Below are 139,962 nucleotides of genomic sequence, written 5' to 3'. Positions count from 1 at the left end.
TTCCTTCCCCCTCCAGCTCCTCACACACCTGCCAGGCTCACAGAGCAACAGGGAATGCTGAAGGAGTTGTGTTTTTTTCCAGGATCACTTTTTTCCACATCATCTGCAGAGCTGGTGTTTATTTGAAGTCTGTGGCCGGGTGGAATTTGTATCCCCACAGTTCCTGTCTTTAATCACAGCTTTTTTTTTTTTTTTTTTACCTCTCCTGCTTTCTTTCCTCCCCTCCCATCCCGTTTACAAAGTGGATTTTGTCCTGGGGTCACCCAGACAGGGAGGGAAGACTTTGAGAGGGAGGGAAGAGCTGAGCAGGGAAAGTGATTCCAGAGGAGAATTCCTGGCAGGTCCCAGCTGGGATCCTGCAGCTCCCTAGCCCAGAAGATTGTTGGGATGCTGGGCCTGCCTTAATTATTTTTTTTTCCATGGGAATCATCCTCATTCCACTTAAAATCAGCACCACAGGAGGGCATGGAGCAAGCCTGGGCAACCAACACCTGCACGGGGTGATTTTACACCAAACCACTGATTTATCACCGAGTTATGCCACAGGGAATCCCAGCAGGGAGCACAGCAGCATTCCCAGGGACTGAGGGGTTCTGAACCACCCCAACCACAGCAGCCCCTGGAAAACCCAGGAGAGCCTCAGGGTCTCCACTGGGACACCCCAAGGTGACAGCAGGGAGGTGGCAGGGCAGGGGCAGAGGGGACAGGAGCTGCCAGCTGCCACCTTGGGCTCCTGGCAGGGCACAGCCACCTCCCAGAGCATCAAAGCAGGGACAAGAAATGAAGATGGAGAGGATGCAGACACCCGGCCGCCTGAGGGGTTTGGGAGGTGAGATTTATGAGGCTCTGTCTTGCAGAAGCTTCCAGGGAAGAAAAAAAAAAAGAAAAGAGAGGGGGGAAAACTCCTCCTTCAGGTGGCTGGAAATCTGTCTTGCTGCTGAGAGCAGAGATCTGGTCCTGCCACTCTGCTCTCAGGAGGGTCTCCTCTCCCAGGAGGTGCAGAGCCCTTGGGAAGGGGCTGCTTTTGTGAGTTCCAGGCACAGGAAAGGATTTTCCTGGGGAAATCTCCCCCTCTCCTGCCTTGGAGCTGTGCCTGCTGTGCCTGGCAGGGGGGATGTGCTAAGGGGACAGTCCTGGGGTCACACTGCCCCTCCCAGAGGGGACCCCGTGCCCTGGAGGGGCAGCAATCCGTGCTGGAAGCTGAGGGCAGGAGGGGAGGAAGGGGATGATGAGGAGGTGAGGGCAGGGCTGGACCTCCCTGCTCGTTCCCTGAAGGTCCCAAATCATTCCCTGGGAATCCCCAAATAATTTCCTGGGGGTCCCAATCATTCCCTGGGAGTCCCAAACCATATCCTGGGAATCCCAAATAATTTCCTAGGTCCTGACTGACTCCCTGTGAATTCCAGCTCTCCCTTTTCACTCCTTGTGTATCCCAGCTCTCCCTGCTCATTCCCTGTGAGTTCCAACTTATTCCCTGTGAGTCCCAAATCATTCCCTGGGAGTCTCACCATTTCCTACTCATTCCCTGGGAATCCCAAATAATTCCCTGAGTCCCAACTGATTCCCTGTGAGTTCCAGCTTTCCCTTTTCACTCTCTGCATCCCAGCTCTCCCAGCTCATTCCCTGTGAGTCTCAGCATTCCCAGCTCATTCCCTGGACATCCCAGCTCTCCCTGCTCATTCCCCAGCTCACCAAGGGCTGAGCAGAGTGGAAGGAAGAAAGAGCAAAGCCCGGAAAACTCCTTCCCCATCATATTTACTGAACTGCTCTGAGTTATGACTGGAGGCCAAGATCTGGCTTCAGGCGATTGCCTAAATCATTTAGGAGCTGACAAGGCAGGGAGGGGGGAAAATGTTCTTGTAATTCTTCAGTCTGAGGTACATTAAGGAGCCATAAGCCATGTCGAGAGCTTGAATTACATTAGAGAGATTATCCTGTTACAGTTCATAATCCTGGATAATATAGCATCCCGCAGCACACCTGCCAAGGATAAATCTCACCCTGTAATGGGGCAGTCGTGACCCTGGTGCTCCCAGAGCCCTCCTGGCACGGAGAGCAGCACCAGGCAGAGGGATGGAGTCAGCAGGGAGCAATAACAGCTTGGCACAGGGGGCTGCACCCAGGGAAATTCATGGTTTTCCCAGGGTTGGGATGCTCCAGGGTGGTGTGGGATGGGAGGGATCTGTGGGGAAGGACACCTGAGGTCTGAGCTTCTCTGAGAACTCCAAATCCTAGGGAGGAAGGAGGGGAGCCGGGCAGGCAGGTGGAGAGAAGGATATTCCCCCCAAAAAGGGGATTTCTGGCACTGAGTATTTTCCAGTGAAAGGTGGTTATGAAGGAATGAGGAAAGACAGGGCTGAGTCCCAAAGGGATCAGGGAGAAAACCAAACCTTGGAGCAGGGCCCAGCCCCTCTGGAAAAGGGGAGCAGTTGGTGGTATTTACAGGCAGGACACCCCAGGGGTGCTGGGTCTGGCAGGGCAGTAGCTCTGAGCCTTTAACCTGAGAATGAGCATGTGTGCCAGGGACTGCTGCTCCAAAGGGCTCCCAAAAGGCATCCCAATGTGTCTTGGGTTGCAATGCAGGATGTGACCAGAAATGTGGATTCTGTCCCCACCTGTTGCAGCTAGGTGGGGCAGCAACCTTTATGCCCCTGGGAGATATTATCTGCTAATGGGCCATCTTTAAACCAGCTGGGGCAATCATCTTTACCTTTCCCACGACCCACCCTTCATCCAGGAGGTATCACCTGTTAATGGGCCATTGTTACAAACTGGGTGTGGCAGCGATTCTTATCTCTGTGGGAGATATCTCCTGTTAATGGGCCATTGTTACAAACTGGGTGTGGCAGTGATCTTTATCTCCTGGCACACATTATCTGCTAATGGGCCATCTTTAAACCAGCTGGGGCAATCATCTTTATCTTTCCCACAGCCCCTCCTCCCTCCAGGAGATATCTCCTGTTTATGGCCAGTGAGTCCCAGAGCATGACTGATAAAATTCCATCATCCCACTGGGAGATGCTCCAGCCAGGGCAGGAGCCAAGCCTTTCCTACCCAGATAAAAACTGAGATTTGGAACACCAGAGCACCTTTTCCACTGGATTCCAGAGGAAAGCCAGACCTTTCCACATCATCCCTGCACCTTCAGAGGAAACTGCACCTTCTCCAGGAGCACTGCTCCAGCTGAACCACATCTGCCCCTGCAGGAGGATGCAGCCACCATTGAATGGGACTGCTGCCACCACCCTGACTGACTGACGGGTGTCAGCTTGGATTCTGACTCTGGCAGGGTTTGGGATTGTTCTTTGTAATACTGTATTTCTATTTTAATTTTCCTAGTAAAGAACTGTTATTCCTAATTTCCGTATCTTTGCTTGAGAGCCCCTTCATTTCCAAATCATAATAATAATTTGGAGGGAGGGGGTTTCCATTCTCCATTTCAAAGAGAAGCTCCTGCCTTTATTGGCAGACACTTGTCTTCCAAACCAGAACAAGAGGGCATCCAAAGGGGTCCCAAGGGTATCCAGGGGGCTGCAGGTCCACAGGATTTTGGGCACTGGGACCTCCAGCCCTGCTGCCTTTCTCCAGCATGGATAACACAGAACAATGGAATCCAGACCCCATCCTCCCCTCTTTGTGCCATAATCCTGCTGTAACCTTTTACAGGAATCCCAGCAAGCTCCAGGGCTCCTTCATCTCCTCTCCAACTCCTTGGCTTCCCCCCCTGTTTGGTCCCAGTCACCTCCCAGCCCAGCCCCACAGCCCTGGCTGAACAAACCCCCATTGTTTCACCTTTCCTGCAGTCCCATCTCCTCCTGCTCCCTCGAGTCCATCAATCCTGGCGTTCCCTTGATGTGAAGTGACCACACAGACATGACCAGGCATCTCCTGCCTCTCTGCCAGGCAGCCTCTCCCTCTCCCAGCCCTCGCTGCCCTGCACTGGGGACTGCAATTGCTCCATTTCAGACTCCCAGCACATCCCAGGGGAAATTCCCAGGTAAATCCCACCTGCCCTCCATCCCCAGAGCCCAAAACCTGCCCTGGTTCCAGCTCTAGGGCCTGCAAGTGTAAGGAACCCATGCAGGGATTTGGGGTCTCTCCTAGGGAATTAATTTATCTATTCCTTAGGGATTTGGGGTCCCCCTTAAGGAATTAACCCCTCTATCCCTTGGGGATCCCCTAAGGAATGAACCCCTCTATCCCATAGGGATCCCCTAAAGAATGAACCCCTCTATCCCACGGGGATTTGGGGTCTCCCCTAAGGAATTAACCCCTCTATCCCTCGGGGAATTGGGGTCTCCCCTAAGGAATGAACCCTTCTATCCCATAGGGATCCCCTAAGGAATGAACCCCTCTATCCCTTGGGAATCCCCTAAGGAATGAACCCCTCTATCCCTCAGGGATTTGGGATCTCCTCTAAGGAATGAACCCCTCTATCCCTCGGGGATTTGGGGTCTCCCCTAAGGAATGAACCCCTCTATCCCTTGGGGATCCCCTAAGGAATGAACCCCTCTGTCCCTCGGGGATTTGGGATCTCCCCGTGGCCCCACCAGACACTTGACAGAGCCTGTTCTCTCAGCCTGTGTGTTTTGTTGAAGTGCTCTGAGATAAAGCCCTTTTATCCTGATAAGAGCCCGGTTGCCCTGGTTTCTTCCTCTGGCCTGAAGGCCATTCTTCTCCTCCCTCTTGTTTTTGACCTCAGGTTCAAGAGTGCCAGACCTCCCTGGTTTAGGGCAGACCTTGGCGGCCGCTGTGGGAAAAGGCAGGGCAAGGCTTGGGGAAGCTGCAAAGGCTCAGGGAGCAGCTCCCAAACCACTGGGGAAGGCAGGAAGGAAATCACCCCAGAGCAGAGCACTCCCTCAAACCTCCCCTGCCCTCCCTTTTGTCTCCCTCCCTCCACCACTCCCTTTTATTTCCCCCTCCATCCTTTCTCAGCCCTTCTCCCTCTTTCCCCTCCTTTCCCCTCCTTTCCCCCTTTTTCTCACCCTTGTTTTGCTTTCCTTGCCTTCCCTCCTTTCTCCCTCTCCCCCTTCCCCTGCGGCTTTGCCAACTGCCAGCAGATGACATCTCCTTTCATGTTTGGGGCTGAGCAGAGGCTCTGAATGTTCGTTTGATTCCGTTAAGATAATAGCTGGTTCACTGTCAGACGCAGACTGATCAGTTAAAACCTTAATCACTGCCTGTCTACTCACATGGCACTTATTTTTTAAGAGATTAATCCCCTAAGCACTGCACCAGCATACATTGAGGCTCAAAGAAAAGGGTGGGTTTTTATTATTATTATTTGATGCGTTTACTGTTTCTTTTTCTTTTTTTCTTTTCCCCCCCCTTTTTTGGCTCTTTTTGGAAGAGACGCCTCCTCCTCCCCACCCTGACACCTTTTTGGAGCTGATGCTCCAAGGACACCTGACCTTTGCCACCTCTCTGTGCCTGTCCCTCTCACTGGGGAGGGAAGGAGGGAGGTGATGGGAGGAGGTGGGAGATGGAGCTGATGCTGCTCCTGCTGCAGGCTCTGGGAGCTGAGATTTGCAGGATGCTTTGGTGGGCTCTGCATTAAGCCTGGTTGGGCTCTCAGGAGAGCTGGGCTCCATTTGTGCAGCGGGGGTTCCCTTCCTCCTTCCCTTCCCTTCCCTTCCCTTCCCTTCCCTTCCCTTCCCTTCCCTTCCCTTCCCTTCCCTTCCCTTCCCTTCCCTTCCCTTCCCTTCCCTTCCCTTCCCTTCCCTTCCCTTCCCTTCCCATCCCTTCCCTTATTTTTGGATAAAAATCACATCAAAGCCTCCCAGGGAAGTTCTGTGCCCACCAGGGATGTAGGCAAAGCTGCTTTGAACACCTCTTATCTCCTGCAGCACCTCTGCAGGCAGGCTGAGCTGGCCCAGCCATGGGACATCACCCCGGGGTGTCACCACGGGTGCCACCACAGCCCAGCTCTCCCAGCCACAGTGAAAACCACATCCCAAAACTGCTGCTGGCACTTCCAGCACCAGCCAGTCCATCCTGGGATAGCAGCAAGCTCAGAGCTCCTCCTGAGCCAGGATTTTAATTAGAGGAGAGCAGCACATCAGCCCAGCCCGTGGAGGAGGATGTGGGACAATGGGATGGGGACACAGAGCCCAGCTCCTGTGTGCTGCAGGATTTGGCATTCCCAAACTCCCAAGCATCCTCAGCCCCACCTCCAAAGGGAGGGGAAAAGCTGCCTTGCCTCAGGTGAGGGCACCTGCAGCACCTGAGGGCAGAGCTCTGTTTCCCCAATCACCCAGGGCAGCTGCCAGGCAAGGGGATGTTTGAGGTGCCACCCCAACCCCAGGCACTGCAGGATCCTGTGATGCTCCCTCATCCTGCTGGGAGCCCCAGGGCTGGCTTGGGGAGGGGGGTGTTTGTTTTACACTTTCCAGCACCACAGAAATATCTGAGTGCCCAAGGGTTGTGAAACTTTTCCTGCACGTTTGACTCGTGATCAAAGGAGGAAGAACAGTCACATTCCCTGCTCAGGGTTTGCTTTGGCACTTGTGGGGAAAGTTCCAGAAAAAACAATGTTTTATCACTTCCTGGTTAACATTTCCAGGCTCCTGTTGCTTGTGATGGCCACGAGAATGAGAGATTCCTGCATCCCAGCAGTTCCTGCATCCATCCCACTGATCCTGCATCCTTCATCCCACCACATCCCCGAGTGCCCAGGGCTTGGATCTGCCTCTCCCTGAGCTCATGGCTGTATTTAAGTGATGTCCAGCACATTTGGGGGGCTCAGACCCAGCTCAGGGGGTGCTGGGGGACCCCATCCCTCACTGTCCCCTCCACAACAGCTCAGAGAACTCAGTTGTTGAGTTCTCCCTACAAAACTTCTCCCCAAATCAGCTCCCAGCAGCTCCTCTGGGAACACAGGTGAGGTTTTGCAGCCCCAACCTGTGCTGGACACCTGGACAGAGCCCTCAGCTCCCCATCCTGCTCCTGACCCCACACCTGCAGCTCCAGCAGGGCAGCAGCAGCTCCTGGATGGAAGAGGAGGAATTGCTGGCACCGAGTGAGGACTCGGGGTTTGGTGAAAGAAAATCAGGAGAGTGTGAAAGGGGTTTTGTCAGCTGCTCTTGGAGTTTCCTATTGAAACTGAAAATGGAGTGAGAGAACAGGCCCTGAGTGTATTTTGGCAATTTTTTTGGTGAAGTTAAACAAAGCTGTCAAAAGATCTGGACTTCTATGGAGAGGCAGAGTTCACCTGCAGGCTTTGTTCTGCTCATTCCCCAAGTGATTCCTGAGGAGCTGGGAAAAAAAAAATAAAAAAACCAAAGAAAACAAACCCACAGAAATTGAAATAAATGATCCCCAGAATCACAGGGATGGAGTTTTAAGAAAGCTCACAGAGGAAAGGGACACAAAATTCCTCACTCAGAGGGACAAAGCAACTTCAGACTAATGGAGATTAGGAAGAACCTCTCCCAAAGGATTGGTTATCCCATAAATTAATGAATCTGTGGTGTCACAGCCCTCAGCCACGGGGTCCTGAGTCATTGCCTTAAGTGCTGTGAGGGCAGAGCAGCCTGTCCTGGAGCAGCTGGGGCTGGGCACTCTGGAGATTGAATGAGATCCTGTTATCCCATTGTTCTGTCCCACAAACCCAGGTATCCTGACAGGGACACCTTCCTCAGAGATCTCTGCTTTTTTTTTTTTAACATTAAACCTCACAATTTTAGTCAGCTTTTATGACACCAAGGAAACAATAATTTGTTGTTGTTTATTATTGGAGCTCTGTGGGTAGGGTTGGTATTAAGGAATAATAGCCAGGAATTAACAACAATTCTTTAATTATGTGATCTCCCTTTCTGTGCCTAACAGCACTCCTGGGCTGAGGAGCTCTGAAGTAAATTGCAGTCAAGCTTCCCAGGGCTATGGAAATAGGGAAATTCCTGGAAATGCCAATGGCTCCAAAGCTTCAGCCTCAGAGCCCAAACCTGGTGTGGATTTGGGAATACACAGCATTCCCTCAGGATTTCACCCTGAGATCCTTCTCTATCCCAGCACCTCAAAACCATTTAAAAGCTTTGAAAATAAAACTGATGAAGAGAAGGGGAGGTTGTTGTTTCTCAAAGGGGCTCCAAGGCAAAGGGACACGAGGGAAAACCACAAGATCCTGGGTTTTTTTTTTTTTTCCAAAATCCCAATGCCTGCCCCTCGTTGCCATCCCAGTGCTTTGACCTCCAGGACCATCCCTGCTCCCTCAGCAAATGGAAATGGCCAGGCTGTGACAGATTGACCATCCTGGATGGATTTCCCACAGATTGCTGCCGGGCTGTACAATGGACACCGATAAATATCCCAGCGGGGAATACCCGGCAGCACATCTCCCTTGTGCCACGGGGATCCTGAAAAAAAAAACCAACCTTTTCCCCCACAGGGGATAAATCCTTCAGCCCAACCCTCTGGTGGGAAGCAGAGAAGGAGCAGCCAACCCTTTGTGACCCTGCCTGGAGTCAACAAGTGGTCAAGCAAAGGTCAAGGGGCCGAAAAAGGGGTGGAAAAGGGGATTTTGTGCCAGTCCCATCTGCTGGCAGAGCACCCCAAAGGTGCAGCAGGCTCCGGGCTGGGGCTGCTCCCTCACCCAGACAGTAGCAATTATCATAATCAAGCAGTTGACTCCAATTACTCCGTCCTCTCCCGCAGCCAGGGGATGGACACAGCCCAGAGAAAGTTCGCAGCCGCCTCGCCTTTGCATATCTTAATCTGAAATGACAGGGTGTGACACGGGGGGCCGGTGACCCTGCCAGCCTTCAGCTGTTCGTGTGGCAACAATTTCCAGCCCCAAATTACTCCCAGGCAGGGCTTGATTGGAGGTTCAAGGCAGCAGGAGAGAGAAGCCATTTAGGGGACTGAAACATTCTTCACAGCCCAATTTAAATACAATTTACATTCCAGGCTCTGCTGTTGGTGCATTGTTAATTGCACCTTGTACCTCAGTTTATTTTGTACTTGAAGGGGGTTTTTGCTTTGCTGTTGTTTTTCAAAGGCCTCCTTTGCCTGCTTTTTTCTCTTTTCCTAAGGGGCTGTTCTCAGAATACAGTTCCAGTTCCTGGAAGGGAAAATAGATTAGTGGATTTAAAGGCCAGGAGGGACAAACAGATCATCTCGGTGACCTCCTTGAAAAAGACAGGCCAGGACATTTTGCTCGGTAATTCCTTTGTCTCCATTTGTCCAGACTTAACCCAATCCCCTGCAATGACCAGAGCACCCCTTCCAGAAAGGCTGGCTCCATCCAAACCCATGGAATCTCCAGGAATATCATGGGAATATCATGGGAATCTCCAGGTCCTGGGGCAGCTCTTTCAGTGCAGCATCACCTGGAGAAGTCACAGGGGAAAATGTGGACACTCCTGGACAGCAGGGACAGCCTGGTTTTGTTTGTGGCATCTCAAATCTGACCTGAAATCAGGTCCCTGCTGTGCTTGGTGCTGGAGAGAGGGGACACAGCCAGCCAGGAATGTCACCAGCACGAAGGTACAAGGCAAGCAGGACAAGAGGAGTCTCATTTTCCAGCATTTCTGTTGTTTGCTGCCTCACCTGAGGTTAATTCCATCCAAGGATGGACAGAAAATCCCACACAGCTGAATTTTGGGGGTGCAGACATTTCTCTCTTCTCAGAACTGACCAAAGGCTGAATTCTAACCTGGTCTTAACAAAGCAAAAATTATTCTAAAATCCTTTTTCCTCAGCCATGCAGAAAGGGTGAGTGGAGAGATGGAAAATGGATTTGGAATTTCCCAACGTGGGTGGAATTTCAAACCTCAGCTCTGCTTGCAAAAAAAAAAAAAAAAAACAACCCAAAAAACAAAACCCAAACAAAACATCTGTTGGGGAGCAGAGGGATGAAACACTGCAGAACTTCCCACTCCTCTTTTTCCAACTTGTTCTGCTCTTGGGTTGGAAAAGCCAACATCTCTCCAAGTGCTCAGGATCATTTGTGACCATGACTTCCCACCAGGGCAAAAGCCAACTTTGGATCTTGGAATTCTTGCTTTAGGAATACCCTGAGAGGTCTAAATGTAATTTGACAAGTGGGATTGTTCAATCTGGAGAAGAGAAGCTTCAGAGTGACTGAGGAAAGATGGAGAGGGAATATTTACAAGGGATGGAGGGACAGGACACAAGGAATGGCTTCAAAGTGCCAGAGGGCAGGGATGGATGGGATATTGGGAATAAATCCTTCCTGTGAGGGTGGAGAGGCCCCAGCACAGGGGCCAGAGCAGCTGTGGCTGCCCCTGGAGTCCTGAAATGCCCAAGTTCAGGTTGGGCAGGGCTTGGACCAGCCTGGGACGGGGGAAGGTGCCCCCATGGCAGGGGCATGGGAGGAGGTGAATTTTAGGTTGATGAATTTTAGGTTGATGAATTTTAGGTCTCTCCCAACCCCAACCATTGTGGCTCTCTGAGTGCCATGCAGGTGGCAGCCAGGAGGAAAGCAGAAACCTTTTCCCCTGAAACTCCTGCCCCCAGGACAGGTCTGGTTCTGCCCCAGTGACACCCAGCAGCACTGCCAGGACAGAGCTATTTTGGCATTCTTTTCTTTGAGCCCCATCTGCTGGAGTCCCACGATTTCATGACACATTTGATCTTTCCCTCGTTGTTTTCCTTATTTCAAAATCCCCCTCTGAGCCTTTGCAGCCAAGGGCAGAAGCCATAAACCCCAAGAAATGGAGCAAAACAATCAAACTGAGGAATTTCAGGACAGCCCCACGATTCCACAGCTTCTGAGTGCTGCTGGCTGGGGATCCTGGTGCTGCCACTGCTCCAAGGAATCTCCTGAGCCTGGTTCTCATTTCCATGGATTCCCTTTCCACGGGGCTCTGGCCACGCCAGGAGCTGCTGTGACATAAAAAGGTGTCGGTGTAAATGACAGCTAAGCCCACTTGACCCCAGCCTAATTCACTCCAGCTCTGGGGAGGTCTGGCTCAGACACCCAAACTGGATGGAGAGACAGACAAATGTGCTCCAACCTTCTCCCCAACCTGCTGCTGCTCCAGAGCTCTGGGTGATCTCACTGCCTTCCTTCTCCTCTCTCCCCCTTTTCCCATCACACACACAAAGAGGGGGGAAAGAAAAGCAGCACTGTGGAGGAATGTGGAGGGTTTGGGAGCCCCCTGAGAGCAGGTAGATCCATCTGAGCAGCTCCTGCCTCCTCCAAGGCAGGAGGGGATCAGTTTACATAAGTGCTTTGCCATATGAAGGAATAATTCAGTGGTATTAATAGAGGTTAAGGTTTCCCAGGAATCCAGGCAGGCCCTGCAGACACAGGTGGGTTTTTTCACTGGCAGGGATGGGGGGGTAACACAATTCCTGCTGGCAGTGGGGCTGGGGGTACCCATGGGGTGGGAGGAGGGGTGTGGAGGTGACACCAGAACCTCCACGTGGCTCTTGGGGGGACAGGGATGGTTTGGGGATACAGGGTGCTGGGAATGACAGAATGGGTTGGTTGGAAGGGAGCTGGATCATCCCATTCCATCCCTGCCACCTTCCCCTATCCCAGGCTGCTCCAAACCCCAATGTCCAGCCTGGCCTGGGACATTTCCAGGGATCCAGGGGCAGCCACAGCTTCCCTGGGCAATCCAGGGCCCCACCACCCTCACAGGGAGGAATTTATTCCTTAAATCTGATCCAAACCTGCTCCTGTTCTTACCTGAGAGTTCCAGGTTGAATTTGGGATCAGGGATCTGTGTGTAGGACACTGGCATGGGATGAGCTCATGATGGAAAAGCTCCTCAAGGCCACCCAGTGCCCAATCCTGCTTTGTCACCATCCCAGAGCACTGAGTGTGACATTCATCACCTCCAGGATGGGGACTCCAAACCTCCCTGGGCAGCCCCTCCCAGGGTCTGAGCACCTTTTCCATGAGGAAATTGTGAATTTATCCCAGCTGGAGTGGGCTGGGGCAGTGCCACACTGGGAAATTCTCTTTTCCTGAGCTCAGGTTCTCAAACCAACCTGAAACCACGTCCTGCTTTGGCACCAAGCCCCAGCTGGTGCCCAGCCACGATCCAGCTCCTGCAGAGGTGGCTCCATCCTGGCTAAGAGGATAAACCAGCATGGGGCACAGAGAGGGGGGCACAAGGAGGGCCCAAATCCCCTTTTGTTTGGATTAGGATCCCGGATAACAGAGCTTTTCACAGCCCAGAGAGGTTTACACCACCCCAAAAATAATCATCTCTCAGATCCCCAGTGATTACAGAACTGTCACCCTGTAAACTCACACAGCACCCAGCTCCAGCCCACCCTACCTGGACTGTGCTGCCTTGCACAGATTTGGGATTTGGCCCAGAGCCTTGGGATCACAGCCCTGCCCAGAACATGTGGCGGCTGCTTTGCCCCAAAAGGGACTAACAAAGAAATAAGAATATTTGTTAATTTTTTTTTCCACTGCAAAGCAGTTAAACCTCCTAAGACACTTTTTCCAGACATCTAAATCCTTTAAAAATATTCTCTAGACTCCATAAAACTTACATTTTCCCTGGGTTCTCCTGTGAGTTATTAAAAAGCTGAAGTCCCTACCTTAAGAGCTTAGAGCTTTGGTCATGAGCAGAAAACCAACAACGTGGAGTGGCACCTCCTTTGCATTCAGAAACACAGAGGTGGGGAAGAGCAGGGGATACAGAGAATTTTTTGGGATTTTTGGGGTATCCAGGCTGAGGCAGAGGGAGGGATGAGTGTTTGAGATCACTGATGGGCACAGCAACGTTTGAGGCTGCTGGAAAATCATTCTCAGTGTTTGGTCTTTTCTCAACAAACACTTGGCAAAGTTGGATTTTAATGGTATGTAGTTCAATTTCTACCAAAATAAAGTTTTAGTCTCAGGAGATCTTGATATGCAGGCAGAAGGAAGTTATTGGATGCTGCTGTCTGTCCATCCATCCATCCATCCATCCATCCATCCATCCATCCATCCATCATCCATCCATCCTTCAACCCATTCCCAGAGTGCAGTGACAGGACAAGGGGGAACGACTGAAAAACTGAAAGAGGGGAAATTTAAATTTAAATCTCTAGATATTTAAATCTCTGGATATGTAAATCTCTGGATATTTAAATCTCTGGATGTCCCTGTGAGGGTGGGGAGGTGACCCAAAGGGGCTGTGGCTGCCCCATCCCTGGAAGTGCTCAAGGCTGGAAGGGCCATGGAATAACCTGGGATAGTGGAATATTTTAGGGGGTGGGTCTGGAAGAACTCTCAGACCCCTTTAAACCCAAACCCTTCTGTGATTCCATCCTGGAGGGGTTCACACAGAGCCAGTGCAGGGTGGGTTTTTCCATCACTGCTTTGCTCCAACAGGGCTGGAATCAAAGGGATCTAAAAACCCTCCCTGTTCCCTTGAACATCAGTTTGTCTGGGCCGTGAACTCTGCCTGAGCAGCTCCCTCCAAGTGCTCAGCTCTCACTTTTCCCTTCTTTTTTCCCCTTTTTTTGTTTTTTTCTTTCCCTCTCCCTCCCTGCTCTTCCCTCCCTGCAGCCTCCCAGAAGCTCTGGCGTGTTTTTAACCCAGGCATGAAACAATCCCAGAGCCGCAGATTGTGATGTTTCAGATAACATACGGAGAATGTAAATCCTGTCAGCAAGTGCAACAGCCGTAAAAGGCTAAAATGGATTCCTGTGGATTAGAAATAAAGCACAGAAAGGGCCCTGTTCTCTCACTTTCCTCATCCCACAACCTCCTCCACCCCCCTCTCCTCACTCCCCTTTAAAAAAAAAAAAAGAAATATCGCCTGGAAATACAAGGGGCGGATTTTAATTTTTTTTTTATTATTATTATTTTCTTTTTTATTTTTTTTTCATCAACTTAAAAGAAAAATAAAATACATTCCAGGAAAAGGACTGCTGCTAAGAAAACTCAAACCAGAAAATGCTTAAAGATGTTTTAATGACTTAAACACAGGGCCGGGATTGTGCCTAAAAGTTTCCACATTTAAAAATGAAAAAAAAAAAAAAAAAGAACAAGAAAGGAAAAAAAAGGGGAAAATTCAATACGAAAAATTCAATACAAAACGTCCCCCACTGCCAGTGCTGCTGGATTTCTTGCTGGATTTCTCTCCTAAACCATCAGATTTAAGCTGGGGGTTGTTAAACCAGCTCCATTTAAGCGAAATTTACGCTTCTGGTCCAAACCCCCAAAAAAAAAAAAATAAAGCAAGCTCCTAAAAATAATGAAGGCCACGTGAGCGCGGTCCGAGAGCTGTTAACAAGCAGCTGACAAGTTTCTGCTGCAGGAATTAGCCCCTCATTTAGGAGGGGATTAGCAGAAATCTTCCTGCTCATTACGGGGCGAGCCGCGCTCTGCGCCGGGCCGAGCTCGGGGCTGGGGTTCAAGGGCAGCTTCAAAGGCCGAGGGGTCCCTGCTGAAGCCACCCCATGTAATTGGTCATGACTGGGTTGGGGAGGGCCCCAGGGCTTGGTTGGAGGCTTTGAGGGCAGAGTCAGGACCTGCGGCAGGGTCATGGCCCCAGATGGGCTGGGCTGGACTGGGCTGGGCTGGGCTGGGCTGGGCTGGAGTGGGCTGGGCTGCGTTGGATTGGGTTGGGTTGGATTACGTCGGGTTGGGTTGGGTTGGGCTGGGCTGGATGGGCTGGGTTATGTAGGATTGGGTTGGGTTGAGCTGTGCTGGGCTGGGCTAGATGGGCTGGGCTGGGCTGGGTTGGGTTGGGCTGGGTTGAGTTGGGTTTGGTTGGGTTGGGTTGGGTTATGTAGAGTTGGGTTGGGTTGAGCTGGGCTGGGTTGGTCTGGGCTCGGTTGGGTTGGGTTGGGCTGGGCTGGGTTGGGTTGGGTTGGGCTGGGTTGGGTTGGGCTGGGCTGGTCTGGGCTGGGTTGGGTTGGGTTGGGTTGGGTTGGGTTGGGCTGGGTTGGGCTGGGCTGGGCTGGGCTGGGTTGGGTTGGGTTGGGTTGGGTTGGGTTGGGTTGGGTTGGGCTGGGCCGGGCTGGGCTGGGCTGGGCTGGGCTGGGCTGGGTTGGGCTGGGCTGGGCTGGGCTGGGCTGGGCAGGGGCTGATGCTGCCAGAGTCTGGGCACACTTGGAGGGGCTTGGGGACAGCACCGGGCTCCAGTAGGGGTGTGAGCAAGGGAGAGAGAAACTCGGGTCAAATGACCCCAAAAAAGAAACAAACTCGGGTCAAACGGCCTCAAAAGGGAGAGAGGAACCCATCTCAAACAATGCCAAAAGAGAGACAAATCCAGCTCAAACTGCCCCAAAAGAGAGACAAACTCAGCTCAAACAGCCCCAAAAGAGAGACAAACTCAGCTCAAATAGTCCCAAAAGGGAGGGACAGACCCAGTTTAAAAAGCCCCAAAAGGGAAAGACAAACCTGGCTCAAACAGGTTTGTCTCCGCCACCTTCTTCCCTTCTTCATCCATAAACCTCATTTCTCTTTTCCACTCCTTGTTGGGGAGGGCTGGGTGGTAGTTGAAGTATTATTATTATTATTATTATTATTATTATTATTATTATTATTATTGAACATGCAATCACTTTTCAAACCCCAGATTTCCATCCAGAAGAGTAGGAGGCCGTAGTCAGACTTCCCAGACCACAGACTCACAGCTCTGTGGTTTTTCCAGCCAGAGTTTCCATTGTATTCTTCCCAGATGAACTTTTAAAACGTGTGTGTGTTATGTGTCAGTGTGTGCGCAAATGTGCGTGGTTTTACCTCTCTTAAAAATAAAAAAAAAAAAGAGATTAAAAAAAGAAAAAAAGAGTGAGCAAGTGAGGCTTTCAGGAGGTTAATCACTGACCTGCTGCCAAATTGGATATGTGCTTGGAAGGGGGGAGTCAAGGGTTTTAATCCCAGTTTTTGATAAATAGAAGACATTCTAGTCATAATAAAACGTGTTTTACACTTGAGGGGAGGAATAAGGGGGGAGGAAAAAGGAAAGTTTTGGCCAGGCACGGCGAGCTCCTGAGCCCAAACAATGAGGTTCAGAAACATAACTGTAACGCATTAGTAAATTGACAATGAAATTGCAGTTACTTCACCGGCTCTTTATTAAATAAACACAGCCCAAAAGGGACCTGTCTGCCCCGGGGGTATTTGCAGAGGGTTCACGTTACAAACCCAACACCAGAGCAAACACATTCCATCCAGCTGGACTCTGCCAGGTGGGGCTGGCCTGGATTTTCCCCCTTTTGTCACTTTTTCCTTTTGGTGGAGATCCCGGGTTTTACTCTGGAAATGCCTTTGGTGGCTCAGGATGGGTGGGAGAAGGTTTGGGAACGGGGCATTGGTGCAACCTGTCCCTGCCCTGCTCCTGCACCTTTGGAAAGCTCTGAATCTCCTTCCCATCCCACCCCCAGCTCCTGGTGGTGTTCCCAACCTTTCCCACTGAATCCCAACAACAAAAATTCCCCCACCCCGTCCAACCAACCACCAGGGACCCCTTTGCAGCTGCAGCCCCAAGCAGTGGCCACCAGCACTTCCCACTCTGCTGTTGCACAAAAGGGGCTTCCAACAACTTCTCCATCCCTGCCCTGCTCTGGATTGATCCCATCCACATTCCTGAATGTGGTGGTTCGTGAAGGTTATTGAAATTTCAAATTTGAATTTTGAGTATTTTTTTTAAAAATGTCAAATTTTTTAAAGTTTTTATTTAATAACAAAAAACACTACATTGATGCTTTGCTGGGGCTTTACCCAGAGCCCTCTGAGTCCACAGCCACGAGCAGAACCGAGATCACTCACCAGAAACTTTGGGAGGAAAAGCTGCAGCTGCCATGCAAGGTGAAGCCACCTGAAAAATCTTCCACCTGCAGCTTTGCCCAACCCTTCCAGACAAATCCCAACCCCATTCTGGCAGGGAAACTGGGGTAATCCATCCCCACGCATTTTTCAAACCCTTCACCTGCAGTTCTACCCAAATCCCAACCCCATTCCAGCAGGGAAACTGGGGTAATCCATCCCCACGCATTTTTCAAACCCTTCACCTGCAGTTCTACCCAAATCCAGCACAATTCCAGCAAGGAAACTGGGGTAATCCATCCCCACACAAACCTTAAAACCCTTCACCTGCAGTTCTACCCAAATCCCAACCCCATTCCAGCAGGGAAACTGGGGTAATCCATCCCCACACATTTTGTAAACCCTTCACCTGCAGTTTTCCCAAATCCAGCCCCATTCCAGCAAGGAAACTGGGGTAATCCATCCCCACACATTTTACAAACCCTTCACCTGCAGTTCTACCCAAATCCCAACCCCATTCTGGCAGGGAAACTGGGGTAATCCATCCCCACACATTTTACAAACCCTTCACCTGCAGTTCTACCCAAATCCCAACCCCATTCTGGCAGGGAAACTGGGGTAATCCATCCCCACACATTTTACAAACCCTTCACCTGCAATTTTACCCAAATCCAGCCCCATTCCAGTAGGCAGACTGGGGTAATCCATCCCCACATAAACCTTAAAACCCTTCACCTGCAGTTTTCCCAAATCCAGCCCCATTCCAGCAGGCAGACTGGGGTAATCCATCCCCACACATTTTGCAAACCCTTCACCTGCAGTTTTCCCAAATCCAGCCCCATTCCAGCAGGCAAGCTGGGTAATCTATCCCCACATAAACCTTAAAACCCTTCACCTGCAGTTTTACCCAAATCCAGCCCCATTCCAGCAGGGAAACTGGGGTAATCCATCCCCACACACGCACACGCCGCAGACAAAAGGAACGTCGGCGTGTTCAGCACCTTGCGAGCCCTTGAACGGCTGCCAAGGGCCTTTGGAGAGGGGCCAAGGCAGTCCATGAGATGTGAGGGATGGGGATTCTCAGCAGCCCATGGGGTCTGGAGCAGGCTGTGCTACTGTTGGAGCCTGGTCACGACACGCTCGCCCTTGTTCGAGTTGTACCTCCTGTGGAGGCGGCTTTTCCCCCGGCAGGAATTCTATCCCCGTCTGCCAGGAGCAGGGAAAAGCTTCTGCTCCTCTTTCCTGCAGCACCAGAACTCAGAGAAGGGGTGGGTTAAGTGTTTTCCTGCTCTGCTGTCATCGAGGGCTTTGTGGGAAAATATCAGACTCCCACCAAGGTGAAGCACAGAGATGGGAGGGATCTCACAGAGCAGAGAATTTACCTGTCACTAATTCCATCCAACCAGCCTCCAACCTGGACTTCAGATTTCCCCAGCTCAAGGCTCATATTTCCAAAGCTTCATGCAGAAATCTGAGGTGATGGGAAAACACACCTAAATTCCCTTTTGGGGGGTAATTTCTTCAACACCTTCTCCACGAAACTGAGCCCTGGGACAAGGGTGAGGCATCCCTGAGCTGCCAGGTGTGTTCCTGCAGGAGCAGCCAGAGCCAGGGGGATGAAGAGGAAGCAGAGACACAGCCACTGATTTTCAGAACCATGGAAGGTGAAATTGGCATTTTTTGGTTGTGTCTTCGTGTTGTGGAAATCAGGCGGTGAAAGCTCAGAGTAATAACGTGGCTTTGCAGAGCTCTGCATCAAAGAGAGGGGTGGGGATGCTCTGCACCTAAACATGGGTGTAGGGACCACTGGAGGGTGATTATCTGTTTTCCTCCTCTTTGTCCCATCCCCTCAGGTGTCTCACTGCTTTAAAATCCATCAGCATCAACTCACACCAAGAGTTCCTTTGCCACCCTGTTTTTCCACACGAACGGTGGCGTTGGCACGTGGAGCCTTTGGAAGGGCTCAGCGAGGGGGGAGGCAGCAAATTCCCAGGGATTTTGGGATCTTCAACAAGGCTGGGTGTCTCTCCCTGGGAGATGATGCTCTGGCTCCCCCAGGGGTGTGCAGGGGAGGGTGGGGATGGGCAGGGGCTGAGCCCAGCTGCTCCAGGGAATTCTGTCTGGCCCCAAGGTTCCACATGGAATCACACACACGGCCCCTTCCCTGCCAGAAGCAGCTTTCATTTGACTGCAAAGGACAGCTTTCCACCTAGTCCTTCCATTCCTATAGACTGGTGGAGTTTCAGACATTTTTTTTTTTTCCCAACTTGGTGCAGCCTCCAAGTTTCCCTGTGAAAATTCCATGGTTTTGTCTGGGAGTCACCTTTTGCAGATTGCTCAGGTGCAGCCCCCTCTTTAAAGGGATTCTGACCTTTTCCTACCTGGGACTGGGGTGAATTTCCTAATCCCACTTTAAGAAACTCACATCCACTGTGGATTTTCCCTCTGTGGGCAGGGCATGAGGCAGAGAGACTGTGAGACAAAATTTACAGGGAGTTACACTCTGGAATTTCCATCTTTTCCCCATCCAGGTGGTTTTAAGCATCATCTCTCCTCTCAGAGGTCTCCCCTTGATTTCAGAATGCTCCCACCTTCCCCTGCCCCATTTTCCAAGCTCTCTTTTGCCATCTGCTAAAGAGGGCTGGAATCCACCCTGCAGTGAAACCTTACCCTGCCTCTTTTTCCAGCCTGTCTGACAGAACAAGTCAGCTGTGGGCCTCAGCACCAACTTTAAACAACCCCCCCAGTCCAGCAGGTCAGGCCATTTTAGCATCTGCACCTTTTATTTGTGGCAGACTGTTAATAATTAAGTGATGCCTTTCATACAGACATTTACAATAATTTAACCTTGCCCTTGCTGTGTAATTTATTCTTTGCAGAAGCCAATAAAAATAAAGGCCCCATATTTCGTCTCCCTCGCTCCTTCTCTGTCCATATATATAAATATATACACACACACACAGCCAGGAGAGTGTAATAGTTTTCACATATTGTTCCATAGGTATCATTAGGGTACCAGAGCCAAGTGTCTCAGTTCATATGACTCTTTATAGGTGCCTTATAATCCACATAAAATTGAGTTTATGTTTCCTTTCCATCTGCTGATTCTAAAACAAGATGAGGAAGGGTTTTCTTGCTCTTTTTTCTGTTTTTTTTTTCTACTTTTTTCCAGTCCAAAGACAAAAGTTAAAGAGGAGCAACAATCTCCAGACTGGGCATCTCTTATTATGCATCTTTGGTGATGTCTTATCTCTGACCATGATAAGTATTAAAGGCTCCAGGAAAAAAGTTGGAGCAAAGACAAATATCAAAACTCCTTCCCAGGGAGGAAAACCCTTCCCAAGTTTGCCATGGAATCATTTTTCCTGTTTCTAAATCCACAGAACAGAACCCAGCAGGTAGATGGAATAGAAGCAAGGGAAGAGACTAAAACCTGAGATTTATTTCTTGTCCAAAAAAAACAAAAAGAAAGGAAAAAAAAAGCACAGGACAGGGGAAAAAAAAAGCCAGAGCTCAAAGTATTGGCTGCACTTCCACAGCAAGTCCTAAAGAGGCTACGCAGAGAAACAAAAAAAATATATTTTCCCCTAAAGAAACATTTATTAAAGCCCCAAAAATTCCATAACACTTGAGAGCCCTGGTGCTCTGCAGAGTGCTGGGCTGAGCACTGGGGCTGCCCTGCAGGGCCTCCCAGTCTGCCCAGTCCAACCCAGCCAGGCCACCAGCACAGCACAGCTGGGACTGAGCCCATGGGAGAGGAGCCTCAGCTGGGCTGTTCTGCCATCCCAAAAATCCCCTTTGCTGTCCCTGCTGTGCTCTAAGCTGCTCTTACACCCTCTGCTTTGGTTATTGCTCCTTGGGAAGGGGAACCCTGCCCTGGGACAGGCTGAGATTGGGGCTTGGAGCAAGATGGGATGGGATGGGATGGGATGGGATGGGATGGGATGGGATGGGATGGGATGGGATGGGATGGGATGGGATGGGATGGGATGGGATGGGATGGGATGGGATGGGATGGGATGGGATGGGATGGGATGGGATGGGATGGGATGGGATGGGATGGGATCCATGGAATGGGATCCATGGGATGGGATCCATGGGATGGGATGGGATCCATGGGATGGGATTTAAGGTCCCTCCCAACCCAAACCAGGCTGGGATTCATTGTTGGGCAGGCCTGAACCTCTGATCCATGCAGGGACCTGTTTCCCCTGGTAACACTGCCAAAATCTCCCATTCCATCCCAACCACACTTTTTTTCCCCAGATCCTCTGAAGCAGCAGCTCCATTAAATCCCCCTCCCTTTTCTCTCATTTCCATTTTCCAACAGGAGGACAGGGAAGGACAACCCAGACCCTGGGGTCCCTGGGGCTGCTCCATGGTCCCTTTGAGCTGATAAAAAACTTCCCCCAGCATCAGGTGCTGCTGCTGAGTGTGAGCTGCTCCAGTCCCACCCCGAGCAAGTGTTATAAACACACAGGCACAATCTAAATATTTATGGCACATGAAATCTCCCGTCTGCTGTTGCTCAGCGCCGAGAGCCGAGCAGGGAGGGGGAGTTGAGGTGATTATTGTGCCTGTAAACCCCAAAATGTGGCATTGAGCTGTGTCCAGTGGCCTGCAATGGTCACTGCACCAGCACCAGCTCAGCTCAGCTTTGTCACCACCTGGGCTGAGCCACAGCTTGGCTTCCATGGGGAAACAGCAGATGGAAAACACGACCCTGCCTTTGTGGGCTCCTTTTCCTCTCCAGCACCTCCTGAGAGCTGCTCCAGCTTGTAAAACCTTCCTGGGGCTGGAAGGAGCAGCAGAGCACGCCGGGCAATTATTTCCCTGGCCTGGAGAAAAATTATGATAGAATTTGTTTTCTTATTCGTGCTATTTTTTGCTCGGATCTCTGGGGGTTTTGTTAAAGGTTGAAATAAAATTTTGCAAAAAAAAACCCAAACCCAATGAAAACATGAGACAACAGAAGGAGAGAGGCAGGCTGGGGGAGTTCCATGTGTTTCTGGAACAATTGCCCACTGATCCAGCCTGGAAAGTGCTGAGTGTCGGGAGGTGATAGGACTGGCTTGGCAGCAGGAAGCAGAGCTGCTTGAGGAAAAATTCTCCACTTAGCAAAGTTTGTGGAGCTGGTATTGCCCAGAAAGGCCACAGCAACACAAATCCTGCCCCTTTGGGAGCCTCTTTCCTTTGGGAAATCTTTCCTTTGGGACCCTCTTTCCATTGGGAACCTCCTTCCATTGGGAACCTGTTTCCATTGGGAATTATTTACTTTGGTAACCTCTTTCCATTGGGACCCTCTTCCCATTGGGAACCTGTTTCCATTGGGAAACTCTTTCTTTTGGGAATGCTTTACTTTGGGAATCTCTTTCCAATGGGAACCTCTATCCATTGGGAATTATTTCCTTTGGGAACCTGTTTCCATTGGGAATTCCTTCTATTGGAAACATCTTTCCTTCAGGACCCTCTACCCATTGGGAACCTCTTTCCTTTGGGACCCTCTTTCCATTGGGAATTTTTTCCGGTGGGAATGTTTTCATTTGGAACCCTCTTCCCATTGGGAACCTCTTCCCACTGGAAACTTCTTTCCATTGGGAACCTCCTTCCTTTGGGAGCCTCTTTCCTTTGGGACCCCACACCAGACACCTGACAAGGGAATGATGCAAATCCTTCCTCCCCTCAGGGAGCTGCTGCTCCCCCAGATGTGGTGATGCCCCTCAGGAGGGTGGCACCATGAGGAATAATGGGATTTATGGGATTTTAGCTCCTGGTGGCTTTGGTTCCTGACTGGTCCAACCCAAGAGAGCAGCACCTGGGAATTCATGCACTGCTCTGCTTTCCAGGGAGTGGGATCAGCTGAGCCCCAAATCCAGTGTAACTCAGCACCAGGGATAGGACAGAAGGCTTGGAATTTTTTTCTGAATGAGTCCTAGTGCCAAATTATAAAATCCGTCCAATTTCAGCTCCAGCTGGGAATTTACAGGGTTTCACTTTGAATTTTGTAGGTGATGTGAGCACAGGATCAGCAGGAGAGGTGTGGGTCCCTCTGGGTGAGCTCCACCAGCCAACACCTCCTTTCTCCAAAACAGCCTCGTTTTATTTCCCAGCCCTGCTCTGCAAAGCCACTCTCAGCTCCAAGGAAGCTCTCCAGGGCCTCAAGGGCTGCCAAAAGAGAGCAAAAGGGAAAATTCCACATGCCCTGGAAACAGGAGAGGGTCATGGATCACTCCAGAGAGATTGCAGAGCACAGCCAGGCACGCTGGGCTTGGCACTCCTGGCTGCTTCTGGCACACCTGCCTGATTTTGGCACTCCTGTTTTTGGTTTTTTTTCATTCCAGGTTTGGGGTTTTTTTGTTTGTTTGTTTGTTTGTTTGTTTTTTTGGGGGGGTGGTTTTTTTCTGGCACATCTGGCAGTTTTTGGAACACCTGGCTAGGTTTGGCACTCCTGGATTTTTTTGGCGTTCCTGGTGCTTTTTTTTTGGAACTCCTGGATGGTTTTGACACTTCTGGTTGGCCATGGATCTCCTGGCTGGTTCTGGAAGTCCTGTCAGGTTCTGGCACACATGGCTGGGTTTGGCTCTCCTGGCTGGGTTTGGCTCTCCTGGTTCTTTTTTGCACTCCTGGCTGGTTTTGTCACTCTTGGCTGGTTTTGGCACACTTGGCTGTTTTTGGCACACTTGGCTGTTTTTGGCACTCTTGGCTGGTTTTGGCACTCCTGGCTGGTTTTGGCACTCCTGGCTGGTTTTAGCACTCCTGGCTGGTTTTGGCACACCTGGCTGGTTTTGGTACTCTTGGCTGGTTTTTGCACACTTGGCTGGTTCTGGCACTCCTGGCTGGTTCTGACACTCCTGGTTTTTGGCACTCCTGGCTGGTTTTGGCACTCCTGGCTGGTTTTGGCACTCTTGGCTGGTTTTTGCACACTTGGCTGGTTCTGACACTCCTGTTTTTTGTCACTCCTGGCTGGTTTTTGGCACTCCTGGCTGGTTCTGACACTCCTGTTTTTTGTCACTCTTGGCTGGTTTTTGTCACTCCTGGCTGGTTTTGGCATTCCTGGCTGGTTTTACACCCTCACCACAGTGACACCAGCCCCACGCCCCAGCCGTGGCTCTGTCCCAAACACAACCCCACCGAGCAATTCTGCTCCCAGGGAGCTGAGGGTGTTTCCTACAGGAATCAAAAGGGCTCTTTCCTCGGGAAAAGTGCTGGTTTTGTGTTTTAAACAGGCAGAGCTGGATATCAGCTCGTTCTTACATGGCCTAACACACATTCATCCCTGGGATTTGGGGATTCACTGGGGTCAGCAGCAACACAAGGAGCAGATTTTGGGAATTTTTCCCAACCTCTCCTATACCTCAACAAAGCACATTCCTCCTGGAACAACAGCCCAGCCAAAGGCAAAGCTACTGTGGATGTCCAGAAGCCTCCAGGCTACACCACGTCTGAGCTCAAGCTTCCAAAAAAGCCAAAACCCTCCAGCTCAAACTAATAGACACATCTGCCAACAGCTTCTTTCAAATTTTTTGGAACCACTCTCTAGATTACTTCATTGCCAAGAAAAAGAAGAGATATTTATGATAGCAACTGGAAAGCCTTGAAATTCCAAGTGAGGTCCTTGGTGGTGTAAACTGAGGCTGCTCCGGTGAGTCCAGGGCGCCACTTGCCAATTGACACAGGTTGAAGAAATGGATCTCTGCTCTCATCTCCCACCTCCCCAGCACGCAGGGACAGCTCCAGGCAGCTCAGGCAGGCACTGCCTGAATATCTGCCCCTCTCTGCTCTGAAATCACCCCCTTGGAAAAGAGACAGAAGGGCAAAAAATGCAGCGGTGAAAGCAAAACCTTGAAGTGGGAGCTGCAGCTTCAGCAGGAAAACCAAAAGCTGGAGGGACACAGAAGAGCTGCTGAGGGTGTCCAGTAATTTCCTTTATTTTGTTCTGTAAACCAGGGGAAAAGAGGTGGTTTGTTTTGAAATAGGTTCAGGTTTGTGGGTATTAAAAGCAGGTAAGGCAAGAAGAGCAAAGGAGCACAGGGAGCTCTGCAGACACAGAGCCCTGAGCAGGTGTTTGGGTTTCTGGAACATTCAGCAGGTGCTGATGTGCAGATCCCAAATTATCCTATCCTGAAAAATGTTCTTTCCATCAAAAAAAACCCTTTCCTGAGGTGGTTTGGTGTGAGAGGGGTTGGTGGGGCTTTTCTCTCACTCACTGGTTTGTGTGTGAGGAGATTTCTCTGTGGTTAATCAGGGCTTAAAAAAATGGACTTTGTTCTCAGGCTTTGGAATTTTAACAAAGGCAGAATATGGTCAACAGAAAAAGAAAATACAAACACAGCAGACAAGGAGCAAACACATAAACTGAGAGTAACTTTATAGTAACAATTCCTGTCTTAAACTCCTCACGCTGGTGAAGTGATGGAGACTCCTGCAGGACCCTACAGAGCATTTTAAAATTATTTTTTAAATTTTAATTTTTTTTTTCATGCCTCAAAAAAAGAAATCATAAACCAGTTGTGAGCTCCTGTCACTCCTGGGAGTTTGCACCAGGAACAAGCTCTTTGTTAGATCCCAATTTAATCTCAGGATGGAATTTTGTGGCCACAACATCACCCAGCCCTGAAAAGGGAATTTATAAAGGATAAAATCTGAATTTTAAGGCTGTGAATGACAGAACTTTAACCACCCCATTAAAGGGGTGCTGAAGCCACTGGGCAGGTGGAAGGATCCTCGTGGGCTCCAGAAATTTTGGGATCAGCCCAGATTTTCTGGGGATTTCAACTATTTTATATCCTTTCCATCCTTATTCATCCAGATATTTTAAAACATGCTAAATATCTGCCTTTTTCTAATCTCAAATTCCAAATTTTGCCTGGGTGTAGCTGTTGTGCCCGCTGGAACTGGATGAGCTCCTTGAAGATGCTTTTGCATGAATTTGGGATGGGATTTTCCTTGATTTTGGTGACACCTTGGTTCCTTTCAAGCCCCTTTTGTTCCATCCCCATTGAAGTGTGAGGATTTAAAAAAAATATACTTTTCCAGTTATTTGGGGTTTCATTTTCTTTTTTCTTTTTTTTTTTCTTTTTTTTTTCAGGAAGAAAAGACACAGAAAAAAAAATAATAAAGAGAAAATGGAAGGTTGGAAATTACTTGGATGTATTTTTAGTGTTGAAATGAGGAAAAGCACCAGGGTTAGGGAAAAAAAAAACCTGAACTGAGCTCTGAAACTTTACCTTCCTTTAATTATCCAGGTGACATTTCAGACATTTAGTCTGATTTTTTTTTTATCTGCATATTGAAAACACCCTTTTAAAAACACTTACCAAAAAACCAGCTGCTCCTGAACATTTATTTAGTGAAAAGTAAATCTTATAAAAATTCAATTGCAAAGTAGTTAAGGTATTTGATTTTTTTTAAATATATAAATATATATATATTTTTTTTTTTTTTTAAAGGAAAGAAGAATCCCAAGAAAGAAAGTATTTGATGGCTAATAATCTCATTTCAATATAATAGGACCTTTCTTTTGCAAAGAGCAAGACAGGTTAAAAGATATAATTATGACTTTGCAAACTCTCCCAAGTGCTACGAGATCATCTGACAGTTCTGATCCCGGGCTCAGCTCTCAGAGGGGAAAAGTCTTTGTCTAGTTCGAGAGTTAAAGAGACAGGATCCCTATTCCACCCTCTGCCTACATTGCAATTTAACTGTCAAAAAAATCCAAGCTGCAAAATTGTCTTATTCCAACACAGTGCAAGGAAAGAGAGAGAGGTTTGAGACTGACCTGTCAAACGAACCCTCTTTAAAAATGTATAATATATTTTAAACATTTTTTTTCCAGAGGTACTTAAAGGTTAAAGATGTGCCAAAGAAGGAGGATGGATTTTTTTTTCTCTCTCTCCCTTTTCGCTGAAGCTTTTTAAAACAATTAAAACCTAAAAAAAAAAAAAAAAAAAAAAAAAGAAAGAGAGAGAGAGGAGAAAAAAAAAAATTCGAAATTAGGGATCATCAGTGTAAAAAATCCCCTGAAGATCAAAAGGAACACATTAGAATCACATTAATTCTGATTTAAAAAAAAAAAAAAAAAGAGAGAGAGAATAAATCCCCTCTATCAATGGGAAGAGAAACTTGGAGGACATTTAAATGGTGTTTCCATTGTCAGGATGTGCAGGAAGGTGGAGCAGAGTGTCAGGGAGAGACAGAGCCCACGGAGCCACGGGCAGAGCCAGAGCCTGCTGACACTCCAGGATATTCCTGAGCTTTTTTTCTTTTTCTTTCTTTTTTTTTTTTTTTTTTTATTTTTAATGTTTCAAAACAGGGAAAGAAGGAGAAGAAAATATTTTTCCCAAGTAACCAAACAAAAGGAGCCATTTCCAAGGGGGGGGGGGGTTTCCAAGGAGCCATAAACAAACAATTCCCAGTCATTTTTTGACCAAATATAGATGGCAAAGGAGCAGCTGGACATGGCCAGAGGCTCGTCCCTGGTGCCACCACCCAGGCACGTGGCTGTGTCCCCATACAGCCCCTGGCACCCCTCAGAGATACTGGGAGCTGCAGGAATGCCAGGCTGGGATCTGGGAGTACAGGGTTTGGGTGTTTATGGAATTACAGGATAGGTTGGGTTGGGGGGATCCTTTCATTCTGATTCCTTAAAAATCATTTTATGCTGCCCCGCTGCCATGGGCAAGGACATTTCCACCATCCCAGGCTGCTCCAAGCTCTGTCCAACCTGGCCTTGGGCACTTCCAGGGATCCAGGGGCAGCCACAACGCCCATGGACAATCTGTGCCAAGGCCTCAGTGTCCAAAAAATCCCATTATTCATCCTGCAGCAAGTCAGAAGTGAGACCCCACAGGTGATGAGTCAATTCCCTGGAGCCAACGTTTTCCCACCTGATGGAAACCAAGTGGGAGAATGTTTGTCTTGAGCTGCAAGACAAGATGCAACCAAAAATGTGAATTCTGTCCCCATCTGCTGCAGCCGGGTGGGGCAGTGACCCTGATCTCCTGGCACATATTCTCGGCTAATGGACCATCTTTAAACCAGCTGGGCAATCATCTTTATCTTTCCCATGACCCACCCTTCATCCAGGAGGTATCACCTGTTAATGGGCCATTGTTACAAACTGGGTGTGGCAGCGATTCTTATCTCTGTGGGAGATATCTCCTGTTAATGGGCCATTGTTACAAACTGGGTGTGGCAGTGATCTTTATCTCCTGGCACACATTCTCTGCTAATGGGCCATCTTTAAACCAGCTGGGACAATCATCTTTATCTTTCCCACAGCCCATCCTCCCTCCAGGAGATATCTCCTGTTCATGGCCAGTGAGTCCCAGTGCATGACTGATAAAATTCCATCATCCCACTGGGAGATGCTCCAGCCAGGGGAGGAGCCAAGCCTTTCCTACCCAGATAAAAAATGAGATTTGGAACACCAGAGCACCTTTCCCACTGGATTCCAGAGGAAAGCCAGACCTTTCCACATCATCCCTGCACCTTCAGAGGAAACTGCACCTTCTCCAGGAGCACTGCTCCAGCTGAACCACATCTGCCCCTGCAGGAGGATGCAGCCACCATTGAATGGGACTGCTGCCACCACCCTGACTGACTGACGGGTGTCAGCTTGGATTCTGACTCTGGCAGTGTTTGGGATTGTTCTTTGTAATACTGTATTTCTATTTTAATTTTCCTAGTAAAGAACTGTTGTTCCTAATTCCCATATCTTTGCCTGAGGACCCCTTAATTTCAAAATTATAATAATGTAGAGAAAAGGAGCTTATATTCCCCATTTCAAAAAAAGGCAAACTTTATTAGCAAACACCTGTCCTTCAAACCAAAACAAAGCCACTAGGAAAAAAACAGGAATCTCATTCAGGTTCTCCTGATCTTCCAACCAAAGTCTGCCAGGGTGGGGACCCTGTTTGAAAGTCACAAGCTAAAATCTATTTAGGGCTGAGATCCAAAGGACAAAACCTTGGGGATTTTCCCAAATTATTGAAGATCAAATAGTCCCAACCCAGCAGCACCTGCAGATTTGTATCAGCTGCACAGGGGCTGCACAGCTGGGCTGATGTTTCAGGCACTTGGAAACAGCCCATGGTTTCCTTGGATTTATACAAACACCAAGGCTGTGGGCACACCCTGAGTGATATCACAATGATAACCTGGCACCAGGCTGATAAGGGGCAGGAAAATCAACCCACCCCTGTGCCAAATTCCTGCCTTCCCAGCCCTCCTCATCCAGAGTCTCCAGGTGGGTGGGGAAATCAAGTTTTGCAGCAGCACTGAATGTCAGACATGGGAGATTGGGAGCAGGAGGAAGTTGTGTGCTTATCTTCAATATTTAATAGATATCAACCTCTGGTGAGCTAGGGGTGAACAAACTAAAAAAAAAAAAAAAAAAAAAAAGGATGGGGATTTCCTTAAAGCACCCTGGCAAATGGATTTGTGGCTGGTGCCATGCTGGGAAGTGTCAGCACAGCCCTGATTCCCTGGGATCCGTGGGGTGACTGGATTTTGGGATTACTCACTAAAAATGAAAGCCAAACTGGACTCCAGCCTCAGGAATGCTGCCAGATTCCTGCTCTGAAAGGAATGATAAACCTTTGGGATGCTGCTCCTCTGACTGTGCAGATTCAGGGGTGACTCTGGGATCAGAGCTCCTCTTTAAACAGCCCCAGTTGTTTCCCTTCCATCCCTGAGGAGCAGAACCCAGCACTCAGACCAAGCCGTGCTCCTGATGGATCATCCCAAAGCAAAGGGCTCCCAGGAGCTGCTGCTTCCATGGATGCATTCCCAAAAAAACAACAAAGCCTTTCCCATCCTCTCCATCCCAAATTCTCCTCGGTTTCATCCTCTCCATGGGGTGCAGAGCAGGATCTTGGGTCTCCTTGGAAAAATGCTCGTGCCAAAGCTGAATTCTGGTGAAAGCTGCCAGGATTCTGCCCACAGATGAACCCAAACTCATCTGCTTTGTACAACTTCCTCTAATCCAGACATTTCCCAGCTCATCTTGCTTTGTTTGGGATGAGTTTGGAAGGATTTGTCTCTCTGTGGCAGCACCAGGAGGGCTGTGGGTGTTGGGAGGGAATTCCAGCAGTGAAAATTGTGGATGTAGCTGTGACAGGGGCAGTGGGGAATGACACACTGTGAGTGTCACCTGGTGAGAGGACAAAGGGGACACAGCAGTTTCCCCAAAGGGGAAAGGGAAGCAGCAGGAGAAACCCCAAGAAATCACAGATAAACCCACCCACGTGTGGATTTCTGCTGTTAAAATCATGGAATGGCTGCTCCATGGGAAGCAGCTTTCCCAGGGTTTTCCCAGGAGGGGAATTCTGCACTGGGGATGAGGCTGGTGGTGGCAGTGCCACCCTGCCCTTGGTGTCCCCACCCCTGGAGCTGCCCCTGGGCTGGCTCTGGCACTGTCCCTGTCCCCAGCCATGCCCCCCTCGGTGCTCAGCTCTGGCTTGGTTTGATTGATTTTGTAATTGCTCGTTTAATTGAACAGTTACAGCAACACTACCAGGGAAAGGTTTCAGGGCTGTGGGGGTGGAAGGGGAATTGGTGCTGGGGAAAGAGCAAAATGGGTTTTTCCCTGTTTCTCAAGATGCAAGCAGAGGGAAGAGGCAGGGGATGAGTTCCCTTCAGCAGGAACTGAGGAGGAGGAGAGCTGAAAACAATAAATTACAGGGAGGAGGAGAAGAAAAATGAGAAGTGGGTTGAAAAGTGTGGCAGGGCCAGAGGGTCCCAGGGACTGCTCAGCCTCCAGCTGACAGGGGCTTCCTGCAGGCTGGGAGTGCTGGGATGAGGAAAATGGGCCACCAAGAAGGGGAGAGGGCAAGCTGGGAGGGCTGGGAAGGAGCAGGAGAAGGTGGGAAAAGATCTGAGTGAAAGGTGCAGGAGGAAGATGAGGAGAGAGGGAAAGAGGAGCAGCAGGGAGAAATGGGGAGGCAGAACAGGTGAGTTCAGGAAGGGACTTGTGACAAGGGAAAAGGACAGAGGGACAGAGGGACAGAGGGACAGAGGGACAGAGGGCAGGGTCACACTGCTGGGGTATTGGGAAGGAATTGTTCCCTGCTGGGGGGAAGCTCTGGCACAGAATTCCCAGAGAAGTTGTGGCTGCCCCATCCTTGGGAATGTCCCAGGCCAGGCTGGCAGCCCTGGCATGGTGAGAAGTGTCCCCACCATGGCAGGGGGTGGCACTGGATCATCTTTAAGGTCCCTCCAACCCAAACCATGCCACGATTCTGTGCTGCCCTGTGTTAACCCTTAGTGTGCCCTGCTGTGGGGCGGGCACGGCGAGCTCTGAGCTGGCTGTGCCAGCTGTGCCAGCTGTGCCAGCTGTGCCAATGCCACCAGCAGCCCCTCTGTGGGTGAGTGTGAGCCAGGAGCTGGCTGGGAGCGTGTCAGGAAAAGGACAGGAGAATGCAGACGGGGTCAGGGGGGAAGGTGCACGCAGAGTGCAGCTCCACAGAGAAGCAGCTCAGGTTTCAGGAGAGCCTGGAGCTGGGGCTGCAGGGGGACAGGAGGTGGGCTCTGCATTCCCTGGCAGCCAGCACAAGGCAGGTTTAAAGAATATCCTCCCATTTAGGAATTTGTTTATTATTCTTAACTGAGCAGCTCAGACAGGCGAGCCGGCATCCACGCTGGCTCCCCAGGAAGGCAGGGAAGGGAGGGACAGGAAAGAAAATTTCCAGACTGGGGGCAAAGGGATTTGTGCCCTGCTGGGTGAGGGAAGGGGGGAAAAATGCTTTGCCAGTGTTTAGGAAAAGTGTGGAAGAGACTGAGCTTTGGGAATGGGATCAGAGCTGAGCTGCTGTCCCAAAAACCAGCAGCACCTTTGGGGTGGCTGCTCCTGTGACACCAGACCTTGAGACTCCCATCTGAGATTGCTCAGACCCTGGAGCAGAGACTGACAAGTCTCTTCCACTCATTCCTGGAGGAGTCTCAAGGCACCAGGACATCTGTGGTCATGGGAATCCCCTCACCTGCCAGGTGTGTCCATACTGGGGGGTCAGGGAACATCTCCCAGCTCTGCATTTTGAATTTCTGCACCACCTGGAATGTCTTCAGCTGCTGCAGGGATGGCCAAGAGCACAGCAACCCAGGCCAGGTTGGAAATTTCTCCCTGAGGGTGGTGAGGCCCTGGCACAGGTGCCCAGAGCAGCTGTGGCTGCCCCTGGATCCCTGCAAGTGCCCAAGGCCAGGCTGGAGCAGCCTGGAGCGGTGGGAGGTGTCCCTGCCCATGGCAAGGGGTGGAACTGGAAAAATTGTGGTTTTCAGCCCAAATTTTCCAATATCCCTGAGCCTGGTGTGAGCAGGACAGAGAGGGAAGGACAACCTGCCCTCCCCAGTGCTCTGTGTGCTCACACCCCTGGAAATGAGGATGGGGAAGGTGAGAAATCAAGGAGTGGAGCCTGTGGATGCCAGGGAGATTCAGGGGTGGGAGGAAGGTGATGAGAGCAGGAATGCCACATGTGGGGGGAGCAGAGAGCCCCAGGAATGGGAGCAGAGAGATGGTGGCAGCCAGAACAGGAGGCAGGAAAGGTCCCTTATCCTGGCCATAAGCAGGGCTGGGTGTTAAATCCTGGGATTATCCGGCAGGAGGGCTCCACTCCCCCCGGGCTGTGGCAGGAAACCTGGCTGGAAATCGGTGCAGAATGTCTCACTGCTGGTGGAAATGTGGCTGGAACATTGCTGGGAGCAGAGAGCAGGTGGGGGCTCCCACCTGGCCACCCCAGCAGGGAGCAGAGAGCCTCCTGTCACCCCTGTCACCCCCTGTCACCCCCTGTCACCCCTTCCACCACCTCCCCATCTCCACTCTCCTCTCATCCCTTTCTCTCCTATCTCCAGGCTTCCCAAACTCATTTCACCTGTGCCCCACCAGCAGGGAGCAGAGCCTCCTGTCACCCCCTGTCACCTCTGTCACCTCCTGTCACCCCTGTCACCCCTCAGCTCCCCTTCCACCACCTCCCCATCTCCACTCTCCTCTCATCCCTTTCTTTTCCTCTCTCCAGGCCTCCCAAACTCATCTCACCTGTGCCCCACCAGAGCTCAGCACTTTCTCCCGTGCCTCCCAAAGCCTCCAAAATCCCTTTAGTGGTGGCTGCTCCTGCAGCACGCTCTGGACAGAGCCTCCCTCTCCCCCTGCTCCCTTCCCCCTCCTCTTTCTCTCCCTCCCATAATATTTTCCATATGAAGAAGCCTTCCTGAAGCCACACACTGCCCTCTTGGCGAGTCTTAGGCGGGTTAGAGGAGACCCTGGGAGCCTTTAATCCTCTCTCTCTCTCTTGCTTTCATCCTCAGCCACAGCTGGACGCCCCATTGATGTGGAACAGACCAAACACCAGCCCCTCACTAAGCTGCTGCTGTGGGGCCTCTTCTCCTCCAGAGCTGAGCCCTGAGCCCGTGTCCAGCTCTCTGAGTAAGGCTCTGGTGTGTCCACACCCCCCTGGGATCCTGGGGTTCCCTCTCGCTGCTTTCCTGAGCCAGGGAATCCTGAGAGTCCCCCCCTTTCTCCCTGATCCCAGTGCTCCCCCTGCTCAGGGTTGTTTGGGGTGGATTCCCCAGGGTCAGGGGCTGCTCTGTGAGCTGAGGATGAGCCCCTGGTGATGTCCCACAGAGGGACCCCCAGCTCAGCCCAGTCGGGTGTTGGGTCTGCAGTGGGCTCAGAGTTTTGGGAAGAGGCGGCTTTTAAAGCCCAGAGCAGGTGAGGCAGGGATATCTTTGAATTGTGGGCTGGTTTGGGTTGGGAGGGATGTGAAAAATCACCCAGTGCCACCCCTGCTACGGCAGGGACACCTCCCAGAGCTTTCAGTGCCACCCTGGTGTGGTGGGGACACCTCCTGCAGTCCTCAGGGACACTCTGCCACTGTGGGGACACCTCCCAGAGCCCTGGTGGCTCCAAGCCCCATCCAGCCTGGCCTGGGACACCTCCAGGGTGGCTCTGGGGGCTCTGGGAGGTGTCCCTGCCATACCCAGGTGTCTCCCGGTGTCTCCCGGTGTCCCCGGTGTCCCCGGTATCTCCTGCTGTCCCGGTGTCCCCGCTGTCCCAGTGTTCCCAGTGTCCCCACTGTCCCCGCTGTCCCCGGTATCTCCCGGTATCTCCCGCTGTCCCCGCTGTCCCGCTATCCCGCTGTCCCGCTGTCCCCGGTATCTCCCGCTGTCCCGGTATCTCCCGGTATCCCCGGTATCTCCCGCTGTCCCGTTATATCCCGCTGTCCCCGGTATCTCCCGCTGTCCCGGTATCTCCCGCTGTCCCGGTATCCCCGGTATCTCCCGCTGTCCCCGGTATCTCCCGCTGTCCCGGTATCTCCCGCTGTCCCGGTATCTCCCGCTATCCCCAGTGTCCCCGGTATCTCCCGCTGTCCCGGTATCTCCCGCTGTCCCCGGTATCTCCCGCTGTCCCGCTATCCCCAGTGTCCCCGGTATCTCCCGCTGTCCCCGGTATCTCCCGCTGTCCCGGTATCTCCCGCTATCCCCAGTGTCCCCGGTATCTCCCGCTGTCCCGGTATCTCCCGCTGTCCCCGGTATCTCCCGCTGTCCCCGGTATCTCCCGCTGTCCCGTTATATCCCGCTGTCCCCGGTATCTCCCGCTGTCCCGGTATCTCCCGCTGTCCCCGGTATCCCCGGTATCTCCCGCTGTCCCCGGTATCCCCGGTATCTCCCGCTGTCCCCGGTATCTCCCGCTGTCACCGCTCCTCTCCGTTACCCGCCGGTGCCACCGGGGCTCATTCCTGAGCCTCCCCCGCCCCCTGGCGGCCTCGCTGCGCCACTGCAGCCCCGGTGCCCGAAACCCAAAAACCCCGAAACTCGGTATTTCCAGAAAAGTTCACCCAGAGAAACCTCTGTGGACGTGACATCAACCAGAGTCAATGAACTGCCATCAACTGCAATTCCAGGGTTTGCTGGAAGCAGCAGAAAGGAGATGGCTCCATCCTTAAGCTCCGAAAGAAACTTTGGGGAATCCAAGCAAACAGGGAAGATGTGGATTGATAACAGAGTTCAGAGAAAGGGGAGAAAAATGATCCGAGCTGCCAGGAGCACAGCTGAGGAGGGGAAATCAAAATATTTGGGATGCAGCTGTCTGGAGTTAGTCTGGAGTGGAAGGGCTGAGAGGAATGATCTGATCCCCGAGGTACAAAGGGACTGAAGTGGAGCAAAGCGTGACAGGGCAGGGAGGAGTGTCCAGGTGGGGCTGGAACAGGAAAACGCTGCAGCCTCCACTGCTTGCAGGGACCTTTAGGAATGACACGACAAGACTGGCCCTGCTGTGTCACTGGGCTGGGTTTAGTCACCTGCTGAGATGTCATTCATCTCCTTTCCTGGAGATGATAATATATTGATTCTATAATTAAAATAAATTTTAAAAAAGAGAATATATATATGAATGTAATATAATATAATGCAATGTAATATAATATAATATAATATAATATAATATAATATAATATAATATAATATAATATAATATAATATAATATAATATAATATAATATAATATAATATAATATAATATGATGTAACATGATGTAATTAAAATCTATAATTGAAATATATAGAATAGAATAGAATAGAATATATACAATCCTTCAATTAAAATCTATAATGATTCTACAATTAAAATATATAGAATAGAATAGAATAGAATAGAATAGAATAGATACAATTCTTTAATTAAAATCTACAATGATTCTACAATTAAAACCCTATTGATCCTCTGTCAGAGGTGCAGCAGAAGGACCAACTTTATCCCATTCCTGCTGCTCCACCATGCCAAGCCCTGAACAGGCACCTCCTCTCCACCTGTCCTGCCCCACAGAGCCTCTCCCCTCTGCCAGGACCTCCCATGGATGCAGCAAACACCTTGGGAAGGGCTGGGGAGCAGCTCCTGGCTCGGTTTGGAGGCAACCAGTTGCAGGAACTGAACTAATTGCACACTCCTGGGATTTGTTCTCCGTGTTCCCCCTTCTCGTTACCGCGCATCAAGTGCCTGATGAGAGAGGGATTTGGGGACGAGACAATGAGGAGATATCTAGCACAGAATGATTAGCCAGAATGTATTGTTAATAAGCTGCTTATTCATATAATTGGAAATTCTTTGCAGCCGGGGTGTCAGTGGAGTCTGTGTGTGCTGGAGCGGGGCAGGTACCAGCCCAGGGGACGGCGGCTCCTGCTCTGCTCTGGCTGCTTCAAGGGCAGGGAAGGACACAGGAGCTGAAAAGGAGGCTCAGGAGGGGTTCAGTGTCTTGGGTTGCAATACAGAATGTGACCAGAGATGTGGATTCTGTCCCCATCTGCTGCAGCCGGGTGGGGCAGTGACCCTGATCTCCTGGCACATATTCTCTGCTAATGGGCCATCTTTAAACCAGCTGGGCAATCATCTTTATCTTCCCCATGACCCACCCTTCATCCAGGAGCTATCACCTGTTAATGGGCCATTGTTAAAAACTGGGTGTGGCAGCGATTCTTATCTCTGTTGGAGATATCACCTGTTAATGGGCCATTGTTACAAACTGGGTGTGGCAGTGATCTTTATCTCCTGGCACACATTATCTGCTAATGGGCCATCTTTAAACCAGCTGGGGCAATCATCTTTATCTTTCCACAGCCCCTCCTCCCTCCAGGAGATATCTCCTGTTCATGGCCAGTGAGTCCCAGTGCATGACTGATAAAATTCCATCATCCCACTGGGAGATGCTCCAGCCAGGGCAGGAGCCAAGCCTTTCCTACCCAGATAAAAACTGAGATTTGGAACACCAGAGCACCTTTCCCACTGGATTCCAGAGGAAAGCCAGACCTTTCCACATCATCCCTGCACCTTCAGAGGAAACTGCACCTTCTCCAGGAGCACTGCTCCAGCTGAACCACATCTGCCCCTGCAGGAGGATGCAGCCACCATTGAATGGGACTGCTGCCACCACCCTGACTGACTGACGGGTGTCAGCTTGGATTCTGACTCTGGCAGGGTTTTGGGATTGTTCTTTGTAATACTGTATTTCTATTTTAATTTTCCTAGTAAGGAACTGTTATTCCTAATTCCCCTCTCTTTGCCTGAGAGCCACTTAATTTCCAAATCATAATAATAATTTGGAGGGAAGGGGTTTAAATTCTCATTTTCAAAGAGATGCTCCTGCCTTTATTGGCAGACACCTGTCCTTCACACCAGAACACTCAGCCAAGCCCTGCTGATGTGGGACACGGTTCCCAGTGTGGGAAGCACTGGGAGCAGAGGGAAGCTCAGGCTTTCTCCAGCATCCTTGCAGTACCCAGAGAGAGAAAGGCCAGGGAATCTTTGCCTTGAGGCAAATAAGCCCTGACACTGCTCCTGATTCCCAAAGCAGCTCTTTGGGATGGAACCAGGTGTGGAAGAGCATGGGGGAATTCCCAGAGGTGGGACAGCTGTCACCAAGGGGGATTTTGGGTGTGGGATGAGCACACAGCAGCTCCAGGACTGACCTGGAGGATTCCACAGGTGGCTTTGGCAGCAGTGCTGGCTTCGTGTGAATCTGCAGGAGGCAGAGGGAAAGGAGGGGGAAAGTGACAGAATCCCCATTCCCTCTGTGAGCCCTGCTTGAGCACCTGGGTGCAGAATTGGCCACAGAGAAGTTCATGTGACACCAAAAGCTGCAGCATTTCCCTCCTACCAACCAGGGAGAAAGAGGAACCAGGTGTGTCAACCTCACCAGAGGCTGGGGAAGGACAAATGCCACCAGCCAGGCGAGAGAAGTGCCAGCTTCTGGCAGCGCTCTGCGCTCTGCCACTTCCCCAAAAACACCCTGAGATTATCTTCATATTAATGTTGAAACAAAACATGGGGAGGCATTTCCGCTTGAGGCAAGAGCTCAGCACTTCCCCCAGCTGTGTCACAGCCAGGCTGGAGGGCTCAGGGGCACCCACACTGTCACAGGGCCCCGAGTGCTGCCCCCTCCCTGGGGCACGGCCATGGAGCTGAGAGCCCTGATCCTGCTGCCCCTCTGCTTCCCAGGTAGGAGGAGGGTCGGTGTGTCCCTGGGGACAGGGATGGCACGGGGACAGGGAAAGGGAAAGGGAAAGGGGCAGAGATGGGACAGGGACAGGGACAGGGAAAGGGGCAGGAATGGGACAGGGAAAAGGACAGGGAAAGGGACAGGGGCAGGGAAAGGGAAAGGGATGGGACAGGGAAAGGGATGGGACAGGGACAGGGAAAGGGACAGGGAAAGGGGCCGGGATGGGACAGGGACAAGGATAGGACAGGGACAGGGAAAGGGAAAGGGAAAGGGAAAGGGAAAGGGAAAGGGAAAGGGAAAGGGAAAGGGAAAGGGAAAGGGAAAGGGAAAGGGGCAGGGATGGGACAGGGACAGGGACAGGGACAAGGATTGGACAAGGACAGGGACAGGGGCAGGGATGGGACAGGGACAGGGACAGGACAGGGACAGGAGCCTCTGGCATGGCTGGGATGTGGCACTGAGTGCCACGATCTGGGTGATGGGGTGGTGTTAGGGCGTAGGTTGGACTCGGTGATCTCAAAGGTCTTTTCCAACCTTGTTGATTCTGAGTTTCTCTGATTCTGTCATTCTGTGATTCTGTGGTTGATTCTGTGCTTCTGTGATCGGCTCCCCTCTCCCTCACCACATCTGATCCTTCCAGGTCTCCAAGGCCAAACCTCTGAAGCCCAGAGACGACGGGAAGGGGACACTCTGTACATCCAGTGTCCTTATACAGCGCGGGATGCTGCGTGGCAGACGAAATACTGGTGCCTCCTGAAAGATGGAAGCTGTCAAACTGTACTGTACACGTACTATGGCTCTCAAAGAAAGGATGGGAGACTTAAAATAGAGGATGACACCACTAATAAGATTGTGTCCATCACCATGACTGACCTCCAGGCAGGGGACTCAGGCACATATTTCTGTACTTACTCTAGCAGTATATCCCCACGGCTAAAGACGATCTCCCTGAATGTTTTCAAGGGTGAGTACCTGTACCCCACCCAAAGCCAAGCCTGGTCAGGAAGCAACCTTATTCCTTCCCCTGCTCTGCCCCCCTCTCCCCCACAGCTGAGCAGCTTCCCCTGATCCCCCCAGCTTCACTCCCTGCTTTCCCTCCCAGTGAAGGAGCCCCACAGAGCTGGCAGGTCCTGCTGGCTCCCAGCCCCTCGTGTCCCCTCCTCCCCCTGCCCTGAGGAGGGGCTCTCCTGAGGGAGCTGCCCCAGGGCATGGTCTGTCCCAGGTGCCCGTGGCACTGACTGAAACACTTTTGGTGTTCACAGAGCTGCTCAGGTGGGAGTTGGACACACTGTTGGTGCAGTGCCCAGCCTGGTGCTGGAAAGGGCTGTGCACAGTGGAGAGAAAAACATCCTCAAACACGAGTGCAACTAAATCCCTGCAAGACAGAGCATCAACCTACTATGATGCTCAGAGGACTCTCATTGTCGTCATGAAGCAGCTGCAGACCCAGGACTCTGGTGTGTACTGGTGTGCAGTGGGCTCTGAGCGCCGAACCGAGATCGTGCTGTCTGTGTTCAAGAGTGAGTACCTGCCATGCCCCAGAGCCCAAGGGTGGGCTCCTGCTGCACTCAGTGTCCAAGGGTGGGCTCCTACTGCACTCAGTGGCCAAGGGTGGGCTCCTACTGTACTCAGAGCCCAAGGGTGGGCTCCTATTGCACTCAGTGCCCAAGGGTGGGCTCCTATTGCATTGTGCCCAAGGGTGAGCTCCTATTGCACTCAGTGCCCAAGGATGGGCTCCTATTGCACTCAGTGCCCAAGGATGGGCTCCTATTGCACTCAGTGCCCAAAGGTGAGCTCCTATTGCACTCAGTGCCCAAAGGTGGGCTCCTGCTGCACTCAGAGCCCAAAGGTGGGCTCCTATTGCACTCACTGCCCAAGGGTGGGCTCCTATTGCACTCAGTGCCCAAGGGTGGGCTCCTATTGCATTGTGCCCAAGGGTGAGCTCCTATTGCACTCAGTGCCCAAGGATGGGCTCCTATTGCACTCAGTGCCCAAAGGTGGGCTCCTATTGCACTCAGTGCCCAAAGGTGGGCTCCTGCTGCACTCAGAGCCCAAAGGTGGGCTCCTATTGCACTCACTGCCCAAGGGTGGGCTCCTATTGCACTCAGTGCCCAAGGATGGGCTCCTATTGCACTCAGTGCCCAAAGGTGGGCTCCTGCTGCACTCAGAGCCCAAAGGTGGGCTCCTATTGCACTCACTGCCCAAGGGTGGGCTCCTATTGCACTCAGTGCCCAAGGGTGGGCTCCTGCTGCCCTCTCACTGCCCCTCCTGGCAGCCAGGTGTGGATGTGGGCAGGTCTCAGCCCTGGTGACACCGTCTCTCCCCTGCCCATCCCTCCAGTGCACACAGTGGTTATCCACGGGACCTTTGAGCCAAAGATGAGGGCTGGCCCTCATGCTCTCTCTGCTGCCAGCAGAAGCTCCTGTGAGGTTCCTGTGGGTCCCACAGATGGGGCTGCTCACCCCAACTGCTTCCCACAGGGTGGCTGCAGCACTGGTTCCCACTGGGTGCTGCTGGGACCCTTCCCCATTCCAGGCATGGCTCTTACTCTGACCCCACAGTCACCAACTCTCCCAGACTCTATGGAATGAGTGTCCCACCCTGAGGGAACTAGAGGAGAGGGACAGGACCCCCAAATTTATGACACAACTGCATGGGGAATCTGGGTGCAGTCCTCTTCTGCTTAGGGGAGGTGGAAGTGTGGAGGTAAAGGTAGAGGTGTGGGGGTGAAGGTGAAGGTGGAGGGGTGGAGGTGAAAGTGGAAGTGGAGGTAGAAGTGGAGGTGGAGTTGGATGTGTGGAGGTGAAGGTGGAGATAAAGGTGGAGGTGTGGAGGTGTCAAGGTGGTTGTGGAGCTGGAGGTGTGGAGGTGAAGGTGGGAGTGTGGATCTGGATGCTGCTCCAGGGTAATCCAGAGCTGGGGAGGGGCAGCCCTGTCAGCTCCCACTCTGGGATCAGCACACCCCGGGTGTTTTCCAGGGACCCAGCAGCACATAGCCGAGGAGTCAGGCACCGTCTCTGTCCAGTGCCACTACAAGATCGCCGACTACGCGTCTGCCACCAAAGCTTGGTGCAGGAAGGAGGGGGAAAAGTGCCACGTGCTGGCCAGCACCAGCTCAGAGCCCCCGGCAGGGAACAGCACGGCTCGGGCCGGTGTCAGGGTGCAGGATGACAGCCAGCAGGGCATTGTCACCGTCACCATGGCGCAGCTGCAGCTGCAGGACTCGGGCGTGTACTGGTGCGCGCTGCAGGAGCGCTCCGCTCTGTCCCGCATGGAGGAGGTCACGCTCATCATCTCCAGGGGTGGGTATGCATCTGCCAGGACCCCTTTGTGCATTCCACACTCCTTGCCCTGCTCTGCACTTACCCCAGCCCTCACCTTGCTCGTGTTTGCCTGCCCAAACCCTGCAGCTTTGGGTCTTCTTGTGGCCACTACCCTGTGGAAGAGCAGCAGGGGTGGGAGTAGATCCACATCGGTGCTGTGCTGTTCCTCCTTCACCTGGGAGTGGTTTGATAACTCAGTGTTTTATACCGGTTCTTTAAAGTGACTTTTTAGCCCCTTTAGTGTGATTCATCCTTTGGCTTTCAATTAACTTCCATTGGGTTGTCAAGGGAATGACTTTAGACTCGGGTTTTACAGATTTGTGACTTCTGGGTTTTCTTCTAGACACTGTTTTAATGGTGAGGAAAGGCACTGAGACCTCTGGTCATGGCAGAGCAGCAGCCTGGCTCTGCAGAGCTAAGAGTGCAGTGCAGATGATGGGAGGGGGCATTGGGATGCTCTGGATAAACTCTTAGGATCCCTGGGCACAGGAGCAGCAGTGGCAGAGGTTTCACTGCTGAGTGCAGTGCAGCCCCACAGTGACCATTCCTCTCCTCATGTCTGTCTTTGCAGCGTTGCCTCCGGGACATTCTTCAGGCACTGAAATGAAAAATCAAGATATTATTTTGGGTGAGCCCAGGTAAAGCCTAAGAAGAATCTCTGGGCCTGAGCATACACAAGTTATTTGTGTTGTACACCTGGGCCAGGCACCTGGGCACTCTGGCTGCTCCTGTAGAGGAACTGAATGTGACAGGATCCTCACCAAAGGTGGCCTCTCCTCCTCCAGCTCCTGCCCTAACCCTAATTCCAAAGGAAGAGGCAGATTGGTAAAATCTGTCACAGAAGATGCCTCTTTATCCTTCTCTCTTTGGTTCTGAACTTCACATGAACACAACATCCAGATTCTGCCCCTCAGCCTCCACTTTGCTCCCACCTCTCTGAGTATTTAACAATGGGACAGTCCTTGGCTGCTGTTATTCCATTTGCCAGATAAATGTACAGGATTTTCCCCCTTTGCACATCTGCTGTCATCAATGGTACAGCAGCACCTCAGAGCAGAACCATCCCTGCTCCAGAGAATCTGTAATTGTGCTCAAAGCTTTGAACAGTGCCTTGTTTCTAAAGCCTGGAGAATGGGTTAGAAAAAGCTCAGAAGATGCAGCCAAGTAGAAAAATCAAGAATCAGGAACCAGGGAAGTTCCCCAGTACCACTTATTCCCTTCTGGATCAGCAGGGCTTGAGCAGCCTCAGAGATGGAGGATTCTGCAGGAGATCTTGCAGGAGAACCAGACTGTCCTGGTTTGAAGGACAGGTGTCTGCCAAGAAAGGCAGGAGCCTCTCCTTGAAATGGAGAATGTAAACCTCCTTCCTCCATATTATTATAATTTGGAAATTAAGGGGCTATCAGGCAAAGATATGGGAATTAGGAATAACAGTTCTTTACTAGGAAAATTAAAATAGAAATACAGTATCACAAAGAACAATCCCAAAACACTGCCAGAGTCAGAATCCAAGCTGACACCCGTCAGTCAGTCAGTCAGGGTGGTGGCAGCAGTCCCATTCAATGGTGGCTGCATCCTCCTGCAGGGGCAGATGTGGTTCAGCTGGAGCAGTGCTCCTGGAGAAGGTGCAGTTTCCTCTGAAGGTGCAGGGATGATGTGGAAAGGTCTGGCTTTCCTCTGGAATCCAGTGGGAAAGGTGCTCTGGTGTTCCAAATCTCAGTTTTTATCTGGGTAGGAAAGGCTTGGCTCCTGCCCTGGCTGGAGCATCTCCCAGTGGGATGATGGAATTTTATCAGTCATGCACTGGGACTCAGTGGCCATGAACAGGAGATATCTCCTGGAGGGAGGATGGGCTGTGGGAAGATAAAGATGATTGTCCCAGCTGGTTTAAAGATGGCCCATTAGCAGATAATGTGTGCCAGGAGATCAGGGTCACTGCCCCACCTGGCTGCAACAGATGGGGACAGAATTCACATTTCTGGTCATGTCCTGTATTGCAACCCAAGCCACTGACTCTCTTCCCAAGTGCTTGAAGTGAGCACACAAAACCTGTCCCTGTCCCTCTTTTAGGTGATGGCTGTTACACCACCCCATACTGGTAACTCCCTTCCTCTCCTCCAGCTCCAGTGACAGCACCTTCATCATCGTGACCGTGGTGCTGCTCATCCTGCTCCTCCTGTCCCTCATCACCTCCACAGCCCTGGGTGTCAGGTACTACAAGCTCCTGGCCAGAACAGGTATGTGGAGCTGGGGCAGTCCCAGCAGGGCCATCCCCCACGGCAGCCCAGGTGAGCTCATTGCCAGAAGCTCAGGCTGGGCTCAAGGCAGGCTCCTCCCTGCCTCTCCTCACTATAAATCAGACCCAGGTTCCTCCAGAGCCTACACAGGGGTGCAAACACCTTAGAGGAGGAGTAAACTCAGCAAGGAGTTGCCCAGGGCAGAGGCACATCCTATCACTGGGCAATCCCACTGCTCTCCCAAGCCTCGTCAGAGCTTTTCATGGACTTCTCTTCATCTAAACCTTCTGATTTTGCATCATTCCAAAGGTAACAGAGAAGCAGAGGACACCAGAGACAGAGCAGAGGGCACAGCACAGGTAAGGACAATGAAACATTTCCCACACAGTGCCAAATCCCTGAGCAGCACTCTGGGAGGAGATGTCAGACCCACCTGGTGGGGAGCTTGGAGCTCAGTTTGGTTATAAACAGGGGAAAAATGGTATTTAATGTCAGCAGAGAGAGGAATATTCCTGGCTGGTAATTAATGCAAGGAAACTCCAGCAGGAGCAAACCCAATGGAACTAATTCTGAGAAGGGACTCAAGGAGTAGCAAACAGGGACACAGCATGAGGTTGTCACCTGTACCCAGGTGAAGGGGGGGGGGGAAATAAGAGTTTTCTGTTCTTTCCCTTCTGTCACAACCAAAGGTAAATTTTGACACAGCTTCTCCTTTCCCTGGGTGAAAATCTCCTTCTCCTGGCAGCAGCTGTGTCCTGACACTGACTCACAAGTGCTTTCCCTTCCCTTTCCCAGCCTGGCAGCACTGTGAGGAGAGAAAGCTCTCAGGATGACAGCAAAGGGTCAGGATACATCAACCTGGATGTGCACTCCCCCCCCAGCCCCGGGGACCCTCTGTACTGCAACGTGGAGCCGAGCCAGGCGCAGAGGAACCCGCAGTCTGTGGAATACGCCGTCATCGCCTTCACCCCGTCCTCCAGGAGCAGCAGGGAGTGAGGCACAGAGCCCCAGACAAGCCAGAAATGGGGGAAAGGACTGGGAAGCACACTGGGAATGAGGAGGAGGAGTGTGGATGGATGAGCTGAGTTTTGCTGCTCTCTGTGTGGGTGGTGTTGTCTGAGCGTTTTCAGCCCTCCCTCCTGTTTTAGGGACAGAGTGTCCTGGTGTGAAGGACAGGTGTTTGCCAATAAAGGCAGGAGCTTTTCTTTGAAATGGAGAATGTAAACCCCTTCCCTCTAAATTATTATAATTTTGACATTAAGGGGCTTTTAGGCAAAGATATGGGAATTAGGAATAACGGTTCCTTACTCAGAAAACTAAAATAGAAATGCAGTGTTACAAAGAACAATCCCAAAACACTGTCAGAGTCAGAATCCAAGCTGACACCTGTCAGTCAGTCAGGGTGTTGGCAGCAGTTTTAATAAATGTTCACTACAGTTTTTTGCAGTGACAGATATGGTTTTGTTGAAGCAGTGGTTTTGTAGAAGGTTGTAGGGTTTTTGTGAAGGTTTAGGGATGATGTGGAAAGGTTTGGCTTTTTTTTTTTTGGAATCCAGTGAAAAGAAGGTACTTTGGTGTTCAAAATTTCAGTTTGTATTTAGGTAGGAAAGGCTTGACTTTTTTTTCTGGCTGGAGCATCTCCCAGTGGGATGGTGGAATTTTATCAGTCATGCACTGGGACTCACTGGCCATGAACAGGAGATATCTCCTGGAGGGAGGATGGGCTGTGGGAAAGATAAAGATGATTATCCAGCTGGTTTAAAGATGGCCCATTAGCAGATAATGTGTGCCAGGAGATAAAGATCACTGCCACACCCAGTTTGTAACAATGGCCCATTAACAGGAGATATCTCTCACAGAGATAAGAATCGCTGCCACACCCAGTTTGTAACAATGGCCCATTAACAGGTGATAGCTCCTGGATGAAGGGTGGGTCATGGGAAAGATAAAGATGATTGCCCCAGCTGGTTTAAAGATGGCCCATTAGCAGAGAATATGTGCCAGGAGATCAGGGTCACTGCCCCACCCGGCTGCAGCAGATGGGGACAGAATCCACATTTCTGGGTACATCCTGTATTGCAACACAACACACTGAGGTTTTGCCACACTTGTGCCTCGGGTCAGACAGAGCTGTTGGGGGACTCCTAGGATCTCTTGTACATCTTTTCCCATTCCATTAAAGGGCAGAGTGTGGAGGCCTGGCCTTGTGAAAGGAACGGTCTGGACCCAGCTGGGCAGGGTGTTCCAGCTGTGTCCCCGTACAAACCCTGCCCCAATCCCAAAAATTCATCTGCTGTGGCCAAGCAAACTCATTCCAGTGCTGCAGGGATCCAACTCGAACCTTGCTGTGGCTGGTTTCATTTTTCGTGGAATGGGCAGAGGATGCAAGGCTGGATTCTAAGAATAAGCAGAACCAACGCCTGTACTTCCCTCTCTGCTGGAAATGCTCCAAATGAGACATTTTATTTCACAGCCATGTGAGGAGTAGCATGAAATGGGTTTATGGCTTCAGCTCCATTTCTCCAGGGACTCTGGCTCCTGATTTCCCTGCCCCAAGCCCTGCTGGAGGTGACAGACCAGCCCTCATTCCCAGGCCAGTCACATCCAACAGGCTCCTCTTGCCAGGGCTGCAGCAGGGAGGTTGATGGAAATTTTTGAGATTTTCAGAGTTGACCTGACAGAAAATATTTTTTGAAATGGTTCATTCAGCACAACATTCCTCTAACAATTTGCTCTTCGTGCAGTTGCACTGGGTCAAGCTGTGGAAGGGTAATAGCAAAAAACAGTGGAGTGGAAGAGAGGCATTTTTGGGAAGATTCTTGAGGAGAATCCAGATTTGTGCTCACTGGAACAAGAAGAAACAAGAACAGCAATCAGTCAGCTGACAGAGAGGTTCTGGTCACTGTGAGGAACTATTTTCTTAACCACATTTAGGAATGGCCAGGCTGCAGGTTTAGCACCACACCACTTTAGAAACCAGGATCTAGTTGTACTTTCATGGACGACCTCCAAGGAAATAAATCACCTCAAAAATACCAACCAGCAGCCCAGCCCCATCAGTCTGCTGATGTTCTGGGGTCTGTGGCTGCATCCCTGTGGCAATGGCTGGCTCAGAATCAGTGTCCCCAGCAGAGCCCTGTGTCCTTTGTGCCAGGAGCAGAACACAGCTGGGTGCTGGGCTGCTTTAGAGCACCCACAGCTTCTCCCAGAGCCCTGCCCTGCCCTGCTCTGTGTGGTTGGATTTCAGACAAGGATGCTCCATGCTCTTCTTCCTCCTGAAAACCAAGGGGGTGATATCCTTGTCCTCCTTCACCCTTAGGATGCTGCCAGAGTTACCAGGAGAACCTCCCTTTCAGCTTTCCAGAAATTCCCCCCATGCACATCTCCATAATTAATTTTTCATTATTTATCCCCATCGTGCCTGGACAAGGGGATGGCTTCCCACTGATGCCTGGAACAGAGACTAGGCAGAGCAAAAGGAATAAAACAGGAATTTATTGAAAGGATTCACCTTGGGCAGTGCAAGAGCCTGGTCAGGGCTGTACCCAGGTTGAAGGTGGATCCTGGTCATGAGTTTTTACATTTTTATAAGTTTTGGTTCATCTACATATTGGGGTCAATTATTCAACCACAGCCCCAGGCCATGAAGTCCCAGCCCCTTGGCTGAGCCCCTTTCCCTCACTGTTGTTTATGATTTTTGGGTATTGGGTGTCCCTGATACTCCAGTTGGAAAGGAATTGTTTCATCTAACTCCCCTGTGAACAGAACTTACTAACACCCAACATGAAGTTTCACACCAAGAAGCAGACAATCTAAAAAATATAAAAGTGAAAACCCAAGTCATCACCACTACCACAGGGATTTTGGGAAGGAATTCTTCTCTGTGACTGGCCCTGGGCAATGCTGATGCCTGAATTTTCAGCCCACGAGAGCAATGCCTGTGCCTGGAGAATTGCTGAATGTGCAGGATGAAGAAGATGCCAAGTTCCTGTGCTCCTTCCTTCCTGCACAGGCAGGAGGGGGAGAGGAGCTGCCCATGGGCAGAGCCAGAGCTGCTCCTCTCCAGCCTCCTCTCCTTTGCTCAGCTCCATGGAGAAGATCCTGCACCTCACCTTGGTCTTCCTGGCAGGTAAGAGCTGCACGTGGCTTTGGGTAAAGGGTGAAGGATTTGGGGCAAAGCTTTGTCTCTGTCTCAAGGTTCCATCCTCAGAGTTTTCTCTTTTCCCTTTATTTGCTTATCAAAGGGTGATCCGAGTGCTCCCAGATTTCCTCACATGGATGTTTTTGAGTCAGAACAGGAACCAGTGATGAGAGAAGCCCTGTGTGCAATGTGAAATTGCAAAATTCTGGGCTGTGTGTGTTAGCAAATGGGATTTACATAGATGCAAATGAGCTCAGGCAGGGCTCAGGGGGAGGGAAATAAAACCCAGTGGAGGGCACAGCTCTGGAATCCTGGACACCTGCATTTTCCAGCTTGGAAATGAAAAATCTGAAATGAGAACTGAGGTACAGGGCCCAGCTGTGTTTTGGGAATCCCAGATCCTCACCAGGAAAAGGCAACAGACTCAGGCTGTTGGAGCACAGGAACCTGTCCCAAAAATTGGGATGAGTTTGGGAGTTCTCTGTACTTTCCCCAGTGGCACCCAGGAAGGGATGAGGAACACCAATAGTTTATGATCTGTCAGCAGAATTGGTTGGAAAGAGAATGACACAACATTTCCAGAGGGACATGAGGAAATCTTCCAGTGATTCTGTTGGAGAGAAGTTTTGCAGTGCTGTGGGAACTCTGGGGCTGCAGGGGCAGAGCTGGAGGAAAGAAGGGAGGACAGGAGAAGCAATTAAAAAAATTTGGAGGGGTTGAACAGGACTGGACTGGATATTCCATGAGGTAAAACCTGACTGGAACACCCAAGTGCAGAAAAACATCAGGATAAAGCCCTGTAGGTGTTGGATACTTGCAGAGCACAGATCCATTTTAGGTCTTCTTTTAGTCAAGCTGAAAGCACTTCGTATTTTTTAGTTTACAATTCACTTAGAATTGTTGAAATTATTGTGAGAAGTGTTATCAAAAGGCTCAGCCAGCACAAAGTCCTGACAAGAGCCTATTTTTAAATTTAATTCTGTTTTATCATTACTTATGGTCTCACAGAAGCATTTGCCTGTGATTTTTTTTTTTTTTTTTCACTAGAAATAGAGATTTCCACAAATACCACACTTCACTTCTCTCTGGAGGTATTAATAGCTCAGACTGTCCCCTCTGCCTCTGCTTGTCACAAAGAGGAATGGAAATTAGAAATGAGGAACCAAGACAATAAAAAAAAATAAAGTCCAGCAGACAAAAACCAGTTGTCAACATGGTTAAAATTAGAAAGGTATTAAAAGATTTAAAAAAAAGTGTTAAACTGGATTTGAAAACTGGGAGTAGGATTCAGAAGGAACCAGTGAGCAGGGCACTGGTTTGGAGGTGTCACTGGGACAAATTCCAGAATATCTGAGCCAGGATTGAGTACACTGGGCTGGTATGGGGGAAATGGATGGGTGACACCCTACAGGTGACAAGTCTGAGGGTGACACCCTACAGGTGACAGCAGTCTGCAGGGATAGCCCTGTGGGTGACACGAGTGACAGTCCTACAGGTGACACCCTATGGGTGACTGTTTATGGGTAGCAGCCCTAAAGAGACAGACCTACAGGTGACAGTCCTACAGGTGATAACCCTACAGGTGACAGCCCACAGGTGACACCCTATGGGTGACAGTCCTACAGGTGACACCCTATGGGTGACTGTTTATGGGTAGCAGCCCTAAAGAGACAGACCTACAGGTGACAGTCCTACAGGTGATAACCCTACAGGTGACAGCCCACAGGTGACATCCCTATGGGTGACAGTCCTGCAGGTGACAACCCTATGGGTGGCAGCCCTACAGAGACAGACCTACAGATGACAATCTTACAGGTGATAACCCTACAGGTGACAGCTGTACAGGTGACACCCTATGAGTGACAGGCCCTACACATGACAATCCTACAGATGATAACCCTGTGGGTGACAGCCCACAGGTGACAACCCCACAGGTGACAGTCTTAGGGATGACAGCCCCGTGGATGACATCTCTACAGGTGACACCCCTATGGGTGACAGTCCTACAGGTGACACCCTTATGGGTGACAGTTCCACAGGTGACAGCCCTATGTGTGACATCCCTAGAGGTGACATCCCTATGTGTGACATCCCTACAGGTGACATCCCTACAGGTGACAGTCCTACGGGTGAAAATCCTACAGCTGACACCCTATGGGTGACAGTTCCACAGGTGACACCCCTATGGGTGACATCCCTACAGGTGACAGTCCTACAGGTGTCACCCATAAGGGTGACATCCCTACAGGTGACTACCCCACGGGTATCATCACCAGAGGATGAAAATGACATTCAGCATCCCTACCGTGAGGGATAGACTTGGAAGAGCCTTGGCTCACCTGTCCCTTTGTCGCCCTGTGTCCCCCTGTCCCCCTGTGTCCCCCTGTGTCCCCCTGTGTCCCCCTGTGTCCCCGTGTCCCCTGTCCCCGTGTCCCCCTGTCCCCCTGTCCCCCTGTCCCCTGTCCCCAGCCCCCTTAGCCCCCTGCTCTGCCCAGAACATCACCGTGGTGGCCGCCACGGAGGGCGACACCATTTCCATCAACTGCTCCTACGACGCGCGGCAGTGGTGGCGCGGCAAGCGCTGGTGCCGGCAGCTGGAGCCGGGCAGGTGGCAGCAGGTGCTGAGCGCCCCACCTGCCTGGCTGCCCTTGCCCTGGAGCAGCAGAGGCACCACCAGCCTCAGGGACGACACCTGGGCCGGGCTGCTGACGGTGACGCTGCGGCGGCTGCGGCCGCAGGACGCGGGGCTGTACCGCTGCGAGAGCGCCTTCCTGGGCGAGCGCCGCAGCCTGCGCCAGGTGCGCCTGGAGGTGCTGCCAGGTACGGCCCGGGAGCGTTCTGGGGGGGTTTCAGGGGTTCTGGATGGGGTTCAGGGGGTCTTGATGGGGTTCAGGGGGTCTTGATGGGATTTCAGGGATTCTTGATGGGATTTGGTGGGTTCTTGATGGGGTTTCAGGGGTTCTTGATGTGGTTCAGGGGGTCTGGATGGGATTGCAGGGGTTCTTGATGTGGTTCAGGGGGTCTTGATGGGATTTCAGGGGTTTTTGATGGGATTGCAGGGATTCTTGATGGGATTTGGTGGGTTCTTGATGGGGTTTCAGGGGTTCTTGATGTGGTTCAGGGGGTCTGGATGGGGTTCAGGGGGTCTTGATGGGATTGCAGGGATTCTTGATGGGATTTGGTGGGTTCTTGATGGGGTTCATGGGTTCTTGATGGGATTCAGGGGGTCTGGATGGAGTTCAGGGGGTCTGGATGGGGTTCAGGGATTCTTGATGGGATTTGGTGGGTTCCTACTGGAATGTCATGGGTTCTTGATGGGATTTGGTGGATTCCTACTAGAATATCATAGGCTCTTGATGGGATATCATGGGTTCTTGATAGAAATTCATGTGTTCCTACTGAAATGTCATGGGGTTTTGATGGGATTTCATGGGTTCTTGATGGATTTCAGGGGTTCTTGATGGGATTTCGTGGGTTCCGGATGGAAATTCATGTGTCCCTACTGGAATGTCATGGGTTCTTGAGGGGATTTCATGGGTTCTTGATGGGATTTCAGGGGTTCTTGATGGGATTTTGTGGGTTCTTGATGGAGTTTCATGTGTTCTTGATGGGATTGCAGGGGTTCTTGATGGAAATTCCTGTGTTCCTATTGAAATATCACGAGTTCTTGATGGAAATTCATGTATTCCTACTGGAATATCATGGGTTCTTGATGGAAATTCATGTGTTCCTACTGGAATGTCATGGGTTCTTGATGGAATTTCACCAGTTCCTACTGGAATTTCACAGGTTCCTGATGGAACTTCACAGGTTCCTGCTGGAATTTCATGGGCTCCTATTGGAATTTCACGGGTTCTTACTGGAATTTCACAACTGGGATTTCACATGTTCCTGATGGAATTTCATGGATTCCTACTGGAATTTCATGTGTTCCTTCTAGAATTCACGTGTTCCTGATGGAATTTCACATGTTCCTGATGGAATTTCACATGTTCCTGATGGAATTTCATGGGTTCCTGATGGAATTTCATGGATGTCTGCAGCTGCCAAGGGCCTGCTTGAGTCAACATTTACTTTTGGCTCTCAGGAGGTTCTGTGTTTCACAGCCTCTTTTTATTCCTGATTTACAGCAGCGTGACCTCACTGTCAGAGGGTGTCTGACACGTCACCTGGGGTCACCTGCCCAGCTGAACATCACCCAGAAACATCTGCAGACTAAACTCTTATGTTTCCATCAGCAGCTGACCTGGTGACCCACATGCCAGAGGAGCCCAGAGCTGTGCAGAGCATCTCCAGGTGAGCCCAAAACCCCTCGTGCTGAGATCTCTAATCTCCCTAGGACTGTGGCAGCACTGCAGGAGATTTTCTCATGGTTCATCCCCTTCATGGTTGAATTTCTGGCTCTTCACAGGTCCCCTCCTGACGTGGATTTCACTGTTTTCTACATCCTTGCTGGATTCCTGGTGGCCAAGCTCACGGTGGCTGTGCTGGTTTGTGCTGTGGCTCAGAGCAGGAGGAGCAGGGAGGCAGAGCAGAAGCCAGGTCTGGGTGAGCAGCAGGTGCTCCCAGTCCCTGCTGACCCTGGGCATGGTGGAATCAGCCTCTCCTGGGAGAGCTCTGCATGAGCCAAGCCAGAGGGAATCCATGGAGAAGGAAAATCAGGCGTTGACACCATAAGAAAAGAATCCCTACTAAACACAGGTCTGGAAGAACCTGTCACTCTGGAGAGGGAACATCCCCATCTTCTTCAGGCAGTTATTCCAGACATCATTCCCAGGACCATCCCAGCACAGTCTGAACATCCCATCAGCTTCCTGTCACCTCAGGGCACAGCCAGGTGACACTTTCTGTCTTTCCAAGGTGAGGAAGAGCAGCTCCCAAAAGCTGCTTTGGACAGTGGGGATGCTTGAAGGAACCCCCTGCCAGGGGTGAGGAGGTGCAGGATACCCCAGGAAAGGGATGTGGATTCCTCACAGCTCTGAGCCAGCTTCTCCTCTCTGAAGGCACCTTGTGAGCACAGGAATTGTCTCTGTTGTTGTGTTTCCTCTCCCATGTCATGGTTGTTCATCCCTCCCCATGGAGAGGCTGTGCTCAGCTCTCCCAACCTCCAAACTCACATTTCTTTTTCCCCTGCAAAACTAAATAAAATCCAGCTGATTCTCTGTTTTGGTGTGGATTCCTGCAGGGCAGCAGGTGGGTCGTGTCCCAGAGCAGAGGTGATGCCTGGAGCACCCTGGAGTGTTTAGAACATCCAGGAGCAGCAGAGCCCAACCTCTCATTGCCCACAGACTGAAATGTTCTTATTTAATTACACTTTTGGGTTCTCATTTTTACAGTAGTTCTGTGTTTTGTCCAGAAATTGAAATTCATGGTGGGACATCTGGCAACTTTTGTCATTCTAAGGTCTTTCCCTCCCAACACTGTGAGGTTCTCAGTCTTAATTCAGCAATTTTTGGGGAAGAAAATCTGTGTTTGTTACTCTCTCCTGGTCCAGACAGGTGAGCTGCTGTATGACTGCACCCACAGAGAGGAATTTACCATCTGAAATAAAAAATCTCCAAGGAAATAAAAAGCAATCAATCAATAATTTACTGATTACCATCAAAAACAGTGGATGTAGTTTGGTAGGATTGTATTAATCAAAACCAAATGGGTTTGGGACAGAAATATTTCTGGGGCTGGTTCTGTCTTTCCCTCCTGTGTTCCTCTGTGCTGACATTGGTTCTGTTCCTGTTTTGGGTGACCTGGACACACCATGGGGTTGTTTTTTCCTGTCTTCCCCCCTGATGAATCACAACTTGAGGTTCATCCGATTTTTTGGGTTTTTTTTAAAAAAATAAAATTAAAAAAAAGGAACTCCCTGTCCCTCCCATCCTAGGAGAGCCAACAGGAAACTCCAACCCCGTGTTTGGTGCAAAATGCTGTTCCAAATTCAAATTAACTCTGATCAAAATCTCATTAAAGCAAGAGGGACTGGAATGATGAATGAGTTCTCATGGAATATGATTAGAGTGCAGAAAAAAAAATAAAAGAAAGCTGAGAAAGCTCCAAGTTAATGACTCAGGAGAAGATCATCTCAGGAGCCATTTCCAGGGGAGAGATGAAACCAAGGAACAGCATCGAGCTGGAAGTTTGGGATGAGTTAATCAAAGAATGAATGATCTTCTAAAAGTCAGCAATTTCTCACCACTTGACAAGAAAGATTACAGGTCAGTGGAGCTTTGTTCAGACCCTGGAAATTTCCTGGGCACAGATAATTCCTGAATTTCTCTTTTTTTTTAACAGATTTTTGATATGTGTTAAACAAATTGGAGCCAACTGGTGGAGGGGGGAGCCTGGCTTGGCTTCATTGATAAATGAAATTTTATATTTGCACCAGCAGATGGAACAGGCTGTGAGAAATCTGAATCCTTGCTGGAGGAAAATTCGCTGATTTTTTCAGTAGCAGAAGAAATCCCCAGGGATGGATGGAAGTGGGAAAATCATCTGTTCTTTGTTGCTGTTTTTGTTCTCCAAGGGGAAGATCCAAGATAAACCCTGAGAAGGGTCAGTGGATCCAGAGAGGGATGGTGGCACTTCAGGGAGAGGATTCTGTCTTATCTCCATTTTCTTCTGTTTTCACAGAGCCAGGATTTAAAAAACACAAAGGGAACAAATTTTCTCATGTTCAGGCTTGATTTATTAAATCTTATCTAAAGTACAGAAAGTTCAGCAACACTTCTAGCTAAAAGTGAGGAAAATGGAGATGAATCCATCTGCCACAAGGTCTCTTAAAGCTCAACAGTGCAATAGAGAATTAACACCTAAATTATTTATATTTTTAAGCCAATAACCAAACTCCTGTGACCCTCAGTGCAGCACTGACTGACCAAGCAGGAACTAGGAAAAAGAAAAAGAAGAAGACAGAAAGAAACAGCACCCAAAATCCCCCATCTTGTCCCAAATCTATTACTATACCATAAAAACCTCATTTTTCAAACCCTTCACCATGTGAAATCACACAGATCTGTTTCACTCCACACCTGTGATTTTAACTCCATCACTCGAATTTGGAAGTTTCTTCAAAGTCTCAGAATTCTCCAGGGGGTCAGTGCTGGAAAACAGAGAAAGCACCAAAAAAAATCCCAGATTTTTGGGATCCAACACTGCATCTTTCTGCTTGTGGTAGTAACAAATAATAAATAAATAATGAAAATAATAAATAAATAAATAAATAATAATAAATAATAAATAAAAATATAAATAAAATAAGTAAAAATGTAAAGAAAATATAAATAAAACAAGTAAAATAATAACAAAAATCCACAGTGCTGATCATTAACTGGCCTTCAATCTGCAGGAACACCAAATCTTCATCCCAGGAGAACTTTGTACCTCCAATTACCCCAAATATTTCCTGTGCTGACCCTGCCCAGCCCCTTAAACCTGAGGAAATGCAGTTTGGGCAAGTTTCCTCCACATCTCTGAGCTCACATTCCCTTTTTGCCTCACATCCTCTCTGCTCCCCCCCAATTTCACCAGACAAAGAGGAAATATTTACAGCTGATACTCAGAAAAAAAAAAAAAACCACCAGGGAAAGGAGAGAAATTCCCTGGAAATGAAGAAAACTGCACTTTTCTAACAGCACCTTGATGGCAAAACAAGAAAAAAAAAGCTGTGATGTGTTTGCTTTTCCAAATTATTTTTTAAATAGCAGGGAACTATAAACCCAAATTAAGGAAATGGATGTGGCACAGCCACAATGAGCTGCTTTCTCTGCACTTAAATAATCACAGAAAAAGTGTTAATTACTGCCCATTCTGGCAAAATTCAGCAAAAAAAAAAAAAATCTGTTTTATTTTAAACCTATGAGCTTTTCCCCTGGGCCTCAGAATGACAAACAACACATTTGATATGTTCTAATAAACAAGAAAATATTTGTCTAATTTATAATATGAACTGTCATCAGCTTGGGCTCCTGAGGTGGGATTTACACTCCAAGTTATTTCTTGTTTTACAAAGAAATAACTCTGTTTGTTGTTTATTAACACACAGCCCTGCTCCAGGATAAATCTAGCTTGAGTTTATTATAAATTACACCCCTACAGAATCCTGTTATCACAGTGATATCAGCAAACCTCCCTCAGGGATTGTGGATAAATCCCCAAATTCAGCTGGCTGAGATTTTCCCCTCTTAATTCCATGAGCTGGAGATTGAGGCTGCTGAAAAAGGCACAAAAATGGGTTTAATTTTTGGATATTAAGATTTTAGGAAGATTCCAGACTGGTTGTTGGGTGGCAGGGGAGGGAAGGAAGGTGAAAAACAGGAATTAAATCCATGGGTTGAATAAATTTTGTGACAATTCTTTATTCAGTTCTGAAGGTGAGGCTGAGAGAGAAAAATAAATTCTGTTGGTTGCTTTGCTGTGGCCACAAAATATTATTTTTTTCACCATTATAGCCAAGATGATTTTATTATTTTGCTGCAAATTATCTGGAAAAAACAACAACAACAACAACAACAACAAAACAAAAACAAAAAACAAAACAAAACCCCCCCCCCCCCAAAAACAACTAAAAAATTACATCATAATAGCTAAAGAAACTGATTTCTGATTTCCTTGTGTGATTGTTCTCCACATTTCCTGTCCCAGCTTCTCATTTTCTGATCTGACACTCTGTCATTTCCTTCCTTTTTGGGTTGTTTGTTTGGTTTGGGGTTATTTTTTTCTGTCATCATCAGGGTATTGACCAATTTTGGAAAGGTTTCATGGCTGTGAGCTCTGGGGGTTTGGAGTTTGTGCCATGAACTATTTCTGATTTTCTGGCAGATCCAATCCTGGGCAGAGTAGCATGGCCAGAAGGATTAGAGACTGGGAAATTATTAAAATTTTTTAACTTTTTTATAAACTATTTTTCATATTCCAGGAACTGTTTTACATGGCTTCTTCCTGAGTTTGTTTTTTTGAAGCATGGGTGTTTCTTGAGTGTGGTTTTAATTTATTTTTTTTTATTAGTCTTAATTTGGGTTGTCTTTAATTTCTACAGGTGATCAGTGCTGTAAATGGAATATAAGAGCAGGTGTGTTATCCAACCAAGAAGGTTAATTCAAAGACATTTTATGTTACTTTTAAAGAAAATTATATTTTAAAAACCATTTCAACACCTCACTCAGAGTATCCACCCTAATATTTGTGAGAAACCAATACCATGATAATATATTTACAACAACAGGATTCCTGGGGGTGGGGATGAGGAGGAATCATCTTCCTGGGAGGTAACCTGGAACAGAAGGGAATTAAAATTTGGGACATGAGGATGGAGTGGTAGAGATAGAAATTCCATCACCACGTCCATGGGCACTCCTGGTCCACCCATCCCTGGGACAGGATTGGGATTTCATCCATCCCTGAGCCAGGATTGGGATTTCATCCATCCCTGGGTCAGGATTGGGATTTCATCCACCCCTGGGCCAGGATTGGGATCTCCATCCACCCCTGAGCCAGGATTGGGATTTCATCCATCCCTGACCAGGATTGGGATTTCATCCATCCCTGACCAGGATTGGGATTTCATCCATCCCTGGGTCAGGATTGGGATTTCATCCATCCCTGGGTCAGGATTGGGATTTCATCCATCCCTGACCAGGATTGGGATTTCATCCATCCCTGGGACAGGATTGGGATTTCATCCATCCCTGACCAGGATTGGGATTTCATCCATCCCTGGGTCAGGATTGGGATTTCATCCATCCCTGGTCAGGATTGGGATTTCATCCATCCCTGAGTCAGGATTGGGATTTCATCCATCCCTGGTCAGGATTTGGATCTCCATCCATCCCTGGTCAGAACAGGGATCTCCATCCATCCCTGACCAGGATTGGGATTTCATCCATCCCTGGTCAGGATTGGGATTTCATCCATCCCTGGACCAGGATTGGGATTTCATCCATCCCTGGGTCAGGATTGGGATTTCATCCATCCCTGGACCAGGATTGGGATTTCATCCATCCCTGAGCCAGGATTGGGATTTCATCCATCCCTGGTCAGGATTTGGATCTCCATCCATCCCTGACCAGGATTGGGATTTCATCCATCCCTGGTCAGGATTGGGATTTCATCCATCCCTGGGTCAGGATTGGGATTTCATCCATCCCTGGGTCAGGATTGGGATTTCATCCATCCCTGGACCAGGAATGGGATTTCATCCCTCCCTGAGCCAGGATTGGGATTTCATCCATCCCTGAGCCAGGATTGGGATTTCATCCATCCCTGGACCAGGAATGGGATTTCATCCCTCCCTGAGCCAGGATTGGGATTTCATCCATCCCTGGACCAGGATTGGGATTTCATCCATCCCTGGGTCAGGATTGGGATTTCATCCATCCCTGACCAGGATTGGGATTTCATCCATCCCTGGGTCAGGATTGGGATTTCATCCATCCCTGAGTCAGGATTGGGATTTCATCCATCCCTGACCAGGATTGGGATTTCATCCATCCCTGGACCAGGATTGGGATTTCATCCATCCCTGACCAGGATTGGGATTTCATCCATCCCTGGGTCAGGATTGGGATTTCATCCATCCCTGAGTCAGGATTGGGATTTCATCCATCCCTGACCAGGATTGGGATTTCATCCATCCCTGGACCAGGATTGGGATTTCATCCATCCCTGAGCCAGGATTGGGATTTCATCCATCCCTGAGCCAGGATTGGGATTTCAATCCATCCCTGGACCAGGATTGGGATTTCAATCCATCCCCTCCACCCCAAAATTCCCCCTGCCCTCCCCACACCCCATCACAACATTCCCAACAAAGACTCAAAGCTTTTCACTTTATAAATTTTATTAGCTGCAGAGTGTACACAGTACTTACAATTGCATCTATTAAAGACCAAAATACACTTGAAAAAATGCATCATATAAAAAAAATTAAAAACTTTGAACTATGTACAAACTTTGCCTGACATTATGTTAAGATCAGGACCCTCCCACTCCCCTTCACAAAGAAAAATTTATTTTTCCCCCTCTTTTTAACATGCAGGGCCTTAAAGCCATTTAGCATCACTTGAGGATCAATTTTTTATTTTTTTTCCCCAAATTCTGTTCTTTACACTCCTTTAAATCTGGGTTTTGATGGGTTTGATGCTTCACTGCTCTGGGTCAAACAAAATTCTCTTTAACTCACTCCTAAAGTGGAGTTTTGGCTCAAGTGTAGCCAATCTACAAATAATTGTTATTTAATTACTAGGGGGGTTTGAATTGGACATGGCTCCAATTTTAACAGATTTTCCAGGAATAGAAAAAAGATATTTTTGGTGTTGACTGCTGGCTCCAACCTCACCAAATAAACAAAACTTTCAGCAGTGATACAGAGAACACAAAAATAAAAATATGACTCAGGCTTTCACATCACTAGTTAAAATATTAACAATAAGACTTTCTAGAACACAAATCCCTATTTCTTCACACACAACCTACAACAGAGGATCAGAAAACCTAGATATGAAGGGATATTGGGGAAAAAAAAGTTTACAAGTTTTTTAAGAAAAGTAATTATTCATTAAAAAAAACAAACAAACAAACTAAATCTATGTCAGAGCAATAATCTTGCTTCCCTAAGTTCCAGCTCTCAAAAAGATGTTTCAGGACAGAGATTTATCATCAACTGAAGAGCAAAAAAAACATCATGGAGAGGTTCTTACTCCAGCACACAAATATTCCACCAACAAAATGTACAGAAAAAAAAAAAAAAAAAACCAAAAATATTTACAGTAATGCTGCAAACCCAACTAAAATCCCTTAAGGAGCTGCAGATCCATGAAAAGGGAAAGATCAAGAGAGGAAAAGCAGAACTGGGACTGGGCAAGGATTGAAGGCAGAAACAACCAGTGATGCTAAAAAAAAAACCCTGAAATTATTAGAAAAAATCCTAATTAAGAGGTGTGAGCAGAGTGTCAGATCACTGGTGTAATTTAGGACAAAAATTGAAGGGAGGTTTATTTTCTGCAGCTGTGGGGAAGGACACAGAATTCCCAGCAGGGAATTTAGAGATTCCAAACCAATTCCAAACTCTGCTGCTCCTCCCACAGCACAAGGATCCAACATTTCTCCTAAACACTCTCAGCTTTAATATTTTTCTTTCATCCAAAGGAAATAAGAATTTTCCAGGCTCTGGGTTTTTTTGTATCCTCTCAGTTTTCTACAATTTGCTGATTTGTCTTTTTTTCCAGTCAATGGGAAAACATGGGAAGGAGGAAATTTAATTTTTGAGCTGCAATTTTTTTTGTCATTTGAAATCAGCATTTAGTGAATTTAATTAAGCCAGTCTCACTCATATCCTTGGCTGCATTTCCTCAAAAATTCCTCATTTTTCAGCTTCACCTGGCCAGGTTCACATTCACCCAGCAACATTCCCAATTCCAAACTTCACTGTGATCCAGTTTGGAAAATCTGAAAATCTGGGACTGCAGATGATGCCCAGAGCTGCTGTGAAATTCATCAAGGTGGGGGAGGGAAATGGGGAGAAATCACCTGTTAAATGTTTTTATCTACTGCTCCCATCACCAAAATTCAAATTATAGAAGAGCAGGTTTAGAATCTAAATTAAAGCTCTGTTCTGTGGAGATGCTCAGCCTAAAGCCAGCTGTATGTCATGGAAAAATTCTAATTTTTAATAATATAAGTATTGCTCCTTCACTAAGTGCCACTTTTGATATTTTTTTTTTTTTTTTTAAGAGCTTAATTTGTAAAAAAGCATGAAAAGTTCATCAATATCTGCCTTCATCTGCTGAGTCCTTTTCAGGTAGCTGAGGCTGAGCTGTCCTGAATCATCCATCCCTCCCTCTGGAATTGCAGAATTGATTTGGGACATCAGAAATTCCATCCCAGCAATGGCCAAATGCCACCACTGACACTGAGGGTTCATCTCTTGGAGGAACCACTGGCAGGTGAGAAAGATTTTAAAACAAAAACAGCAACAACAACAACAAAAAAAAATCCTTTGGAAGGGATTCACTTAAAAAACTTCAATCTTTTTTATACTTGCATCCAGTTTTCTTCCAATGAACATCCAAAACCACCCAGAGACTGATTCACTGAGCCCATCCCCCCAAAAAATCCCACCCCCACTTGCAACAGAGACACAACACATCAAGTCCTGCAGTAATCTTGACTATTTCTAGCATTGATTGGATGGCTGAACCTTTCCCAGAGAAGAGTTTTCTTTACACATTTACAAGGTGGAATTGAAAAGAATCCCCTTCAGTTTCTGCCAGGGTTTGAAGTGCAAGAGCAGAGCCCAGCTCAGGGAAAAAAAAAAACAAATCCAAAAGGGGTGAGGAGTGGATGGAATAACAAATCTCTGCTGGGCTGTGGTGCAGGAGGTGGAATCTGTCCCTGGACAGGGCTGAGCTGCACCATCCACTGGGGTTGAGGTGGGAAAAGGAAGGAAAAGCAAAGGGAGGAGTGCTCAGACTGTGCTGGAGCAGAGGGCACCAGGGAGGTTCTGTCTGTAGGTTTGAACCCTGCTGGTGCTGGCTCTGAGGAGCAGGACAGGCTGTGACAGGGACATTGTCCCACTCCAGGATTCACTGGGCACTCTGGGCAGGCAGGACAGGCTGGCAGCAGGATGGGAATTCCCTTCAGGGCTTTCTCCCTGGGGTTAGGAGACTCTGATCATCTGTGTCATTGCTTCCTCGTTGGTTTGACTTGGATCCTGCAGACACAAAAAGTGGGAAATTTTGGAAATTCCAGGTTTTTTCATGAAGCAGAGAGAATCACACACAGCTAGCAGGAGGAGACACTCCTGCACTTCTCTTATCTCCAAAAAAATCCTGTTTTTCCTGGGTTTTACAGGCCAGGGACACAAAAATCCTGATACCTCCCAAGATTTTGATGTTTCTGGTATTGAGGAAGACTTAGGGCTAGTCTGATATTTAAGAATTATTTCAGTTCAAAATAAGAAACACTCCCTAAAGGTACAGGACTGCTCTGAAGGACTAAAAAACCACAAAACCTGTTCATTCTACTCCACTGTGTCCCTTCCTTTGAAAAATACCTTGCACCTTTATGCAAATCAAGATGCACCTAACAATCAGATATTCCCATTTTTCAATTTCCCATCAGATATAAAAATAAGGTGACTCTACCTTTAATTCACATCCTGAAAGAACACCCCAGCACCCAAACAGAAAGGGTGTTTAACAAACAGAATGTTTGTGTACAAAGTGAACACACTTTTATCCACATTTATGGTCATTTAACTCCTCAGGGCAAACACCCCTTGCTCTCCACAAGGAGGTTTTATTCTCAAAGCTTGGAATAAATAAATTTAAAGACAGGGAGGGCTGAGGGGCAGCAGGTAAAAAATTCAGAGTGGTCAAGCCCAAAAACCCAAACAAAGCAGCACAGACAGCTGGGATGTGTCCTGAGGGGCTGAGAGGGGATTTACCCCATTCCCACTCACCTGCATGTGGGGCTGCCCTGTTCTATGGATTGAGAGGGGATTTACCTCATTCCCACTCACCTGCATGTGGGGGCTGTCCTGTTCTATGGATTAGAGAGGGGATTTTTCCCATTCCCACTCACCTGCATGTGGGGCTGCCCTGATCTATGGATTAGAGAGGGGATTTTTCCCACTCACCTGCATGTGGGGGCTGTCCTGTTCCTTGGAATCAGAGGGGATTTTTCCCAATCCCACTCACCTGCATGTGGGGGCTGTCCTTTACCTTGGAATCAGAGGGGATTTACCCCATTCCCACTCACCTGCATGTGGGGGCTGTCCTTTTCCTTGGAATCAGAGGGGATTTACCCCATTCCCACTCACCTGCATGTGGGGCTGTCCTGATCTATGGAATCAGAGGGGATTTACCCCATTCCCACTCACCTGCATGTGGGGGCTGCCCTGTTCTATGGAATCAGAGGGGATTTACCCCATTCCCACTCACCTGCATGTGGGGCTGCCCTGTTCTATGGATTGAGAGGGGATTTACCCCATTCCCACTCATCTGCATGTGGGGGCTGCCCTGATCTATGGAATCAGAGGGGATTTACCCCATTCCCACTCACCTGCATGTGGGGGCTGTCCTGTTCTATGGATTGAGAGGGGATTTTTCCCATTCCCACTCACCTGCATGTGGGGGCTGTCCTTTTCCTTGGAATCAGAGGGGATTTACCCCATTCCCACTCATCTGCATGTGGGGGCTGCCCTGATCTATGGAATCAGAGGGGATTTACCCCATTCCCACTCACCTGCATGTGGGGGCTGCCCTGATCTATGGAATCAGAGGGGATTTACCCCATTCCCACTCACCTGCATGTGGGGGCTGTCCTGTTCTATGGATTGAGAGGGGATTTACCTCATTCCCACTCACCTGCATGTGGGGGCTGTCCTGTTCTATGGATTGAGAGGGGATTTACCCCATTCCCACTCACCTGCATGTGGGGGCTGTCCTTTTCCTTGGGGGAGAAGAAGCGTCCCCCCTCTCCCCGTTTCCGGGCCATGGCGTGCCGGTGCCGGGACTCGTGCAGGTATTTCTGAGGGGGAAGGAGCAGGTCAGGGAGGAACCCCACAGATTCCCCCTCTCTGCTTTCCCAGAGGAAATTCCCCCACCACATCCATCCCTCATCCCATAGATTCCCACTCTCTGTTTCTCCAGAGGAAATTCCTCCACCACATCCATCCCTCATCCCATAGATTCCCAGTCATTGTTTCCCCACGGAAAATTTCCAGTCCACATCCATCCCCTCCAACAGATTCCCAGTCACTGCTTCTCCAGAGGAAATTCCCAGTTCACATCCATCCCTGCCCCACAAATTCCCACTCATTATCAATCTCTTATCCCACAAATTCCCACTCACTGCTTTCTCAGGGAAAATTCCCACTCCACATCCATCCCTGTCCCACAGATTCCCACTCTCTGCTTTTCCAGAGGAGATTCCCACTCCACATCCATCCCTTATCCCACAGATTCCCACTCTGTGCTCATCCAGAGGAAATTCCATCCATCCCCTCCAACAGACTCCCAGGCACTGCTTTTCCAGAGGAGATTCCCACTCCCCACCCATCCCCATGAACTCTGTTCTCACAATCAGTACACACTCACACACAACTCCAGACACTCCCAAAAACACCCCAAGCAAGCAGAACTATCCTCAGGGCACTTAAAAACAAAAAAAACCCAAATCACTCTGATGTAGCTCATGAACAACACCCAAACCTGAGCAACACCAAGATTCCAACCCTGATGGGATTCTGTGCCTTTCTCCCAGAACAACCCTGTGTTAAATCTGAGTTTTATCCTCACCCTTCTCTCTTTGGGGATTTTTCCCTCAGCTTCCAGCTTGGCCCTTGCCTGTCTCCTCTTCAGGATACGGTGGTACTGCTTGGCATTGACATAGAGGGGCTCCTCCTCCAGCATCTCTGCTCCAGGCAGGGGGATCCTCTGGATGGCTGGCACTGAGCCAGCCCCAGGCACCATCTGCACACACCAGAGCCTTTAGTTCTTGCAGCTCAGCACATAGAAATGTCATCAAGTATATGTAAAAACCTCGTGAAAAACTCCCAATTTTGAAAAAGAAAGTGGGTTTGGTTCAGGTAATGCAGCTGTTTAAATGGAAAGGAGCAATAGAGTTGTTCTCAAACTGCTTTTAAATAATTTAAATCAATTGTTTATCAGTTCTGCTGGGTTTTCCTGATAAAGGGAGAATTTCAATACAATTCCTTGACTGTGCTGCTGCTTCTTGGACAATTAAACAAACAGGACATGGCCAGTGCTTCCCTTTCTTTTGGATAATCTCTTATTTCAATTATTTCATTTTGGAGCATCTTTAAACCAACACTGCAGAGCTGCTGACATCTAGTGGAGACCAACAACATTAAAAAGGTTCACACTACAAAGAAATAGGAATTGACAGGAAAAACCTCTATAAAGGATGGAAACAAATCCTAAGGGATCCTCAAGAAATCCACAAGTGACTCAATCTATTTTAACCTTTGCTCATCAGCTCAGTTTGGATTTCAGTTTCTAGATTTCTGAGCTGTTGTGGGAGAGAGAAAACCCAGAGCAAAGATCACAGCAGGATCCAGACCTTTGAAGCTGAAAATATGTATTGTTTAAACTTTAAACTGATGGAACTTACATAGAGGACTGACCACAGTATCTGAACCTCAGCCAAGAGTTTATCAGGGTGATTTGGGTTGGAAGGGATCTTAAAGATCACCCAATTCCAACCTTGTGCCATGGGTAGGGGCACATTTTATTATCCCAGCTCCAGCCTGGCCTTGGACACTCCCAGGGATGCAGCAGCCACAGTTTCTCTGTGCCAGAGCCTCCCAATCCTGCAGGGAAAAATTCCCTCCCAACATCCCACCCAACCCTGCCCTCCTTCCACTTCAAGCCATCCTACCCCTGTGAAAACCCTGCTAAGATTTGAGTACAAACAGCTCAAAGCTCAGCTCCAGAGTGGGAATTTCACACCTACCATGACCATTCCCCCAGAATTGACCACGTTCCCAGCCACTGGCAGTGTCACTGTCACCGTGCCCTGGCCACTGCTGGTGGTGTTGGTGTTGGCTCCTGTTTGGACAATCTGGGCTCCAGCCAGGCTGGCTGCAGGAATGGTGATCATGCCTGTAACAGGGACTGTAACTTTAAGGAAGTAGAAAACAAAAGGAAAGAAAAACAAAAAAAAAAAAAAAAAAAAAAAGAAAAGAAAGAAAGAAGAACACGCACACAAAAAGAAGGGAACAGCATTAGTCCCACTTCTGTGATTTACTCATTCATCCTTCCAAAACATGCAGAGAGCCAGGAAAGTGCTGAAGTGAGGGATTCAATTCCATCAGAATTCCTGCTTTTTGCATTCATAACCTCACTGTGAGTAACCATGCACTCTTGATGTGTAAAAGCAAAATGAAAGGGTTTTATTACACCTTGCCAGAGACAAGGAGCTTTTCTGTTTCTGGGCAAAGAACCCTGGAGTGAATTCCTGCAGAGCACACAAACACCTCAAGAAATCAAAAGCCTCTCCAAGAGGTGTCCTGGCTGCTGGCAGCCCCTCCTACCTTGCTGCAGGATGGTGCCATCAGCATTCACAGGCTGGTACACGATGGTCTGGCCCTCAGCAGCTTGGGCAACCTGCTGGCCTTGCACTGCAATCTGCTGCTGGCTCTGAACAAAACAAACAGCACAAAAATGTTACACATTTTTCCTTTTTTTCCTCAGTGTTTACAAATCCTGAATGAACACATGGTGCTTGAGGTGTTCCAGGTGTTTATTTCTGTTGCCTCATTAGTAGCAGTAAGAAACAGGCTGGAGCACAGAGCAAATACCTGGAGATCAAACACCTGAAGCACATGGAGGATGTTTTTTCCAACAGTTCAATAATGAAAAAAAAAAAATAAATAAAGTCTAGGTTTCCTGTCTCACTATGAACCAGAACTGTTCTGCTCCAAAATTTAATTTTGGCCCTAACCAAAAGCATCAGCAGAAACCCCAGGTGTGACTGCACACAATGGCCCAAATATGGAATTAGCAATGCTTCATGTTTTCAAAATCCAACAACGAGACAAAAACAACCACAAACCAATAAAAATACAGAAACACGATGGAGAAAGACATGCAATCTAATTTTTCTGCCCCAGAGTCATGTATGAAACACTACAAAAACATGACACTTCTTCATTCTCAAGTTCACCTCGATATTAATAATTCCTTTTTTTTTTTAATTTTTTTTTTTTAATTTTTTTACTTAACCACATCTTAAGTAATTTGTCAAGTTTCTCTTCCTGCTCCTCTGCAGAAAATCCTTTCATGCTGGTGCAGTTACCTGTGTCTGGCCAGCAGTAACTGCAGTCTGGGGCTGCTGTATAATGATCTGCTGGGTCTGGCCCTGCTGCCCCTGTACCTGCACAGCCTGCCCACCTTGAATCTGAATCTGACCTGGCTGGACCAACTGAATCTGTGGAAGAAAGAGTCAGAAAGGAACATTAACTATGCCTCTGATATCTCCCTCCTCACCTCAGCATGACCAAATCATCTCTGAGGGTTGGTTTTAGTGTTGTACAGAAAAAGGAAGCAGCAAGTTTTCTCTTTTTTTGGGTTTTTTTTTTTTTTTTTCCAGTTGAAAAAGAGGAGTTGGAATGGATTGCTGTGTTGCTCACACCATAAATCATCAGGAGAAATCAATTATTCACATCCACTGGGAACAAACAGGCAGGTGCAAGAGGAGGATTGAGATTTAAGACATCTGTGGGGTGTTAATTTTATCTGGGATATATCAAGTTGTTCTCAGCTTTGCACCACTGTGGAATATTCTTCGATTAAAAAAGAAGAGCTGGGATATGGTTTGAAGTTTTGTGTTTAAAAACACAGTTGTGGGTTTTCCTCCACCATCCAGATTGAGAAGAACCTCATACAAATTATAGTGGTTTTCAACAAATAAAAAGAAATAAACCTCTCAAAACACCAAGACATCATTTGCCTTCCTGGACTGTGCTGGATTCCTAAATCCCATCCAAAATCATCAGGATATTTTCATTATGCCATGGTTACAGTTCTTCCCTTTGCTTTTGAGGAACATTTCAACCATCTCCTTAAATTTACCAGCCTTCATTTAAATAAGTAATTACTGCCCAAAAAAATCCATTTTCTGTACCTCCTTCACTATTGCCTTCTGTGCAACAGGGATGTTTAAATTCCCCTTCAGCCATCACATATTAAAAAGTTACTTGCATGAAACTTCCTCAAATAATTTGGTTTTAAATCCTCTTTCTGAGCCATCAATTGAACAGGCACCAGATCCCCCAGCAACATTGCAAATAAAATATCCCAACAAATAAAAATCCTGCTCTGAGGGAAGGAATCCCTGTCTATGACAGGAGGAGTTTGGAGGGAAAAAACCCCAAACCAACCCAGCATTGATCAAAAACATTTTCTGACCCAGAGATGGGGCAACTGAGAGGTGTTAAAAAAAAAAAATTATTCCATTTGCAGTCTCATATATTGACTCCATCACAATCAGAAGTCAATTATTTCCTAATTACAATATATTATAAACATTTCTTGGCCTATCAGCTTTGATCACATCATGCTGTAAAACACCTTCAAGCAAATCATCCAAAATCACCCCAAAGCATCTTTCATAGTTCTATTTCTATAAAGAAATACAATCTTATTTAGTTTTATTTGCAAAGCCATCCTATGAAACTTTTTTTCCTAGCTCCATTTTTTTCCTCAGCAACACTTCTACTATTCCATGGCATTTTTATCTCCAACATCTCCTATCTTATATTTAGAATATATATTTATATTACATACTATTTTTAAGTCAGCATTTACATGTCTAAGATCTCCTATCTTATATTCCATAGTATTTTTAAGAGAGCATTTCTTATGTCCAAGATTTCTTATATCCATGGCATTTCTGAGTCAGCATTTCTTGTGTCCATCATCTCCTAATTTATATTCCATAGTATTCTTAAGTAAGCATTTCTTATCTCCAACTTCTCCTATCTTATATTACATACTATTTTTAAGTGAGCATTTATATGTCCAACATCTCCTATCCTCTATTTCATTTCTGAGTCAGCATTTCTTATCTCCATAATCTCCTATTTTATATTCCATGGCATTTCTGAGTCAGCATTTCTTATCTCCAACATCTCCAAGATTTATATTCCATAGCATTTTTAAGTCAGCATTTCTTATCTCCAACATCTCCTTTCTTCTATTCCATGACATTTTTTAAGTGACCATTCCTTATCTTTAACACCTATTATCCCACATTTCATTTCTGAGTCAGCATTCCTTATCTCCAGGATTTCCTATCCTATATTCCACAGTATTTTTAAGTCAGCATTTCTTATGTCCATAATCTCCTAATTTGTATTCCATGGCATTTTTTAAGTGAGCATTTGTTCTCTCCAACATCTCCTATCTTGTACTCCATGCCATTTCTGAGTCAGCATTTCTTATCTCCAACATCTCCTTTCTTCTATTTAATTTCTGAGTCAGCATTTCTTATCTCCAACATCTCCTTTCTTCTATTTAATTTCTGAGTCAGCATTTCTTATCTCCAACATCTCCTTTCTTCTATTCCATGGCATTTTTTAAGTGAGCATTCCTTATCTCCAACACCTCCTATCCTACATTTAATTTCTGAGTCAGCATTTCTTATCTCCAACATCTCCTATCCTCTATTTAATTTCTGAGTCAGCATTTCTTATCTCCAACATCTCCTTTCTTCTATTCCATGGCATTTTTTAAGTGAGCATTCCTTATCTCCAACACCTCCTATCCTACATTTCATTTCTGAGTCAGCATTCCTTATGTCCATAATCTCCTAATTTATATTTCATGGCATTTTTAAGTGAGCATTTCTTATCCCCAAGATTTCCTATTCTCTATTTCATTCCTGAGTCAACATTTCTCATTTCCAACATCTCCTATCTCATATTCCATGGCATTTCTGAGTCAGCATTTCTTATGTCCATAATCTCCTAATTTATATTTCATGGCATTTTTTAGTGAGCATTCCTTATGTCCAACATCTCCTATCTTGTATTCCATGGCATTTCTGAGTCAGCATTTCTTATCTCCAACATCTCCTTTCTTCTATTTAATTTCTGAGTCAGCATTTCTTATCTCCAACACCTCCTATCCTACATTCCATTTCTGAGTCAGCATTCCTTATCTCCAACATCTCCTATCCCACATTCCATTTCTGACTCAGCATTTCTTATGTCCATAATCTCCTAATTCATATTCCATGGCATTTTTAAGTGAGCATTCCTTATCTCTAACACCTCCTATCCTATTCCATTTCTGAGTCAGCATTCCTCATCTCCAACATCTCCTACCCCATACATTTTTTCATGAGCATTCCTCATCTCCAACATCTCCTACCCCATACATTTTTTTGGTGAGCATTCCTCATCTCCAACATCTCCTACCCCATACATTTTTTTGGTGAGCATTCCTCATCTCCAACATCTCCTACCCCATACATTTTTTTGGTGAGCATTCCTCATCTCCAACATCTCCTACCCCATACATTTTTTTGGTGAGCGTTCCTCATCTCCAACATCTCCTACCCCATACATTTTTTGGTGAGCATTCCTCATCTCCAACATCCCCTACCCCATACATTTTTTTGGTGAATATTCCTCATCTCCAACATCTCCTACCCCATACATTTTTTCATGAGCATTCCTCATCTCCAACATCTCCTACCCCATACATTTTTTTGGTGAATATTCCTCATCTCCAACATCTCCTACTCCATACATTTTTTTGGTGAGCATTCCTCATCTCCAACATCTCCTACCCCATACATTTTTTCGTGAGCATTTCTCCAACATCTCCTACCCCATACATTTTTTTGGTGAGCATTCCTCATCTCCAACATCTCCTACCCAATACAATTTTTTGGTGAGCATTCCTCATCTCCAACATCTCCTACCCCATACAATTTTTTGGTGAGCATTCCTCATCTCCAACATCTCCTACCCCATACATTTTTTTGGTGAATATTCCTCATCTCCAACATCTCCTACCCCATACATTTTTTGGTGAGCATTCCTCATCTCCAACATCTCCTACCCCATACATTTTTTGGTGAATATTCCTCATCTCCAACATCTCCTACCCCATACATTTTTTTGGTGAATATTCCTCATCTCCAACATCTCCTACCCCATACATTTTTTGGTGAGCATTCCTCATCTCCAACATCTCCTACCCCATACATTTTTTTGGTGAGCATTCCTCATCTCCAACATCTCCTACCCCATACATTTTTTTGGTGAGCATTCCTCATCTCCAACATCTCCTACCCCATACATTTTTTCATGAGCATTCCTCATCTCCAACATCTCCTACCCCATACATTTTTTCATGAGCATTCCTCATCTCCAACATCTCCTACCCCATACATTTTTTTGGTGAGCATTCCTCATCTCCAACATCTCCTACCCCATACATTTTTTTGGTGAATATTCCTCATCTCCAACATCTCCTACCCCATACATTTTTTCATGAGCATTCCTCATCTCCAACATCTCCTACCCCATACATTTTTTTGGTGAATATTCCTCATCTCCAACATCTCCTACCCCATACATTTTTTGGTGAGCATTCCTCATCTCCAACATCTCCTACCCCATACATTTTTTTGGTGAGCATTCCTCATCTCCAACATCTCCTACCCCATACATTTTTTGGTGAGCATTCCTCATCTCCAACATCTCCTACCCCATACATTTTTTTGGTGAATATTCCTCATCTCCAACATCTCCTACCCCATACATTTTTCGGTGAGCATTCCTCATCTCCAACATCTCCTACCCCATACATTTTTTTGGTGAGCATTCCTCATCTCCAACATCTCCTACCCCATACATTTTTTCATGAGCATTCCTCATCTCCAACATCTCCTACCCCATACATTTTTTTGGTGAATATTCCTCATCTCCAACATCTCCTACCCCATACATTTTTCGGTGAGCATTTCTCATCTCCAACATCTCCTACCCCATACATTTTTTTGGTGAATATTCCTCATCTCCAACATCTCCTACCCCATACATTTTTTTGGTGAATATTCCTCATCTCCAACATCTCCTACCCCATACATTTTTTGGTGAGCATTCCTCATCTCCAACATCTCCTACCCCATACATTTTTTTGGTGAATATTCCTCATCTCCAACATCTCCTACCCCATACATTTTTTCGTGAGCATTCCTCATCTCCAACATCTCCTACCCCATACATTTTTTCATGAGCATTCCTCATCTCCAACATCTCCTACCCCATACATTTTTTTGGTGTGCATTCCTCATCTCCAACATCTCCTACCCCATACATTTTCTCGTGAGCATTTCTCAAACATCTCCTACCCCATACATTTTTTTGGTGAGTATTCCTCATCTCCAACATCTCCTACATGATACATTTTTTCGTGAGCATTCCTCATCTCCAACATCTCCTACCCCATACATTTTTTCATGAGCATTCCTCATCTCCAACATCTCCTACCCCATACATTTTTTTGGTGAGCATTCCTCATCTCCAACATCTCCTACCCCATACATTTTTTTGGTGAATATTCCTCATCTCCAACATCTCCTACCCCATACATTTTTTCGTGAGCATTTCTCCAACATCTCCTACCCCATACAATTTTTTGGTGAGCATTCCTCATCTCCAACATCTCCTACCCCATACATTTTTTTGGTGAATATTCCTCATCTCCAACATCTCCTACCCCATACATTTTTTCGTGAGCATTCCTCATCTCCAACATCTCCTACCCCATACATTTTCTCGTGAGCATTCCTCATCTCCAACATCTCCTACCCCATACATTTTTTTGGTGAGCATTCCTCATCTCCAACATCTCCTACCCCATACATTTTTTTGGTGTGCATTCCTCATCTCCAACATCTCCTACCCCATACATTTTTTCATGAGCATTCCTCATCTCCAACATCTCCTACCCCATACAATTTTTCGTGAGCATTCCTCATCTCCAACATCTCCTACCCCATACATTTTTTCATGAGCATTCCTCATCTCCAACATCTCCTACCCCATACATTTTTTTGGTGAATATTCCTCATCTCCAACATCTCCTACCCCATACATTTTTTTGGTGAACATTCCTCATCTCCAACATCTCCTTCCCCATACATTTTTTCGGTGAGCATTCCTCATCTCCAACATCTCCTACCCCATACGTTTTTTTGGTGAGCATTCCTCATCTCCAACATCTCCTACCCCATACAATTTTTTGGTGAGCATTCCTCATCTCCAACATCTCCTACCCCATACATTTTTTGGTGAGCATTCCTCATCTCCAACATCTCCTACCCCATACATTTTTTTGGTGAATATTCCTCATCTCCAACATCTCCTACCCCATACATTTTTTCGTGAGCATTCCTCATCTCCAACATCTCCTACCCCATACATTTTTTTGGTGAGCATTCCTCATCTCCAACATCTCCTACCCCATACATTTTTTCATGAGCATTCCTCATCTCCAACATCTCCTACCCCATACATTTTTTTTGGTGAATATTCCTCATCTCCAACATCTCCTACCCCATACATTTTTTTGGTGAGCATTCCTCATCTCCAACATCTCCTACCCCATACATTTTTTTGGTGAGCATTCCTCATCTCCAACATCTCCTACCCCCTACATTTTTTTGGTGAGCATTCCTCATCTCCAACATCTCCTACCCCATACATTTTTTCGGTGAGCATTCCTCATCTCCAACATCTCCTACCCCATACATTTTTTTGGTGAATATTCCTCATCTCCAACATCTCCTACCCCATACATTTTTTGGTGAATATTCCTCATCTCCAACATCTCCTACCCCATACATTTTTTCATGAGCATTCCTCATCTCCAACATCTCCTACCCCATACATTTTTTTGGTGAGCATTCCTCATCTCCAACATCTCCTACCCCATACATTTTTTTGGTGAGCATTCCTCATCTCCAACATCTCCTACCCCATACATTTTTTGGTGAATATTCCTCATCTCCAACATCTCCTACCCCATACATTTTTTCATGAGCATTCCTCATCTCCAACATCTCCTACCCCATACATTTTTTTGGTGAATATTCCTCATCTCCAACATCTCCTACCCCATACATTTTTTGGTGAGCATTCCTCATCTCCAACATCTCCTACCCCATACATTTTTTTGGTGAATATTCCTCATCTCCAACATCTCCTACCCCATACATTTTCTCGTGACCATTCCTTCTCTGCACCCCCCACCCCCCACCCTCTCTCAGACCCCCCCAGCCCCATTTCCCAGGCTGGGCTCTCACCTGCTGCAGCCCCTGTGTGCCAGACACAGGCACCTGCATGATGGTCTGTCCCTGTGCCCCAGGCACAGCCTGCACCATGATGGGCTGGCCCGTGGAGGTGATCAGCTGCCCCCCCGCTCACCTGCACCATCAGGGGCTGCCCCTGCACCTGCAAGCACAAAACAACAATGAAAACAATGAAAACAAACAGTGAAAACCCAGCTGGGGGTTCAGGGATGGGGGAATGGTCACTGGGAGTGCAGCAGGTGCTGTGGTTTGAGGGAATCATCTGCTGCTCCTGCAGCTCAGCTGTTAGGAAACGGGAAAAACATAATTTCCCAGCTGTGAGAATTGTATTGGTGCACAGGCCAAGAGCAAAGTGAGGGAAAAACTTCAATATTCACCTGAGAATTATTGGTTTTTAGTGAGGTTCTTAGTGTTTTGTCAGAGAGGTTCTGAGGAAATTCAGTATTCACCTGACAATTATTGGTTTTTAACTAAGATTCCCATTGAGAGCCCCATTCTGTCAGGGAGGTTCTGAGAAAATTCAGTGTTCACCTCACAATTATTATTTTTTAATTTAAGTTCTTATTTAGAATTCTGTTCTAACAGGGAGGTTCTGAGGAAATTCAGTATTCACCTCACAATTATTGGTTTTTAACTAAGATTCCCATTGAGAGCTCTGTTCTGTCAGGGAGGTTCTGAGAAAATTCAGTGTTCACTTCACAATTATTATTTTTTTACTGAGGTTCTTCTTTAAAGAACTCTCTTCTAACAGGGAGGTTCTGAGGAAATTCAGTATTCACCTCACAATTATTATTTTTTTATTGAGGTTCTTATTTAAAGAACTATCTTCTAACAGGGAGATTCTGAGGAAATTCAGTATTCACCTGACAATTATTGGTTTTTAACTAAGATTCCCATTGAGAGCCCCATTCTGTCAGGGAGGTTCTGAGAAAATTCAGTGTTCACTTCACAATTATTATTTTTTTACTGAGGTTCTTCTTTAAAGAACTCTCTTCTAACAGGGAGGTTCTGAGGAAATTCAGTATTCACCTCACAATTATTATTTTTTTAATGAGGTTCTTATTTAGAGAACTCTGTTCTGATAGAGGGTTCTAAGGAAATTCACTATTCACCTCCCAATTATTATTTTTTTATTGAGGTTCTTATTTAGATAATTCTGTTCTGATAGGGAGATTCTGAGGAAATTCAATATTCACCTCCCAATTATTATTTTTTTACTGAGGTTCTTATTTAAAGAACTCTCTTCTAACAGGGAGATTCTGAGGAAATTCAGTATTCACCTCCCAATTATTAATTTTTTAATGAGGTTCTTATTTAAAGAACTCTGTTCTGATAGGGAGGTTCTAAGGAAATTCAGTATTCACCTCACAATTATTATTTTTTTACTGAGGTTCTTATTTAAAGAACTCTCTTCTAACAGGGAGGTTCTGAGGAAATTCAGTATTCACTTTACAATTATTATTTTTTATTTGAGGTTCTTATTTAGAGAACTCTGTTCTGTCAGGGAGGTTCTGAGGTGGTTTCAGCTCCCTCCAATTTTCTGTCATATTCCCATTTTCAAACTGACACAGAGCAGGGGATGTGCTGAGAGAAACTCCCTGTGCTTATTGAGGGAAATTATAACAACACAAAATAGAATTCAGGGAGGAAAAGAAATGGGATGAGCAGCAACCACTTCTGGGCCCAAAAAAGGCTTAGACTGGAAATAGAAATATAAATATTCATATAAAAAGATAAATATAAATATTCATATAAAAAGATAAATATAAATATTCATATAAAAATATAAATATAAATATATAAATATATAAATATATAAATATATAAATATATAAATATATAAATATATAAATATATAAATATATAAATATAAATATAACTGGGTGAGCTTTAAGGTTCCTTCCCACCCAAATCAGGGATTCTGATTGGACTGAGAATCTCTGGAATTTTGGACCTGGTATCTCTCTGGTCACTTGGAAAAGAAGAACAAGGGGAAAATCTCTCTGTTTGAACCCCCTCACCTCCCAAATTCCCAAAAAACATCTTGAAAAAAATGCTCTACACTCAAGGCTTCAATGCAAAATGAGTCTCATGAGCTCAGGGATGACAAAATCTGCTTTGTTTAGGAATAAAAGCATCACAATGTGGTAAAGTCACAGAATTCCTGGGGGTGAGGAGGTAAATCCTGCCCTGGAAATTTGATTTTCCAGGTTCTCACTCTGCCCCTCAGCCCCTGGGCTGGATCACACAGGGAGGAACATGCTCAGGGTAAGCAAAGGCAGCAGCACAATATCCAAAAAGCAGAAAGGAAAACAAAACATTCCAGGATTTTTGTTAATAAATCAGAGCAAGGCAAAATAGAAATTAAAAATAAAATAAATAAAAACGGTGGGGAGAACATAACAACAACCAGTGACCCCAGTGAGCCCAGCAATCCAAGTCAGGCAGTTTTTGAGATTTGAACTCTGAACATAAAAAATGCTGTGTTCATTCTGCAGCTGGCAGGGCAATTCCAGCTCCCTTGGAACCTCTGTGCCCTGAAGAATTCATTCCAAAGCAAACCAAAAACCAAACTACTGAGCCCAAAACTGCCCAGGGTGTGACAACTGCTCTGCAAAGGGCTCCTGGAAAGTCTGGGGGAGTAAAGGAGGATGGAAATATTTCACACTGAAACAAAAAAAAAAAAAATTCTTTCCAAACTGTGCTTGCTGTTTGGATTCACATGGACAGGTCAATAAGAAATTGGATTTTTCAGTGCCAATTTTGAGCCTTTTCAGGTGAGAAGGTTCCACAAACTCAAGCACCACCTCTGCCTCATGCAGTGAAAGCAGAGCCCTCCTCAGGGAGGAACTCAGAACCCTCATTTAATTCCAGGAAATTGGAGTTTATCCTGACTCATTTTGGTGATTTTGAACTTTGAACCACAATTCCCTTCCAGAATTCCTGGCATTCACTGGGGCACAGCTCCAATCCCTGCAGGAAACCCAGCAGAGATTCCCTGCTCATCCTGGAAAAAAAAACTGGGAAAAAAACAACCCTGGGGGAAAAAAAAAAAAATAAATCTGAGGAAACACAGCATTAGATATGTGGTGCTGGGGAGGCTCATGCAGTGCTCAGAAACACAATCAGAGAGGTCACCACTACCTGGAGGGTCTGGACTTGCTGGCCTGAGGCTGATGCCACCTGAGCCTCAGTCTGCAGCTGGACAGCTGTGACACCTCCCTGCTGCTGGGAACAGGAACAGGGAGAGCTTGAAACATGGAAATGCACAACACACTGCTGGGACAGGGGTGGGGACAGACACCTGCTCCAGGGACAGCAGGATGGCAGTTTGGGTAAAATTGAGGATGGAGTTATGTGGAATTGCATGTGGGACTGCCAGGCTGCAACGTGCCAACTGACAGGGAGCAGGAGGGGAAAATTGTGCAGGATTTCAAGGTTTTAGTTTTGAAGTTTCAGATCTTAATACTCCAATTCACAGGGAACAAGAGGGAAAATTTTGCAGGATTTCAAGATTTTAGTTTGAAGTTTGTGACCTTAATACTCCAACTCACAGGGAGCAGGAGGGGAAAATTGTGCAGGATTTCAAGGTTTTAGTTTTGAAGTTTCAGATCTTAATACCCCAACTCACAGGGAGCAGGAGGGGAATATTGTGCAGGATTTCAAGGTTTTAGTTTTGAAGTTTCAAGCCTCAATATCTCAACTCACAGGGAACAGGAAGGAAAATTTTGCAGGATTTCAAGATTTTAGTTTGAAGTTTGTGACCTTAATACTCCAATTCACAGGGAGCAGGAGGGGAATATTGTGCAGGATTTCAAGGTTTTAGTTTTGAAGTTTCAGATCTTAATGCCCCAATTCACAGGGAACAAGAGGGAAAATTTTGCAGGATTTCAAGATTTTAATTTTGAAGTTTCAGATCTTAATACTCCAATTCACGAGGAGCAGGAGGGAAAATATTGCAGGATTTCAAGCTCAGTTTCAGGATTTTAGTTTTGAAGTTTCAGGCTTTGATATCCCAACTCACAGGGAGCAGGAGGGAAAATTATACAGGATTTCAAGGTTTTAGTTTTGAAGTTTCAGATCTTAATACCCCAACTCACAGGGAGCAGAAGGGGAATATTGTGCAGGATTTCAAGGTTTTAATTTTGAAGTTTCAAGCCTCAATATCTCAACTCACAGGGAACAGGAGGGAAAATTTTTCAGGATTTCAAGCTCAGTTTCAAGGTTTTAGTTTTGAAGTTTCAGAGCCTCAATATCCCAACTCACAGGGAACAAGAGGGAATATTTTTCAAGATTTTAGTTTTGAAGTTTCAGACCTTAATACCCCAGCTCACAGGGAGCAGGAAGAAAAATTTTGCAGGATTTCAAGGTTTTAGTTTTGAAGTTTCAGACTTTAATACTCCAATTCACGAGGAGCAGGAGGGAAAATATTGCAGGATTTCAAGCTCAGTTTCAGGGTTTTAGTTTTGAAGTTTCAGGCTTTGATATCCCAACTCATAGGGAGCATGAAGAAAAATTTTGCAGGATTTCAAGGTTTTAGTTTTGAAGTTTTAGACCTCAATATCCCAACTCACAGGGAACAAGAGGGAAAATTTTGCAGGATTTCAGAATTTTAGTTTTGAAGTTTCAGACTTTAATACTCCAATTCACAGGGAGCAGGAGGAGAAAATTTTGCAGGATTTCAAGGTTTTAATTTTGAAGTTTCAAGCCTCAATATCCCAACTCACAGGGAGCAGGAGGGAAAATTATACAGGATTTCAAGGTTTTAGTTTTGAAGTTTCAGACCTCAATATCTCAACTCACAGGGAATAGGAAGGAAAATTTTTCAGGATTTCAAGATTTTAGTTTTGAAGTTTCAGATCTTAATGCCCCAATTCACAGGGAACAAGAGGGAAAATTTTGCAGGATTTCAAGATTTTAGTTTGAAGTTTGAGACCTTAATACTCCAATTCACAGGGAGCAGGAGGAGAAAATTTTGCAGGATTTCAAGCTCAGTTTCAGGGTTTTAGTTTTGAAGTTTCCAGCCTCAATATTCCAACTCACAGGGAACAGGAGGGAAAATTATACAGGATTTCAAGGTTTTAGTTTTGACTTTCATACTTTAATACTTCAATTCACAAGGAGCAGGAAGAGAAAATTTTTCAGGATTTCAAGGTTTTAGTTTTGACTTTCAGACTTTAATACTCCAATTCACAGGGAGCAGGAGGAGAAAATTTTGCAGGATTTCAAGGTTTTAGTTTTGAAGTTTCAGACCTCAATATCCCAACGCACAGGGAATAGGAAGGAAAATTTTTCAGGATTTCAAGATTTTAGTTTTGAAGTTTCAGATCTTAATACCCAAACTTCCAGGGAGCAGGAGGGGAATATTTTGCAGGATTTCAAGGTTTTAATTTTGAAGTTTCAAGCCTCAATATCTCAACTCACAGGGAACAGGAGGGAAAATTTTTCAGGATTTCAAGCTCAGATTCAGGGTTTTAGTTTTGAAGTTTCCAGCCTCAATATCTCAACTCACAGGGAACAGGAAGGAAAAATTTGTAGGATTTCAAGGTTTTAGTTTTGAAGTTTCAGATCTTAATGCCCCAATTCACAGGGAACAAGAGGGAAAATTTTGCAGGATTTCAGAATTTTAGTTTGAAGTTTGAGACCTTAATACTCCAATTCACAGGGAGCAGGAGGAGAAAATTTTGCAGGATTTCAAGGTTTTAGTTTTGAAGTTTCAGACCTCAATATCCCAACGCACAGGGAATAGGAAGGAAAATTTTTCAGGATTTCAAGATTTTAGTTTTGAAGTTTCAGATCTTAATACCCCAACTTCCAGGGAGCAGGAGGGGAATATTTTGCAGGATTTCAAGGTTTTAGTTTCAGGGTTTTAGTTTTGAAGTTTCAGACATTGATATCCCAACTCACAGGGAACAGGAGGAAAAATTTTTCAAGATTTTAGTTTTGAAGTTTCAGATCTTAATACTCCAATTCACAGGGAGCAGGAGGAGAAAATTTTGCAGGATTCCAAACTCAGTTTCAGGGTTTTAGTTTTGAAGTTTCAAGCCTCAATATCCCAACTCACAGGGAACATGAAGGGAGCATTTTGCAGGATTCCAAGCTCAGTTTCAGGGCTTTCCTCTGCTCACTGCCCAGGTCTGGCACTGTGAAGAGTTCCAGATTTTGGGCACACTGGTCTGTCCCACCAAACCCTTCCTGCAGCACAGGCTGAGCTCATCTCTGCCATCCCAGTGCCAGTGTCACACAGCAGTGACCCTGAGGGACAGTCTGGAGCAGAGCTCAAAGCCTTTTCTATCTTTAACCTCTTTGCTAAGAGTCCCAAAATACTCCCAGTAACTGTGTTAGCATGGGGAGATGAAGCACAGCTCCCTCCCAAGTGCTGCCAAAACCTGGTAAAACAAATTATTTTAGCAAAATGTTCCTTGTCAGTCTCAGGATTTAAGAAGTTGCACTGAAAATTAAAGCTAAGAGATGGTTTTATCTCCATTTCACCTAAAAAAAAATGTCAATAAACCAACCACAGCTTTGGTTATCTGCTGCAAACAGGTATTTTGGATAATCCTTGTTTTAATCTTAAATGTTGTTCTGGTTGAAAAAGTCAACAGCAGGTGAAGCCAGTGGAAGGATTTGGTCCCTGCTGAGGCCAAAGAAAAGCAGATTTCCCTGAAAATATCAGCCAGTGGCTCAGCCCTTTGCATGGCAAACCACCAAAACCTCTTGAATTAGGACAGAAATGCAACAAAAATTCAGCAGGAGCTGAAAATGCATCCCCAAATCTAAATATGGAAATTTTAACAGCCAAAAATCAGTAATTCCTCAAAACTCAGCCCTGGTGTTTTGCACACTGAAACATGAATTTCTCCATGGGATTGATTAATTGATACATGGTTGGTTGAATTCCTGCTCTGTGTGGTTGTTTTGCTCCACCTGCAGTTCTGAAACAAAAAAATCTCAACAAATGTTCATTTGATAAAACTGGAGAAAAAACTCTGTGGGCTTGAACAAAACCAATTTCAACTTTGGGGCAATTTTTCTCGTGGACAAATGATTGTGTTAATAAAATTCTATTTCCTCCATTTTCAGAGACGTGTTAATATATTTTTATATGTTTTTAGATTTTACTTTCCTTGTGTCACTAACATTCTGCAAACTCCCTGCTGCACTGAAATTTGGGCACATGCTTGGGGACTTTATACACTTGAAATTCAGGTACTGCAGCTTGATTTTCATTTTATATACATTTTGATATTGATATATAGATTTTATTTTTAATATCTAGTATTTTAAAAATCCTATTTTCTCTGCCTTCCAGGCAGATGGCAGAATTCAGGTGAGCAGGATTGTGTTGGATTCCATACCTGCTGCTGGATCTGCCCTGCCTGCACCACAATCTGCTCTGTGGAGCTGCTGCTGTTGGTTGTGTACTGCTCCATGGTGCCTCAGCCCCTGAAAGACAGGTGAAAAAAACCCAAAAATCAGTGATCTGCTGTTCCCCAGGCTCAGGAATTGCTATTTTTCACCCCTCCCTGCAGCTGCCAAGCCAAGCAAACCAGAGATGTCCCAGAGCTGCTCCATCTCAGCAATAAACACAGAGACATCCAACCTGGGTGAGCAGCAAAACCACCTCAGTTCTGTCCCAAATTTCATGGAATTCACCAGTTCTCTGAGTCTGCACATCCTTGGGCTCCAGCCAGGTGCCCACACTGCTGGAAAAACTCAGGAAATGCAAGTTTTAGCTGTGAAACCAAACTGCACTTCAGGAGTTCAGCAGAGCTGTGAAGGTTTCTCTCCTCCTCCCACCACACACCACGTTCTCCTCATTTTTCTTCTCTCTCCTCCTTCTTCATGGGATGGTTTGGGTGGGCAGGGACACTTTCCACCACCCCAGGTAGCTCCAAGCTGATCTTAGAAACTTCCAGAGATCAGAGGCAGGCACAGCTCCAAACCCTAACCAGGGTCTCCCCATCCTCACAGAGAAAAATTTCTTCCCTAAACAAATATTTACATACTCCAAAATATCCTTCATGATATCCAGAATTCCTGCTGCAGTGAGGTGCTTGATTGAACAAGTCCCTGCTGAAAGAAAACAAAGCCTGGAAGGTTTATTTTCCAAATTTCAAGCAACAAAACCTCTGGCTCCCTCAATTTTCCAAGGAATGCTGACAGGATTAAGTCCCAGACTCTCTGTACCCGTTGCTGTGGTTACTGCTGCAGTTTGAGCTCCATCCTTTGCCCATTTCCTGACACTTTTTTCACAGCCAGAAGAAAAGAAGATAAATACTCTCTCTGAAAAATGCTGCTCAGTTCAATTTCACACTGGATATTTCATTTCTGCCCTCAATGAAAATCTTTTAATTAAAACATTAACAGCTCTGTAATCCCAACAAGTGCTGGGGGGATTATCTCAGCCCCTTCATTAAAAACAGAGTGGTCAAGTTAAATATTAATGATCAGGGATCAATTAGGGGCCACAGACTGCTGCACTTCCACATTTATATAAACACTATATATGTATTTATATTAAAATGTACTGAGTTGTAGGGGACTCACTATGATCATCAAATTCCTGGTCATGCACAGGATTAGCTCCAAAAAATAGATATAAATATATATATGTGATAATTGATAAAATATTTGTGTTAAAAGTATTGGGGTTTGTATAAACCAGGAGACTTAGTTGTGAAACGAAGTGTGGTACTAAAGAAAGGAAAATACAGGATTAAATCATTTTGTGTGAACGTTTCTAAAGAAGTTGTATCTTGCAAAATAAGACTTTCACACAGCCCAAGAGATGCTGCAAAATCAGTTTTTTGCCTCTGTGTGATCAATGGCAGCCCCTCCCTGAGACCAGACTGACTCTGGCACTCCTCATCCACCGAGAGCAGATGGATTTCTGTGGGACTGACAAACTGTCCAGTGTCACCCACTGCTTACCTAGCAAAATTATAACAACGACAACAAAAAATAAAATTATTGGTGAGCACAAGGAAACCAGTAAAAGGGAGCTGGAAACCAGTTTGGTGGAGCATTGGGTGGGCAGTGACCCCTCTGCCTCTCCAGCGCTGCTGGCTCTGTCTAGATAAAACTAAACAATCTAAATTTCGCTAATTTTGTTCCTCATTTACAACATATATATAGATAATAATATAAATACAGCTGCACTAGGAGCACATCCCTCAACCAAAAAGCCACGAGCGGTGCGGAGCATCCCTGTAACGTGTCCGCTCCGTAAGGCGGGGGCAGCCTGAGCCCGCCAGGCTGAGCTCCCGATTCCAGCGGGAACCAGCGGGAACCCCGGCCCGGCCACATCCCAGCGGCACCGGACACGCAGCCCGGAGCCGCCGTGAGGGCGGAGCCGCCGGGGGAAGAGGCCGGGCCCCGCTGCAGCGCTCGGCCCCGCGCTCCCGGCCCAACCGCGCAGCCCCCGAGCCCGCGGCTCGCAGCCCGGCCCGGCCCCGGTTCCCCCCTCAGCCCCTGAGTGGCCGCGGCCCCGCCAATCCCGGCGCGCGGGGGCTCCATATTGGCCGCTCGCGCTCACCGTGCCGCGCTGCCCGGTCCGCGCCCCGCGCTGATTGGCTCCGCCGCGGCGCCCCGAAACCCAATCAGCGCCCGCACTCGCCCGCCGCGCAAAATGGCGCCCAACCGCGGACAAAGGGGGCGAGGGGCGGGGCCCCGCCCGGCCGCGGCCGCCCAACCGCGCGCCTCGCCCTGCACGGCGCCGCTGCGCCTGCGTGGGGAACGTGGCGCGCAGGCGCAGGGCGGGTCCCGCCCAGCTCTGGGCTCCGCCCCTCGGCCGGAACGATCCGCGCCGGGACCGTGGAGAGGAACCGCCCGCGCGCGCGGGGAGCGGCCGCCATGTTGTGTGCGGCCAAACCGCCATGTTGTGTGAGGCGATACCGCCGTGTCGTGCGGGGCTTGGCCGCCATGTTGTGTGCGGCCATACCTCCACTTTGTGTAAGGCGATACTGCCATGTTGTGTGAGGCCATACAGCCGTGTTGTGTGCGAGGCGCACCGCCGTGCAGGCTGAGGATGCTCCGCCAAGTCCCCGGGAGGCGGATCCGCCATTTCGCCGCGAGGCGGGGGCGGTGAGGCGGTACCGTGAGGCGGTGTCCTGTGGCCGTGAGGCGGTACATTGTCGCCGTGAGGCGGGGCCGTCCCTGCGGCTCGGCCGGAGCGATGTGGGCGGTGCTGGGCAGGCTCGGCGTGGCGCAGGCCGTGGGCCCGGCCCGGTTCATCGCCGTGCGCCCCGCGGGTGCGGAGGCCGAGCGGCCCTGAGGGGTGGGAGGGGAAGGGGGAGGAGGAGGAGGGTGATAATGGTGGTGAGGAGGAGGGCGGCAGCCTGAGGGTGCCCACTGTGCGGTGACCCAGAGCTGGGGCCTCCTCCCGGCCAGAGCTGTAGGCGCAGTGGGACAGGGTCAGGGCCGCTGACATTTTCTGGGGTGTCATGGTTCTCCCGCTGTCACAGATCAATTAGAGTTACCCTCGCCCCCTCTAACACACTCTTACTGCCTAGCTTGAGGTTCCTAATAATTGTTTTTCTCTCATCTTTCCAGCCGCAGGAGCCTTCTCCATACCCCACGTTACCATGGCCACCCACTTCTCCAAGGATCAGGAGGAGAGAGTGCGTAGGAAATGGGTTACATGGGATATTATTGTCTGTGCAAAGAGGCTTTCCCCTCATTACAACCCTGACAGCACGGCTCTGGCTGCATCCTGCAGCTTTTGGGAGCTGCCAGTGCTGGATTCTGTGTGCTTTTTGTGTGTAATATCAGTGGGGTAGATGCTGTGCTCACCTGCCTGCCTGAGCACCTCCAGACTGCTGCTGCTGGAGGGGTTTCATTCTGTCACACAATTACCCTTTTAAGCTTTGATTTTATAAGATTACCTGCTGAGCTGGCACGTGATGCTCATAAGTGATCTTGTTGAGAAGGTGTAGTGGGTTTGTAATTCTGTCTATGGGATGTACAATTCTCTATATTGAGTTTGTCATTCTCTGAGCTCGGGCTTGTGAATTTACTTTGCAATTCTGCCTGCGTGCTGTTCCACCTCAAACCCCTGCCCCTCTTACTGCCCAGTCCCTGCTCAGCAGAGCCCTGTGTGCTGTCTGAGGAGGTTTTGTGCCCCCTGTGCAGATCAGGTGTGTGAAGGGGGACCTGTTCTCGTGCCCCAGCACGGACGCCCTGGCTCACTGCGTCAGCGAGGATTGCCGCATGGGCGCCGGCATCGCCGTGCTCTTCAAGAAGAAGTTTGGAGGTGTCCAGGAGCTCCTGGATCAAAGTGAGTGGTGCCTGAAGGAGCTCCTGATTTCCAGCAGGGTGTTGGGAGTTATGGAGTGTGGCTGTTTTTTAAGAACACCTTGGTTTTTGTGCTGCAGAGAAGAAGACGGGGGAGGTGGCAGTTCTGCAGAGGGACGAGCGGTACATTTATTACCTGGTAAGGGCTGGGACACCCCTGCAGCTCAGCTGTGTCACATATCAGGCATTTATCACTGGGGGAGGGTTGGGTCGTGTTAATGGAATCAGGGAATCACAGAATGGTTTGGTGGGAGGGGATCTTAAAGCTCATCCTGAGCAGGGACACCTTCCCCTGTCCCAGGGTGCTCCAAGCCCTGTCCAGCCTGGCCTTGGACACCTCAGGGATGAGCCAGCCACAACTGCACTGGACAACCTGTGCCAGGGCTTCACCATTCTCACAGGGAACAATTCCTTCCCAATAAACCACCTAAGCCTGCCCTCTGGCAATGAGAAGCCATTCCTGTTGTCCTGTCACTCTATCTCATCTTGTTGGCACTGGAAGTTTCTGGAATGTTCCTCACAATAAGAGATGTGTTCCTCAAACATTGCTGGTGAGGAGCAGCCAAGCTGTTCTGTGCATCTGCATTTCACCTTTACACGGACAGAACTGGCTGCTAAATTAGTGTTTTAAACTGTGAAATGTTAGTTCTTTGCTCAGGTCTTTCCACAGAGGCAGGTCTGGGCATGGAGATTTGGGATATCATGGAATGTGTGTTTTGTAACAGCATTTATAACAGACAGAACTTGCAGAGGTCATGCCTAAGGCACTGCTGAGCTTTTCTATTTTTCTGTAGATTACAAAGCAGAAGGTTTCTCACAAGCCCACATATGAGAGCATGCAGAAGAGTTTGGAGGCCATGAAAGCTCACTGCCTGAACAATGGAGTCACTGACATCTCCATGCCCAGGTGAGGGGCTCAGGAGCTGCAATGCCACTGCTGGGGTGTTTCATTTCTACAATTCAAGCATCCACCTCCATCCAACTCCCCTGTTCGATTGGGCACATCTAATTTGCATTTCCCTGTGCATTTCAATAGTAGCAGAGCACATTTGAGCTGTTTCCTTGTTCTCCCTGTGCTCTGTGGGTTTATGGGAAGCTGAGGCAGGACCACCTCAAAGTGCAGCTGCTCCCAGGTCTGGCTGGGCACAGCACAATGCTCCATCACCTTTTGGTGCTTTATCTTCCAGGATTGGATGTGGACTCGATGGCCTGCAGTGGGAAAAGGTGTCAGCCATCCTTGAGGAAGTGTTTGACAACACTGACATCAAGATCACCGTTTACACCCTGTGACCAGAACAAAGATAACTTCGGGAGCAAAACCTGTGAACTAACAAGGGGGGAGCAGGTTCAGCACTCGGGTGTCCCTTGTGTGGCAGCGCCAGGAGCTTCCAGCAGCAGCAGCTCTGCGGGGCTGGGAGCAGCAGGAGGCAGCGGCGCTCGGGGCGCTCAGCGCGTCCCTGCGGCCACCAGGTGTCACTGGGGCTCCACGCGGCCGCTCCAGCCGCTGCCTCCCGAGCCCGCGTTCTGCTGCTGCCGAGCTGCCCCAGCCGCCCCTGCTTGCTTCTCTTTGCACTCGGGTCACTCACCTGCCCTCACCTGTGGAACGGTTTCATTTCTCCCTTCCGGCCACAAATTGGGTTTGTTGAGATCGTGCTCGCTCAGGATCGTGCTGTGATGTTTAAATAAACAATGCCCTGCTGTTGGATTGGTAGCTGTGGCTGTTCTGGGACAGGTTGGGATTGCAGGGAGTGCTGGAGGGGTGTGAATACACCTGGTGGGTGTGTTTTATACAGCAGCTCTATAATTTGTACTCTGCACTTTGGTAAGGATCCAAACAGGCTGGTGTGCTCTAAAAACTCACAGGATGGGGTTTAAGGTGGGATTTTCACATTTCTTTGTTTGGTGCATTTGTAGTCCAGGTGTTACACAAAGGTTGATGCTTGTCACCCAAAACAAAAGCAAATCAGTGCCACCCCTGGTTCCTGAGATCCACAGAAAACTGATTTGGAAAAGTTTGTTCCAGAACTGAGGAACTGCCACAGACATTTCCTTCATGTTTGGTTTCCCACAATAACAAATCTTTTGGACTTCTCTCATTCTGAATGGCCAGAAAGGTGCCAGGTGTGTTAAGAAATATAAAAATGGGACATGAGAGTTGGGAATTTTGTAGCATTGCAGTGTTCCCAATGGGATTTCCTTGGGAAGGGACTGGGTTACTCAGTGGGGCTTTCTGCAAATCCTGTTTGTCTTTAAGATCTCCCTGTCCTTACTCTGCCTATTCCTTGGCCATATTTTGTAAATCTGTTTGGTGGGGAATTGCTGTAACTGGGAAAAACAACCTTGGACAAAGAGGAATTTGGAGCAATGAGCTGATCCAGAGCAGGCACTGAGGCTGTTCAAGGATTTGGTCCTTCCTGTTATTTGTGTTTGGGTTTTTGTTCTGGTTCCTTACCCATGGCATCCCCATGAGCTTTGTTTTACATGGAAAATGATCCTGCTCTCCAACACTTGTGTGTACTCTGGAATTTTTTTTGGCATTTAGTTCTCCCTTCCCAGCTACAAAATATTCCCTGTGTGGCTGTCCTGGGATGTCCTTGAACTCAGACTTGTCAGCTTCAATTCAGGACTTCTTGCAAGTGGAGAAGAAGGAATAAACAGTGCTTTGGCTTTTGCAGTGGCTTCCCATTTTATTTCACTTTGCTTTTCCCAGGTTTATATCCCAAACATCATCATTTGATTTCGAGTTCTTGGGCTCCATCATGATTTGGACAAGAGCTGTTGGGCCTGAATTAAATCACAGCTCTGACTATTGAGGAGAACAGAGGGAGAAAACTTCTTTTTCACCTTAAATCCCTTTCTTTTGCTCTTACTAATGCATTTATCTAACCAGCAGCTTTGTTCTAAGATCTCTTCATTAAACATTCCCAGAATGTGATCCCACAGCCTGCCTGTGGATCACTGCCATCCCTTTCCAGCATGGGTTTGGTTGGGGCAGGGAGGGGGAGGAACAAAAAACACCCAAAAAATCCCAAACACCAGAGGTCTGTGTTGTGTGTGTGTGTTTGGAGTCCCACAGGGCCTTGTCTCCCAGAGGTTGGTTCTCCATCCTGCTGGAATCAAAGCTTGGGGAAGCAGGACTGTCCCAGGTGTCCAGGTCTGTCACATCTCTTCATGGATCCTTTCTGATCCTGGGGAGGGAAACAGAGACATCCTGGAGACTCAGAGGTGACTCTTCAGCACCCCATAGAAAAGGGAATTCTGCCCCAGCTGGGGTTCCTTCAATGGTGTTTTTTAGGGTTAGACTTTGGGATATGAGTAAAATCCCCTCCAATCTCTATTCCTCTCCCTGCTGTCCTGAGCATCATCCCTGTGGAGAGCAGGGAGGTGTTCTGGAGGACCTGGAACCTTTTTATTCTTTATTCCTGGAGGAGAAGACAGAGAAGCACTAAATCCCTTGGGAATGTGCTGTGAGGGAGAGCCCCTGGAAGGGGAAAGCCACTGCCACTGTATTCAGTAAGACAAATAAGAGAAATTGAAATTAAAGAGAGGAGAGTTAATGAGCGATGCCCTCACTCACCTGAGCTCAGTGCAAGATCTCAGCCAGCTTCTCCTCGTAGTACTGAAAATTCTCCTGAATATCCTCCCAGGGCACGAAGGACTTGGCCTCCTCCCCTTCCTCCTGCTCCACAAAGTTCTTCCAGACATACTCAAAGTCTTGAGGCTTCATAATCCTCAGCTTGCAGCCGGCCTCCTTCATGCACCTGAGGGCCGCCTGCATCTCGGGCTCGTCCCACATGAAGAGCCGGCCCACCATGATGGTGAGCCGCAGCCCGCTGTCCCTGCGCAGCGCCTCGCAGATGCCCCGCGCGCAGGTGACACACGGGCTGGACGACACGTACCAGGTGACATGGTGGCGGGCGCCCGCCTGGCACTGGGGCAGGATGCTGCTAAAAAACGCCATCTCGGCGTGCGCCGCCGCGTGCTCGTCCTCCAGGTAGCCGCGGCTGGTGGCCGCCTCCTTGCCCTGCGTCTCCACCACGTAGCACAGGAAGGTTTTGTTCCTGCCCGAGCTGTACTCCACGTTCCTGAACTGGAATTTGAAGAAGTTGGCCGGGAGGCGTTCCCTGCGAGCAGAGAGGAGGCTCAGGGGGAGGTTTGGGGAAGGGGCAGCGCTCTTGGCTCAGCCCTGTGTGCACAAATCACTGCCTTGCCCTGTGTTCCTCTGAGTTCTGAAATTCAGGTTATAAAATATCCAGGATCAAATCTGACTTGGCAGTGAAAATGTGCATTTCCTGCTGGAGTCCCTACTGACAAACCTCACCCTGCGAGCAGAGAGCAGAGAGGAGGCTCAGGGGGAGGTTTGGGGAAGGGGCAGCGCTCTTGGCTCAGCCCTGTGTGCACAAATCACTGCCTTGCCCTCTGTTCCTACATACTATATACCTATATATATACTATAAATCCTATATATACTATATACCTATACATATATACTATAAATCCTATATACACTATATATACACTATATACCTATATATATACTCTAAATCCTATATACACTATATATGCACTATATGTACCATATACCTTATATATATACACTATATATACTAAATACCTACATATATACTACAAATCCTATATATACTATATGTACTATATACCTATATATATACTCTAAATTCTATATACACTATATATACACTATATGTACTATATACCTATATATACACTATATATCCTATATACCTATATATATATACTATAAATCCTATATACACTAAATACACTATATTACACTATATATCCTATATACCTATATATATATACTATAAATCCTATATACACTATAAACACTATATATACACTATATGTGCTATATACCTATATATACTATAAATCCTCTATATCCTATATACCTATGTATATACTATAAATCCTATATACACTATAAACACTATATATACACTATATGTGCTATATACCTATATATACTATAAATCCTATATATACTATATACCTATATATATACTATAAATCCTATATACACTATATGTGCACTATATGTACTATATACCTTATATATATATACACTATATCCTTTATACCTACATATCTATAATAAACCCTATATACACTATATGTCCTATATACCTATATATATATACTATATATCCTATATACCTATATATATATATATGTCCTATATACCTGTATATTATAAAAACCTCAAATTTTAAACTCTTCACCTATATATACATATATACTATATATCCTATATACCTCAATATATATATATATATACTATGTGTCCTATATGCTATAAAAACCTCTAATTTAAAACCCTTCACCCTGTGAAATCGCACATCTCAATTTTGCTCACGATTTTATCACCACTCAAATTTGGAAGCTTCTCCAAGGCCTCAAGTCAACAGCAGTGTTCTGGGGGTCAGTGCTAGAAAGCACAGAAAAGCTCAAAATCCCAGATTTCTTATCCCATACCTATTTCTATATCCTAAAACTCCAAATTCCAGACCCTTCCCCATGTGATATTACACATTTCTACACAAACCACACACCAGTGATTCCATCCCTCAGATCTGGGAGCCTTCTCAAATCAAAAGCTGTGTTCTTTTGAGGGTCAGAAAATTCAAAATTCCCAGATTTCTGGGATCCAGCAGGGAAGAGTCACACTCTTGGCTCAGCCCTGTGTGGGACCATATACAAAATATCCAGGATCAAATCTGATTTTGCAGTGAAAATGTGCATTTCCTGCTGGAGTCCCTTCACCTACTCTGGTAATTTATTGTCCACATCTTCCCTTCTGTGACTCAAAAATCACCTCATGATGCAACATCTCATGGGATGGCTCTGGAGATGGAAAAGAGTGGGGAAAAAATCCACATACTTCCACAAATAGCAATTTTCCTGCTTGGCATCCTGGACAATCAGTGCTGCTTTGGCTAAGGATTCTTTAATAAATGATTTTTTTTTTTTTTTTTTTGAAGGGCAGACATGAGACACCCATTCCAGAGCAATGAGTGGTTTCACAATAACATCAGCTTTTCTAAATACATCAGAGGCACAGGGAATTTCATCCCTGATTTAACTCTGACAGCAAAGGGGTCACAGCAGTGACAAGGTTGGCTCTGGATTTCCATGGAACAGCTGAACAGCAGCATGGATAGGAAAGCTCAAAATCAAAACCTTCCCTGAAAAGCATCATTAAATTATTAATTTTTTAAAAAATTTCAGAATGCTCCAACCTAATTTATCAATTTCCCCTGGATAGCAAAGAGATAGATTATATTGACACCAAAAAAAAATTGAAATTTTGAGGCAGAATCTTCAGTCTGGGATTGAAGTTGCTGAAATCAGGTGGGCTGGAGGAAAAAGCAGTTACCCAGTGTGACCCTGGCACTGCCACACAAACATCTAATGAAGGATTAAAAATGTGGATTACCTAAAAGACTAACAAGGAATTATTCCTACAAGGAGCCTCATTTAGTGAAAGTGGAAATGAATGTGGCAGGAAATGCTCCCAGATTGGGATTACAGGCTGTTTTCAGCCAAAAAAAAAAAAAATAAAAGGATAATATTCTTAAAGAGAATAATTGGCTTCCCAGTGATTCCTGGAAACCAGACTCCTCCTAGAGCTGTAAGGAGCAGAGTGAGAACTTGGCTGGGAGTCCTGAGATGCCCCTAATCCAAGGGCTAAAGATGAAATGCAGCATAAATTGGTTTAAATTCTTCTTCCCTGGCTGAATTGTGTTTCCTTATCACTCCCAGAACTGCCTTGATTGCCTGAGAATTTCTAATTTCCCAATTTCATTGGCAAAACCCACACAGGCCTGATCTCCTGTTGTCCTTAAAATAAAAATTAAAAAAAAAAATCCCTGGGGTTTCTGAACATTTTTTGGGGATCCTTTAGGATTTTTGCTTTGCTTCCTCACTCTCCCCTTTGCAGGGTGAGAAATCCTGGCAAATCCTTGGTGTTCCAAGAAAGGATTTAATTGCAGGATGGAAGTTTTAATTCATTAATTTTAATTGCCAAGGAAGTTTTTCAGCCATGGTTAGCTCAGGGCCTTGTGCTTAGCAGGGAAATTTGGACAAATTTGGCAATTTGGTAATTTGTCCAGTCCCTCAGCATTTCTCTCACCAGGCTCCAAGGCTAGAATTCCCAATTTCCTCATCAAAATTCATTTCAGGACATCTTTAAGTGTTCAGAACTTGGCCCAGTGGTTTATATCCACAAATTTTGGTGCCTGAGCTCCATTCCTAGCAGAGGGATGTTCTTTCCTTAAAAACCACTGCCAATCATTTATTTCTATGATCATGTGTGACAGAGACCACCCTAAAAATTGATTTTTTTTTTTTTTTTTTTTTTTTTTTTCCACAGCAGTCATATTTTGAGAAGAGAATGGAGATTTTTCTTCCCCTGGGCAAGAAGTGAACCCAATTTTGTGATGGGATGCTGTCCTACCTCACACATCCTGGTCTGAACAAGCAGCCAAATTTCACCTGCAGATCCCATAGCACAGGCACAGAATTCCAGGGATTATTTTAGAGGCCTGAGCTTTACTTTTAAGCAGCTGGAAGAAATCCTGGGTTTGTTTTACTTGCTGGGACATGCCTTTGGTGACTGATAAGGGAAAATTCAGGGGGGAAGGACTCATCCTGCTGCTCCTGAGGGCTTTTCCTACTTGCAGAGTCAATTCTGGCTGAGTTCAGCTTTTCCCAGATCCCTGTGATATCCCATTTTTCCAAAGGCCAGGCTCCCCACTGCCTTTAAAACTCTTGTTTTGGAGCCTTTCTGCAAGTTGGGCTTTTTGGTTCCTTTATAAAAGTCAGGTTCCAGCTGTGGCTGTGGAGCTCTTGAAAATACGAACCTTTAGGTCTCTTGAAAAATCTGTCCCTCAGGCCCATCAAGGCAATCAGCCATAGCAGGGGTGTTTTTCCTGATCCACAGGTGGAGGAACTCTCAGACAAGAGCCATTGATCACAGCAAGAAATCAATACTGAGCTCTCATCAAAGCCAGCCCTCCATCCCCATCCCATCAGCAGGGCTGGGAGGAACCAGCACTGCAGGAGCAGAGCTGTTCCTATAAAACAAGTGCACTTCTGTGCCTGCCTGCTGGGAGTCCATCCTCTAAAAATCAGAAAAACTCAGAGCAAAATCCCACAATAAATCCAAACCGTTTCAGACTGTTCCGAAACCAACGGGCACAAGATGCTGCTTGTGTTGCCTGATCTGAAAGGTGACACAGAGCTCTCTGAGCTCCCCCAACTCCATATTTCAATCCCAATCTCTTACCCTGTCACAATCTCAAAGGGTGGCAGGTCCTCCCTCTTCACTTTCTTCTTTTTTCCCTCTCCCTCCTCGGCGTTGTCGGGTTCCCCGTTCTGGGCATTGCTGGGCTCCTCCTGCTTCTCTGCCATCTTCCCCAGACACTGGCACCGAGCTGTGGCCACTGGGAGAGAGAAAGAACAATTTCTGAGAGCTCTGGGAGCTGAGGGAGGAGGGAAAACAGAGCTGGGAGTCCCTGCCCCAGGCACAGTTGTCAGGAACTAAATATGGAACAAAGCAGGGGCTGGATGGGGTTGGGTGTCCCAGGGCTCTCAGGTGTCACCTCCTCCAATCCCTCTTGCTCCTCTTTTAATTTCAAACCAAGTGACAACTTCAAGCCAAGTGACAACTTCAAACCAAGTGACAACTTCACAGTGGGTGGGCTGAGGCCGTAATTTTCCTTGGTGGAAAATCCTGGAAGCTCGAGCGTGTTTTTATCCCCTGGGTGAGGGCTGGCATGGGGCTCCTCCTGCTCCCACAGCCTCCTCTGCCAGAATTCCATGCTGACCTTGAAGGACCAGCTCAACCTGGCCTGCCTCAGGCAGGAGGAGAAGGGGTTGTGGCTGTTTTGCTGGAAAATCCTTGGGTTTGGTGGGTTTGGATACCTGGAGCATCCCAGCAGGAGATCTGTGGTTCCTCCCACCCTGCTCATGCAGGATTCTCCTAATTGGAGCCCTAAATCCAAGCCAGAACCTTCTCCCAAATATTTGAAAGTCCAGCTGGAATTCCCAGTGCTGCTTCTCCCACTGTTCTGCATTTTCCTCCCCTGAGCATTCCCTGAATTCCCAGTGCACTGGGATGGATCAGGGTTGGAAGGGTTTTTCCCTCTTTTCTTTGTTCCCTTCAGGATTATATGAAACTTTCCCAGTGTCTCACTCTCAATTTCAGTCATTTGCAGTTTGTATCAATCCTGCCTGAGCTAAATTTCATAAAAACCTGAGTGAGGTTTTTCCAGGGACCAATCCTGGCCATGCCATGGGGCAAAGGAGGTGGGAAAAGTGTGGCTGGGCAGGATTTTGGAATCAAACCTCCAGTACTGTGGGCTCTGCACTTTGCTCAGAACTCACCACCAGCAAACTTTGAGTAAATATGGAATATTCAGTATTGATGGAATATTCAGTCAGTATTGATGGAAAAACCTGCTTTAGTTTGAGGAGAAAAGTATTCCATAAAAATCAAATCTGCTTTGGAGCCAAGCATCCTTTGTGACTGTTAAATCCAGCTCTTTAGAGCTGTGGGATGAGGCTGCACCATCACAAAACAAAATAAATCCACCCCATCAGGCAGGTCATTTATCATCAGAGAAAATTAATAACAAATTTTCACAGATAATTAATTCTGGCTGCTCTTCCCAGCCCCTTTGCTGTCCCCCTGCCTTGATGTGCTGGGTATCCTTTGGAGCTTTTTCCCATGGGATGCAGTTTTTTGGGGACAGAGCAGCTCTTGTTGTTTAGGTGATGTTGTTTAGGTGACAAAGCTGGTGGTGGTGACAGCCCAACCAAGGATTTGACAAATTCCAAGACATCCTATCCATGGAACATATATCTTCCATGGTGCAGGATTTTATTTATTTCTAAGCCTAAAATACTTTCCTGCAGGGCAGGGGTGCTGTTTTGCCTCCTGTGTGGTGACAACGCTCAAATTCCACCTCCACTGTCCAATTGCTGTCACCTCTGACATTTCAGGGGCTGTTTTTGGGGTGGGAATCCTCTCCTAGTGACTGACAGCTCATTTCCTCCTAATCCTGATATTTTCAAGCAGCATCTCAGCCCCTCTCCAGTCCCTCTGACCCACTCTGCTTTATTTTTGGAAGCTCTTCATGGCTGGGCTCCCGGTTTTGCTGCAGCTTTAGCCTGGCCCCTGCCAGGGCTGAGCTCTAATCTAATCTGGGGAATGTGGCCCCGAGGCTCCCCCTCTCTCCAGCCCTTCCCAGCTGCTCCCCAGCTCCTTCTAGGGCAGTGCTTGGAGCAGCCATGGTCCTCCCCCCACGGCAGCCAAAAATATAAAAGGGCACCAGGGAGCTGCTGTGCTGGAGCTGGGGGTGGGTGAGGGCTCTGGTGCCTGTTTGTGACCCCAAATCTGTCCCCAGCAGCACTCAGGGAACCCCAAATTGTGCTGCAGTTTGTGTTGATATTCCCCTCCACCTGTGTCTGTTCCCACTGATATTTTATCCAGCTGGCTCTGATTTAGTTCATAAAATCCCAGGATCACTGAGGATGGAAAATCCCTCTGGGATCATCAAGTGTCTGATGCTCTGAGCACTCAGTGCCACCCTCAGGTGCCACCCCCAGGGCTGGGCACTCCAAACCCCCTGGGCAGCCCCTGCCAACCCTTTCCATGAGGAAATTCCTGTTAAAATCCACCCTGAGCTCCCCTGGCCCAGCCTGAGCCATTCCCTCTCCTCCTGTCCCTGTTCCCCGGGATGAGATCCCAAATCCCCCCCGGCTGCCCCCTCCTGTCAGGGAGTTGTGCAGAGCCAGAAATTCCCATTGATTCCCCTTTTCTCCAGGCTGAGCCCCTTTCCCAATTCCCTCAGGATTCTCCAAACCCTTCCCAGCCCCCTGAGCCCCTCCCAGACTGATCCCTGCCCGGGGGGATCACAGGGGACACACAGGACAGGGCTGAGGGACACCCTGTGCTGGAGAAGCTTGCAGGCTTTGCTGGAATTTTGGATTTTGAAGATCCTGCATCCATCCACCCATCCATCCATCCATCCATCCATCCATCCATCCATCCATCCATCCATCCATCCATCCATCCATCCATCCATCCATCCATCCATCCATCCATCCATCCATGTCCAGAGCAGCTTCTTCAGTGACTTTAGAGCCACCTCAGAGCACTTTTATCCCCAAATTTATTTTTTTTTTTTTATCCCCAAAAAGAAATCTCTGCTGTATCCCTGGGCCAGTGTCCCCTGCAGGTCTCAGGTGTCCTGCCCCTGTCCCTGTAGGTGACAGCAGTGCTGTCCCTGTCCCTGCTGCAGGAATTCCTGGAGTTACCCTGCCTGTTCCCTTTCCCACACCTGCCTGCCTCAGGAAAAGGAGCTTTTATGGCACTGTGGGGCCGGGGGAACATTTTGGGATGGATGTGAGAGTGAAATAAGAGCCAGGCTGGGTGAGTCACAGCTCAGCCCCGCTCTCCATGCCAGGGGACAGCTGGTGGCACTAACAAACATCTCCCTGGAGACATTGTCTGGCAGCCAGCCCCTCCTGCTTCCCCCAGCTCTAACTACAGCACAAATAAATAAACAAACACTGACAGCCTGCCTGCCTTCCTTCCTTCCTGGGAAAGGGAAAAGGAAAGGGAAAAGAAAAGGGAAAGGGAAAGGGAAAGGGAAAGGGAAAGGGAAAGGGAAAGGGAAAGGGAAAGGGAAAGGGAAAGGGAAAGGGAAAGGGAAAGGGAAAGGGAAAGGGAAAGGGAAAGGGAAAGGATCCATGGGATGATCCTTAAGTTCCCTTCCATCCCAAACCCTTCCAGAATTCCAGGACTCTGTGAAACCAGGGCTGGTTTGGGGCTGGCTGCACAGTCTGGGCAAGAAACCCTGCAGATGACTTTGAAATGTCATTAAAGTTATTTTTATGCAAAAGGGTTCAGTCTATCTGTTTAAACAGCAAATGCACCAAATGATGCTTTAAATATTAATACAGGAGGGTGTCTCACTGAATTTAATTTTCCCAATTGATTTCTAGTTGCTCTGGATAGCACAGGGAAGAATTTTTGCTATTTTTGCTGCCTGTGAGAAGAGGCAGGAGGCAAAGAAAAGCTCCTTCTGCACTCACAGGTAGCTGGGAGGAGGAGAAATTGGAAGGAAAACAAGAACAAGGCAGCCAGTCCCAGCAGCCGGGAAAATGGGGAGGGCAAACATGGAAAAAAATTCTATTAATCTTAATTTCAGATTTTCCTTTGCCTGCAGAAAAAAGCAGGAAGAGGAAATAGACCCAATTTATGAAAGCTGATCAAATATGCATTCATCTATTTAATTGGAAATGTTATTAAAGAGTTGCAGGTATGAGCCAGATCTAGAGACACCAATTTAAATGTGATTTAAATAATTCTCTCCCCTTTCCAAAATGAGATAAAGGTTTCTTTAGTCCCTGCAGGCCTTTCTGGATGGTCCTGCCATTACCTCAGAGCCAAAATCAGCCTGAACTCGCCCAAATTAGCCAGACCCCACCTTCATTTGAGGGAGAAATTATTTACATTTGTCCTTTGGCACGAGGGACTCCCTGGGATACAAAGAAGCTGTAAATAATTGCAGTGGCATCACAAAAAAACAACAAAAAAAAAAAAAAAAAAAAAAAAACAAAACAAAAAAAAAAAAAAAAGCCCTGAAGTGTTACAGGGTTTCTTTTTTTATTTCTTTATTTGCTTTTTCGGCAGCTTTTGATGTTGCCAGTGCTGCTACAGGGTTTTGTGGGGCTGTTCCTTCTCCACAACCTAGGGAAAAAAAAGAGTCCTGAGCCAGGGGGGAATAAATATGAATAAATAATGAATCCAAATGAGGGAATCACCAAATTTTACCAGGAACTGCGAACTCCAGCTGCTCTCAGCTGCCAGGATTTGCTTCTCAGTTGTGCTGAGCCCCCAGCTCTGCCCAGGATGGATCCAGGAACATTCAGCATCTCCCAAAATCCATCAGGGAGGATCCCAGAGCCAGGAATTGTCCTGCTCACCTTGGAGCTGTCACAGGGATGTCCCCAAGGCAGGGGGGTTGGATCCCAGAAATCTGGATTTTTTGAGATTTCTGTGTTTTCTAGCACTGATTCCCTGGAGAATTCTGCTTTTGAGTTGAGCTCTTGGAGAAGTTTCCAAAATTTGAGTGTGTAGTTAAATAAAAGTATGTGATTTCACACAGTGAAGAGTTTTAAATATGGGATTTTTAGAATATAGTAACAGCTATGGGACAAGATAGAGATTTTGGAGTGTTGTCTCTTTCTGTTTTTTTCTTCTTCCTTCTTTCAGGTAGCAGTTTGTGGTTGGATAGAAAATCCTGCAATGAGGATCACAGGAGTTTGGTTATTGGGTCAAAAGTATAAATAATAGAGGTGTTAATTCTTTATTGGATTGTTGAGCTTTAAAAAACCTTGGAGCCAGCTAAATTCTCCTCCATTTTACTCACTTTCAGCTCGTGGTTGGAAATGCTGCAGAACTCTCTGTACTTTGGATAAGATTTATTAAACAACAAAGTCAGAACACAAGAAATTCATCTCCTTTGTGTTTTTAATCCTGACTCTGAGTGAAGACAGAAGGAAATGAAGACAAGGCACTGATTAGGTGGTGCAGCTTTTACAGAGGGTGTCAGTGCTGTCCCCAAGGAGGGACCTTGGGGGTATTTTGGTTTCCAAAACTGTCCTGGTTTGGAGGACAGGTGTTTGCCAATAAAGGCAGAAGATTCTCTTTGAAATGGAGAATGTAAACCCCCTCCCTCCAAATTATTGTAATTTTGGAGTTAGGGGGCTTTCAGACAAAGATATGGGAATTCGGCATAACAGTTCTTTACTAGGAAAATTAAAATAGAAATGCAGTATTACAAAGAACAATCCCAAAACACTGCCAGAGTCAGAATCCAAGCTGACACCCGTCAGTCAGGGTGGTGGCAGCAGTCCCATTCAATGGTGGCTGCATCCTCCTGCAGGGGCAGATGTGGTTCAGCTGGAGCAGTGCTCCTGGAGAAGGTGCAGTTTCCTCTGAAGGTGCAGGGATGATGTGGAAAGGTCTGGCTTTCCTCTGGAATCCAGTGGGAAAGGTGCTCTGGTGTTCCAAATCTCAGTTTTTATCTGGGTAGGAAAGGCTTGGCTCCTCCCCTGGCTGGAGCATCTCCCAGTGGGATGATGGAATTTTATCAGTCATGCACTGGGACTCACTGACCATGAACAGGAGATATCTCCTGGAGGGAGGATGGGCTGTGGGAAGGATAAAGATGATTGCCCAGCTGGTTTAAAGATGGCCCATGAGCAGATAATGTGTGCCAGGAGATAAAGATCACTGCCACACCCAGTTTGTAACAATGGCCCATTAACAGGAGATATCTCCCACAGAGATAAGAATCGCTGCCACACCCACTTTGTAACAATGGTCCATTAACAGGTGATACCTCCTGGATGAAGGGTGGGTCATGGGAAAGATAAAGATGATTGCCCAGCTGGTTTAAAGATGGCCCATTAGCAGAGAATATGTGCCAGGAGATCAGGGTCACTGCCCCACCCGGCTGCAGCAGATGGGGACAGAATCCACATTTCTGGGCACATCAACCCAACACACAAATCCCATCCAGGCCATGCACTCTCAGGAATGGATCCACCTCTGGGATCTTCCCAAATCCATTCCCTTGACCCCTTGAACTTTTGGGAGCCTCACCCCAAACCAGCACAGCAAGAATAACTCAGATTTATTTATTTATTAAAAAAAATACCCAACAATGGCTTGTTTTATTCAAAGCAAATACAATTTATGTTACAGCCCCTGCTGAGCCATCTCACCCAACTTGGGTACCCCCCACCCCCAATTACAGCCCCAATTACAACCCAAATTAATTACAGCCAGCGCCAGGAAAATCCTCATGCCCCTTCTCTTCATGTTTAGTGCTTTTAGCAATTAAAAATCCTGTAAATTATTTCAGAATTAAAAGCCAGATTTCTGGCTCTGAATCTGAAATCTAAATTCTTTTAGATTTACAACCAGAGCTCAGGTTTTGATTAAAAGGAAAAGACAAGGATGAGTCCGTGCATCCCTTGTGCCTGATTCCATCCCATTCATTTGGAATTCCTTTTCTTTTAACTTTTCCTGATTAATAATTGCATGGAAATGCTCCAGGATGAGGCACTTGCACCTGATTTAAAGATTCTGTGTGTGGCTTTTTGCCAATTTGATCATTAATTACAACTTTTCAGGCAGTGGCAGCAGGTTCAGAAATTTCACAAACTCTCATGTCTCTGTACTTAAAAAAAAAAATAATTTAATGAAATGTTTTCTTCAAAGGTCATGTGAGTTTTTGAGTTCTGCTGAGGTGGAAAGGGTGGAATTTGTGGAAGGGAGGAATTTCCTCTTGGGAGAAGCTTTTGGGAAGGAGGGGGATGCTCCCCAAAAAAGGGGCAGAGCCCAATCTCCATCCAGCAACAGAGCTAAAGCACAAACCAGGGTATGCAGGAGCACGAAGCAACAGCACAAAGAGCAAAAAAATAGAGGAATTTCTTTTCAAAAAATTAAGTAATGTAAAAAAACCCAAGTTCTTAAAAAAGTCAAGTAATTTAAAAAAATCAAGCCATTTCTTTTTAAAAAATTGAGCAACTTCTTTTTTAAAAAATCAAGTAGTTTCATAAAGAACTCATGTAATTTATTTTTTAAAATCAAGGAATTTCTTTTTAAAAAATAATTTATTTTAAAAATCAAGTAATTTGTCTTAAAAAGTCAAGTAACTTCTTTAAAAAATCAAGTAACTTCTTAAAAAAATCAAGTAACTTCTTAAAAAAATCGAGTGATTTCTTTTTAAAAGTCAGGTAACTCCTTAAAAAGAATAGAGTAATTTCTTTTTAAAAATCAAGTAATTTCTCTTAAAAAATATAAATTTATTAAAAAAAAAAAGTCAAGTAAGTTCTTAAAAAATGGGTGTTCACCATGAATTATTCCAGATCATTTCCCTGCTGCAATTTGTTTAGGTGTCCAGTATTAATTATTCCAGATAATTTCACTGCTGGAATTTGATTGGGTGTCCACTGTTAATTATTCCAAATCATTTCCCTACTGGAATTTGATTGGATGTCCACCATGAATTATTTCAGATCATTTCCCTGCTGGAATTTGATTGGGTGTCCACTGTGAATTATTCCAGATCATTTCCCTACTGCAATTTGATTGGGTGTCCACTGTGAATTATTCCAGATCATTTCCCTACTGCAATTTGATTGGGTGCCCACCATGAATTATTCCAGATCATTTCCCTACTGGAATTTGATTGGGTGTCCACTGTGAATTATTCCAGATCATTTCCCTACTAGAATTTGATTGGGTGCCATTAAGGGAACAGCTGGAACCCCCAAACCCGCTGGAGAAAACCCAGTTTAAAGGCGAAAATGGTGCAAACATCTCATAATGGAGTTGAGAGGAGAAGAAAGTAAAAACAAACCCCCCAAATTATTCCACCTGGGGATGGTTTAAGCGGGATAAATTCAGCCAGAACTCGGTTGAAGGTTTAGTCGCTCTTGGCCGCCTTCTGCTCGGGGTTGTCCCTCCAGATGCGGATGGTCAGGCAGGTGGCCATGGCCAGCCAGCCCAGGTAGGGCAGCAGCAGCAGCGCTGCCACGCGGTTGATGCGGTACCAGGAGCACAGCGTGCCCACGGCCAGCCCGTCCAGGCACAGGATGTCAACCAGAGCCTGCCAGACAAAACTCGGTGATTCCCGCCTCGGGGATTCCCGCCTCGGGGATTCCCGCCTCGGGGATTCCCGCCTCGGGGACGCGGCACGGACCCGCCCTGACTAGGTAGGTGGGAGATGGGGCGGGGAGGGGGGAGTTGGGATTGGAACAACCCCAAACTCCAGGACATTGTACAGGGTTGGGGGAGTTGGTGCTGGAATAATCCCAAAATCCAGGACATTGTACAGGGATGGGGGAGTTGGTGCTGGAATAACCCCAAAATCCAGGACATTGTACAGGGATGGGGGAGTTGGTGCTGGAATAACCCCGAAATCCAGGACATTGTACAGGGATGGGGGTGTTGGTGCTGGAATAACCCCCAAATCCAGGACATTGTACAGGGATGGGGGAGTTGGGATTGGAATAACCCCGAAATCCAGGACATTGTACAGGGATGGGGGTGTTGGGATTGGAATAACCCCGAAATCCAAGACATTGTACAGGGATGGGGGAGTTGGTGCTGGAATAACCCCGAAATCCAGGACATTGTACAGGGATGGGGGTGTTTGTGCTGGAATAACCCCCAAGTCCAGGACATTGTACAGGGATGGGGGTATTGGGACAGGAGTGACCCCAAACCCCAGGACATCATACAGGAATGGGGGTGTTGGTGCTGGAATAATCCCAAAATGCAGGACATTGTACAGGGATGAGGGTATTGGGACAGGAGTGACCCCAAACCCCAGGACATCATACAGGAATGGGGGTGTTGGTGCTGGAATAATCCCAAAATCCAGGACATTGTACAGGGATGGGGGAGTTGGTGCTGGAATAACCCCCAAATCCAGGACATTGTACAGGAATGGGGATGTTGGTGCTGGAATAACCCCGAAATCCAGGACATTGTACAGGGATGGGGGAGTTGGTGCTGGAATAACCCCAAAATCCAGGAGACTGTAAAGGAGATGGGGCAGGGATGGGAGTGTTGGCACTGGAACAACCCCAACCCCCAGGACATTGTCCCTGTGCTCCGATCAGTCACATCGGAGCGTGTCACACCACGAGCCGACACTAATTAACGTGCCTTTCCCCGCTCATTATCGAACCCCTGCGCATGGCGAGTGTCCCCTTTGCTAACACAGAGCCTGCTCGTGCTGGTGGCCACTGAACAAACTCTCCTTTCGCCCCAAAAGTGACAAAATTCAGGTGGAAACGCGCATCCCCATCAGCCCTTGGCACCTGGGGCAGAGCCTGGTGGCCCAGCCCGGCTGTGGCTGTGCCCGATAAGCCCCCGGGAGCTGCCCCCCATCCCCCAGGCATGTGACAGCGCTGTTGTCACTCAGGGTGTGACCCCACAAAGGACTTTATCTCCCAGCCCGGACCCTTAACTGGGGGGTGCAGCCCTGGCGCTACCCCGCATCCCCCGCCCCGGCTGCCGAGGCTGGAGGGGACAGATACCATTGTCTGCGAGCAGGAGCGGCCACAGCTGGGCTGAAACTCCCTGTTCCACACAATTCCCCCCAGCACGGCCCCAAAGCCGACAGGGAAGCCCCATTACCATGTTGAGGTTTCGGGCACCGAAGAACAAGGGGGGCCAAGCCCAGTTGAGCAGCAGCTGAGCCCCGTAGAGCCCCAGGGGCACGATGGCTTTGCTGCTGCAGCCACCCAGGTCGTTCCACACCAGGTAGGAGGCGTAGCTGTGAGGAGGGACAGCGTCAGTGCCCGCACCCAGCCCTGGCAGGGACACAGTCCCTCCTCCAGGAGTGTTTTCCCCACCAGGGATTTGTTTGCAGCAGTAGGATTCACATCTGAGCTGCTCTGTGGGAGCGGGAGCAGCTCTGGGGAGGTTTGGGATGGGGCAGAAATAACTCTGGGGAGGTTTGGAATGGAAATCATGGAGCAGGAGAAGCTCTGGGGAGGTTTGGGATGAAGGTCAGGAAGCAGGAATAGCTCTGGGGAGGTTTGGGATGGAGCAGGAACAGCTCTAGGGTGGTTTGGGATGGAGCAGGAGCAGCTCTGGGAGGTTTGGAATGGAAATCATGGTGCAGGAGAAGCTCTGGGGAGGTTTGGAATGGAAATCATGGAGCAGGAGAAGCTCTGGGGAGGTTTGGGATGGAGCAGGAGCAGCTCTGGGAGGTTTGGAATGGAAATCATGGAGCAGGAAAAGCTCTGGGGAGGTTTGGGATGGAGCAGGAACAGCTCTGGGGAATTTTTGGGATGGAGCAGAGACAGCTCTGGGGAGGTTTGGGATGGAGCAGAGACAGCTCTGGGGAGGTTTGGGTTGGAGATCAGGGAAGTTTCTTCCCCCAGAGGGTGCTGGGCACTGCCCAGGCTCCCAGGGAATGGCACATCCCTGAGGCTTCCAGAGCTCCAGGAGAGTTTGGACAGTGCTCAGGGATGCTCAGGGTGGGATTTTGCAGGGTCAGGAGCTGCACTGGACCATCCCCTCCCAGCTCAGGCTATTCCACGATTCCATTCCACAATTCCATATCCCTCACTCCTCCCAAACCTCCAGTGCCAGGGCTGCCTGTGGCATCTCCCCCCGTGCCAGCACCATGCCAGGCTCCCCCCTGGCTGCTGCAGGAGCCCCCAGACCCCGGGCAGAGCTGTGCCAGGGGCAGGGACAGGAGGAGCAGCTCCTGCACTCACCCCATGCCCGTGTACAGCATCGTCCAGGCCACGGGGAACACTCGCCTTGAGGGGCACCAGGAAGGTTTTTTCAGCTTCTCGTACCACGCTGGGATTTCCTTCCTGTTGAGGAACCAGCCCAGGAATCCTCCCACGTGGGGCAGGACGGTGAAGCCCACGGTGTAAACCCACATCCTCCCTCGGGGCTTCAAATCGCTTTGTTCCTGCTCTAAGTTAAAAACAAAGTCACAACATCACTTTTAAAATAATTTTTCCCCCTCTAATTCCAGGTCCCACTGTAGCTCCTAAGACAGGAAAGGATTTAATGTGTTCAGCCCACTCTGAAATGGGAATTATTCCTGTCTGGGACGTTTTTCCCCCTGATTTTCCCACTCTTCCACTGCAATGTTCCTGCGGAGTGAGAGGATTGTGAGGGCTGTCCCCATCCCTGCTCCTGGGGCTGCTCCCCCAGGATGAAAACCCAAACTCCATTCCCCATGATTTTTCACCATGGATTTCTATTTTAATTTCTATTTTAAAAGAGAAAAATCCTGCAGGAACCCACAGCAGAGGGGGACTCTCACCTGTGCAGGTGAAACTGAGGCATAGGGGTAGATTCTGAATTTGTTCACGGATTTCTTTTTGTATAAAACCAAAGAAAAATTCCTTTAATAACAAAAATGTTCCCACAATGCAGGGTAACACCAGGACACATCCAGAATTCAGGGTCTGTCCTGCATCTTCCCCTGCAGCTGCCACTCTTCCATCCTCCCCAAATTCCCGTTTTTCTCTGGATCCACCCAGGAATTAAATCCCGATTAACATTCCTCAGGAATGCCAGGCAGGAGCGCAGTTCTGAGCTGTCAGCACGAGCAGAAAATGCACCTGGGAAGGTTTGGGGTTTAGGAATGCGGGAGGAAGGAGCAGAGCAGTCCCTGAGCCAGGGAAATGTCCCCGAGCCAAGGAAATGTCCCCGAGCCCGGAGCGCTGCCCAGGGAAACGGGGAATTGAGGATGGGATTGTCCTGAGCAGCTTTTGTTTGGGATTTCAGCTCACAATTAACACTCTGCTGCACTCTCAGCAATATATAATATAACATGAATTAATTGTTATTTTTGTCAGCACACCGCAGAGTGTTTGGGAACCCGGTGTGAGCTGATGCCCAACCCGGACACCACCTCAACCAACTCCTTCACCTGACAATTTATGGCACTCTCAAAGCACCCAAAGAACAATTGAAAACTGGGGGGAAAAAATAAAATAAAATAAAATAAAATAAAATAAAATAAAATAAAATAAAATAAAATAAAATAAAATAAAATAAAATAAAATAAAAATGAGGTCTGCTTTAAATGTGATCCAGCCCGCCGAGTTCTGCTTCCCACACACACCACAGGAACAAAATATGGGAAAAGCGGTTTTCCCCCAATTTCTTTGCTGCTACAGAGGTGAAAAAGGGTTGAAAATCTTCTTTAGCCTCGCAGCTGGAGCTGCCCGAGCCTTACCTGGGTCAGTGCCTCGCTCCTCCCGGCCGAGGGAAGGGCTGGGACATCCAGGACATCCGATCCCCGAGTGCCGCGGGTGGCACCGCGGTTTCACCCAAAAAAACCCCGAACTGGGCGGTGCGGTGGGGCTGCATCAGATTAAACCCCGAGCTCCCGCTGGGGACAAGCGCCCGAAGTTTGGGGTGGCGGAGACCCGGGAAAAACTATCGGGAATTCGGGATGGTGGAGCCCGGGGGGAAATCGCTGGGAATTTGGGATGGTGGAGCCTGGGGAAAATCGCTGGGAATTTGGGATGGTAGGACCCCAGGAAAACCATCGGGAATTTGGGGTGGTGGAGCCCTGGGGACAATGATCAGGAATTAGGGATGGAGCCTGGGGACAACCGTCGGGACTTTGGGGTGCTGGAGCTTGGGGTCAACCATGGGGAATTTGGGATGGTGGAGCCCTGGGGACAATCGCTGGGAATTTGGGATGGTGGAGCCCGGGGACAACCGTGGGGAATTTGGGAGGGAGCCTGGGGAAAATCACTGGGAATTTGGGATGGAGCCTGGGGACACCCGTCGGGACTTTGGGGTGCTGGAGCTTGGGGTCAACCATGGGGAATTTGGGATGGTGGAGCCCCGAGACAACCATGGGGAATTTGGGATGGTGGAGCCCCGAGACAACCGTGGGGAATTTGGGAGGGAGCCTGGGGAAAATCGCTGGGAATTTGGGATGGAGCCTGGGGACACCCGTCGGGACTTTGGGGTGCTGGAGCTTGGGGTCAACCATGGGAAATTTGGGATGGTGGAGCCCCGAGACAACCATGGGGAATTTAGGATGGTGGAGCCCCGAGACAACCATCAGGAATTTGGGGTGCTGGAGCCTGGGGACAATCGCTGGGAATTTGGGGTGCTGGGACCCCTGGGACAACCATCAGGAATTTGGGGTGGTGGAGCCCTGGGTATAATCACCCAGAATTTGTCACCTTCAGGGAAGTGCCTGGCACGTTCAGGGGTGTCCCTGCCACACTCCTGGCCTGTCCCACCCTCCCCGTGCCCCCCAGGCGCTCATTAACACCCCACTAATTAACCAGGTGCTTCCCCCTGTGCAGCCCTTTGGCCCAAACGCCCTGGCAGGTGAAAGGAGCTGTTCCAGGGCTGTGAAATGGCACAGGGAAAAGCCAGAAATCAATTTCCATTAGGGAGCTGTCTGCCGGGGCTGCCAAAATGAAACACTAATTCCCGGCAGTTCTGGGTCATTACCTGGATTTCGTGGAGGCAGGAGCTGGGCTGGCTCCTCACATGCTGGGATTTTTGCTGCTGCAACAGGAATCAGAAAAAAATCTCCTCTTTTATTGGGTTCCAAGGAAATTGTGGGTTGTTTTTTTTTTTTCGTGGGAGGAGAAAGAAAGAAGAAAAATGCTGTAAAAAGCTAGAATTTCAGAATTTTAAAAAGCCAGCCTGAATCCTGCCCTGGCATGAGCTGGTCCAGTGGAATTCCCACTTCCAGTGACAGATGCAGCTCATTAATCACACCCCAGCCACCTGCATCCCCTCCCTGAGCCTGTTGCTATTTGTGACTGGAAATTTGTGTCATGGAACGATGCAGCTCCTAAAAGAGCCTGAATGGTTTCCATCAGAGTCACCCCTGCTGCCTCCACACCCCCAGCAGCTCGGGCAAAATGCACAAAATCTGACAATTTTCAGCTGGAGATTTTCCTCCCCCTGGGCATGAGCCCAGTGCTGTGGATGGTTTGGCAGGAGTGTGCCCAGGCTGGTTTGGAATTTAATGTGCTGGAAAAACGAGAAGCTGAGGGATAAATCCCAAGGATCTGTGATGCTGGGAATGCTGCTGGTGATGGGGGAATAGAAAATGGGAGGGGGGAAAAAATAACAGGGGCAATTCCAGGCCTAAAAGTTGTGTTTTTGCTGAGATTTGGGGGCAAAGAAAGGAGTCACAGAAGGGTTGGGGTGGGAAGGGAGCTCACCCAGTGCCCCCCCCTGCCATGGCAGGGACATTTCCACCATCCAAACCCCATCCAGCCTGGCCTTGGGATTCACAGACAGCCAGGAGCTGCTCTGGGCACCCGTGCCAGGGAACAATTCCTTCCTGATTCATTCCCATGGAATGCACAGAAAAATGGGCTGAGGCAGCTCCCAGCAGGTTCCCATTCCCCCCTGGGCTGGATTTGGGTTGGATTTGGGCAGAGCCTCTGTGCCAGGGGTTACTGGGGGTGGTGGGGCTGAGATTGGGCAGGAGACGGAGGGAGGGAGGCAGAAAGAGCAGGATCAGCTGTGGGGGCAGTGCTGGAGCCAGAGGGGTTTGTGTGGTACCAATCCATGCACAGCCCAAGGGTGTGTTCTGTGCCCTTGGGTTCCTCCTGCCCTGGAGCAGGAACAGCCCTGGGAATGTTCTGGAAATGTTTTCTCCTGCCTTTCCCCTGCTCCCATTGATTTACACCTCAATATTCTGATTATTTGTCAGTAACCCAGGCTGAGCTGAGGCTGCTCTGCAGTGGGACCAGCTCCATCCATCCCCATCCCAGCTCCACCCAGCCCATCCCAGCTCCATCCATCCCCATCCCAGCTCCATCCTAGCTCCATCCCAGCTCCACCCAGCCCATCCCAGCTCCATCCTAGCTCCATCCATCCCCATCCCAGCTCCACCCAGCCCATCCCAGCTCCATCCCAGCTCCACCCATCCCCATCCCAGCCCCATCCCAGCTCCATCCATCCCCATCCCAGCTCCATCCATCCCCATCCCAGCTCCACCCAGCTCTATCCCAGCTCCATCCCAGCTCCATCCATCCCCATCCCAGCTCCACCCAGCTCTATCCCAGCTCCATCCCAGCTCCACCCAGCCCATCCCAGCTCCATCCCAGCTCTATCCATCCCCATCCCAGCCCCATCCCAGCTCCATCCATCCCCATCCCAGCTCCACCCAGCTCTATCCCAGCTCCATCCATCCCCATCCCAGCTCCATCCCAGCTCCATCCATCCCCATCCCAGTCCCACCCAGTCCCCAGGACTCTCCCGGTCCGCAGCCCCGGCTCTGCTCCTCCCCGCAGGGCTCGCTTACACGGCGCTGTTTGTTTTCCTCCTCTTGGCAACCCCCGCCCCTTGTCCCCGGGGCTGAGCGCTCCGTGCAAGATTAATTGCTCAAAGAGAAAGGCCCTGTTAACCTGAATATATTATTGAAAAGCAGCATATTTCAATCCGCCCTAGATTTGAAAATAGAGATGCCGGGTCAGCTCTTGGCATAAATCTGCAGAGCTCCTGGAAGGCGGCGGAGCTTCCCTGATTTACAGCGGCAATAAAGGCGGGGACGGGGACTCGCCTGGCTGCCACCAAGGACGTGGCAGGGGACAGAGGGGACAGGCAGGACCCTCGTGGCCATCCTTGTGATCTGCCAGCCCCGACACTGCGGCAGGAAAAAGAAAACAACCCAAACTCAAAGCACCACCCTACTTTTATTTTTTAATCCTTTTTTTTTTTTTTTTTTTTTTTTTTTTTTTTTTTTTTTTTTTTGGTGATGCTGACAGAAAAATCCTGGATGGTATGAAGGGATACAGGAATTTCCAGTTGGGATTTTTCCACGTGGGCTCCAGCCCCTCAGTCTTTCAGACTGGATGTGGAATGATGCAGCCAGCTGGATTTGCAGCTTCTCCCCGCTAGAGGGAATTTTTAAAGGGTTGGGATTTGGGGATGAAAGTTGGGGTTTGGTGTGTTCTGAAAGCTGGGATTTGAAAGGGCTGGAAAAAAGAGGGAAAGGGGGAAGGAAAGGGGGGATGGAAAGGGAAGGATGGAAAGGGGAGGACGAAAAGGGAAGGATGGAAAGGGGAGGATGGAAAGGGGAGGGGAAGGGGGATGGAAAGGGATGGAAAGGGGGAAGGGAAGGGGAAGGGAAGGAAGGGGGGAATGAAAGGGAAGGATGGAAAGAGAGGGATGGAAAGGGAGGGGAAGGGGGCAGATGGAAAGAGGGGATGGAAAGGGGGAAATGGGAAGGGGAAGATGGAAAAGCAGGAAAAGAGGGAGATGAAAAGAGATGGAAAGGGGAGGATGGAAAGGGATGGATGGAAAGGGGGAGATGGAAAGAAATGAAAAGGGTAGGATGGAAAGGGGTTGGAGCTGGCTGGAAGGGGATTCAGGGAACAGGATGGGGCTGGAAGGGACTGGAGAGGACAGAGGGGGACAGGAGGGACACACAGAGGCTGCAGGAGCTGCCCGGTGTGAGAACAGCCGCCCTTTTCTGCCCGCAGGAGCCGCCCCGGGGCAGCCAGAGGGGAGAATCCCAAGGGCCCGAGAATCCCAAGGGCTCCAGCTCCTCTCGGGACCTGAGCCAGCCCCAGTTTAACAAATTAGCGCCGCGCGGCTGAGCCCCGCTAATTAACGGCGCGGGCACAGCCCGGCTCAAACGGGACAGGAAATATTTGGTTTTCGGCTCCTCTAACCGGTAACACCGGTTCTAACCTGTAATACCGGTTCTAACCTGTAATACCGGCTCTAACCTGTAAAATCTGATCGCTGGGAGCCCCGAGGGGAGCCTGGGGCAGCCAGGACAGGGACAGAATCTGTCAGTCCCCCCGAGTGCCCCCAGTTCTCTCCAGTCCCCCCCAGTTCCCCCCAGTCCCTTCCAGCTGCAGATCCTCAGGATTCCTCCTTGCCTGAATCTGCCTTTCCTTATTCTCAAGTGCTAAAATCCACTAATTTCTCTTTAAAAAGCCACCTGGTGCCTCTGCTTCTCATCATTTCCAGGTTGCAGCAGCAGATTTTTCTTTTTCTTTTTCTTTTTTTTTTTTTTTTTTTTTTTTTTTTCCAGAGGATGCCAAGGGAAAAAAAAACCACCAAAAAAACCCACAAAAAACAAAAAACCAAACACAAAAACTGAAACAAAACAAAAAACCCAAAAGAGCTGTAAAACATCTTGAGCTGCCCAGGGCAACACCCGAGCTCAGCTTTCAGCTCGGGATCAGCAGAAACTCTGGGAATTTCAGCCCCAAAATCCTTGGAATTTTAAGACCCTAATCATGAGAATTACTGCCCCCCAAACCCCAGGAATTCTGGCCCCAAAATCCTGAAAATTTTGACCTCAAAATCCTGGAATACTCAGCAATGAACCCTTGGAATTCCAGCTCCAAACCCAGAGAATTTCAGCCCTAAAAATCTGGGAATTCCAGCCCCAAAATCTGGGAATTCAAACCCCAAAATCTGGGGATTCAAGCCCCAAAATCTGGGAATTCAAACCCCAAAATCTGGGAATTCCAGCCCCAAAATCTGGGAATTCCAGCCCCAAAATCTGTGGATTCAAGCCCCAAAATCTGGGAATTCCAGCCCCAAAAATCCTTGGAATTTCAGCCCCAAAATCCTGGAAATTCCTTGCTGGGGGACAGGGATGGGCAGGGACCCGGCTGGATCAGAAATGAGGAGTGAAAAATGTGAAAATGGACGGCAGGGAATTCCTGGGAAAAGGAAATAAAGGTTAAAATCCTGCAGGAAAAAAAAAAAAAAAAAAAAAAAAAAAAAAAAAAAAAAAAAAAAAAAAAAAAAAGGGATTTATTAAAGGAAAAGGGGTTTGTGGAGAGGGAATTTGGGATGACTCGTGCACGGGTCAGGCTCCTTCAGGGAGCAGAAAAGTGAATTTCTCGCCCGTGCTGAGTCAGGGCTGGTTTTAATCGCAGAGGTTTTGCCTTTAGGGTTGTTCCATCCCAGGGCAGCGAACTCTGAGCATTCCCCATCCTGCTCCTGTCACCCTGGAAATTACCTTGGAAGAGCTTTATTCCCACAAAATTTGGCAAGTTTGGGGTTTGAAAAAGCTATATTCCACAAAATTCGGGTATTTTGAGGTTTGAAAAGTCTTTATTCCCACCAAATTTGGGGGTTTGGGGCTTGATAAACCTTTATTCTCACAAAATTCGGGTATTTTGGGGTTTGAAAAACCTTTATTCTCACAAAATTCGGGTATTTTGGGGTTTTAAAAATCTTTATTCCCACAAAGCTTGGGGGTTTTGGAGTTCGGAAAATCTTAATTTCCACAAAATTTGGGGGGTTTGGTTTGAAAAACCTTTATTCTCACAAAACTCGGGTATTTTGGGATTTGAAAAGGTTTTTTCTTGTAAAACTTGGGTGTTTTAGGATTTGAAAGAGCTTTATTCCCATAAAACTTGGGGGTTTTGAGTTTGGAAAATCTTAATTTCCACAAAATTTGGGAGGTTTGGCTTGAAAAACTTTTATTCCTACAAAATTTGAGGGGGTTGGAGGTTGAAAAACCTTTATTTTCACAAAACTTGGGGAGGGTTTGGGGATCTGAAAGAGCTTTTTTCTTACAAAACATGAGAGGATTGGAGTTTGAAAAACCTTTATTCCCATAAAACTTCTGGGTTATGGGGTGTGACCCACTTTTAGAGGCCCTTGACTCAAATTCCAGATCCCTGGCTCTGCTTTGGGGTCAATCCCACCTGAATGGCCAAAGGCAAACACTGCAGTGATAATGTGGCCTTAATTATTTTTTTGGTGATTTAATTAGGAGCCGGATCTGGGTTTGGGGCAGGGCACAAAGTGGATTAGGGGAGCAGCTGCCTCTTTAATTAGGGCCATTTCTGCTCCCTTTGTGTTCACCCTTTGCTCTCCCAGAGGCAGCTCCAGGCCCTGGGAATCCTCTGGAATCCCAGAGATCCCAAACTGGTGGAGCTGGGGGAGGGTATTTATAGCCCCGGGGCCTGGGGGGTAAATATTTATTTGGATTCCAATCCTTAATCTGCTCCTGGCAGATTCTGTGGAAAGCCTGAGCCCCCCACTCCTCATGCAGAGATTTAGATCCAGAGGCTCCTCTCCCTCTCCCTCTCCCTCTCCTCTCCTCTCCTCTCCTCTCCTCTCCTCTCCTCTCCTCTCCTCTCCTCTCCTCTCCTCTCCTCTCCTCTCCTCTCCCTCTCCTCTCCTCTCCTCTCCTCTCCTCCTTCCTCTCCTCTCCTCTCCTCTCCTCTCCTCTCCTCTCCTCTCCCTCTCCTCTCCTCTCCTCTCCTCTACTCTCCTCTCCTCTCCTCTCCTCTCCCTCCTCCTCTCCTCTCCTCTCCTCTCCTCTCCTCTCCCTCCTCTCCCTCATTCCCAGGGTTTAATTCTGTATTAAATGGGTTCAGCATTCCCAGGGATTCAGAATGGATTCAGCATTCCTAGAAATTAATTCTGCACAGAATTCCCAGGGATTCAGAACAGGTTCAGCATTCCCAAAACTAATTCTGCACAGAACAGGTTCAGAATTTCCAGGGATCCATTCTGCACAGAACAGGTTCAGCATTCCCAGGGTTTAATTCTGCACAGAATTGGTTCAGCATTCCCAGAGATTCAGAACAGGTTCATCATTCCCAGGACTCATTCTGCACAGAACAGGTTCCAAATTTCCAGGGTTTAATTCTGCATAAAATGGGCTCAGCATTCCCAGAGATTCAGAACAGGTTCAGCATTCCCAGGACTCATTCTGCACAGAATGGGTGCAGCATTCCCAGAATTTAATTCTGCACAGAATTGGTTCAGCATTCCCAGGGTTTAATTCTGCCTAAAATGGGCTCAGCATTCCCAGGGATTCAGAATGGGCTCAGCATTCCCAGGGATTCAGAATGGGTTCAGCATTCCCAGGGATGCAGAATGGGTTCAGCATTCCCAGGGTTTAATTCTGCCTAAAATGGGTTCAGCATTCCCAGGGATTCAGAATGGGCTCAGCATTCCCAGGGTTTAATTCTGCCTAAAATGGGTTCAGCATTCCCAGGGATTCAGAATGGGCTCAGCATTCCCAGGAATCCATTCAGGGCTCAGCCCCCGTGGCTCTCCCTGCTCCCAGCCCTCCCTGCAGGAATCCTGCCCCCTGTGTGTCCCTGTCCCACCCCTGGCATCCCGAAACCCGAGCCTGGAGCCCCCTGGGGCGCTGCTGGCACTGCCCTGGGGATGGATGGGGTGGGGACAGCTGGGCTGTCCAGCCTGGGGACAGCAGAGCCACCCCTGGGCACACACAGAGCCCCCAAATCCCAGCTGGGCTCTCAGCCAGGACAGCTCCTGGCACAGGGACCGCGGGAGGTGTCCATGGATGGTCTCACCATGACCCTGAGCCCCACGGGGAGCTCCCAAAACCCCCCAGAGTGGGCAGGGGGACAGAGCTGGGGGGGCTGCCAGGGGACAGGTCCAGCTGAACCAGCCCAGGCTGGGTCCTGGACCTCGTGGGTTTTCCTGCCTTTCCTGGGGTGTTTTGTGGCAGAGAACCCTCCTGCTCCTGCCCTGGGATGGGTTTTTTTTTTTCCTTTGTATTTCCTGTGCTTGTTGTTTCCTGCTTGAGGGGGTGTGGACACATCAAAGATCCTCAGTTCTGGGCAGGGGGAGCAGCTGCTGGGACAGCAGAGCCCCACAGCCTCTCCTCTCCATCCCAAAAACATCCCCTCTCCATCCCAAAAAACCTCCCCTCTCCATCCCAAAAACCTCTTCTGTCCATCCCAAAAACATCCCCTCTCCATCCCAGCAACCTCCCCTCTCCATCTCCACCATATTCCCTCTTCCTTCCCTGATTTTCCCTTCTTCATCCCCAAAACTTCCAATTTCCCAAATGCCAATTTCTCCTTTTCCATCCCCACATCCTCCTTTCTCCATCCTGAAAATCTCCCATCTTCCATCCCCACAATTTCCCCTCTCCATCCCCACATCCTCCCCTCTCCATCCCCAAATTTTCCCTCCTTCATCCCCAAAATCCTCCACCCTAATTTCCCCTTTTCCATCCCCTGCTCCAGCTCGTGGAGCAAAATTTCTGGAAGCTTCTGGAAGCAAACCCTGCACACACAGCCAGCAGATGAGTTTGCACTCTGTGTACCATTTTTATTTTGACATAGATATAGATTTATATATATATATATATTACATTATTTAAAAACAGATTATTTGTAAAAACAAACGGGTTTGGTTTGGTTTAGGATTATTTTTTTCAGCGTGTCCCACACAGATCTGCAGGTCTCTCCTTCCCCACCTCATTCCTGTGCATTTCCCCTTTTTTCCCTCTGGAAAAAACAAGGTTTGTGTCCTTGTCCCACCCTCCCAGAGCCACCACAAAGTGTCCCTTAATGTCCTGCAGCACTGGGAAGGGGACACCAGGAAAAGGAGCAGAGGTGACAGTGACAGCGAGGGCTCAGAGCTGCCAGCAGCCCTGGGGCACCTGGGCTGGCTTAGACCTGGCTTAGACCTGGCTTAGACCTGGTTTAGACCTGGTTTAGACCTGGCTTAGACCTGGCTTAGACCTGGTTTAGACCTGGCTTAGACCTGGATTAGACCTGGCTTATACCTGGCTTAGACCTGGTTTAGACCTGGTTTAAACCTGGCTTAGACCTGGCTTAGACCTGGTTTAGACCTGGCTTAGACCTGGTTTTGAGGCTCTGACCCTCAGAGAGCTGGGACTGACTCCTCCATCCAGGCGGGAAGAGCTGGGAGAGGGTGGGATTAAAATCCATCCTCAAACGGGCTCAGTTGGGGTAAAAAGAGGCTCAGAAGGTGTGAAAATGGCTCAAGAGGAGGAAAAATAAACTGAGAGGAGGAAATAAAACTCCTTGGGGCTCTCACCCCCTTTCCATGCACCACCCCAAACTCCTGGGTGAATTCCTGCTGGAAAAATCCTCCTGGATCAATTCATCCTGGGTGAATTCCTGCTGGAAAAATCCTCCTGGATAAATCCTCCAGGTGAATTCACCCCTGGATGAATTCCTCCTGGAAAAATCACTCCTGGATCAATTAATCCTGGATCAATTCCTCCTGGAAAAATTCCTCCTGGGTGAATTCTTTCTGGATAAATCCTCCTGGATAGATCTTCCAGGTGAATTCACCCCTGGATTAATTCCTCCTGGAAAAATCACTCCTGGATCAATTAATCCTGGATCAATTCCTCCTGGATGAATTCTTTCTGGATCAATCCTGGATAAATCCTCTAGGGTGAATTCATTCTGGATGAATTCCTCCTGGAAAAATCCAGATCAATCCTCCTGAATGAATCCTCCAGGGTGAATTCCTCCTGGATCAATTCATCATGGATCAATTCCTCCTGGAAAAATCCCTCCTGGATGAATCCTCCAAGGTGAATTTGCTGCAGGGTGAATTCCTCCTGGATCAATTCATCCTGGGTGAATTCTTTCTGGAAAAATCCCTCCTGGATCAATTCCTCCTGGGTGAATTCATCCTGGATGAATTCCTCCTGGATCAATCCCTCCTGGATCAATCCTCCAGGGTGAATTTACTCCTAGGTGAATTCCTCCTGGAAAAATCCCTCCTGGAAAAATCCCTCCTGGAAAAATCCTCCAGGGTGAATTTGCTGCAGGGTGAATTCCTCCTGGATCAATTCATCCTGGGTGAATTCTTTCTGGATGAATCCTCCTGGGTGAATTCCTCCTGCCAGCCCTCCAGGAATTCCCTGGCTCCCAGGAAATCCCCCCAGGCCCTTTTTCCCTCCCTGCTGTGGGGCTGTGGCCATGCAGGGCTGGGGCACAGTCCCAGTTCAGTCCCAATTTGAGCTTTTTTTCCACCCAGGAAGAGCTGAGAGCAGAGGGAGGAGAGGCACTGACATCCTGAGATTCCTCCCTCTGCAAATCCCCTGAGAAAAACGGATAAAATGGAATTTTTCCTTTGTGCAGCACCTATTGAAGAGTTCTCCCCTCTATCCTGGACTTCAATCCTTTCCCATAAATCTGGAAAAAAATCCTTTATGGCCTCACAGCTGCAAGGGGAAGCTTTAGCTGGGAAATGAGAATTAATGAGCAGCAAAAGCTCTCCCTGATCCATTGGAGCTCCAGGAGTGTGGCTGAAGAAGTGAATTAAAGCTGATTTTTATTTTTTCCAATGACTCTGAAAAGTCCTGCTGGACACACAGCACAAGCAGAGAACCCATAATTTGTCAATCAAGGGGCTGATTAGCAGAAAAAAAAAAAAAAAAAGGAAATAAGGACCAGTGGCTCGTACCCATTGTGGCCAAAAGGCTCCATCTGGTGGTGCTTGCACCCAAAAAGGAAAATCATACTGGTTAAACTGGTGCACAGCACAGGAAAGATTTGGAACTCGAAATCCCAAACTGGGAGAAGAGAAAAGGGAATTTTGTGTGGAGAAATTAAAGGGGAAAAGGCAGCCAGGGGGGATCAGGTGAGCCAGCAGGGCTACAAAACCTGAGCTGTGGCCACCAAACCTGAGCTGTGGCCACCAAAACCTGAGCATGGCCAAGCTGTGCTGCCCTGCACAGGGCAAACACATGCAAGCAGGAGTGGGAATAATAGAGGAAATATTTTATTGTTTTTCTCTTAAGCACAGCCCAGAGCATTGCAATGAAGGAAAAGGGATCCTGCAGGAACAGCCAGGAGCAAAAAATGCCAAGCTCAGATATGGGAACAGGCTGAAAAGTTCATTATTCTGTTTAAAAAGAGGCACAGCACAGGAGAGATGTGATTGTTCAAAAATTCAGGCTGGTCCTGCTAAGCCTGGGCAGCTGCAAGGGGAGAAGAGGAAGGAAACCTTCACCTGCAGCTTGGGAATAATTCCCTGAATTCCCTGCTTGGCAAAAAAAAAAAAAAAAAAAAAAAAAAAAAAAAAAAAAAAAAAAAAATCAAAGGAAGGTTTGGGATGGGAGAGAGGAGCTTGCTCCCCTCCTCACCCCAAAATCTGTCAAGCATCAGTCAGAAACAGAGCCAGGACAAGCAGGGACTGGTTCCCTGCAGCTCCAGTGCTTCCCAGTAAGGGCAGGGAGCCCAACTGGTGGGCAGGGCCACTGATTTTAATGCTGGTGGTTTCCAGATGGGCCAGGAGGGTTTTCATGGGTTCTTTTTTGGGATGTCCATGGAAAGGCTGGGAAAGGCTGCAGGGTTTGGGACAGGGGGAGCTGGAGCAGCTCCTCTGGGATTTCCAGGGGAGCTGGGATCAAACACGGGGGGATGGAGCTGTCAGTGCTGGGAGGGGGCTCAGGACCCTGCACTGGCATTGTCACAGTGCCACTGGGGCAATGTCACAGCCCTCTGCTCCTCCAGAGGAGCCAGAGATGCACCATCCCAAAAATGCACCATCCCAAAAATGCACCATCACAGAGATGTCCTCATTCCAAAGATGTCCCATCCCAAAAACATCCCATCCCAGAGATGCCTCATCCCAAAAATGCACCATCACAGAGATGTCCTTATTCCAAAGATGTCCCATCCCAGACATATCCCATCACAAAGATGCCTGATCCCAAAAACATCCCATCCCAGAGATGCCTCATCTCAAAAATGTCTCGTCCCAAAAACATCCCATCCCAGGGATGTCCCCATCCCCAAAATGTCCCATCCCAGGGATGCCCCATCCCCAAAATGACCCATGCCAGGGATGCCCCATCCCAAAAAATGACCCATCCCAGGGATGCCCCCATCCCCAAAATGCCCCATCCCAGGGATGTCCCCATCCCCAAAATGCCCCATCCCAGGGATGCCCCCATCCCCAAAATGCCCCATCCCAGGGATGCCCCCATCCCCAAAATGCCCCATCCCAGGGATGTCCCCTCCCAGAGCTGCCCTTTCTCAGCAGCTTTTTGAGGCACCACAAGCAGAGCCCCCCCTCTCCCCATTCCTCCCCCGGGGGTGCAGAGACCCCGGACTCTACAGCAGGAGGGTCCCAGCCCCACGGCAGCTCGGGGTGGGGGTCCGGGGGGCTGCGGGGTCGGGCCGGGGGGCTGCGGGCCGGGCGGGGGGTCCGGGGGGCTGCGGGGCCGGGCGGGGATCCGGGGGGCTGCGGGCCGGGCGGGGGGCTCGGTGTCCCCGCCCGCTCAGGAGGTGAAGAAGCGCCGCACCACCAGGTGTCCGAGCAGCAGCGCGGCCGCCACCAGCAGGTATTTGATGTAAATCTCGTTGTAGCGGCGCAGCGCGGCCGCCTGGGGAGGGGACACGGCGGGGTCAGTGCTGGCAGCGCCCGCGACCCCAAACCGCGACCCCGAACTCCAACCCCAAACCGCGATCCCCAAAACTGAGCCCCAAACACTGACCCCAAACCTGCCCCCAGCCCCAAATCTGCCCCTGACCCCAAACTCTGCCCCCAACTCCACACCTGCCCCCTTGACCTCAAACTGTGCCCCCAGCCCCAAACCAGCCCCTCTGCTCCCCAAACCTGCCTCCAGCCCCAACCCAGCCCTTCTTCCCCCAAACCTGCCCTCAGCCCCAAACCTGCCTCCCGCCCCAAAACAGCCCCCGGCCCCAAACCTGCCCCCAGCCCCAAACCTTCCCCTCTGCTCCCCAAACCAGCCCCCAGCCCCAACCCAGCCCCTCTTCCCCCAAACCTGCCCCCTTGACCCCAAACCTGCCCTTCTGCTCCCCAAACCCTGACCCCAAACCAGCTCTCAGCCCAAACCTGCCCTCAGCCCCAAATCAGCCCCCAGCCCCAAATCAGCCCCTCTGCTCCCCAAACCTGCCCCCCAGCCCCAAACCTGCCCTTCTGCTCCCCAAACCCTGACCCCAAACCAGCTCTCAGCCCAAACCTGCCCCCCAGCCCCAACCCAGCCCCTCTGCTCCCCAAACCTGCTCTTCTGCTCCCCAAACCCTGATCCCAAACCTGCCCCCAGCCCCAAACCAGCCCCCTTGACCCCAACCCAGCCCCAGCCCCAGCGCCAGGCTCACCCATCCTCCCTGCTGGGCGATCCAGCGCGCGATGCGGTTCTGCAGCATGAACCGCGCCAGGCAGCGCGCCACGCGCCGCAGGAACCCGCTCACCCCGCGCTGCCACACGTGCATGGCCAGCCGGTAGCCAAAGGCCAGCAGGGCAATCACCCGGCCCCAGTTGATGCCACTCTCGAACAGGCTGCAACAAAGCCCAGACAACCCCTCAATCCCTGCCCGGAGCTCCCGACCCCGGGGGATCCAGCAGCGGGGTTGAGATTGAGGAAATGGTCCCAAATTGTATCAGGAAAAGCTTAGGTTGGGTATTATTGGATTTTTTTTTTTTCATCTGGAAGGGTTGTCCAGCCCTGGTGCAGCTGCCCAGGCTGGGGGATCTCGAGTGATATGATCAGCACTGAAGAAACAGCCTATCACAAAATAATTAGTTTGGATATTTGGGAAAATCTTTTCACTGGAAGGGCTGTCCAGCCCACAGGATCTTGAGCAATATGATCAGGACAAGAGGAAAGAGCCCCAAGTTCTACCACAAAACATTTAGTTTGGATATTATAGAGAATCTTTTTAATGGAAGGGTTGTCCAGCTCAGGGAACCTCAAGAAGTGTGGTCAGGACAAGAGGAAATGGCCCCAAGCTCTATCACAAAATAATTAGTTTGGATAGTTGGGAAAAATCTTTTCACTGGAAGGGCTGTCCAGCCCAGGGGACCTTGAGCAATATGATCAGGATTGAGAATATAGCCCCCAGTTCTATCAGGAAACATTCAGTTTGGATATTATGGAGAATCTTTTCACTGGAAGGGCTGTCCAGCCCAGGGGACCTTGAGCAATATGATCAGGACAAGAGGAAAGAGCCCCAAGTTCTACCACAAAACATTTAGTTTGGATATTTAGGAAAGTCTAGTCACTGCAATAGTTGTCCAACCCAGGGGATCTTAAGCAATATGATCAGGATTGAGGAAACAGCCCCACATTTAATTTACCTGAGCAGGACAGTGGCAGGGACAGTGACAGGAGTTAATTTGATTTAATTTAATTTAATTTACCTGCGTGCGTTGCCGCCTCAGCCAGCGCGGCTTCCCGGACAGGGGAGCAGGAAAAGGACAGAAAGGAAGGAGTTAGACACAAACACTGGAGAAAAGAAGGAATTGGACACAAACACCAAGCAGAGGGAACAGGGACAGGACTGTCACCACCAGAGGTGTTTGGAGGAGTGACAGGAGCCCACAGACAGGAGCCCAGAGACAGGGACACAGTGACAGGTTTAACCCGACCTCCCTTCCCCTTCTCCTGCAGGGAACGGCCCCAGGCCATGCTGAGGCTGTACCTGGAGGCGATTTTGGTGAAGCTCTCGTAGGCGTTGTCGCGGGTGGGCTGCAGGGTCTCCAGCATGGTGCGGAACTCGGCGTCGTAGCGCCGGTAGATGTCATCACCAATGATGGCCAAGCGCTGCCCCACCTGGCTGCCAGTGCTGCAGGGTGACAGGGGAGTCAGGCCCGGCTCAGGAGAGTCAGGCCAGGCTCAGGAGAGTGTGTATTGGGTTGAAGTGGCCAGAAATGTGGATTCTGTCCCCATCTGTTCCAGCCGGGTGGGACAGTGACCCTGATCTCCTGGCACATATTCTCTGCTAATGGGCCATCTTTAAACCAGCTGGGACAATCATCTTTACCTTCCCCATGACCCACCCTTCATCCAGGAGGTATCACCTGTTAATGGGCCATTGTTACAAACTGGGTGTGGCAGCGATTCTTATCTCTGTGGGAGATATCTCCTGTTAATGGGCCATTGTTACAAACTGGGTGTGGCAGTGATCTTTATCTCCTGGCACATACTATCTGCTAATGGGCCATCTTTAAACCAGCTGGGGCAATCATCTTTATCTTTCCACAGCCCATCCTCCCTCCAGGAGATATCTCCTGTTCATGGCCAGTGAGTCCCAGTGCATGACTGATAAAATTCCATCATCCCACTGGGAGATGCTCCAGCCAGGGGAGGAGCCAAGCCTTTCCTACCCAGATAAAAACTGAGATTTGGAACACCAGAGCACCTTTCCCACTGGATTCCAGAGGAAAGCCAGACCTTTCCACATCATCCCTGCACCTTCAGAGGAAATTGCACCTTCTCCAGGAGCACTGCTCCAGCTGAACCACATCTGCCCCTGCTGGAGGATGCAGCCACCATTGAATGGGACTGCTGCCACCACCCTGACTGACTGACGGGTGTCAGCTTGGATTCTGACTCTGGCAGTGTTTTGGGATTGTTCTTTGTAATACTGCATTTCCATTTTAATTTTCCTAGTAAAGAACTGTTATTCCTAATTCCCATATCTGTGCCTGAGAGCCCTTTAATTTCAAAATTATAATAATATGGAGGGAGGAGGTTTACATTCTCCATTTCAAAGAGAATCTTCTGCCTTTATTGGCAAACACCTGTCCTTCAAACCAGGACAGGAGAGTCAGGCCCAGCTCTGGAGTTTCAGGCCTGTCTCAGGAGCACAGCCTGGCTCAGGGTGAGAGGTGGGAGTGAGGATTCACCTGTCCAGGTCCTGCTGGATTTGCTCCATCTCGGGGTCGGGCGGCAGCTCTGCCCCTCGCTCCTGGCGCTCCTGCTGGTAGCGGTGGAAGGCGTAGCTCCTGAACACCTCCTCAGCCTCCTCGGCCACCTGGCCCTCTGCTGAGGCACAGGGACAGCACTCAGGGCACAGCCTCCCCTCCCTCCACCCTCTCACCTGGCAGAGGCCATGCCCTCACTGCCACCCCCAGTTTATGCTGTTTGTGTTAACGCCAGCCCCCAGCAGCGATTCCAAAAAATACCCGACAGGAGGGAGTCCTCAGAGAATTCATTGTGTTTCAAATCATGCTTGGCTCTTCAGGAATTCCTCTGGATTCTGGTTCCAGCTGGACAGTGGCTCCCACAGCCCCACTGAGTGGCCCCACAGGGACACTGCTCTTTGTTTGGGACAGGAGTGGTGGGGCAGGATCAGAGCTCAGCTTTCACAGAGCACCCAGACACCTCCAGGTACAGGAGGATGCAGAGTGGGGGATCCTGCAGGACTGTGGGTTTGGGGGATCTCCCCATCCTTGGGGACAGCACCTCCAGCAGCAGCTCCACAGCAGCCCAACCCTGTCCCACCACTCCATCAATCTAGAATCTGCATTTTCAACCTGAGATCTTCCTGCCCAGGGCTAGGAAACAAGGGCACAGCTGTGCTGGCAGTGCTGCCCCACAAACCCCATCCCCAAAATCCCCTAATCCCACCAAATCCTCCTCACAGTTTTTCTGGCTAGTCCCACCTCCCTGTCCCGTGCTCAGGTCACACCAGCAGAGCTGAAGGGAAAGGACAGCTCCTGTCACTTTTTCCAGGAGTTGTTTTTTTGTTTTCAAACACGGGTTTGTTTGGTGACAAACAAATCCTTCCCCTTCTGGGAACTGGGAATCAGTGACGCTCCAGGGAGAGCCAGAAAACGAAACCAACTGAGTCAGAGTTTCAGGGAGAGGAGTGCAAACACTCGGCCAGACAGAAGAGGAAATCTCTGCACAAAAATAATCCCTGGGCTTGGTTACCCCAGGAGCTATTTTTAGTAACACCTGGACAGGAGGACACCACCCCCCTTTCCCACAGGTGCTACCCCCAGCACCCACTGGGATTGTGCTGGGATCTCTCCCACTCAAGGGATCTGGATCAGGGGTTGCCTGGTGGATTCCCAGTGCCCAGGGGAGGTTTGGAGCTGCTTGGGGATCTCTGGAAGGGAGGAACTGCTCCATGTCTGCTCCATGTCTGCTCCACATCTCCTCCATGCCTGTTCCACATCTGCTCTGTGGCTACTCTGTGTCTGCTCCATGTTTGCTCCACATCTGTTCCACATCTCCTCTGTGCCTGCTCCTTGTCTGTCCATGTTCTGCTCAGTGTCTGCTCCATGTTTGCTCCCTGTTCTGCTCTGTGCCTGCTCCATGTTCTGCTCTGTGCCTGCTCCATGTTTGCTCCTTGTTCTGCTCAGTGTCTGCTCCACATCTCCTCCATGCCTGCCCTGTGGCTGCCCCACGTCTGCTCTGTTTCTGCCCCATGTTTGCCTCTTGCCTGACTCGTGTCTTTTTTGTGTCTGCCCCATCTCTGGCCTGTGGCTATTCCATGTCTGCTCCATCTCTGCTCCATGTCTACTCCACGTCTGTCCCGTGGCTGCCCCATGGCTGTTGTGTCTGCCCCATGGCTGTCCCATGTTTGCTCTGTGTCTGTTCCACATTAACTCCCTGTCTGCTCCATGTCTGCTCCATGTCTGCTCCGTGTGTGCCCCATTGTCTGCTCCACATTTGCTCCACATTTGCTCCATGTCTATCTGTATCTGTTCCATGTCTGCTCAGTGTCTGCTCCACATCTACTCTGTGTCAGCTCTGTGTGCTCCGTGTTTGTGTCTGCTCCACGTCTACTCTGTATCTGCTTTGTGTCTGCTCCACGTCTGCTCTGTATCTGCTCTATGTTCACTCCATGTCTGCTCTGTATCTGCTCTATGTTCACTCCATGTCTGCTCTGTATCTGCTCTATGTTCACTCCACGTCTGCTCTGTATCTGCTCTATGTTCACTCCATGTCTGCTCTGTATCTGCTCTATGTGCTCCCTGTCTGCCCCATGTCTGCTCCACATTTGCTGCACGTTTGCTCCATGTCTATCTGTGTCTGTTCCATGTCTGCTCAGTGTCAGCTCTGTGTGCTCCATGTCTGTTCTATGTCTGTGTCTGCTCCACATTTATTCTGTATCTGCTTTGTGTCTGCTCCGTGTTCACTCCATGTCTGCTCTGTATCTGCTCCCTCCATCCCCAGCTCCCTCAGCACTGGGACCCACAGCACAGGCAGCACTGCCTGGACCCAGAGAGCCCTAAGCACTCAACACTTGCATTTCTGTGTGATATCCTGCATTTCTCACTGCTCCCATCTCCCAGGAGCAGCTGGGCTGTGGGAAAAACTGGCAGCTCTGGCTAAAAAATCTCCATCAGCCCCAAGCAACTACTCCAGGCAGTGACAGGACCTGGTGAAACCTGTGAAACCCCATCCCTTGGAGCCCAGGAGACAGATCAACTCCCTGCACAGAGGGAGATCCCAGCCTGGAAGCAGAAAGGGAAGTGAGAGGAGATTTCTGCCCCCAGCCTTGGCACAAGCAGCAGCACCTTGGCCATGCCCAAGCTGAGGGATCACAGCCCAAGCAAATCCCTGGGCAGGAGGGAAATCTCTGCTGCATCCAGAAGCAAACAAGCAGAGCCCCAGGTGAAATCCAGCCTCAATCCCTGCCACAAAGCCTCTTTCCACCCCTCAATCCCACAGTGGAAGCTGCACATCCCTGCTCCCACTGGGGCCCATGAGGCTCTGCCACTTCCAAATTCCAGAGGTGGAATTCCTCCCACCTCTCCCTGAGTTTTGGGAAGCAGAGGGATGCTGGGGCTGCTGCCAAGAAAGCAGGAACTGGGACTGTGACTCAGCGTGCTCAGAGCTGATTTCTTACTGCTTTTCACATCAGCATCTCACTGGCCTCAACAGGAAATGAGCAAACAGCTGTTGCTGGATTTCTGTACCTCCTGGACTCTGGCATGGCAAGGATGGAATATTTTCCTTCCAGTGCCACCACAGGGAGAGAGGGAGAGGAGCCCAGGCAGGAGCAGAGCAGAAATCCCATTTTGAGGGCAGAGCCCTGGGCTGGGCTAGGCTCCCCCTCCCCAATCCCCACCTTGACAGAGCTGACTCAGCTGATTTACCCTCCAGCAGCACCAGGAGTCACATTTCATCCTGCTGGGGTGAACTGGGAGCTGAGGGTTTTTCCCAGTTCCTGTGGCCCCGTTCCCAGTTTCACCCATTCAGCAGGGCTGGGCTGGGCTGGGCTCACACGGGGACAGAGTGACCCTGCCCTGCCAGGACCTGAGGTCACCCCTAGGCCACCAGACTGCCTGAGATCTGCTTTCTATGATTTAAACCCCAAACATCTCCTGCTTTCTCCTGCTCAGGAAGGAAATACAGGACACCAGACAGCTCCCAGCACTTTGTTCTCCCCGTGCCTCCCAACCCCACCTTGCTGCCCACCCTGACACAATCCTTGATTAATTTGGATGGAAAAGAACCTTAAATCTCACCCAGTTCCACCTCCCACCAGACCAGGATTCTCCAAGCCCTGGAAGCCCCAGAAGCACTGAGCACCTCCCAGTTCAATTCATTACCCAGCTGATTTTCTATCCCAGCCCTGCAAAAAGCCCTGGAGGCAGGAAATCCCATCTTGCCAAACCAACACAGCAGGGCAATGGATAAAAAAATCAAGATTTGAAGCTCCTCCCTCCCCTGAGCACCCCAAAATTTTTACCTGAGCTGAGCCTGCGCCTGTGGCTCCCCCGGCGTTCCTCCAGCCGTGGAGGGTCCCCCTCATTCCCTGAGGCCATTGCAGAGGTTTGGGAGTGGCAGCTTCACCTGGAAGGGTGATGGAGATGATGAAGGAGCCCTGTGGTCCCTCAGCCCCAGGAATCCCCTTTGGCAGAGCCCACTGCTCAGTAAAGCTGTTTTTATCTCTGCCACAGAAGGCTCCTCCCATCCTGGTTCATTCTTTCCCCACAAAATGCTCTGCACTGGGTCCACTCCACCTTCCCTGGACTCCACCTATCGATATTTACAACAAAAAGAGACCCCACATCTCACATGCTGAGATCAACTTCCTTCCTCCTTTCCCATCCTGTCTGAGAGAAGTGTGTACTGCACAAGGTCTTCCTCACCCCAGACCACAGAACTTCTTAAAAGGCTGAAAAAAAAAATTCCAGCATCTCTTTGACCCTCTGGCTGCAACCACACCGAGCTATGACACCTCCATGAGATGAGTCCTGATTTCCTCCAGGACACAATTTTCCAATAATTCCCCTTTGTAATGTAATGTAATTCTTTACATTTCCCCTCTCAAAAAATCAGAAAATTAAATGAGCACTAAACACAAAGCTCAGATTTCCCCTGAAGTTCACAGGTATCCTAAACAGGGCTCATCAGAGCTCCTTCACCCCAGAGGTTTGGGAGTGAGACCGTGAAGTTCCTGTCAGGATCAGGGCAGCTCCTTGCTGCTGTCTGACATTCCAGAGCATATTCCCAGCCCACAGTCCCACAGGCCAGAGTTGAGGGCTGTCCTGAACTCATGGATGAGACACAATTCCTGATGAAAATTAAGTTGCATCCTGGACAAAAATAAAGGGATAAATAAACACCCACTGCTATGGGTGAAGTGCACAACGTGGTTCAAGCTCATGGATTCACACTGGACATTGTTCAGGAGGGAAAATCAATGTGGGGCAGGAAGTACAGCTTGTTTTCCCTGGGATGGGGCCTGGAAGTGCAAAGTGGCTCAGAAAATCAGCTGCTGGCACAGCTGCACTCAGGGGCCTGAGGCTGGTGACCAGGATGGAAATGATGCTTTTTCCCACATTCTGAAGGTGGGAGGACAGGATTTCCCCCTTCCTCCCCAAACTCAAACACCCCATCCAAGGAAGAGCTGAGAATGCAGTGAGGATCATCAGCTGGGACCAGGGGTCAATCCCTGGGGAGAGCTGCTGGCCACAAACCCAGATCAGCTCTAGAACTGCCTCTCCTGACCCTCAAAATCACAGAATTCCCAGCCCTGGGGAGTGTCCATCCCCTGGGATATGCAGATCCCTTGGGATGGTGCAGATCTTTGGATTCCATCTCCTGGGATGTTCAAATTCCCTGGGATGGTGCAGATCCTTTGGATTCCATGCCTGGGATTAGCAGATCCCCTGGGATGTGCAGATCCCCCAGGGCTGGTGAAGATCTCCTGGAATGGTGCAGATCCCCTGGTATGGTGTCCATCCCCTGGGATGTGCAGATCCTGTGTGGATTCCATCCCCTGGGATGTGCAGATCCTGTGGATTCCATCCCCTGGTATGGTGTCCATCCCCCAGATTCCATCCCCTGGGATGTGCAGATCCTGTGGATTCCATCCCCTGGGATGTGCAGATCCTGTGGATTCCATCCCCTGGGATGGTGTCCATCCCCTCCTCCTCTGAGGAGCCTCCTGTGCCATCCCAGCCCATGCTGAGCCCACCTGCACTGGGAGCAGCTCCCTGGAGCTGTGGGAACTGGCACCAGTGGGAGTTTCCTCTGCACCCCACAGTGGCACAGGGTGCTGGGAGGGTGTGAGTGCACCCAGCAAAGAGCTCCAGGAGCCTCTGGAGCTTTCCCAGCTGGGCCTGTGGGGCAGCAGGGCTGTGTCCCACAGCGACCCAGGGCTGCCCATGGGTGACAGGGACTTTTCCTTCCTGGAATGAGGGAGGGCTGTCAGAGTGAGGACACTCATCAGAGGCAGATGACTCATGATTTTCAGCTTGCATTTCGTTTTAAGCACTGCATGAACTTTTGTTTTCAGTTTCCTTCTGGGCCCTGGCACACACAGGATGTGTTCCTGTGACACAGGACGCTGCAGCCCTGTCACTGCTGTCCCCAAATGCCCCAAAAGAGTTCACTGCCTGTCTCTGCAGGGGTCAGAGTGCCTCAGATCATCCTGCCCAGGTTCCAGAGCTGCTGTCTGTGCTCCTCCTGCTTCCCACCTTCCCTGTTCTCCCTTTGTTATGGGAACAGGGTGCTGGAGAACAGGGCAAGGTGTGAAGGAGGAGATGACACCCAGAGACAGCCCAGGGCTGCAGGAAATGAAAACCCTCCAAGATTTGAGTCAAGGCTCAAAGAAGGGTGTCAGGGAAGCTGCAGGGTCTGATTCACCCTACAATGGTTTGTGGGAGGCTGCAAAGTGTTAAAAGCAGCAGCCAGAACTTTCCAGAATTTAGCTGCACCTCCAAGGTGGAACAGGGCTCTTACCTTTATCAGCAGCACCTGCCATGCCAAGAATGAACCTTCCTGGGACCCCCCAGCCCTCCCCAAACAAACAAAGGCCACAACTCCTCATTTCCCCCTCTTTCCATCTCCTCCTAGAGGTCTCAGGCACATTTCCTGTGTCTTTTGTCACACTCACCACTCATCACTTCTCCCAGCTTTTCTCCAGAGCAAAGTTCCTGAGCCCTGGTTCAGGGAAGATGGTGGGAAGGGAAGCAGATCCATGAGGATCCACAAGAGCAGCTGCAATCCCCATATCCAAGCCCAGCCACAGGCTCTGGAGTGAATGTGCTGTGAATGCCAGGAAATCGATGGAGCATCCCCTGGGATGAGATTTTGGCAGCTCTGGTGTGTGGCAGTGACTCCATCAGGCTGTGCAGGGCAGCAATCCCAGCTGGGACAGAGATCCTGCAGAACTCCTGATCCCATCCCTCCTGGGACAGAGATCCCACAGGATTCCTGATCCCATCCCTGCCAGGGACAGAAATCCTGCAGAACTCCTGATCCCATCCCTCCTGGAACAGACATCCTGCAGGATTCCTGATCCCATCCCTGCCTGGGACAGAGATCCCACAGGATTCCTGATCCCATCCCTGCCAGGGACAGAGATCCCACAGGATTCCTGATCCCATCCCTGCCAGGGACAGAAATCCTGCAGAACTGATCCCATCCCTCCTGGGACAGAGATCCCACAGGATTCCTGATCCCATCCCTGCCTGGGACAGAGATCCCACAGGATTCCTGATCCCATCCCTGCCCAGCCAGATCAGAGCCAGAGCCGCTCCCCTCCCCCTACCCAGGGTAGCAAAATGGGGACTTTGCTCAGTTTGGGGTTTCCCTACTTTGGGGTTTCCCCACTTTGGGGGTCGCACGGCCCCAGGATGGGCAAACGACCCCCAGCATCCCTCCAGCCGCGGTCGCCCCCGGCGGGGCCAGCAGAGCCACCCGTGCCCAGGTCACAGCCCGGGTGTCCCCCGCTGTTCATTGGGGACAGCTCTGCCCGGTGTCCCCTCAGGCCCTGCCTGATGCCGCGGGCGGCTGTCACCGCGTGAAAACGCGACCGGAGAAAGCTCAGTTAAACGAGGGGAAATCCCCTTTTTAGGGCAGCTAATTCCCTTTTTTGGCGCAGCGACCCGCCCGGAGCAGGACCCAAATCTTGACAACGGCGATTTCCTGCACTTTGAGAATCTTTGTCGCTGTCACCCGCCCCTCATCCTGCCCGGAGAACGGGGATAACCCGTCCCAGAGGAGTTTGGGGAGGGGGAAACGGGGGTACCCATCCACTCACCGCGTCCCGGCGGGGAGCAGCGGGTCGCAGCTATCGCATCCCTGCCGGGATCCGCTCCATCCCTCCGGCCGCTCCCTTCTGCGCAAAGGAAACGCGCGGGGCCGCGCAGGAGGAGGGAAAAGAAGAAGGAAAGAAAAAAAAAAATCAAATAGAAACCCAACCCCGCTGACCATAGATAGTCGCGGGCGCGGAGCCGCGCAGGACTCAGCTCCCTCTAGAGGCACCAACCCCGGGCGGAGCAGCGGGGGATTTTTGGGGGGTTCTGGGGGAGCTGAAGCATCGCCGGGTCGTTGTCACCCCCGCACCCTCCTTGCGGGGCTTTCCTGGAAATCTCCGGCTCCTCCAGAGGATCGCGGAGCTTTTCCTTAAACGGCTGGACCTTAAATTCTCCCTCTGCCTGCTACCCGGCCGAGAGCAGAAAAAGAAACGATTTGAGAGTTGCTGGTTTCTGGGACGGAACTTGTGTGGATCAAATATTTTAAAAAATAAATAAATAAAATCAAGTCACGGGTGTAGAGGAGGCTCCCACCGAGCGCCTTTGGGAACTGGAAATCGCTGAGATTTGGGGAAACCCCAGCAGCTCCAGGAGAGGTAGATTCAGCCCTGGAGGGTTCAGCAATCTGGCCCAGCTGCTTTTCCTCTCCTCGCTCCTTGGGCCGCTGCCAGGGGCGCTGCTGGGGCTGGAAAATGCCAGATAAGCAGAGCTTTGGGGCTGGGCAGACGCCTGGCTGCTGATTATCGCATCGCTTGTCTGCCCCACGGGATCTGCCCCGCAGACAGGGATTTGGGAATTCTTGGTTAACTGAGCTTTTCCAGGGAAAAGCGGCCCCGGGCTGCAGAGGGTCCTGCTCTGGAGATTTGGGCTGCTGGGCACGCCCTGCTGAGGGTGAGGCTGCGCTGGAGGGGAAAAGCAGCTGCTGGAGGGTGAAAAAAAAGGATTTTCACAGTGGCTATGAGAACAGGGAGTGGGGAGAGGTCAGAGCTGGCCTTCAGGGAGGGAAGATCATCATTGTCCTGGTTTGGAGGACAGGTGTCTGCCAATAAAGGCAGAAGATTCTCTTTGAAATGGAGAATGTAAACCCCCTCCCTCCAAGTTATTATAATTTGGAAGTTAAGGGGCTCTCAGGCAAAGAGATGGGAATTAGGAATAACAGTTCTTTACTAGGAAAATTAAAATAGAAATACAGGATTACAAAGAACGATCCCCAAACCCTGCCAGAGTCAGAATCCAAGCTGACACCCGTCAGTCAGTCAGGGTGGTGGCAGCAGTCCCATTCAATGGTGGCTGCATCCTCCTGCAGTGGCAGATGTGGTTCAGCTGGAGCAGTGCTCCTGGAGAAGGTGCAGTTTCCTCTGAAGGTGCAGGGATGATGTGGAAAGGTCTGGCTTTCCTCTGGAATCCAGTGGGAAAGGTGCTCTGGTGTTCCAAATCTCAGTTTTTATCTGGGTAGGAAAGGCTTGGCTCCTGCCGTGGCTGGAGCATCTCCCAGTGGGATGATGGAATTTTATCAGTCATGCACTGGGACTCACTGGCCATGAACAGGAGATATCTCCTGGAGGGAGGATGGGCTGTGGGAAGATAAAGATGATTGTCCCAGCTGGTTTAAAGATGGCCCATTAGCAGATAATGTGTGCCAGGAGATAAAGATCACTGCCACACCCAGTTTGTAACAATGGCCCATTAACAGGAGATATCTCCCACAGGGATAAGAATCGCTGCCACACCCAGTTTGTAACAATGGCCCATTAACAGGAGATATCTCCCACAGAGATAAGAATCGCTGCCACACCCAGTTTGTAACAATGGCCCATTAACAGGTGATACCTCCTGGATGAAGGGTGGGTCATGGGAAAGGTAAAGATGATTGCCCCAGCTGGTTTAAAGATGGCCCATTAGCAGAGAATATGTGCTAGGAGATCAGGGTGACTGTCCCACCCGGCTGCAGCAGATGGGGACAGAATTCACATTTCTGGTCACATCAACCCAACACAATCACATAGAGAGGAATCAGCTCATGGGGACTGTGCCCACCGGGCTGGCAGCAAAGGAGCTGCCCTGCTCCCACAGAGAAGGTTCTGAGTGGGGGGTCGAGGTCCCACCACCAGTTTTAATTCTTGGGGTGAGTTTTGGGCATGAATGGGGCTATTTGGGCCTGATGCCCCTGACTCTGGTGGTGCACAGCCAGGGTGAGCCGTGCCCAGCTTTGAGCTCTGTTGACTCCTGCAGAACCAGCCCTGTGCCTCTGCCCACCCCCTCACATCCATCTGGGCTATTTCTCTCTATCCCGCTCCACCAGTTCAGATTTGGCATCCCTGGGGAGAACTTCTGCAGTCACAAATCCCATCTCAACCCTTCCTCCCTGCAAACCACTTCCCTGCCACCTCGAGTGTGCTGTGGCTGTGGAAAACCAGCTGGGAAAGAGGCACTGAGCAGCCAATTCCTGAGTAATTCCTCGGTGTGAGCCACCTCTGCCACAGGCAGCTCTTTTTGTGGTGCATCCATGCAGAAGTTTCCAGCTGGAAACCAGAATTCCTCTAAAAACGACTCTGACAGGGTTCCTGCTGCTCCCGTCGAGCAGCAAAAAGTGTGGAAAATGAATTGTGTGGGATTGTTGGGCAGTTGTGAGTGCAGAGTTTGTGGGGGCTCCCCGTGTCTGCCAAAGGCTGCTGGAGGTCCCAGGGATAAAGGGAAACTGGTTGGAAAGGACCAGATCTGTGTGGGAATGGCCAGTATGGAAATTTTCAGGAAAATTAATCCACAAACTCCAGACGTTTATGTCCAAAAAGGAGACATAGGAGTCCTTTTGCTTTATTTCAATAAAGGGAGAGGCCATGGGGCATTGCCCTGGGATCCCTCAAATTTTTGGAGGCTGCAGCCTCCTTTTATCCTGATTTCCCTCTCTCTTTCCCCATGGGCTGAGATACTTGAGAGGCACAGAATTCCCAAACACCTGATACCTGAGGTTCCCCTCTAATGTACAACCCTCCTTTTCAATTTTTAATTCTTACAGAATTCATGGGTTTTTTTCCCCCATTGCTTCTTCTGATATCCAATTTCATTTATCAGCAAACCTCCAGTTTGTTTGTAAAGGCAAATATCTTTTTTTTTCCCATTCATCAATCAGTGGAATGCATCCCATTGTTTCTTTAATCTCTCAGTGCTGGTTTTATCTACCAGCAGATCCACAGCTCGTTTGTAAAGACAAATCTGACATTCCTCTCAGAAGGAAACATCCAGGAGATGCTGGAGGAGCTCTGGAAATCCTGAGTGCAGCTCCTCTGAGCAGCCAGCCCGTGCTGCTGCAGAGCCCTGGGGGTGTGGAATCAACAATTCCCAGCTGGTTCTGCCTCCCTGGCTTTGTGATCACCGCTGCTGCTGTGGAATGTTCCCAGCTTTCAGCAGCTCCTTAGGCTGAAATAAATAGGGGAAATAAATAAAAATATTAAAAAAAAAAAAAAAAAAATTATTTGCTGGTGGAAATGTGAGGATGGAGCCACAGGATTTGGGATCCTCATGGATTCAGAATGTGCTTGGTGGTGCCTAAATCTGTGCTGAGGGTGGGAAAAGGGCTGGGAAAAGGGATTTGTGCTCAGCTGAGCATCCCCAGTCCTCCCGAGGTGAGAGCAGGGCAGGGGATGGGAACGGGGGATGCAGCTGCAAGGGGGGAGAATCTCGGGATTGAGCAGCCAGGGGGACATGGCACTTTTAGATGAGGAGTTTGAGGGTAAAAAAACCCAACATTCTGCACCACAGCACCTCCCGAGGCAAGGCTGAGCCTGGGGAAAGTCCTGGGGCTCAGCAGAGCTGAGGGGTGAGGGAGGGTGGCAGAGTCGGGACAGGAACCCAGTGCCACGATGGAGGAGATTTTATCTGCTCCCTTTGGCTGCTGGAGGAGCTTTCCTGAGCCTTCCTCAGCCTCCCTGAGCCTTTCTGAGCCTTCCTCAGCCTCTCTGAGCCCCCCTGAACATCTCTGATGCTGCTCAGAAGGGTCCCAGTGCCCCCAGGCCTTGGGAAAAATGTAAGAACCATGAGCAAAACTGATCCCAGCCCTGCCATGGGTGTCCTGGATGTTCTTCCATCCCTCCATGGTCCTGCCCAGTTGAGGAGGGAATAATTTTGGGATGCTCCTGTTCAGCAGTGAACAGCACTTGACTTTTGGGGCTGCTTGCACCAGTTTGCCATCAGAGCCAGGGGACATCTGCTCCGTGCCACAGAGAATTCCAGCAGCTCTGGGTGATAAAATGGCACAGCAGGGTGGGGCAGAGGGAAAGGTTTGGTGTTTTTTTTTCCCAGCTCAGCTGCTGGTCTCAGTTACATCAGAACCGAGCTGTGGTACAGAGACACTTTGTCAGCACTGACATCATCCCTCCCCGATTTTTTTTTTTTTTAATTCCCACGGCAGGCTCAAGCCCTGGGAAGTGTGATGGGAAGGGAGGAGTCGCTTCTGAGCGGGGCTGCTGATGGCCCTGCACAGCCCTGCCGGCCAGGAGTGAGCCAGGAGACACGGGGGGCAGGGTTCGACAGGATTTTAGTAGGAAGAGGGTGGCCAATTCCTGAGAAGCTCCAGGATCCCTGGAATTGCCCAAGGCACCTGGAGCAGCCTGGGACAGCGGGAGGTGTCCTTACCCTGGCACTGGATGAGCTTTAAGGTCCATTGCAGCCCGGACAATCCGAGCATTCCGTGGTTCTGAATCTGCTCGGAGCACCAGGTGGCACTGTCCGACTTCCCAGCGAGCCGAGCCGAGCCGGGCTGAGCCGGCGGGGAGACAGACACCGCGGGGACCAGGGGACAGCGGGGACAGCACGGTGGGACAGCGAGGGGCCGCCTCAGAGGGGTTTTCCAGGGGATTTTTTGGGTGGGTGAATTCACCTCCTGTACCCTCAGCAAATCCCAGAATCGTAAAAAAACCCCACCCAGCAAACCAGGTTTTGTCCCAGGGTTTCCTCCCTGTTCCCTCTGGGAGTCCCAAGGGGGGACAGGACACCTTTGCCGTGGTGCCACCTGTGTCCCCAGGCCGGGCTGTCACCCTGAGCTGGCTCTGGGCTCTGCAGGAGCACAGGACGTGAGGTTTGGAAAAAGCAAAGCTTCTCACAGGCAGCAGATTGATCAAATTGATGAAACCCCCCCAGACCCGGCCTGGCTCCTGTGACAGCTCCTGGAGCAAGCTGGGCATTCAGCACTCTGTGTTTGGGGGTCCAGAGCTGGGTTTGGTGGTCTAGAGCTCTGTTTGGTGGTCCAGAGCTGTGTTTGGGAGTCCAGAGCTGTGTTTGGGGTCCACAGCTCTGTTTGGGTGTCCAGAGCTCTGGATGGTGGTCCAGAGCTGGGTTTGGGAGTCCAGAGCTGTGTTTGGGGTCCACAGCTCTGTTTGGGTGTCCAGAGCTCTGGATGGTGGTCCAGAGCTGGGTTTGGCAGTCCAGAGCTGTGTTTGAGAATCCAGAGCTGGGTTTGGGAGTCCAGAGCTGTGTTTGGTGGTCCAGAGCTGTGTTTGGTGGTCCAGAACAGCCAGATCACATTTTCCAGGCATTGCCAGGCTGTTTAGGACAAAATTCCTTACAAATCCACTTTGATAATCTGCTGAACAAACACAGGGAGGCAGGGGTGGCTGTGGGAGGGCTGAAAAATCCACTCAGGTAGGAAACCCAAACCATTCTGTGCTGGGGGTGAGTCCTGAGGCTCAGCAGCCTGGAAGGGCTGGAAAGGCAGAGGAAGGAGGTTTGGGACAAGCTTGGCCAGGTCGGTGGGGATGTGAGCAGCCCCTCGGTGTCCTGGTGGACCCCAGCTGGGAGGACAGGCTGGGAGTGCCACTGCAATGTGCTTTTCCTCACCCTGGCTATCTCTGATGGGTCTCTCTCCCCTCCCCGAGGTTTCCTGAGGGTGGATGGAGCAGCAGAAGATTTTGGCTGCTTTGGGAGATGCTGGGCTCAGCTAGGAGCAGGTGGAGCCTCTGGAAAGGGCTGAGGTGAGTCCAAGAGGGAAAAACGCCACAGGAGCTGTGACCTGGGACACCTCTCTGTGTCCCCCTGGTGTGCCCTGCTCACAGCTCCAGTTCTGCCTCCTCCACCGACTCACCGTGGCTCCACCTGGGCCAATGTGCTGAAAATTGCAGCGTCAGGGCCATAAATCCTTTTCAGAAAAGCTGACAAACCCACGTTTCAGTCGTTTATTTTTTTTTTTTTTTATAAACGAGCCCAGTTTGGAGCTGCCCTGTGAGGAGATTGGATCAGCACTCCCTGCCTCAGCTTCCCCTTTCCTCCGGGGGGTTACACAGCACCTTCCAAAGCATTACATGGCTCAGTGCTGGACTTGTTCCAGGCACTCAAAATTCTGAATTTCAGGCTGAACCGGGGGCTTTGGGCAGGATCAACCCTCTGGCTAAGGAAACTCTCCATGCCCGTGGGGAATTCCAGAGCCTGGCTGCCCTCAGCCCCCAGCACGCTCCTTCTGCAGGCAGGGAGGGAAGAGCCCGGCTGGAGCTGGGGAGGGGGCTCTGTGCCCGGCTGGCGCTGGGGAGGGGGCTGGGATGGGTGCCCCACCTCTGTCTGGGGGTTCCCCATCTCCCGGTTTCTCCCTCCTGCCAGCACCAGCCGCGCTCTGGTGTCTCCAGCCGCCGCATCCAGGGGTGGGGGCATCCCCAAAACCATCGAGAAGCGGAGCCCGGGGGTCTCGGGGGGTTTCTCCGAGAGATTCTCCCCCCGTGCCCCGCTCCTGGCTCGGCAGTGCGTGGGCAGGGCAGGCTCGGAGGGCTTTTGGAAAGCGCTCCCGGAGTTCCGGGGGTGTTTCCCGGCGTGACCCCCCCAGCCCCGCTGCGCACAGAGGCTCCTTTCAGCCGCGGGGCGTCTGCGCTCAACAGATCCCCATTCACTGATAACAGCGGGGACGCGCCTGGCGCGGCTCCCGGAGCCGGGACCGCTGCGAACCGCTGGTGTCCAGCCTGTCCCAGCAGCAGAAGGGGCTGGAGGCCGGCGGGGTGCCAGCGCTGGGCATCCCTGGGGTGCCAGGAGCTGAGAATCCCTGGGGTGCCCGGGGTCCAGCAGCTGGGCATCCCTCTGGTGTCAGCACTGGGCATCCCTTGGGTATCGGGATGCCAGCCCTGGACATCCCTGGGGTGCCAGGAGCTGAGAATCCCTGGGGTATCGGGGTGCCAGCGCTGGGCATCCCTGGGGTATCGGGGTGCCAGCGCTGGGCATCTCTGGGGTGCCCAGAGTCCAGCATAGGCATCCCTGGGGTGCCAGGAGCTGAGAATCCCTGGGGTGCCCGGGGTCCAGCAGCTGGGCATCCCTCTGGTGTCAGCACTGGGTATCCCTGGGGTATCGGAGTGCCAGCGCTGGGCATCCCTGGGGTGCCAGAAGCTGGGCATCCCTGGGGTGTCGGGGTGCCATCCCTGGGCATCCCTGGGGTATCGGGGTGCCAGCCCTGGGCATCCCTGCCGTGCCCGTGTGCCCCGTGCCCGCTGTGGCAGCGCTGGCGGGGGTGGCAGTGGCACAGGAACACGGTGCCAGGCGGTGCCAGCCCTGAGGCGCGTCCTTCCCTCCCTCCCTGCCCCGATCCAGCCCCCGGGAGAGGCGGGGAGCGGCTCCAGTCCCTCCCGGAGCCGGGGCCGGGCTCGGTGCCTCTGCCTCGCTCCCCGCGCCGGCACCGCCCGCGGTTCGGCTCGGGCCCAGGTGCTGCTCAGCTCCAGCTCGTCTCTTCTTTTCCCTCGGCTTAATGAAAATACCGCGTGCATTTTTGGTTTCCCATTTTGCTTTTTGTTTTCCCATACCTGGGGACGGACCCTTGAGTCTCCCCCCACCTTGACTGCCACAGCCTGGATTTTTTTTTTTTCTTAGATGAGGCGTTTAGTGTGACTAAAATGATCTCCCGTCTGCCTCTTGATTATTCCCTTTCCCTTATTAAACAGTTCTGTGTTGAATTATTTTTCCTCCCTTCCCAACCCTTCCTCCCTCCAGCTTTTTTATTATTTATCCTCTGCGGCTTTTGAGGGCTTTATTCATTAATTTCATGGTGAGGAGAGGCCTCTGTCCCTCCCACACGGCAAAAAGGATCAGTGGGATCAGTTTGGCAGGGGGTGATCTCCATCCCATGGGGTCAAAGCCTTCCAGGGGTTTGGGAGAGGGGTTGGTTCCTGTCCCCGTGGGCTGGGGAAGCTGTGGCTGCCTCATCCCTGGACGGGATTTGGAGCAACCTGGGATAGGGGAAGATGTCCCTACCCATGGCAGGAAGCAGAACAAAATTTAGGGTCCCTCCTGATCCAAACCTTTATGAAACGCCCCTTCATTTTCCCTGGGGTGCAGGAGTGTCCCGTCCCCACATCCCCAGCCCGGCCGTGCCCTGCTGGTCACAGCTCTGGTGACCTCAGAGCATTCCCAGCGCCGCGCTCACGGGCCTGCTAATCTGGGAATTGTATGCCAGGAAATGCACACCCAGCCCAGCCGAGCTGCCGGGACAAAGCCGCGCTCAGCGCTCCCCGGGCTTCCCCCCGAGCGCCCCAGGGCGGCTTTGGAGCCTCCCAGGGCTTTGCCTGGCCCCTCCCCGGGGGTTGGGCACCTGCTCCAGGTGTGGGGACAGAGGCTGCTGACGCCGTGCTGGATGCTCTGCCAGCCGCTCCCTGGGGAATGTCACAGAACGGGGATGCAGCACCCAAACCGCCCTGGGCAGCCTGAAACCGGGGCTGGGAGTGAAACGCGCGCCCTGGGTGTTTAATCTGCACCCTGACAGTGGTAAATTCATCCTTGTTTTCCTGCTGGTGTGGTTCAGCAGCAGCCCCTTCCCTGGGTGCCAAAACTCCCCGTCCTTGACACATCCTTCGGAGCCTTGAGCTCCAAATAGACTCCAGCGCTGTGCAAAGCCGCCCGAGATTTCCCGAAGCCGAGGGCTGGAGAGAGTGTGGGGGTTATTATTAGAGCTCAGCCTGTGCCAGGGCAAGGGTCGAACACCACAGAGGTGTCGGGAGGAAGGGTTTGACCCGGCTGAGTCACTGCAGGGCAGCTCCTTTCGGGGTTCTGGCACCCCTGAGGGAAGCAGGCAGCGTTATCTGCTGAGAGAGGAGCCTGGCAGGGATTTTCCACGGTGTCACCGCGCTCCTGGTCCCAGGAGACACCTGGGCTGTGCCCTGCGAGGTCACACTTGTCACCCTGCACGTGACACATCCTGCTGGCCGCGTTTTCAGGCTGCTGTTTGCAAACAGAGAGCAGGGGAAGCTGCTCAGGGACCGCGGATGGTGGAAAAGCCTCCTCCAGCCTCGCTGGCTTCTCCCTGTGCCCGTGGAAAACCAGGATGCAGCACTGGAGAGCTCTCCCAGACACAGAGATGGCTCCATCCCGTTTGTGTCACCCTGCTCTTCCTGCACCTCCACAAATCCCCACTCGTGGGCTCCTCTGTGCAGGATGCTGCAGCAACATGGAGGGGTGGAATAATGTCCAGGCTGAGATTCATAGGGTTCATGAAGCTGCTGTAAAGTTGCATTACAAATGTGAGCCACTGGGATATTCCAGTGATCCGAGCCAGCAGAGAAGAATATTTTAAATGAAATATTCATGGGGATCCTCAGCCTGTGAAAGCGATAGAGCTCTGCTGCCTTCTGTGGACTCACACTGATTTATTTTTTATTATGACCCATTTGTAGGATGATGGGGCCGGGAGGCTCCAGGCGGTCGCCTCCAGCTTCAGATCCCAGTTTTGGGTTTTTTTTCAGCTGCTCTAAAAGCACAGAACAGCTCCAAGATCTGTGCCCCAAATTCCAAACCGCTAAGGATGTAGCCTGGTATTTCTGACACACCAAACCTGGGCTCTGACACAGGCAGCTGCTCCTCCCTGCCCTGGCAGCTCAGACAGGCCACAGGGTCCCCTCTGTGCCACTGGCACTGCCCTGGAGTCACAGTGTCCCCTCTGTGCCACTGGCACTGCCCTGGGGTCACTGGGTTCCCTCTGTACCACTGGCAGTGTCCTGAGGCAATGCGGACCCCTCTGTGCCACTGGAACTACTCTGGGGCCACACTGTCCCCTCTGTGCCACTGGCACTGCCCTGGGGACACAGGGTGCACTCTGTGCCACTGGCACTGCCCTGAGGCCACGCTGTCCCCTCAGTGCCACTGGCACTGCTCTGGAGTCACAGTGTCCCCTCTGTGCCACTGGCACTGCCCTGGGGTCTCAGGGTCCCCTCTGTGCCACTGGCACTGCCCTGGGGTCCCCTCTGTGCCACTGGCACTGCTCTGGATTCACAGTGTCCCCTCTGTGCCCCTGGCACTGCTCTGGGGTCTCAGGGTCCCCTCTGTGCCACTGGCACTGCTCTGGATTCACAGTGTCCCCTCTGTGCCCCTGGCACTGCTCTGGGGTCTCAGGGTCCCCTCTGTGCCACTGGCACTGCTCTGGATTCACAGTGTCCCCTCTGTGCCCCTGGCACTGCTCTGGGGTCTCAGGGTCCCCTCTGTGCCACTGGCACTGCCCTGGAGTCACAGTGTCCCCTCTGTGCCACTGGCACTGCTCTGGCTGAGGAAGGCACCATCACCAAAGCAACAAAGGGCACTCACAGCCCCGGAGCAGATGGGAGAAATATTTGCCAAACAAAGGCTCTATTTTCAAGGAAATCCTCTGACTTTCTGCCTGGAGAACAGAAATGATTCAAGCTCTGGCGAGGGCAGCCGAGGAGCCGTGGGTAGGAAATTCTCCTGTCATGGGCTGAGCGGCTCTGCTGGGAGCTGGGGCTGCTTTTCCAGGCAGATATCATTCCTGCTTCACATTTGGGAGTGACCTGAACCCCTTTGCAGACCCCAGATCCACCTATTCCATCCCTGGAAGTGTTTCAGGGGAGGCTGGAGCAAGCTGGACTGGTGGAAGGTGTCCTGGCCCATGGCAGAGGATGGAATTGG

General features: G+C 49.4%; 7 protein-coding genes across 11 annotated transcripts; 3 read left to right on the top strand and 4 right to left on the bottom strand.

The window, feature by feature from the left end:
* Nucleotides 1–38,496: 38,496 nt before the first annotated feature.
* Nucleotides 38,497–44,514, top strand: LOC306812659 (polymeric immunoglobulin receptor-like; the record flags this gene model as incomplete). Its single annotated transcript, XM_079327436.1, has 7 exons — nt 38,497–38,635; nt 38,934–39,191; nt 40,650–40,973; nt 41,566–41,632; nt 43,116–43,231; nt 43,541–43,590; nt 44,027–44,514. Coding segments are annotated over 7 exons (1,155 nt in total), but the record flags the coding sequence as incomplete, so codon positions are not given.
* Nucleotides 44,515–47,118: 2,604 nt separating this feature from the next.
* On the top strand, nt 47,119–53,471 carry LOC306812679 (triggering receptor expressed on myeloid cells 2-like). 2 transcript variants are annotated; one of them, XM_079327471.1, is made up of 4 exons: nt 47,119–47,360; nt 49,851–50,192; nt 51,614–51,668; nt 51,784–53,471. In XM_079327471.1, exons 1-4 carry the CDS (start codon nt 47,321–47,323, stop codon nt 51,995–51,997), a joined length of 651 nt encoding a protein of 216 aa, XP_079183597.1. In that variant the 5' UTR covers nt 47,119–47,320; the 3' UTR covers nt 51,998–53,471. The 2 variants fall into 2 exon arrangements, with proteins under 2 accessions (XP_079183597.1, XP_079183596.1); XM_079327470.1 differs by having other exon boundaries at nt 51,611–51,668.
* A 7,406-nt stretch (nt 53,472–60,877) lies between these two features.
* NFYA (nuclear transcription factor Y subunit alpha) lies at nt 60,878–82,970 on the bottom strand. Its single transcript, XM_079327459.1, is given in 11 exon segments — nt 60,878–61,071; nt 62,790–62,891; nt 63,662–63,835; nt 64,839–65,005; nt 65,419–65,524; nt 66,183–66,314; nt 73,209–73,322; nt 73,324–73,356; nt 76,356–76,442; nt 80,573–80,660; nt 82,753–82,970. Coding segments are annotated over 10 exon segments (1,044 nt in total). The 5' UTR covers nt 80,648–80,660; nt 82,753–82,970; the 3' UTR covers nt 60,878–61,017.
* A 251-nt stretch (nt 82,971–83,221) lies between these two features.
* OARD1 (O-acyl-ADP-ribose deacylase 1) lies at nt 83,222–87,183 on the top strand. Of its 3 annotated transcripts, none has more exons than XM_079327474.1 (6): nt 83,222–83,286; nt 83,769–83,836; nt 84,348–84,492; nt 84,590–84,648; nt 85,304–85,416; nt 85,697–87,183. In XM_079327474.1, the coding sequence occupies exons 2-6, from the start codon at nt 83,801–83,803 to the stop codon at nt 85,797–85,799; spliced, it is 456 nt and encodes a 151-aa protein (XP_079183600.1). In that variant the 5' UTR covers nt 83,222–83,286; nt 83,769–83,800; the 3' UTR covers nt 85,800–87,183. The 3 variants fall into 3 exon arrangements, with proteins under 3 accessions (XP_079183600.1, XP_079183599.1, XP_079183598.1); XM_079327473.1 differs by lacking the exon at nt 83,222–83,286 and adding an exon at nt 83,297–83,321; XM_079327472.1 differs by lacking the exon at nt 83,222–83,286 and adding an exon at nt 83,342–83,467.
* Nucleotides 87,184–87,241: 58 nt separating this feature from the next.
* Nucleotides 87,242–93,072, bottom strand: APOBEC2 (apolipoprotein B mRNA editing enzyme catalytic subunit 2). Its single transcript, XM_079327469.1, has 3 exons — nt 92,821–93,072; nt 88,087–88,633; nt 87,242–87,697 (listed from the first exon to the last, which is right to left on the bottom strand). The coding sequence occupies exons 1-2, from the start codon at nt 92,943–92,945 to the stop codon at nt 88,093–88,095; spliced, it is 666 nt and encodes a 221-aa protein (XP_079183595.1). The 5' UTR covers nt 92,946–93,072; the 3' UTR covers nt 87,242–87,697; nt 88,087–88,092.
* Nucleotides 93,073–100,986: 7,914 nt separating this feature from the next.
* On the bottom strand, nt 100,987–105,429 carry TSPO2 (translocator protein 2). Its single transcript, XM_079327385.1, has 4 exons — nt 105,341–105,429; nt 103,857–104,064; nt 102,766–102,904; nt 100,987–101,227 (listed from the first exon to the last, which is right to left on the bottom strand). The coding sequence occupies exons 2-4, from the start codon at nt 104,027–104,029 to the stop codon at nt 101,045–101,047; spliced, it is 495 nt and encodes a 164-aa protein (XP_079183511.1). The 5' UTR covers nt 104,030–104,064; nt 105,341–105,429; the 3' UTR covers nt 100,987–101,044.
* A 12,685-nt stretch (nt 105,430–118,114) lies between these two features.
* On the bottom strand, nt 118,115–129,506 carry BAK1 (BCL2 antagonist/killer 1; the record flags this gene model as incomplete). Of its 2 annotated transcripts, none has more annotated exons than XM_079327496.1 (6): nt 129,096–129,506; nt 125,292–125,395; nt 121,489–121,624; nt 120,282–120,425; nt 118,959–119,139; nt 118,115–118,219 (listed from the first exon to the last, which is right to left on the bottom strand). In XM_079327496.1, the coding sequence occupies exons 2-6, from the start codon at nt 125,365–125,367 to the stop codon at nt 118,115–118,117; spliced, it is 642 nt and encodes a 213-aa protein (XP_079183622.1). In that variant the 5' UTR covers nt 125,368–125,395; nt 129,096–129,506. The 2 variants fall into 2 exon arrangements, with proteins under 2 accessions (XP_079183622.1, XP_079183623.1); XM_079327497.1 differs by lacking the exon at nt 129,096–129,506 and adding an exon at nt 125,621–125,823.
* Between the last annotated feature and the right edge of the window lie 10,456 nt (nt 129,507–139,962).

This window comes from Erithacus rubecula (genome assembly GCF_903797595.1).
Source record: "Erithacus rubecula genome assembly, chromosome: 26".
Taxonomy (NCBI): Eukaryota; Metazoa; Chordata; class Aves; order Passeriformes; family Muscicapidae; genus Erithacus; species Erithacus rubecula.
Note: the sequence above shows the minus strand (reverse complement) of the source record. Positions and strands in the feature narration are given on the sequence as shown.

What these genes read in the sequence shown, in the direction of transcription:
- LOC306812679 (XM_079327470.1), top strand. Translation starts at nt 47,321, where the DNA reads ATGGAGAAGATCCTGCACCTCACCTTGGTCTTCCTGGCAG. An exon ending in GCGCCTGGAGGTGCTGCCAG is followed by an intron (nt 50,193 to 51,610) that starts GTACGGCCCGGG and finishes TGTTTCCATCAG; the next exon opens with CAGCTGACCTGGTGACCCAC. An exon ending in GCTGTGCAGAGCATCTCCAG is followed by an intron (nt 51,669 to 51,783) that starts GTGAGCCCAAAA and finishes GGCTCTTCACAG; the next exon opens with GTCCCCTCCTGACGTGGATT.
- OARD1 (XM_079327472.1), top strand. Translation starts at nt 83,392, where the DNA reads ATGTGGGCGGTGCTGGGCAGGCTCGGCGTGGCGCAGGCCGTGGGCCCG. An exon ending in CCAAGGATCAGGAGGAGAGA is followed by an intron (nt 83,837 to 84,347) that starts GTGCGTAGGAAA and finishes CCCCCTGTGCAG; the next exon opens with ATCAGGTGTGTGAAGGGGGA. An exon ending in AGCGGTACATTTATTACCTG is followed by an intron (nt 84,649 to 85,303) that starts GTAAGGGCTGGG and finishes ATTTTTCTGTAG; the next exon opens with ATTACAAAGCAGAAGGTTTC.
- APOBEC2 (XM_079327469.1), bottom strand. Translation starts at nt 92,945, where the DNA reads ATGGCAGAGAAGCAGGAGGAGCCCAGCAATGCCCAGAACGGGGAACCC. An exon ending in CCCTTTGAGATTGTGACAGG is followed by an intron (nt 88,634 to 92,820) that starts GTAAGAGATTGG and finishes CTCTGCTCGCAG; the next exon opens with GGAACGCCTCCCGGCCAACT.
- TSPO2 (XM_079327385.1), bottom strand. Translation starts at nt 104,029, where the DNA reads ATGTGGGTTTACACCGTGGGCTTCACCGTCCTGCCCCACGTGGGAGGA. An exon ending in ATGCTGTACACGGGCATGGG is followed by an intron (nt 102,905 to 103,856) that starts GTGAGTGCAGGA and finishes CCCTCCTCACAG; the next exon opens with CTACGCCTCCTACCTGGTGT. An exon ending in GTGCCCGAAACCTCAACATG is followed by an intron (nt 101,228 to 102,765) that starts GTAATGGGGCTT and finishes TTTGTCTGGCAG; the next exon opens with GCTCTGGTTGACATCCTGTG.